Below are 144179 nucleotides of genomic sequence, written 5' to 3' on the forward strand. Positions count from 1 at the left end.
CCAAGAGCTGCCGAATATTTGAGCTTCGGATCTACTTGTCACCGATAAGATTATATTATTCAAATCTTGAATAGCCAACATGGCTAGATTTTTATTATGATTATCAATATTATGATGGAGGTCTTTAAAGTCGCTTCAGCGCAATGGCTATTATTTTATCAAGGTATATGATTTATTTTACAATGGAGGGAATAGTCCTGAGTCGCTGCAGGCTTACGACCCGGTACTTGGAGGCTATATTATTCAAGTTGAGGTTACATCAAATAGGCAAGTCCCATGTCACTGCCAGCATGCACCATGCACTACTGGAATCAGCTAATTTGCCATCTGCCAGCTCTTTGCCGTCTGCTAGCTGACGGCAAAGAAGCTCTTTGCCATCAGCTACCAAAAAGCGGACGACAAAGAAATGGCAGACGGCAAAGAAGCTCTTTGCCATCTGCCAGCTCTTTGCCGTCTGCTAGCAGACGGCAAAGAATCTTTGCCGTCCGCTGGCGGACGGCAAAGAGGGAGGTGGCCCCCACCCCCCGCCCGTTTGAAAAAACTTAACGCCCCACCTCTTTGCCGTACGGCAAAGAGGAAAAAAGGCGGACGGCAAAGATTGGCGGACGGCAAAGAGCCGATTACCTAACGGCCCGTACCCCCCCGCCCGTTACTCTCCGTTCTCTCCTCTCTCTCCTCCCCGACGCGCCCCGCCACCGTGCACATCCCGCCCGCCCGTCGCCGCCGCCCGCCGCCGCCCCCGGCCCTTGCCGCCCCGTCGCCCGCCGCCCACCCACTCCTCCGCCCCCACCCCTCCGCCCCGTCGCCCCCTCCGCCCCGTCGCCCCCCCACCCGCCGCCCGGCGCCGCCCCGTCACCCCCTCCGCCCCGTCGCCCGCACCCCTCCGCCCCGTCGCCCCCTCCGCCCCGTCGCCCGCACCCCTCCGCCCCGTCGCCCCCTCCGCCCCGTCGCCCCCACCCCTCCGCCCCGTCGCCCCCCACCCCTCCGCCCGGCTAGCGCCACCCAGCCGCCCCTCCGTTGGCGGCGCCCCCGCCGCCCCTCCGTCGGCGAGCGCCCCCGCCGCCCCTCCGTCGGCGAGCGCCCCACCCCTGTCGCAGGTGAGCCCCACCCCTCTTCTCCTTGTTTTTCCTGTTTTTCTGTTTTTTTAGTTTAGTTTAGTTTTTTAGTTTTAGATTTTTAGTTTTAGATTACTTTTAGTTTAGTTTTAGATTTAGTTTAGTTTAGTTTTTTAGTTTTAGATTTTTTTTCTGTTTTTTCTGTTTTTTAGTTTAGATTACTTTTAGTTTTGTTTTAGGTTACTTAGTGGTAGGTTTAAGAAGAGGAAAAAGGAGAAGAAGAAGAAGAAGAAGAAGAAGAAGAAGAAGAAGAAGAAGAAGAAGAAGAAGAAGAAGAAGAAGAAGAAGAAGAAGAAGAAGAGGAGGAGGAGGAGGAGGAGGAGGAGAAGAAAGAAGAAGAAGAAGAAGAAGAAGAAGAAGAAGAGGAGGAGGAGGAGGAGAAGAAAGAAGAAGAAGAAGAAGAAGAAGAAGAAGAAGAAGAAGAAAGAGGAGAGGAGGAGGAGGAGGAGAAGAAAGAAGAAGAAGAAGAAGAAGAAGAAGAAGAAGAAGAAGAAGAAGAAAGAGGAGAGGAGGAGGAGGAGGATGAGGAGGCGAAAGCTAGAGGAGAGGAGGAGAAGAAGAAGACCACCGACACCCCGACCCCGACCACCGACACCCCGACACCTGACACCCCGACCACCGACACCCCGACCTCGACGACCGACACCCCCACCCCGACGCGACACCCCCACCCCGACATGACACCCCGGCACGACACGACACGACACCCCGACACGACACGACACCCCGACCCCGACACGACACCCCGACACCGACACCCTGACACCACACCCACCCTTACCCCGACACCGACACGGCACCCCGACCCCGACCCGGCACCCCGACCCCGAGACCCCGACCCCGAGCCTGACCCGACACCCCGACCCCGACACCGACACGGCACCCCGACCCCGACCCGGCACTCCGACCCCGACCCCGAGACCCCGACCCCGAGCCTGACCCGACACCCCGACCCCGACACCGACACGGCACCCCGACCCGACCTGACACCCCGACCCCGGGACCCCGACCCCGACCCCGAGACCCCGAGCCTGACCCGACACCCCGACCCCGACACCGACACGGCACCCCGACCCCGACCCGGCACCCCGACCTGGCACCCCGACCCCGAGACCCCGACCCCGACCCCGACACCCCGACCCCGAGCCTGACCCGACACCTCGACCCCGACACCGACACGGCACCCCGACCCCGACCCGGCACCCCGACCCGACACCCCGACCCCGAGACCCCGACCCCGACCCCGACACGGCACCCCGAGACCGACACGACACCCCGACCCCCGCACCTCCCGAAAAGGTGTTCTTTGGCCTTCCAGAAGCTGACGGGGTCATATATTTGTGAATTATTAGTTAGGTCATATATCTTTCGATTTTGTTATGAAAAACATCATATATAATTGTGTTGATCGGGTAGTTTTAAATGTGCAGTTGTTTCATCGCTGCGAGGTTTGGTGTTCGACGACCTCGCCGTGCGTTTGACGAGCTCTGCCCCTTCGTTCGTGGGTGAGCACAAATGACATGTCCTCCTCCCCCATTAATTATTTGATCTATTCCGATGAAACTTGATAGCTAGCTACATATGTGTCTTGAATCATCAGTATGCGTAACCAATATGTGTCTCCCGTTCGAAAGCGTCATAGTTATAAATATGCATGCATTTGCATATTTATAACCTTGATTCTTTCCAATTGTCCAACGCTATCCATGGACAACCCGAGTATGTTTAGATTGGGTTCGTTTTCCCATATGCTTTGCTCCGGATCCGACGCATAAATTTCGTTAGTGCCTCCCCTGTTGTTCTCCGGGTACACATCCTCTCTGTTTATTGCAGAGACGTGTATCAGGAGAACAGCGGGGAGGTGCTGCCGAAATTTTGCGTAGGATCCGGAGCATAGCATGGGAAAATGAACCCAATCTAAACATACTCGGGTGGGATTAGGACCTATCATTACCTATTAGAGTGTAGGTTGCATGGACGTAATAAATTGACAAAGTAGATCAACTGATGAATATATACATGGTGAATTATATATATATATATATATATATATATATATATATTTGTTGTGTGTCTAGTAGCTCTGAAAGTCAAGATGAGTGATCGTGCGTGGATGTACACCGGTCACACTGGTCAGAACAAATGGAGCACTGAATGGTTCACAAAAACCAAGGGGTTTGTGCGAGCCGCATTTGCAAATGGCCAGAGGAAAACCTGGTGCCCCTGTTTACGGTGCGGCAATTGGGAAAAGAGGACAGAGGCTGAAATGGGCAAACACCTGCAGAAGAGTGGTTTTACGCCCGATTATACGGTGTGGACATTTCATGGTGAGTCTGCCCAACGTGACCGAGCTGAGGTGGATCGTCGTCGCACCGACGAGCATGGTACCGGGATGGAAAACATGGTGCAAGACTTTGATGATGCTCGGGACTCGGACGAGGAGATGGAGGAATCTGCAAAGGCCTTCAATGAAATGTTGGAGTCTTCAAAACGTCCGCTCCATGAGCACACTGAGCTTTGTCAGTTGGATGCCATCTCACAAGTAATGGCTCTGAAGGCTCAGTTCAACTTGGGCAGAGAATGCTACGATGCAATGATGACAGTATTTGGACGCTTTCTACCTAAAGGCCATGTAATGCCTGCAAACCTGTACCAGTCGGACAAAATCCTCCGTGCACTGAAGATGCCCTATGATAAGATACATGCCTGTGAGAAAGGATGCGTCTTGTTTAGGCTTGACTATGCGGACTTGAACTATTGTCCCATTTGCAAGTCTTCCAGGTATGTTGTGGTAGACAACGGTATGGGTGAGAAGACACAGACCAAAATCCCCGTTAGTGTTCTTCGGTATATGCCAATCGTACCAAGACTTCAACGTCTTTTCATGGTCGAAGAGACGGCCAGACAGATGACATGGCACAAAACGGGCAAAAGAACTGAACTAGATGCAGATGGGAATCTGATGATTGTACACACATCGGATGGTGTTGCGTGGAAAAAGTTTGATGAATTACATGGTGACAAAGCGGCAGATCCGAGGCATCCTCGAGTCGGCATCAGCACGGGTGGGTTCAGTGTGTTTGGTATGACGGCAGCCCAATACAGTTGTTGGCCCGTATTTGTCTTTCCACTCAATCTCCCCCCCGGACAGATTATGCAAAGAAAGAACATTTTCCTGACGTTGATAATTCCAGGGCCCAACTATCCGGGGAAAAATATGAATGTGTACATGCAACCGCTTAAGGACGAATTGCAAGAAGCCTGGGATAATGGGTTCAAGACATACGATGCCTATAGCAAACGGAACTTCATAATGCGTGTCTGGTACATGTACTCGACGCATGACTTGCCGGCGTATGCGCTATTCGTTGGCTGGTGTGTGCATGGAAGGTTCCCGTGCCCCACATGCAAGGGAGCTCTTGAGTTTCGTTGGCTTCAGGCCGGTCGCAAGTTTTCTTGCTTCGACATGCATAGACAGTTCCTGAATCCTCGCCATAAGTTCAGGAAAGACAAGAAGAACTTCATCAGAGGTAGAGTTGTCAAAAACTCTGCACCACCTGCATTGACAGGCCAACAGACCCTGGATCAGTTAAACGCTCTCGATGCAGATCCAGAGCGTCCAGGGTACTTCAAGGGGTATAATTCTAAGCACGCCTGGACTCACAAAACATGCTTATGAGATCTGCCTTACTTCAAAGACCTCCTTTGCCCACACAACATCGACGTGATGCACACTGAGAAGAATATCGCCGAGGCACTTTTTGGTACATTGTTCGGCATAGATGGGAAGTCAAAGGATAATACTAAGGCTAGAGTCGATCTGGAGGCGCTATGTGATAGGCCGTTACAAAACATGAAAGAACCGAAAGGAAAGCAGAACTGGACGAAGCCAAAGGCATGGTTCAATCTTGGAAGGCCAGCTATGAGGGAAATTATCTTGTGGGTGAAAATGCAGTTGATGTTCCCCGATGGGTATGCAGCGAATCTACAGAGGGGAGCCAGTCTTGATAAATTGAAGATATTTGGTCTCAAGAGTCATGATTGGCACATATGGATTGAGCGGGTAATGCCGGTGATGTTGCGTGGCTTCATCCCTGAGGATGAATGGCTAGTACTGGCAGAACTCAGCTATTTCTTCCGTGTTCTTTGTGTGAAAGAACTATCGCCTGGCGTGCTAGAAGAAATGGAAGAGTTGGTGCCGGAGTTGATCTGCAAGTTAGAGAAGATCTTTCCACCGGGCTTCTTTAATCCAATGCAACATTTGATTTTGCATCTCCCGACCGAGGCAAGATTGGGGGGGCCCGTGCAAAATCGTTGGTGCTACCCAACTGAGAGGATGCAGAAGACGCTTCGACAAAAATGTAAAAATAAATGTAGAATTGAAGCATCGATGGCTGAGGCATTCATCACTGAGGAGGCGACAAACTTCATGACAGCACACTACGAAGCCAAAAATCATCATTTGCATAATCCGAAGCCTCGGTACAATGCTGACGACCCTAAAAAGGGTGGATCCAACCTCAGCCTATTCAAAGGGAATCTCGCACCAGCCAGTGTTTCAAATCCAGTATCTTTGGATAACGAACAATGGCGGACCATTTCGTTGTATATCTTCAACAACCTGATAGAAGTTTGGCCGTACATCGAGTAAGTTCTCGGTACATAGTTTCGCAACTTCTATTTCCTTTGAACTGCTCTTATTCCTGGATATTTCATACAGTCGATACGTCGCCTTATTCTCGTATGGAGCGGTGATCCAAAAGGATTCTGTCGAAGAGTATGAGCTTCTCGCAAAGCAAGGAGGCGGCTATCCCGGTTTCATCTCTTGGTTCAAACAAACGGTAATTTCTATTAGACTTGTAGGCTAATTTGTAGGCGGCTATCCCGGTTTCATTCGCTAATTTGTGCGTAATGCAACAATCCTTTCATATTAAACTTGTAGGCTAATTCAGAGTGTATGGACGCCGAATTGAGACAAGTCGCTAATGGTTTTGACTATAAGGTCCGTTCATTTGACAAATACGACATCAACGGGTATCGCTTTCGTACCTATGGCAAAGAGCTATCTATGGCCGACCGAAAGTCTACAAATTGTTGTGTATCTGCTATCGGCGAAGGAGGTACCGAGTATTATGGGAGAGTTGAAGCAATTTATGAACTTCTATTCTATGGTGAAAACCCACCGAATGTCGTAGTCTTCAAATGTTATTGGTTTCAGCCGAAGGAGGCTAGAAGGACTCATGAACATATAGGGCTAGTTGAAATCAACCAAAGCACCCATTTAGATGTTCCTGATGTCTATATTACGGCTCAACAGGCGACCCAAGTATTCTATCTACTGTGGGCCTGCCAAAATAATCCAAATCTGAAAGGTTGGGATGTCGTTTATGAAGTGCCGCCACGTGCTAGACTATCTCCCCCAAAGGAAGAGGATTATGAACCTCACATTAACCCAGACACATATGAAGGAGAATTCTTCCAAGAGACACGTCTTTCCAAAAAGCGTTTCAAGAACCGCTATACTTCACCCCAAAACATTGAAGTAGACAGCGACAGTGAATCCGACATCACCCCAGAGGAGGAACAAGAAGAGCCGGAACAAGAAGAGGTTACTGCTGCGGATGACCTGTCATTGCTTGACCGATTACGTCAAGGTGGCCTTGCACATGTTGATGCCACTGAACCCTATGAGCCCGTCATTGATTATAGTGATGATGATGATTATGCATTTATTGATGATACTGATCGAGATTATTAGTAGTGTCAGGTATTCAATTTTGTAATGTTGTACTTGATGATGATACACTTAAGTGATACACATATTATTATTCATGTCGGTCTTTTTTTTATGTTGTACTAATTTCGTTTACTGTTTGTCATGGCAGGTGTTGAAAGATGGTGGGCGCTGGTCGGGAGCGCGCCAAGGCCCCTTCTTCATCGGTGCGTGGTCTGAGGTCTTCGATTCCAGACGCACCTCTCCGCCGAGCGTTGCTGGACAGTATGTCCACACCGCCGGGCCCTTCTTCGTCGACCGCGGTGCCCAGCAGGGGACGAGGTAGGAAGAGAGGAGGTGGGGCACGTGGTCGCGGGAGAGGAGGTAGGGTGACTGCTACGGCGCCTTCCTCGCCGCCACCCCCAGCTGTTTCACCCGAGCACGTGACTGCTAGGGTGGACTCGTCCGAGGAGGAGGCTACACGGACTCCGGTCCACGAGCCTCCGGTCCACGGGTCTTGGGCCCACGAGCCTCGGGTCGACTGGCCTTCGGCCCACGAGACCCCGAAGGAGCACACGTCCGGATGGGGTACCTGGACGGATCAGCCCGAGGAGCCGAGTGGCCATGCTGATGATGGCGGGGAGCCGACTGATCTTGAGGAGGAGGGTGGCACCGTCTACCAGCGTGGTGCTACACGGCTCCCGTCCGTGCCGGCGACCCGCGAGCAGAGGTGGTTGATCTTCCCTGATGGGGAGAGGTACGTAAGTGCATTTAATATTTTTGTACCTTCTGCATTCACGTTTCTTCAAATAACTAATGCGTTGGCCTTGTCATGCTGCAGGGGTTGGGGCCACCATCATAGTGTCCGCCGGCCCAACTCCGTCCTTGGAGTTCTTTGCCGGCAAAACTTCCCGGGGTTTGTCACGTTGCCTGGTGAGGGTCGGCTTCCAGAGCTTGGGTTGAGCTGGGAGCACTACGTGGCTGCCCCGGCCCCGCCGGATGTCATTATCGATGGTGTCGTGTGCGACACGAGGGCAGACATGGTGATCAGGACGTTCTGGGTAATTTCTCCTTTACACATTTCAAAATCTTCAACTAGCTAGTTATTAATTGTACTAATCAATATTGTCTCATTTGATTGCAGACATTCTACAGGTGTGAGGAGGGATACGAGGAGGACGCGGCAAATGTTATCCAGAACGTCTGCAAGCGCCTACTCCAGAACTTACGGCACGAGGCTCGGGTGCAGGCTGTTCGAGACTACTACGCCTTGCGTGGTATCAAGAAGACCAAGCCGGCGTGCTGCGATAAGTTCCTGAGTAAGGAGCAGTACATGAAGGTAATTCTTAAGGCCTTCTACTTAAGTTCCTTCATTTAGTAATTCTTAGCCGTAGCGCTCAAGTTTCTATTTGCTAACTTAGGCGCCTCCGAGATGGTGTGTGGATCGGATGGATTGTTGGGAGGTGTTGGTCGATGAGTGGTGCTCAAATGAATGGCTAGCCCTCCACAGCCAGGCCAAGGACAAACGTGCCCAAATGGAAGGTGTGCCACACCATCAAGGCAGCTCCAACTTATATCAGTTCGGGCGCAACTGGGTATGTGGTTTGCTTCATGATTCATGCAATTCATTCATCATGCTAGCTTGAGCCCTTTAATTACTAATTTTCATTGTTTCTCTCTTTCAGGCACGCTACAATAAGGCGGATAAGGTGCCAGAGGTGTACGACCTGTATGCCATGGCCCACACTGGCTCTTTCAAGAAAGTCAAGGCTTTCTCTCAGTCTGACCTCGATGATGCAAACAACTTCACCAACATCTCCTCCCACAACAAGCTCGTGAGATATAGAGATGAGGGGAAGGCGAGGAAAGGGGAGGACTTTAACCCGAGCCAGGGTCCCATTGATCCAGAGCTGGTGATGATATCTGGTGGTGGGAGGTCCCATGGCTCCATAGCCATTGGAGATGGACTTATCCGTTGTCCTAGCACTCTCCCGAAGATCAAGGCGCGCCAGTCGAGCTCCGCTCCTGAGATAAGGCCTCGTGAACGGCCAGTGCAACTCGCCATCAAGGTTAGTGATATGTACTCAGTTATCTTTCTCCATTACATTGTGTGCGCTTCCATCAATGATTACAAATGGTCATGTGAGTGGTGTTGCAGGCTGCTATACAGACTGAGAGAGATAGAACGGAGAAACTTCTGGCAGAGGCGGCGGAGAGGCAGCGGGAGATGGAGGAGAGGACGAGAAAGATGATGGAGGAGGAGAGGGCACGGAATGACATGCAGGCAAGGGCCATGTACGAGCTCCTTGTGGTAAGTTTCTTCTGCAGATTACTTGCTAGTCTTAACATTTGAGTCTCATTACTAACTAGTATGACTCTATTCTGAAAACCAAATGTGCAATCTGTGTGCGAGAAGTCCGGTCAGCCCGCTCCGCCGATGCCAGTGATTGCTCCTGGGAGCACGGTGAGTTTAATTTGAATGGACATTACTTGCTAGTCTTAACATTTGAGTGTCGTAATGCTAACGAGACATTGGAAATGATCTTTGGTGCAGCTTAACTCCAGAAACGCATCGCACGATCCTTCTCCAGGTAGCGGCACTAGCCACCCCGCTCCTACACCTCCCTGATCACGGTAAGTTTCTCTAGTGTTTTGCTTAACAAATGCATAAAGACCTAGACTTAGCTTTATTTCCTCCAATATGCTTACCATAATGACCTAGAGTTAGCTTCTTTTCCTCCAAAATGACCCATTTTACCTAGGTTAGCTTATAAATGATGCAGTTCATCCAAGTTAGCTAAAAAATGACCCATTTTACCAAGATTAGCTCCTAAATGATCCATTTTACCTACGTTAGCTTTAAAATGGCCCATTTCACCTAGGTTAACTCCAAAATGACCCATCTTACCTAGGTTATCTCATAAACGATCCATTTCAACTAATTTAGCTCATAAACGATCCATTTGACCTAAGTGAGCTAAAAAACGATCCATTTCACCTAAATTAGCTCTTAAATGATCCATTTCACCTAAGTTAGCTCAAAAAGATCCATTTCAACTAAATTAGCTCGTAAATGATCCATTTCACCTAAGTTAGCTTAAAAACGATCCATTTCAACTAAATTAGCTCAAAAATGATCCATTTCAACAAAGTTAGCTAAAAAACGATCCATTTCAACTAAGTTAGCTCAAAAACGATCCATTTGACCTAAGTGAGCTAAAAAACGATCCATTTCACCTTAGTTACCTCAAAAACGATCCATTTCACCTTAGCTATCTCATAAACGACCCATTTCAACTTAGTTAGCTCATATATGATCCATTTCACGTAAGTTAGCTCATAAATGACATACTCTTCTTGTTCTAGTCTTCTTCTTGTTCTACTCTTCTTGTTCTAGTCTTCTTCTTGTTCTACTCTTCTTGTTCTAGTCACCTATTTCTAACTTTCTTATTTTGCCATTTTGCAGATTTCATTCACTTCATGGAAGCTACTCTTCTTGTTCTAGTCTTTCTGTTTATGTATGGATGAAACTTTGTTTATGTATGAAGGCTCTTTGTGATATGAATGGAACTTTGTTTATGTATGAAGGAACTTTGTTTATGGATGGAACTTTGTTTATGTATGAAGGAAGTTTGTTTATGGATGGAATTTTGTGATATGAATGTGACCCTGATCGTATTCGAATCAGAGTCGTTAAATATTCTCATGATCACTAGGGGCCTTCCTGTTCAAACATAGGTCGTATTCGAACCAAAGACAACATAGCTGTCGGTACCCTCTTGATCGGCACACTGCCGAGCTCACTAGGGGGCTTCTTGATCGTATTCGAATCATAGCTCAACCCCTTTTGGGAACCGACTTTGATCGTATTCGAATCAGAGTCGTTAAAAAACTCTCAAGATCATTAGGGGGCTTCCTGTTCAAACATAGGTCGTATTCGAACCAAAGAGAACATAGCTGTCGGTACCTTCTTGATCGGCGCAACGCCAAAGCCACTGGGGGCTACATGATCGTATTCGAATCCTAGTTTAACCCCTTTGGAACGGTTTACTGATCGTATTCGAATCAGAAGCCTCAATTTTTCTTTCTATTTGGCTTATGTTTTTTGAAAGCGATCTTTGATTTTGTCTTGAGACCCTTTTTGTTCATATCTGAAGCATATATGTGGCTTCGATTAACCCGGCTTGACTTTGGATGATAAGTCGCCATCATATGACAATCATAAACATTTGGAAGTCTTGATTTCTAAAGATTGGGTTATCACCCTTACTGCACAAGTCACATAAACCGGCAGTGAAAATTCAATATCACAGGGTTCTTGTGATCTACTTGTGTGCAGGATAAGACTACATTTGGATGGTTACCCGCCCTGGCTTTTGACGTTAAGTCGCCAGGGTATATGTTGTTTAAGCTCTGTGCAGGATTTATAGAGCTATGACTTACATAAATGATTAAGTTCAAGCCCATCATCAAAGATTGAAATTGGTGTCTCAAAAGGGTTATCAATTCTTGATTTTCTCAAAGGCTATAAGCCGCCGGGTTATGAAATTCCGGCTTACAACGAATGCGCATTAAGTCGCCATCGGCCAAGAGCTGCCTAATATTTGAGCTTCGGATCTACTTGTCACCGATAAGATTATATTATTCAAATCTTGAATAGCCAACATGGCTAGATTTTTATTATGATTATCAAATTATGATGGAGGTCTTTAAAGTCGCTTCAGCGCAATGGCTATTATTTTATCAAGGTATATGATTTATTTTACAATGGAGGGAATAGTCCTGAGTCGCTGCAGGCTTACGACCCGGTACTTGGAGGCTATATTATTCAAGTTGAGGTTACATCAAATAGGCAAGTCCCATGTCACTGCCAGCATGCACCATGGCACTTGGGGGCTAATGCAAAGTCATTTTTTGCTCAACTTATTAAAGACCCGACTCATCACATTGTAATGAGCCGGCCCTTGGGGGCTACCAATTGCTCCTGTCAAACATTCAAGGTACACAAGCATTAATCCATTATATTGAACGGTCCACTACTCAGTTGGTAGAGTACAAAGCTCTTAACCTTGTGGACGTGGGTTCAAGCCCCATGGTGGAGATTATATTATATGATGTTATTATCAATAAATTATATACAAAGTCCCAGCTCAGTATTATCTTACTGACCCGGCCCTTGGGGGCTACACGTTGCTGTTCAAGTTTACATGGTTATACCTACAAAGTCCCTGATCATTATTGCATAATGACCCGACCCTTGGGGGCTACACTGGTTGAAGTTTTCATGAGCATAAGGCAATTACAAGTCCCAGGTTGCTGCAAGCATGACAACCCGGCACTTGGGGGCTACAGGTGATATGCATGTAAGGGAGAAAAATCTTCAAATTCTCAGTTTGGAGCAGACCAGATTAACCCGGTGTCTGCAACAATCATGATCCGGCATCATTTATTTATAACCCGGCAATCTTGGCGATCATAAATCGGCCAGATCTACATCTTTAAGCTGGCTGAATATCAGTTGAATATTTCAAGACCAATATTTTTGTCAAATCAGAGCATTGAAGGCCGACTCAAATGGATTATTTCTTATAACATTTCTTTACAAGAGCCAATGTCAGCAAACAGATTATGAAGCTGGCCTATTGACCCGGATATTCCAGGAGAAAATGTCAAGGACTGAGGATGATCAGGTGCCGGCTTACAAGAATATTTAACCCGGAGCACAACCTGTCAAATTTGTTCTTGAGTTATTTTGCAGGATCAGTTCAACATGGATAAATCCAAATTAAACTGGGGGCTAATGTCGGGGATATACCCCGGGGTATGACCCGGCCAGACTTGGCGAGTCACCAGAGACCTGGCTAGAGCTTGGCGACTCACTGGTGATCCGCCCGAACATGGCAATTCACAGGTAGCCCGCCTGGACATTGTGACTCACTGGAGACCCGGCGGGCGGATCAGACGGACGACAAGGCCCAAGGCCCAGTAGGCTAGCTTATACTCTGGTGGGCCGGATTAAGGAGAAAGGGATTACGAATAATTTCTTTACGAGGAAGCAAGACCCGGACTTGTATTCAACTTGTAAGAAAAGATAGACTAGTCCTAGTCCTACTAAGACTCCGCATGTAACCCGCCCCTCTAACTTATATAAGGAGGGGCAGGGCACCCCAAAGAGGGACAAGCAACAATCAATAATCTCTAGGGCTAGACACAATTAGAGGAGAGCCGGTTTACGGCGACTCCCTCATGAGCATAATGAGATCTAGCCTCAAACAGCATGTAGGGTTATTACCGGATGATGTTTCCCGGGGCCCGAAGCTGTCTAAAAATCCTTGTCTTGCGTTGCGTTTCTCGATTCCGCCCAACCCCTCTCAAGCTAACACATAGATGCGCTGGCCTCGCGACTAAGTCCTGACACTAAGGGCATCTGCCGTGACTATTCCACGACAGTTGGCGCCCACCGTGGGGCTCGCGCACGGTGGTGTTGAGTTCTTGGAGGGATTTTTCTTAGGGTTTCGAGAAGTTCGTAAGTTTCCGGATGAGGAGAAGCCGGTTTGGAAATTCATCAGTTCAACGGGTCTTTGTTACGGACGCACGAGTCAAGCATGCATACTAATGCAGCCAAGCAATGCACACACGTACGTCCTCCAAGGCAAGTTAAATCAAAAGGGAGGAAAAAAGCACATCCGATGGAAATTTTGTCGCTGTCGCGTGAACAAGCATACGGTCAATGTTGTTCTACACGATCCAGATTTGGACTCCGTCTCCAACTCTGCAGCCGAGTCGCCGTCCGCCGCACTAGCGGCTGTCCGAGTCGCCGCCGTGACCCGCCCTGTCATGGGTTTTCTCATCAGGCTCGTCGCGTCAAGCCGACCACCTCGCGCCGCTCCCGCAGCTTTGCGGCAAATCGCCGTCACCATTCGGTTTTGTGCCTGATTGAAGTCGCCACCGGCTGCTGAGCCGTCCGGCCTTGACCCGCCAGCCGACGGGTCGCGTCCGTCGCCTCACTTTTTCAGGCAGCCACCACGTGACCTCGCCTCTAGGCCACCCGCACCGTGAGTCAAGCCGCCGCCCATGCATGTGGCGATTTGAACCTGACGCAACAATTCCAAGCAAGGAAGTGGAGGGCAACATCACCTGGACCAAGTACCAAATTAAAATTAGGCGGCCACGTGACCAAGTACCATTAATTAATCTGCACGAGTTCCAAAGCTCAATGGATTGAGCTCCCTCACATGCTGTGTGTCACCATATGAACATCAAAGGCATTCAGTAGTCACGTACTAGCACTAGTACGGATGATTTCGTACGGACAGTGCTAGTACTCACCGTAATTCAGGATCAGTGTCCGCGTTCATCCGACGAAAATATCAGGTGCTATTCTTTCTGTCTATTTTTAAGTATATATCATTTATCCGAGAACAATTACTCTTGCCCATAATTTATTTTATGCAGGACAATTGTTCATTATAAAAGTGGTTTCATGCCACGGATACAGAGCGTGCGCAAGTCGCCGCCCTTGCAGCCCGGTTTACATCCACTCGCTCGTCCGCGCGGCTTACTGTGCCTGCGATTCCTGGCCTCGCCGCACCGGCTTACGACACCGCTGCTGGCTCTCCCGTCCACGCCAGTTTGTGAGGCCACGGCTGAATTACCTGCCGGCTCCCACGGCCGATTCACCCGCGTCTGTGCCGCGTTTGAGTCTATGGAGGCCATCTTGAGCCGTCACGGCCATTCTAAGCCGCCGTTGAGTCGCCTCTGCTGTGTTGATCCGCTGGGGCCGCGTTGAGCCGCCGCCCGGTGGAGTTTTTTCTGCTACAATCAGGTCATATCTATCTAAGGATTATTTTATTAGCGCATATATTGTTTTTTCCAAGAACAAATTATTCTGGTCCGCAATATATTTTATGCAGGACAATGATTCATTATCAAGGTGGTGCCATGCTATGCCTATGGAGTGTGCGGTAGCATCATCATGCATTCGCATCTGCACCCGTTTGCTGTTAAACGGGTGTGCGCAAGCCGCCGCCCGTGTAGCTCGATCTACATTAACTCGCTGGAACCACGCCCATGATTGGCTCGGCGTCCGCGCGGCTTACCGCTCCTGCGATTGACTCGCCCTTCCGCGCCGGTTTACAACGCCGCGGCCGGCTCATCTGTTTGCTCCAGCGGTTGACTTGGCCGTGATTGATTTCAGCTTCACCGTGGTGATCATCAACTCCGCGGTGGATAATTTCTGGCCTGACATGTCAGGTGAAATCAATCCAGCATATATATATATATACTATATATTGTTTTCTTTAAAAGAGCAATCACTCTGGCTTGTGATGTTTTTGAGGCAGGACAATTGTTCACTACATTAACATGATGTGGCTAACTCTCCCGTCCGCGTCGGCTTACAATGCCGCGGCCGATTCAACTGTCTGTGCCGCCTCTGATGTTGTGGTCGTCCTTGTCGTCCATCTCTCGTTGCCTGGTCTACATCAGCATACCGGGCTGCACCTGTCTGAATGAGCTGTTTATTGGGTATGAGCAAGTCACAGCTTGGGTAGCCCGGTTTTCTTTCAAATTGGAGGCAAATTATCATCAACCGCCGTTTGCACTGGATGGCTCAATGAGCAGGCGCACAAGTCGCCGCCACTACAGTTTTGTTAACTTTAAATCGCCAGTTGGAAGGAACCATTGGCCGAGTTGCTGGCACGGCTCATACAGGATCATTTATAACCCACGCCGCAGTCACTTCAACCTTCTGTGGATTCACATCGCGCTATCAACACCAATGATATACACCTTATGCTATGGTCAATATGGAGAATCTCAAAGCCAACTCCTCGAGTCGCCTTGAGACTCGGGGGCTACAACGATATGACTCGGCAGCATTGGTCGGTTTCAATGCATTCAAGAACTCCGGGTCATTGGAGGGAAAAATAACCCGGTCCCGGAGGCTACCGCCATATTGGTGAAAAGTTTATAGGCCGTCAGAAAATTTCTGGCTTAAAAAGAAGGATTCCGGTTTAGATCCGGCTCAAGAGACTTGACATCTCCCACAAGGCACTGAAGCTCTTAAATATCCGGTTTAAAATCCAGTTCAAGGGAAATTTATCTGCCACAAAGTTTTGTAGCTCTCAAATCCGGTTCAAGGTAAATTTGTTTATCACAAAACTTTAAAACTCTCAATATCCGGTTTTTTTGGATCAAAAAGAATTTATCTCTCGCAAAAGTTCGAGTTCTCCGGAAAAATTAAAGGGACCAAAAAGAGTCTATTACAAAGCACAACCCAAACATAGGTACCCTCCTTTAATGACCATTGGGAGCTGATCGTATTCGAATTTAGCTTAACCCTTTTGATGTGACCCTGATCGTATTCGAATTAGGGTCGTTAAATATTCTCATGATCACTAGGGGCCTTCCTGTTCAAACATAGGTCGTATTCGAACGAAAGAGAACATAGCTGTCGGTACCCTCTTGATCGGCACACTACCGAGCTCACTAGGGGGCTTCTTGATCGTATTCGAATCATAGCTCAACCCCTTTTGGGAACCGACTTTGATCGTATTCGAATCAGAGTCGTTAAAAAACTCTCAAGATCATTAGGGGGCTTCCTGTTCAAACATAGGTCGTATTCGAACCAAAGAGAACATAGCTGTCGGTACCTTCTTGATCGGCGCAACGCCAAAGCCACTGGGGGCTACATGATCGTATTCGAATCCTAGTTTAACCCCTTTGGAACGGTTTACTGATCGTATTCGAATCAGAAGCCTCAATTTTTCTTTCTATTTGGTTTAAGTTTTTTGAAAGCGATCTTTGATTTTGTCTTGAGACCCTTTTTGTTCATATCTGAAGCATATATGTGGCTTCGATTAACCCGGCTTGACTTTGGATGATAAGTCGCCATCATATGACCATCATAAACATTTGGAAGTCTTGATTTCTAAAGATTGGGTTATCACCCTTACTGCACAAGTCACATAAACCGGCAGTGAAAATTCAATATCACAGGGTTCTTGTGATGTACTTGTGTGCAGGATAAGACTACATTTGGATGGTTACCCGCCCTGGCTTTTGACGTTAAGTCGCCAGGGTATATGTTGTTTAAGCTCTGTGCAGGATTTCAGAGCTATGACTTACATAAATGATTAAGTTCAAGCCCATCATCAAAGATTGAAATTGGTGTCTCAAAAGGGTTATCAATTCTTGATTTTCTCAAAGGCTATAAGCCGCCGGGTTATGAAATTCCGGCTTACAATGAATGCACATTAAGTCGCCATCGGCCAGGAGCCGCCGAATATTTGAGCTTCGGATCTACTTGTCACCGATAAGATTATATTATTCAAATCTTGAATAGCCAACATGGCCAGATTTTTATTATGATTATCAATATTATGATGGAGGTCTTTAAAGTCGCTTCAGCGCAATGGCTATTATTTTATCAAGGTATATGATTTATTTTACAATGGAGGGAATAGTCCTGAGTCGCTGCAGGCTTACGACCCGGTACTTGGAGGCTATATTATTTAAGTTGAGGTTACATCAAATAGGCAAGTCCCATGTCACTGCCAGCATGCACCATGGCACTTGGGGGCTAATGCAAAGTCATTTTTTGCTCAACTTATTGAAGACCCGACTCATCACATTGTAATGAGCCGGCCCTTGGGGGCTACCAATTGCTCCTGTCAAACATTCAAGGTACACAAGCATTAATCCATTATATTGAACGGTCCACTACTCAGTTGGTAGAGTACAAAGATCTTAACCTTGTGGATGTGGGTTCAAGCCCCATGGTGGAGATTATATTATATGATGGTATTATCAATACATTATATACAAAGTCCCAGCTCAGTATTATCTTACTGACCCGTCCCTTGGGGGCTACATGTTGCTGTTCAAGTCTACATGGTTATATCTACAAAGTCCCTGATCATTATTGCATAATGACCCGACCCTTGGGGGCTACACTGGTTGAAGTTTTCATGAGCATAAGGCAATTACAAGTGCCAGGTTGCTGCAAGCATGACAACCCGGCACTTGGGGGCTACAGGTGATATGCATGTAAGGGAGAAAAAATCTTCAAATTCTCAGTTTGGAGCAGACCAGATTAACCCGGTGTCTGCAACAATCATGATCCGGCATCATTTATTTATAACCCGGCAATCTTGGCGATCATAAATCGGCCAGATCTACATCATTAAGCTGGCTGAATATCAGTTGAATATTTCAAGACCAATATTTTTGTCAAATCAGAGCATTGAAGGCCGACTCAAATGGATTATTTCTTATAACATTTCTTTACAAGAGCCAATGTCAGCAAACGGATTATGAAGCTGGCCTATTGACCCGGATATTCCAGGAGAAAATGTCAAGGACTGAGGGATGATCAGGTGCCGGCTTACAAGAATATTTAACCTGGGGCACAACCTGTCAAATTTGTTCTTGAGTTATTTTGTAGGATCAGTTCAACATGGATAAATCCAAATTAAACTGGGGCCTAATGTCGGGGATATTCCCTGGGGTATGACCCGGCCAGACTTGGCGACTCACCAGAGACCTGTCTAGAGCTTGGCGACTCACTGGTGATCCGCCCGAACATGGAAATTCACAGGTAACCCGCCTGGACATTGTGACTCACTGGAGACCCGGCGGGCGGATCGGACGGACGACAAGGCCCAAGGCCCAACAGGCTAGCTTATACTCTGGTGGGCCGGCTTAAGGAGAAAGGGATGACGAATATTTGCTTTACGAGGAAGCAAGACCCGGACTTGTATTCAACTTGTAAGAAAAGATAGACTAGTCCTAGTCCTACTAGGACTCCGCATGTAACCCGCCCCTCTAACTTATATAAGGAGGGGCAGGGCACCCCAAAGAGGGACAAGCAACAATCAATAATCTCTAGGGCTAGACACAATTAGAGGAGAGCCGGTTTACGGCGACTCCCTCATGAGCGTAATGAGATCTAGCCTCAAACAGCATGTAGGGTTATTACCGGATGATGTTTCCCGGGGCCCGAAGCTGTCTAAAAATCCTTGTCTTGCGTTGCGTTTCTCGATTCCGCCCAACCCCTCTCAAGCTACCACATAGATGCGCTGGCCTCGCGACTAAGTCCTGACACTAAGGGCATCTGCCGTGACTATTCCACGACAGTTGGCGCCCACCGTGGGGCTCGCGCACGGTGGTGTTGAGTTCTTGGAGGGATTTTTCTTAGGGTTTCGAGAAGTTCGTAAGTTTCCGGATGAGGAGAAGCCGGTTTGGAAATTCATCAGTTCAATGGGTCTTTGTTACGGACGCACGAGTCAAGCATGCATACTAATGCAGCCAATCAATGTACACACGTACGTCCTCCAAGGCAAGTTAAATCAAAAGGGAGGAAAAAAGCACATCCGATGGAAATTTTGTCGCTGTCGCGTGGACAAGCATACGGTCAATGTTGTTCTACACGATCCAGATTTGGACTCCGTCTCCAACTCTGCAGCCGAGTCGCCGTCCGCCGCACTGGCGGCTGTCCGAGTTGCCGCCGTGACCCGCCCTGTCACGGGTTTTCTCATCAGGCTCGTCGCGTCAAGCCGAGCACCTCGCGCCGCTCCCGCAGCTTTGCGGCAAATCGCCGTCACCATTCGGTTTTGTGCCTGATTGAAGTCGCCACCGGCTGCTGAGCCGTCCGGCCTTGACGCGCCAGCCGACGGGTCGCGTCCGTCGCCTCACTTTTTCAGGCATCCACCACGCGACCTCGCCTCTAGGCCACCCGCACCGTGAGTCAAGCCGCCGCCCATGCATGTGGCGATTTGAACCTGACGCAACAATTCCAAGCAAGGAAGTGGAGGGCAACATCACCTGGACCAAGTACCAAATTAAAATTAGGCAGCCACGTGACCAAGTACCATTAATTAATCTACACGAGTTCCAAAGCTCAATGGATTGAGCTCCCTCACATACTGTGTGTCACCATATGAACATCAAAGGCATTCAGTAGTCACGTACTAGCACTAGTACGGATGATTTCGTACGGACAGTGCTAGTACTCACCGTAATTCAGGATCAGTGTCCGCGTTCATCCGACGAAAATATCAGGTGCTATTCTTTCTGTCTATTTTTAAGTATATATCATTTATCCGAGAACAATTACTCTTGCCCATAATATATTTTATGCAGGACAATTGTTCATTATAAAAGTGGTTTCATGCCACGGATACAGAGCGTGCGCAAGTCGCCGCCCTTGCAGCCCGGTCTACATCCACTCGCTCGTCCGCGCGGCTTACTGTGCCTGCGATTCCTGGCCTCGCCGCACCGGCTTACGACACCGCTGCTGGCTCTCCCGTCCACGCCAGTTTGTGAGGCCACGGCTGAATTACCTGCCGGCTCCCGCGGCCGATTCACCCGCGTCTGTGCCGCGTTTGAGTCTATGGAGGCCATCTTGAGCCATCAGGGCCATTCTAAGCCGCCGTTGAGTCGCCTCTGCTGTGTTGATCCGCTGGGGCCGCGTTGAGCCGCCGCCCGGTGGAGTTTTTTCTGCTACAATCAGGTCATATCTATCTAAGGATTATTTTATTAGCGCATATATTGTTTTTCCAAGAACAAATTATTCTGGTCCGCAATATATTTTATGCAGGACAATGATTCATTATCAAGGTGGTGCCATGCTATGCCTATGGAGTGTGCGGTAGCATCATCATGCACTGGCATCTGCGCCCGTTTGCTGTTAAACGGGTGTGCGCAAGCCGCCGCCCGTGTAGCTCGATCTACATTAACTCGCTGGAACCACGCCCATGATTGGCTCGGCGTGCGCGCGGCTTACCGCTCCTGCGATTGACTCGCCCGTCCGCGCCGGTTTACAACGTCGCGTCCGGCTCATCTGTTTGCTCCAGCGGTTGACTTGGCCGTGATTGATTTCAGCTTCACCGTGGTGATCATCAACTCCGCGGTGGATAATTTCTGGCCTGACATGTCAGGTGAAATCAATCCAGCATATATATATATATATTATATATTGTTTTCTTTAAAAGAGCAATCACTCTGGCCTGTGATGTTTTTGAGGCAGGACAATTGTTCACTACATTAACATGATGTGGCTAACTCTCCCGTCCGCGTCGGCTTACAATGCCGCGGCCGATTCATCTGTCTGTGCCACCTCTGATGTTGTGGTCATCCTTGTCGTCCATCTCTCGTTGCTTGGTCTACATCAGCATACCGGGCTGCACCTGTCTGAATGAGCTGTTTATTGGGTATGAGCAAGTCACAGCTTGGGTAGCCCGGTTTTCTTTCAAATTGGAGGCAAATTATCATCAACCGCCATTTGCACTGGATGGCTCAATGAGCAGGCGCACAAGTCACCGCCACTACAGTTTTGTTAACTTTAAATCGCCAGTTGGAAGGAACCATTGGCCGAGTTGCTGGCACGGCTCATACAGGATCATTTATAACCCGCCGCAGTCACTTCAACCTTCTGTGGATTCACATCGCGCTATCAACACCAATGATATACACCTTATGCTATGGTCAATATGGAGAATCTCAAAGCCAACTCCTCGAGTCGTCTTGAGACTCGGGGGCTACAACGATATAACTCGGCAGCATTGGTCGGTTTCAATGCATTCAAGAACTCCGGGTCATTGGAGGGAAAAATAACCCGGTCCCGGAGGCTACTGCCATATTGGTGAAAAGTTTAAAGGCCGTCAGAAAATTTCTGGCTTAAAAAGAAGGATTCCGGTTTAGATCCGGCTCAAGAGACTTGACATCTCCCACAAGGCACTGAAGCTCTTAAATATCCGGTTTAATATCCGGTTCAAGGGAAATTTATCTGCCACAAAGTTTTGAAGCTCTCAAATCCGGTTCAAGGTAAATTTGTTTATCACAAAACTTTAAAACTCTCAATATCCAGTTTTTTCCGGTTCAAAAAGAATTTATCTCTCGCAAAAGTTCGAGTTCTCCGGAAAAATTAAAGGGACCAAAAAGAGTCTATTACAAAGCACAACCCAAACATAGGTACCGTGCTTTAATGACCATTGGGAGCTGATCGTATTCGAATTTAGCTTAACCCTTTTGATGTGACCCTGATCGTATTCGAATCAGAGTCGTTAAATATTCTCATGATCACTAGGGGCCTTCCTGTTCAAACATAGGTCGTATTCGAACCAAAGACAACATAGCTGTCGGTACCCTCTTGATCGGCACACTGCCGAGCTCACTAGGGGGCTTCTTGATCGTATTCGAATCATAGCTCAACCCCTTTTGGGAACCGACTTTGATCGTATTCGAATCAGAGTCGTTAAAAAACTCTCAAGATCATTAGGGGGCTTCCTGTTCAACCATAGGTCGTATTCGAACCAAAGAGAACATAGCTGTCGGTACCTTCTTGATCGGCGCAACGCCAAAGCCACTGGGGGCTACATGATCGTATTCGAATCCTAGTTTAACCCCTTTGGAACGGTTTACTGATCGTATTCGAATCAGAAGCCTCAATTTTTCTTTCTATTTGGCTTATGTTTTTTGAAAGCGATCTTTGATTTTGTCTTGAGACCCTTTTTGTTCATATCTGAAGCATATATGTGGCTTCGATTAACCCGGCTTGACTTTGGATGATAAGTCGCCATCATATGACAATCATAAACATTTGGAAGTCTTGATTTCTAAAGATTGGGTTATCACCCTTACTGCACAAGTCACATAAACCGGCAGTGAAAATTCAATATCACAGGGTTCTTGTGATCTACTTGTGTGCAGGATAAGACTACATTTGGATGGTTACCCGCCCTGGCTTATGACGTTAAGTCGCCAGGGTATATGTTGTTTAAGCTCTGTGCAGGATTTATAGAGCTATGACTTACATAAATGATTAAGTTCAAGCCCATCATCAAAGATTGAAATTGGTGTCTCAAAAGGGTTATCAATTCTTGATTTTCTCAAAGGCTATAAGCCGCCGGGTTAGGAAATTCCGGCTTACAACGAATGCGCATTAAGTCGCCATCGGCCAAGAGCTGCCGAATATTTGAGCTTTGGATCTACTTGTCACCGATAAGATTATATTATTCAAATCTTGAATAGCCAACATGGCTAGATTTTTATTATGATTATCAATATTATGATGGAGGTCTTTAAAGTCGCTTCAGCGCAATGGCTATTATTTTATCAAGGTATATGATTTATTTTACAATGGAGGGAATAGTCCTGAGTCGCTGTAGGCTTACGACCCGGTACTTGGAGGCTATAATATTCAAGTTGAGGTTACATCAAATAGGCAAGTCCCATGTCACTGCCAGCATGCACCATGGCACTTGGGGGCTAATGCAAAGTTATTTTTTGCTCAACTTATTGAAGACCTGACTCATCACATTGTAATGAGCCGGCCCTTGGGGGCTACCAATTGCTCCTGTCAAACATTCAAGGTACACAAGCATTAATCCATTATATTGAACGGTCCACTACTCAGTTGGTAGAGTACAAAGCTCTTAACCTTGTGGACGTGGGTTCAAGCCCCATGGTGGAGATTATATTATATGATGTTATTATCAATACATTATATACAAAGTCCCAGCTCAGTATTATCTTACTGACCCGGCCCTTGGGGGCTACACGTTGCTGTTCAAGTTTACATGGTTATATCTACAAAGTCCCTGATCATTATTGCATAATGACCCGACCCTTGGGGGCTACACTGGTTGAAGTTTTCATGAGCATAAGGCAATTACAAGTCCCAGGTTGCTGCAAGCATGACAACCCGGCACTTGGGGGCTACAGGTGATATGCATGTAAGGGAGAAAAAATCTTCAAATTCTCAGTTTGGAGCAGACCAGATTAACCCGGTGTCTGCAACAATCATGATCCGGCATCATTTATTTATAACCCGGCAATCTTGGCGATCATAAATCGGCCAGATCTACATGTTTAAGCTGGCTGAATATCAGTTGAATATTTCAAGACCAATATTTTTGTCAAATCAGAGCATTGAAGGCCGACTCAAATGGATTATTTCTTATAACATTTCTTTACAAGAGCCAATGTCAGCAAACGGATTATGAAGCTGGCCTATTGACCCGGATATTCCAGGAGAAAATGTCAAGGACTGAGGGATGATCAGGTGCCGGCTTACAAGAATATTTAACCCGGAGCACAACCTGTCAAATTTGTTCTTGAGTTATTTTGTAGGATCAGTTCAACATGGATAAATCCAAATTAAACTGGGGGCTAATGTCGGGGATTTACCCCGGGGTATGACCCGGCCAGACTTGGCAACTCACCAGAGACCTGGCTAGAGCTTGGCGACTCACTGGTGATCCGCCCGAACATGGCAATTCACAGGTAACCCGCCTGGACATTGTGACTCACTGGAGACCCGGCGGGCGGATCAGACGGACGACAAGGCCCAAGGCCCAGTAGGCTAGCTTATACTCTGGTGGGCCGGCTTAAGGAGAAAGGGATGACGAATATTTGCTTTACGAGGAAGCAAGACCCGGACTTGTATTCAACTTGTAAGAAAAGATAGACTAGTCCTAGTCCTACTAGGACTCCGCATGTAACCCGACCCTCTAACTTATATAAGGAGGGGCAGGGCACCCCAAAGAGGGACAAGCAACAATCAATAATCTCTAGGGCTAGAAACAATTAGAGGAGAGCCGGTTTACGGCGACTCCCTCATGAGCATAATGAGATCTAGCCTGAAACAACATGTAGGGTTATTACCGGATGATGTTTCCCGGGGCCCGAAGCTGTCTAAAAATCCTTGTCTTGCGTTGCGTTTCTCGATTCCGCCCAACCCCTCTCAAGCTAACACATAGATGCGCTGGCCTCGCGACTAAGTCCTGACACTAAGGGCATCTGCCGTGACTATTCCACGACAGTTGGCGCCCACCGTGGGGCTCGCGCACGGTGGTGTTGAGTTCTTGGAGGGATTTTTCTTAGGGTTTCGAGAAGTTCGTAAGTTTCCGGATGAGGAGAAGCCGGTTTGGAAATTCATCAGTTCAACGGGTCTTTGTTACGGACGCACGAGTCAAGCATGCATACTAATGCAGCCAAGCAATGCACACACGTACGTCCTCCAAGGCAAGTTAAATCAAAAGGGAGGAAAAAAGCACATCCGATGGAAATTTCGTCGCTGTTGCGTGAACAAGCATACGGTCAATGTTGTTCTACACGATCCAGATTTGGACTCCGTCTCCAACTCTGCAGCCGAGTCGCCGTCCGCCGCACTAGCGGCTGTCCGAGTCGCCGCCGTGACCCGCCCTGTCACGGGTTTTCTCATGAGGCTCGTCGCGTCAAGCCGACCACCTCGCGCCGCTCCCGCAGCTTTGCGGCAAATCGCCGTCACCATTCGGTTTTGTGCCTGATTGAAGTCGCCACCGGCTGCTGAGCCGTCCGGCCTTGACCCGCCAGCCGACGGGTCGCGTCCGTCGCCTCACTTTTTCAGGCAGCCACCACGCGACTGTTGGAAATATGCCCTAGAGGCAATAATAAATAGGTTATTATTATATTTCCTTGTTCATGATAATCGTTTATTATCCATGCTAGAATTGTATTGATAGGAAACTCAGATACATGTGTGGATACATAGACAACACCATGTCCCTAGTAAGCCTCTAGGAGACTAGCTCGTTGATCAATAGATGGTTATGGTTTCCTGACCATGGACATTGGATGTCGTTGATAACGGGATCACATCATTAGGAGAATGATGTGATGGACAAGACCCAATCCTAAGCCTAGCACAAGATCGTGTAGTTCGTTTGCTCAAAGCTTTTCTAATGTCAAGTATCACTTCCTTAGACCATGAGATTGTGCAACTCCCGGATACCGTAGGAATGCTTTGGGTGTGCCAAACGTCACAACGTAACTGGGTGGCTATAAAGGTGCACTACGGGTATCTCCGAAAGTGTCTGTTGGGTTGGCACGAATCGAGACTGGGATTTGTCACTCCGTGTAAACGGAGAGGTATCTCTGGGCCCACTCGGTAGGACATCATCATTATGTGCACAATGTGACCAAGGAGTTGATCACGGGATGATGTGAGTTACGGAACGAGTAAAGAGACTTGCCGGTAACGAGATTGAACAAGGTATAGGGATACCGACGATCGAATCTCGGGCAAGTAACATACCGGTGGACAAAGGGAATTGAATACGGGATTGATTGAATCCCCGACATCGTGGTTCATCCGATGAGATCATCGTGGAACATGTGGGAGCCAACATGGGTATCCAGATCCCGCTGTTGGTTATTGACCGGAGAACGTCTCGGTCATGTCTGCATGGTTCCCGAACCCGTAGGGTCTACACACTTAAGGTTCGATGACGCTAGGGTTATAGGGAAAGCATGTACGTGGTTACCGAATGTTGTTCGGAGTCCCGGATGAGATCCCGGACGTCACGAGGAGTTTCGGAATGGTCCGGAGGTAAAGATTTATATATGGAAAGTTGTTGTTCGGGTTCCGGGAAAAGTTCGGGTTTTTTCGGTATTGTACCGGGAAGCTTCCAGAAGATTCCGGAGGATTCCGGAGGGGTCCGGAGGTCCGGGAAATGTTCCACCACGTCCAATACAGTAGCATGGGCTGTAAGGGGGCGCCCTAGCCTTAATGGGCCAGGGGAACCAGCCCCCCCAAGGCCCATGCGCATGGGAGAGGGGAAACCCTAAGGGGGAGGGCCTCCACTTGACTTGGGAGGCACTCCTCCCCCCTTTGGCCACCCCCCAAGCCCCATCTAGGGCTAGCCGCACCCCTTGAGGGGGGAAACCCTAGATGGGGGCGCAGCGCTCCCCCTCCCCTATATATATTGAGGTTTTGGGCTGCCATAGACATGAGAACGTCTCCTTTTGGTGCAGCCCTACCCCTCTCCCTCCTCCTCCTCTCCCGCGGTGCTTGGCGAAGCCCTGCGGGATTGCCACGCTCCTCCACCACCACCATGCCGTCGTGTTGCTGCTGGATGGAGTCTTTCCCAACCTCTCCCTCTCTCCTTGCTGGATCAAGGCGTGGGAGACGTCACCGGGCTGCACGTGTGTTGAACGCGGAGGCACCGTACTTTCGGTGCTTAGATCGGAATCAACCGCGATCTGAATCGCTACGAGTACGACTCCCTCATCCGCGTTCTTGCAACGCTTCCGCATCGCGATCTACAAGGGTATGTAGATTCACTCCCCTTCCCCTTGTTGCTAGATTACTCCATAGATTGATCTTGGTGATGCGTAGAAAATTTTGAATTTCTGCTACGTTCCCCAACAGTGGCATCATGAGCTAGGTCTATGCGTAGTTTCTATGCACGAGTAGAACACAAAGTAGTTGTGGGCGTCGATGTTGTCAATTCTTCTTGCCGCTACTAGTCTTATCTTGTTTCGGCGGCATTGTGGGATGAAGCGGCCCGGACCGACCTTACACGTACGCTTACGTGAGACAGGTTCCACCGACTGACATGCACTAGTTGCATAAGGTGGCTAGCGGGTGTCTGTCTCTCCCACTTTAGTCGGGACGGATTCGATGAAAAGGGTCCTTATGAAGGGTAAATGGAAATTGGCAAATCACGTTGTGGTCATACGTAGGTAAGAAACGTTCTTGCTAGAAACCTACAAACCACGTAAAAACTTGCAACAACAATTAGAGGACGTCTAACTTGTTTTTGCAGCATGTGCCTTGTGATGTGATATGGCCAGAAGATGTGATGAATGATATATGTGATGTATGAGATTGATCATATTCTTGTAATAAGAATCACGACTTGCATGTCGATGAGAATGACAACCGGCAGGAGCCATAGGAGTTGTCTTTATTATTTTGTATGACCTGCATGTCATTGAATAACGCCATGTAAGTTACTTTACTTTATTGCTAAGCGCGTTAGCCATAGAAGTAGAAGTAACCATTGGCGTGACAACTTCAAGAAGACACAATGATGGAGATCATGATGATGGAGATCATGGTGTCATGCCGGTGACAAAGATGATCATGGTGCCCCGAAGATGGAGATCAAAGGAGCATAATGATATTGGCCATATCATGTCACTATTTGATTGCATGTGATGTTTATCATGTTTTTGCATCTTATTTGCTTAGAACGACGGTAGCAAGTAGGATGATCCCTTATAATAATTTCAAGAAAGTGTTCACCCTAACTGTGCACCGTTGCGAAGGTTCGTCGTTTCGAAGCACCACGTGATGATCGGGTGTGATAGATTCTTACGTTCGAATACAACGGGTGTTGACGAGCCTAGCATGTACAGACATGGCCTCGGCACACACGCAATACACTTAGGTTGACTTGACGAGCCTAGCATGTACAGACATGGCCTCGGAACACGGAGGACCGAAAGGTCGAGCATGAGTCGTATAGAAGATACGATCAACATGGAGATGTTCACCGATCTTGACTAGTCCGTCTCACGTGATGATCAGACACGGCCTAGTTGAACTCGGATCATGTTTCACTTAGATGACTAGAGGGATGTCTATCTGAGTGGGAGTTCATAATCAGATGAACTTCATTATCATGAACATAGTCAAAAAGGTATTTGCAAATTATGTCATAGCTTGCGCTTTAAGTTCTACTGGTTTAGATATGTTCCTAGAAAAAAATTTAGTTGAAAGTTGGTAGTAGCAATTATGCGGACTGGGTCCGTAAACTGAGGATTGTCCTCATTGCTGCACAGAAGGCTTATGTCCTTAATGCACCGCTCGGTGTGCTGAACCTCAGCGTCGTCTGTAGATGTTGCGGAACATCTGACATACACGTTTTGATAACTACGTGATAGTTCAGTGCGTAATGCTAACGGTTTAGAATTGTGGCACCAAAGACGTTTTGAAACGTCGCAGAACATATGAGATGTTCCGAAGACTGAAATTGGGATTTCAGACTAGTGCCCACGTCAAGAGGTATGAGACCTCTGACAAGTTTCTTAAGCCTGAAGACTAAGGGAGAAAAGCTCAATCGTTGAGCATGTGCTCAGATTGTCTGAGTGCCACAATCGCTTGAATCGAGTGGGAGTTTATCTTCCAGATGAGATAGTGATGGTTCTCCATAGTCACTGCCACCAAGCTATTAGAGCTTCGTGATGAACTATAACATATCAAGGATAGATGATGATCCTTGAGCAACTCGCGATGTTTGACACCGCGAAAGTAGAAATCAAGAAGGAGCATCAATTGTTGATGGTTAATAAAACCACTAGTTTAAGAAGGGCAAGGGAAAAAGGGATACTTCATGAAACAACAAGTCGTTTGCTGCTCTAGTGAAGAATCCCAAGGTTGAACCCAAACCCGAGACTAAGTGCTTCTGTAATAAGAGGAACGGTCACTGAAGCAGTACTACCCTAGGTACTTGGTAGATGAGAAGGCAGGCAAGGTCGACAGAAGTATATTGGATATACGTTATATGAATGTGTACTTTACTAGTACTCCTAGTAGCACCAGGGTATTAGATACTGGTTCGGTTGCTAAGTGTTAGTAACTCGAAATAAAAGCTGTGGAATAAATGGAGACTAGCTAAAGGTGAGATGACGATATGTGTTGGAAATGTTTCCAAGGTTGATGTGATCAAGCATCGCATGCTCCCTCTACCATCGAGATTTGGTGTTTGCGTTGAGCATGATTGGATTATGTTTATCGCAATACGGTTATTCATTTAAGGAGAATAATGGTTACTCTGCTTATTTGAATAATACTTTCAATGGTCTTGCACCTAAAATGAATCTCGATTGTAGTGATACACATGTTCGTGCCAAAAGATGTAAAATAGTAATGATAGTTCCAGATACTTATGGCACTGCAATTTGAGTCATATTGGTATAGAACGCATGAAGAAGCTCCATGTAGATGGATCTTTGGACTCAATCGTTTTTGAAAAGATTGAGACATGCGAACCATGTCTATTGGTATATATGCATGAAGAAACTCCATGCAGATGGATCGCTTGGACTCACTTGATTTCGAATCACTTGAGACATGCAAATCATACCACATGGGCGAGATGACTGAAAGTCCTCGTTTTCAGTAAGATGGAACAAGAGAGCAACTTATTGGAAGTAATACATTTTGATGTATGCAGTCCAATGAGTTCTGAGGCATGCAGTGGATATCATTATGTTCTTACTTCACAGATGATTTGAGTAGATGCTGAGAATATTTACTTGATGAAACACAAGTCTGAATTATTGAAAGGTTCAAGTAATTTCAGAGTGAAGTCGAAGATTGTCGTGACAAGAGGATAAAATGTCTATGATATGATCATAGAGATATCTGAGTTACGAGTTTGGCACACAATTAAGACATTGTGGAAAGTGTTTCACAATTAATACCGCCTGGAACACCATAGTGTGATGGTGTGTCCGAACATCATAACTGCACCCTATTGGATATGGTGCATACCATGATGTTTCTTATCAAATTACCACTATCGTTTATGGGTTAGGCATTAGAGACAACCGCATTCACTTTAAAAGGGGCACCACGCAATTCCGTTGAGACGACACCGTTTAGAGAAACCTAAGTTGTCGTTTCTTAAAAGTTTGGGGCTGCGCAGCTTATGTGAAAAAGTTTCAAGCTGATAAGCTCGAACCCAAAGCGGATAAATACATCTTCATAGAAAACCCAAAACAGTTGGGTGTACCTCCTATTTCAGATCTGGAAGCAAAAGTAATTGTTTCTAGAAATGAGTCCTTTCTCGAGGAAAAGTTTCTCTCAAAAGAATTGAGTGGGAGGATGGTGGAGACTTGATAAGGTTATTGAACCGTCACTTCAACTAGTGTGTAGCAGGGCACAGGAAGTTGTTCCTGTGGCACCTACACCAATTGAAGTGGAAGCTTATGATGGTGATCATGAAACTTCGGATCAAGTCACTACCAAACCTCGTAGGACGACGAGGATGCGTAATACTTCAGAGTAGTACGTGATCCTGTCTTGGAAGTCATGTTGTTGGACAACAATGAACCTATGAGCTATGGAGAAGCAATGGTGGGCCCATATTCCGACAAATGGTTAGAAGCCATGAAATCCGAGATAAATGGAACTTTGAGAAGAAGACGGACGTGGACGGTAATGTTACCGTCTATGAAGCTCGACTTGTGGCAAAGAGTATTTCCACAAGTTCAAGGAGTTGACTACGATGAGATTTGCTCATCCGCAGCGATGCTTAGGTCCGTCGGAATCATGTAGGCATTAGCTGCATTTATGAAATCTGGCAGATGGATGTCAAAACAAGTTTCCTTACCAGTTTTCGTAAGGAAAGGTTGTATGTGATACAATCAGAAAGGTTTTGTCGATCCTAAGGATGCTAAAAGGTATGCTAGCTCCAGCGATCCTTCTAAGGACTGGAGTAAGCATCTCGGAGTTGGAATGTACGCTTTGATGAGATGATCAAAGATTTTGGATTTATACAAAGTTTATGAGAAATTTGTATTTCCAATAAAGTGAGTGGGAGCACTACAACATTTCTGATAAGTATATGTGAATGACATATTGTTGATCCGAAATGATGTAAAATTTCTGGAAAGCATAAAGGGTTGTTTGAAAGGAGTTTTTCAAAGGAAGACCTGGATAAAAGCTACTTACATATTGGGCATCAAGATCTATAGAGATAGATCAAGACGCCCGATGATACTTTCAAAGAACGCACACCTTGACATGATTTTGAAAGAGTTCAAAATAGATCAGCAAAGAAGGAGTTCTTGGCTGTGTTACAAGGTGTGAGTATTGAGTAAGACTCAAGACCTGACCACAGCAGAAGAGAGAGAAAGGACGAAGGTCGTCCCCTATGCTTTAGACGTAGGCTCTACAGTATGCTATGCTGTGTACCACACATGAAGTGTGCCTTGCCATGAGTTGGTCAAGGGGTACAATAGTGATCCGGGAATGGATCACATGACAGCGGTCGAACATATCCTTAGTACCTAGTGGACTAAGGAATTTTCTCGATTATGGAGGTGGAAAGGAGTTCGTCGTAAAGGGTTACGTCGATGCGAACTTTGACACTAATCCGGATGACTCTGAGTAGTAAACCGGATTCGTATAGTAGAGCAATTATTTGAAATGGCTCCAAATAGCGCGTGGTAGCATCCACAAAGATGACATAGATATTCGTAAAGCACACACGGATCTGAAAGGTTCAGACCCGTTGACTAAATAACCTCTCTCACAAGCATAACATGATCAAACCAGAACTCATTGAGTGTTAATCACATAGAGATGTGAACTAGATTGTTGACTCTAGTAAACTCTTGGGTGTTGGTCACATGGTGATGTGACCTGTCAGTGTTAATCACATGGTGATGTGAACTAGATTATTGACTCTAGTGCAAGTGGGAGACTGTTGGAAATATGCCCTAGAGGCAATAATAAATAGGTTATTATTATATTTCCTTGTTCATGATAATCGTTTATTATCCATGCTAGAATTGTATTGATAGGAAACTCAGATACATGTGTGGATACATAGACAACACCATGTCCCTAGTAAGCCTCTAGGAGACTAGCTCGTTGATCAATAGATGGTTACGGTTTCCTGACCATGGACATTGGATGTCGTTGATAACGGGATCACATCATTAGGAGAATGATGTGATGGACAAGACCCAATCCTAAGCCTAGCACAAGATCGTGTAGTTCGTTTGCTCAAAGCTTTTCTAATGTCAAGTATCACTTCCTTAGACCATGAGATTGTGCAACTCCCGGATACCGTAGGAATGCTTTGGGTGTGCCAAACGTCACAACGTAACTGGGTGGCTATAAAGGTGCACTACGGGTATCTCCGAAAGTGTCTGTTGGGTTGGCACGAATCGAGACTGGGATTTGTCACTCCGTGTAAACGGAGAGGTATCTCTGGGCCCACTCGGTAGGACATCATCATTATGTGCACAATGTGACCAAGGAGTTGATCACGGGATGATGTGAGTTACGGAACGAGTAAAGAGACTTGCCGGTAACGAGATTGAACAAGGTATAGGGATACCGACGATCGAATCTCGGGCAAGTAACATACCGATGGACAAAGGGAATTGAATACGGGATTGATTGAATCCCCGACATCGTGGTTCATCCGATGAGATCATCGTGGAACATGTGGGAGCCAACATGGGTATCCAGATCCCGCTGTTGGTTATTGACCGGAGAACGTCTCGGTCATGTCTGCATGGTTCCCGAACCCGTAGGGTCTACACACTTAAGGTTCGATGACGCTAGGGTTATAGGGAAAGCATGTACGTGGTTACCGAATGTTGTTCGGAGTCCCGGATGAGATCCCGGACGTCACGAGGAGTTTCGGAATGGTCCGGAGGTAAAGATTTATATATGGAAAGTTGTTGTTCGGGTTCCGGGAAAAGTTCGGGTTTTTTCGGTATTGTACCGGGAAGCTTCCAGAAGATTCCGGAGGATTCCGGAGGGGTCCGGAGGTCCGGAAAATGTTCCACCACGTCCAATACAGTAGCATGGGCTGTAAGGGGGCGCCCTAGCCTTAATGGGCCAGGGGAACCAGCCCCCCCAAGGCCCATGCGCATGGGAGAGGGGAAACCCTAAGGGGGAGGGCCTCCACTTGACTTGGGAGGCACTCCTCCCCCCTTTGGCCACCCCCAAGCCCCATCTAGGGCTAGCCGCACCCCTTGAGGGGGGAAACCCTAGATGGGGGCGCAGCCCTCCCCCTCCCCTATATATATTGAGGTTTTGGGCTGCCATAGACATGAGAACGTCTCCTTTTGGTGCAGCCCTACCCCTCTCCCTCCTCCTCCTCTCCCGCGGTGCTTGGCGAAGCCCTGCGGGATTTCCACGCTCCTCCACCACCACCATGCCGTCGTGTTGCTGCTGGATGGAGTCTTTCCCAACCTCTCCCTCTCTCCTTTCTGGATCAAGGCGTGGGAGACGTCACCGGGCTGCACGTGTGTTGAACGCGGAGGCACCGTACTTTCGGTGCTTAGATCGGAATCAACCGCGATCTGAATCGCTACGAGTACGACTCCCTCATCCGCGTTCTTGCAACGCTTCCGCATCGCAATCTACAAGGGTATGTAGATTCACTCCCCTTCCCCTTGTTGCTAGATTACTCCATAGATTGATCTTGGTGATGCGTAGAAAATTTTGAATTTCTGCTACGTTCCCCAACAGCGACCTCGCCTCAAGGCCACCCGCACCGTGAGTCAAGCCGCCGCCCATGCATGTGGCGATTTGAACCTGACGCAACAATTCCAAGCAAGGAAGTGGAGGGCAACATCACCTGGACCAAGTACCAAATTAAAATTAGGCGGCCACGTGACCAAGTACCATTAATTAATCTGCACGAGTTCCAAAGCTCAATGGATTGAGCTCCCTCACATGCTGTGTGTCACCATATGAACATCAAAGGCATTCAGTAGTCACGTACTAGCACTAGTACGGATGATTTCGTACGGACAGTGCTAGTACTCACCGTAATTCAGGATCAGTGTCCGCGTTCATCCGACGAAAATATCAGGTGCTATTCTTTCTGTCTATTTTTAAGTATATATCATTTATCCGAGAATAATTACTCTTGCCCATAATATATTTTATGCAGGACAATTGTTCATTATAAAAGTGGTTTCATGCCATGGATACAGAGCGTGCGCAAGTCGCCGCCCTTGCAGCCCGGTCTACATCCACTCGCTCGTCCGCGCGGCTTACTGTGCCTGCGATTCTTGGCCTCGCCGCACCGGCTTACGACACCGCTGCTGGCTCTCCCGTCCATGCCAGTTTGTGAGGCCACGGCTGAATTACCTGCAGGCTCCCGCGGCCGATTCACCCGCGTCTGTGCCGCGTTTGAGTCTATGGAGGCCATCTTGAGCCGTCAGGGCCATTCTAAGCCGCCGTTGAGTCGCCTCTGCTGTGTTGATCCGCTGGGGCCGCGTTGAGCCGCCGCCCGGTGGAGTTTTTTCTGCTACAATCAGGCCATATCTATCTAAGGATTATTTTATTAGCGCATATATTGTTTTTTCCAAGAACAAATTATTCTGGTCCGCAATATATTTTATGCAGGACAATGATTCATTATCAAGGTGGTGCCATGCTATGCCTATGGAGTGTGCGGTAGCATCATCATGCATTGGCATCTGCGCCCGTTTGCTGTTAAACGGGTGTGCGCAAGCCGCCGCCCGTGTAGCTCGATCTACATTAACTCGCTGGAACCACGCCCATGATTGGCTCGGCGTCCGCGGGGCTTACCGCTCCTGCGATTGACTCGCCCGTCCGCGCCGGTTTACAACGCCGCGGCCGACTCATCTGTTTGCTCCAGCGGTTGACTTGGCCGTGATTGATTTCAGCTTCACCGTGGTGATCATCAACTCCGCGGTGGATAATTTCTGGCCTGACATGTCAGGTGAAATCAATCCAGCATATATATATATATTATATATTTTTTCTTTAAAAGAGCAATCACTCTGGCCTGTGATGTTTTTGAGGCAGGACAATTGTTCACTACATTAACATGATGTGGCTAACTCTCCCGTCTGCGTCGGCTTACAATGCCGCGGCCGATTCATCTGTCTGTGCCGCCTCTGATGTTGTGGTCGTCCTTGTCGTCCATCTCTCGTTGCCTGGTCTACATCAGCATACCGGGCTGCACCTGTCTGAATGAGCTGTTTATTGGGTATGAGCAAGTCACAGCTTGGGTAGCCCGGTTTTCTTTCAAATTGGAGGCAAATTATCATCAACCGACGTTTGCACTGGGTGGCTCAATGAGCAGGCGCACAAGTCGCCGCCACTACAGTTTTGTTAACTTTAAATCGCCAGTTGGAAGGAACCATTGGCTGAGTTGCTGGCACGGCTCATACAGGATCATTTATAACCCGCCGCAGTCACTTCAACCTTCTGTGGATTCACATCGCGCTATCAACACCAATGATATACACCTTATGCTATGGTCAATATGGAGAATCTCAAAGCCAACTCCTCGAGTCGTCTTGAGACTCGGGGGCTACAACGATATGACTCGGCAGCATTGGCCGGTTTCAATGCATTCAAGAACTCCGGGTCATTGGAGGGAAAAATAACCCGGTCCCGGAGGCTACCGCCATATTGGTGAAAAGTTTAAAGGCCGTCAGAAAATTTCCGGCTTAAAAAGAAGGATTCCGGTTTAGATCCAGCTCAAGAGACTTGACATCTCCCACAAGGCACTGAAGCTCTTAAATATCCGGTTTAAAATCCGGTTCAAGGGAAATTTATCTGCCACAAAGTTTTGAAGCTCTCAAATCCGGTTCAAAATCCGGTTCAAGGTAAATTTGTTTATCACAAAACTTTAAAACTCTCAATATCCGGTTTTTTCCGGTTCAAAAAGAATTTATCTCTCGCAAAAGTTCGAGTTCTCAGTAAAAATTAAAGGGACCAAAAAGAGTCTATTACAAAGCACAACCCAAACATAGGTACCCTGCTTTAATGACCATTGGGAGCTGATCGTATACGAATTTAGCTTAACCCTTTTGATGTGACCCTGATCGTATTCGAATCAGAGTCGTTAAATATTCTCATGATCACTAGGGGCCTTCCTGTTCAAACATAGGTCGTATTCGAACCAAAGACAACATAGCTGTCGGTACCCTCTTGATCGGCACACTGCCGAGCTCACTAGGGGGCTTCTTGATCGTATTCGAATCATAGCTCAACCCCTTTTGGGAACCGACTTTGATCGTATTCGAATCAGAGTCGTTAAAAAACTCTCAAGATCATTAGGGGGCTTCCTGTTCAAACATAGGTCGTATTCGAACCAAAGAGAACATAGCTGTCGGTACCTTCTTGATCGGCGCAACGCCAAAGCCACTGGGGGCTACATGATCGTATTCGAATCCTAGTTTAACCCCTTTGGAACGGTTTACTGATCGTATTCGAATCAGAAGCCTCAATTTTTCTTTCTATTTGGCTTATGTTTTTTGAAAGCGATCTTTGATTTTGTCTTGAGACCCTTTTTGTTCATATCTGAAGCATATATGTGGCTTCGATTAACCCGGCTTGACTTTGGATGATAAGTCGCCATCATATGACAATCATAAACATTTGGAAGTCTTGATTTCTAAAGATTGGGTTATCACCCTTACTGCACAAGTCACATAAACCGGCAGTGAAAATTCAATATCACAGGGTTCTTGTGATCTACTTGTGTGCAGGATAAGACTACATTTGGATGGTTACCCGCCCTGGCTTTTGACGTTAAGTCGCCAGGGTATATGTTGTTTAAGCTCTGTGCAGGATTTATAGAGCTATGACTTACATAAATGATTAAGTTCAAGCCCATCATCAAAGATTGAAATTGGTGTCTCAAAAGGGTTATCAATTCTTGATTTTCTCAAAGGCTATAAGCCGCCGGGTTATGAAATTCCGGCTTACAACGAATGCGCATTAAGTCGCCATCGGCCAAGAGCTGCCTAATATTTGAGCTTCGGATCTACTTGTCACCGATAAGATTATATTATTCAAATCTTGAATAGCCAACATGGCTAGATTTTTATTATGATTATCAAATTATGATGGAGGTCTTTAAAGTCGCTTCAGCGCAATGGCTATTATTTTATCAAGGTATATGATTTATTTTACAATGGAGGGAATAGTCCTGAGTCGCTGCAGGCTTACGACCCGGTACTTGGAGGCTATATTATTCAAGTTGAGGTTACATCAAATAGGCAAGTCCCATGTCACTGCCAGCATGCACCATGGCACTTGGGGGCTAATGCAAAGTCATTTTTTGCTCAACTTATTGAAGACCCGAGTCATCACATTGTAATGAGCCGGCCCTTGGGGGCTACCAATTGCTCCTGTCAAACATTCAAGGTACACAAGCATTATTCCATTATATTGAACGGTCCACTACTCAGTTGGTAGAGTACAAAGCTCTTAACCTTGTGGACGTGGGTTCAAGCCCCATGGTGGAGATTATATTATATGATGTTATTATCAATACATTATATACAAAGTCCCAGCTCAGTATTATCTTACTGACCCGGCCCTTGGGGCCTACATGTTGCTGTTCAAGTTTACATGGTTATATCTACAAAGTCCCTGATCATTATTGCATAATGACCCGACCCTTGGGGGCTACACTGGTTGAAGTTTTCATGAGCATAAGGCAATTACAAGTCCCAGGTTGCTGCAAGCATGACAACCCGGCACTTGGGGGCTACAGGTGATATGCATGTAAGGGAGAAAAAAATCTTCAAATTCTCAGTTTGGAGCAGACCAGATTAACCCGGTGTCTGCAACAATCATGATCCGGCATCATTTATTTATAACCCGGCAATCTTGGCGATCATAAATCGGCCAGATCTACATCTTTAAGCTGGCTGAATATCAGTTGAATATTTCAAGACCAATATTTTTGTCAAATCAGAGCATTGAAGGCCGACTCAAATGGATTATTTCTTATAACATTTCTTTACAAGAGCCAATGTCAGCAAACGGATTATGAAGCTGGCCTATTGACCCGGATATTCCAGGAGAAAATGTCAAGGACTGAGGGATGATCAGGTGCCGGCTTACAAGAATATTTAAACCGGAGCACAACCTGTCAAATTTGTTCTTGAGTTATTTTGCAGGATCAGTTCAACATGGATAAATCCAAATTAAACTGGGGGCTAATGTCGGGGATATACCCCGGGGTATGACCCGGCCAGACTTGGCGACTCACCAGAGACCTGGCTAGAGCTTGGCGACTCACTGGTGATCCGCCCGAACATGGCAATTCACAGGTAACCCGCCTGGACATTGTGACTCAATGGAGACCCGGCGGGCGGATCAGACGGACGACAAGGCACAAGGCCCAGCAGGCTAGCTTATACTCTGGTGGGCCGGCTTATGGAAAAAGGGATGACGAATATTTGCTTTACGAGTTAGCAAGACCCGGACTTGTATTCAACTTGTAAGAAAAGATAGACTAGTCCTAGTCCTACTAGGACTCCGCATGTAACCCGCCCCTCTAACTTATATAAGGAGGGGCAGGGCACCCCAAAGAGGGACAAGCAACAATCAATAATCTCTAGGGCTAGACACAATTAGAGGAGAGCCGGTTTACGGCGACTCCCTCATGAGCGTAATGAGATCTAGCCTCAAACAACATGTAGGGTTATTACCGGATGATGTTTCCCGGGGCCCGAAGCTGTCTAAAAATCCTTTTCTTGCGTTGCGTTTCTCGATTCCGCCCAACCCCTCTCAAGCTACCACATAGATGTGCTGGCCTCGCGACTAAGTCCTGACAGTAAGGGTATCTGCCATGACTATTCCACAACAGATACGGACTCGAGCGGTACTGCCGCGGTGGTAGGGCGGTACTACCGCTCATGAGCGGCACTGCCGCTGCGAAGTACCGCACAATCCGACACGAAAAATGACCCCTCGAGTCGACGCGGTAGGGGCCTGGTACCGTAGCGGTACTACTGCTGAGGACCCACCGGCGGTACTACCGCTGCGGAGCGGTACTGCCGCCTGTGACTCCTAAGCGGTACTACCGCTGGGTACCGCGGTACTACCGCTGGCGCCATCCTAAAGCCACCTCCACAAAAACAAGTATACTCCACGGGAAACCAAAACTGCCATAACTTCTGCATATGAGCTCTGAATTGAGCAAACTCAAGCTTGTTGGAAACAAGACGACGAGTAAGAAGAGGCAGGGGAGGTATGCCTAACAAATGGAGGAGTGAAACCTCCAACAGAGAAGAACGGACATAACCTCCAACATCGAAAACATCATAGAAGATGCAAGTGAAGTCCGTTTTCGATGAACTCGAGCTTGTCAACAAGATGACCAAAAGCTCCAAAACTCACAAAGAGAAGCAAACAAGAACCAATAAAGATGATGCAAGGATGTAGTTGTTTGAGCTCTCTATGAACGATACGATCAAGCTACTCATCGAGAGCCCCCTTGATAGTACGGCAATCGATCCTATAACCCGGTCTCCCAACTACCACCATGAGACCGGTAAAATAGAAAACCTATCAAAAGCAAACCTTTGCCTTGCACATGGTCCACTTGAGCTAGATGATGACGATCTTGACTCCCTCAAGATGGACCACCTTTCTTGATTGCGTTGGCTCGATGAAGACTAGTTGATTGCTCCCCCATACTCCACTATGGGTGAGCCACCCTTCCGCACATCTTCACAAGTCCTTTGTCACCACAATGGCTTCAAGCATTTGATCTCTCCGTGATGCTTTACTTTAACTTGCCCGCTTCACTTGAACTTGCACACCGCAACCTAACCCCACAAAGAACTCTCACGAAGACCATGGGTTAGTACACAATGCATAATTGACAATGCTTACCATACCATGGGATCGCTTGATCCCTCGGTACATCCTGTGCGCTTTGTGTGTTGATCAACTTGATTCACTCTTGACTTAGTCTTGATCAACCTTGACTCTTTCCAACTCTCTTCATTTCGATGATGTCTTGAAGGTAAACATGAATGATCACACAATCTTCTTCTTCAAGACATGCTTGCAATAAGCTCAACTCTCACATGACTAATCTTTGGATAATTCCTTAATAACACCTTGGTCACCACATAAACTCCTTGAAACCAACACATGGACTTCAAGAAATGCCGATGGACAAATCCTTCAAATATAACTCAAGGCAACCATTAGTCCATAGAGATTGTCATAAATTACCAAAACCAAACATGGGGGCACCGCATGTTCTTTCATACAGTCATCTTCCGATGACTCTCGTTTGTTGACCACATTGACCACACCGTGCCGAGCGCACCAAGGCCGGTGGACGATGGCGAGGCCCCAGACTGGAACGACCCGGAGATGGGGAAGACGCGACAGTGGAGTCACAGATGGAGAGGACTGGGAAACTTGACTGGTTCGGGTGCGCGGCAGCACTGCCGCCCACGGGAGACAGGAGCAAGAACAGAGGTTCAAGAAGGAGCACGGCTGTTGGATTAGCATCCAACGATCCAGCTGCTAGAATCATTTGTTGATTAAGTTGACAAAGCCCTGCATACACGTCAGCTTAGTAGGCCCACAAGTCAGCCACCAAATCTGCCGGGTCCGAGCTGTCATCGGGAGGAATAGTTTTTTTTGCATAACAAGGAGGCACTTCCTTCCGTGTGAAGATACAGCCGGTGGGTCCCAGCTGAAAGGGGGAGGACACATTTTTTCAGCTTAATAAGGAGGAACTTTCCTTGCGTGCGACCATGGATCTCGTGGGTCCCAGCCGTCAGGCTCTCCACGTACAGTCCTCTTCCGATGACTCTCGTTTGTTGACCACGCCGCGCCGAGCGCAGCGAGGCAGTAGACGACGGCGAGGCCTCAGACGGGAACGATCCGGAGATGGGAATACGCGGCAGTGGAGTCGCAGATTGAGAGGAGTACAAGGGTTATAACTGGTTCTGGTGTGGCGTGGGGCTGCGGTCGGTGGAGAATAATAGGAGGTGTGGAGGGAAAGCCTGGCGGGCGGTGGGGTAGTGCTTCGCAGCGATGCGTGCTAAGCAGAGCCGCTAGCCGCCGGAGGCCAGAGCAGGCGGCCCCGACGAAGCTGGAGGAAGAAGACGAGAGATTGAAGGTGCATGCCGGCCGTTGGATATATATCCAATGGTTGTGGATGTCATAATCATTTGTTGACCAAGTTGACAACGCCTTGCGTAGGCTTTGACCTATTGGTCCACATGTCAGCCTGCAAAAATGTGGCATGTATTTAACCTATGTTTTCTAGAATTAAAGTCCATTTGTTGGGCAGGGTGAACAAATAATTTCGCATCAATGCGGCTCATTTAATATTTTTTAAAAATCCCGGCCCATTTGCACTTTCTTGAAATACACAAATTAGCTAGGCTCGTTCTATATATAATGTTAGGTTAGAAGGAGCAATTAATATCAAAAAATAAACTGGAGCGACACATTTTATATATAAAAAATTAACAAATTAGGGAGTTATTGCTCAAAACAAAAATGAAGATCCCCGATACCCCTGAAAAAAGCTCCGCGATGACAGTCATCATTGGAAATTTATTTCGTTTATTGACTAAGGTTGACAAACCCGTGGGCCCCACGGCTTGGACCTGGTGGGTCCCCACTGTCAGTCTCTCGGCGTACAGTCCTCTCCGGATTCCTCTTGTTTATTGAGCATGTTGACAACGGCATACGGCGGCGCCACAGCGAGCGCACACGGACGGGAAAGAACCGGACATTAGACATACTAACAAGTTCACACAAGTACAACAGAAAAGGTAAACACTCGTATTAAACTCAGGTTCACAGGACACGTTGATATTCATAGCCAGCATTCATGATCAACAACTCAAAAGATTCATATATACATAAGTTCAGCATGTCTATGCATCCAAATGATTGATAGATCACAAGACAATATTCATAGATAATTCACAAAAAGATTCAGATATACACATGTTCAGTATGTTTATGCATCCAAATGATGGAGATCACAGCCAATATCATCCATGGACAAACTTTAATTACCTAGGGTACAGACTGGTAAATGGTGTTCAGTCGGAGGTACTTCTTGCTAAAATTAATGCTTGTACGAGTAAACTTTCGAGTACATAAGAGGCACCATAGACAATCTGAACTTTACTCATAGGTTTATCCTCGAAATAGTGGCCTCGTGCCGAGGGAGGTTTGAGCAACTTGGCCACTACTTTCATCCAACGAGTTTACTGGCTCATCTTGGTCTTGTAGCTCGCCAAAATTCTACATTGCAGACAAGAAAGGAGGCGGTTGATAAAATGAACCACCCAAATTTTTTATGCATTTCAACTGAAATGGAGCATCCCTGGCGTGCAGACTGATTAAGTGTCAGATGAATATATGCGTCAACCAACTTATCTGGAATCTTTAGACTCCATGCCATACAGTTATCTACCATATGTGCCGATAGCCAAAAGGCACAAGTTGGGACCAAAGACTGGACTGCGTTTTTCTGGGCTATGCGCCAAGCAATATTTTTAGCGTTCACTCTCCTAATACTTGGAGTTTGACAACTAGTTGACGCCGGTTGATACTCGAATGAATATAAGCACTTCTTCTTGTCAACATTGATGCTTGTCTGAGTGAACTTTGGAGTGCATAGCAGCAGCATAAGTATCTGTCCATCTGATCTTTTTGTGCAGTTCTACTGAAATCGCCAGATGTAATGATTTGCCTGCGAGTTCAGGCTCCAAGTTACTCCTTTATGAAATCGGGAAACAGTAGCACAATACCAAATTACCAATACATATGACAAGCACAATAATCAGGATAAAGACCGGTACCAACCTGTGTGAGGTAGCATATCAATTACTATTTTCTTTGACTGGAAGCCGAGATAAGCGAAGCGACTGACAGGAAAGGAAGGAAGCAAGCCGAGATAAGTGTCTGACAGGAAAGGAAGGAAGCAGTCGAGGCAATGAAGCACCCGAAGTTTTTGTGCAGTTCCACCAAAATCGAGCATCCCTGTTGGCACATATATTGAGAGTGTGAGATTACTGTAATAGTGGGACTAGTCGATGAAACATACACTAACAAATAGAAGCACCCTCATTATCTTAATGGGTAAAGTTAGCAACATAGTAGTCTTGCTTAAAGAGAGGTATTAGTTTATTTAATGAGTGCCAATTAGCTCAACACTCAAAGCATTGCCATGTATCATAGGTTGCAAAACTTTAACGTGCAAAGATAAAGGAGTTTCTCATGACAGTAGCACGATACAAATAGAGATGACAGCAAACTAATATGGATGAAGGCCTTAGGCCGGTACCAACCTGAGCAAAAAAGCTTATTCATGTAGTCCCGGAAGAGATGATAAAGCACTCACTGGAATCACTCAACATTATATATTTTTGTGCACTTCAATTGTATGGTTGAAATCACTCTTGTTTACCAGTGGTGAGATTATATTGAAAGATTATCAAGAACTTCCAGCAAAGTTAAAGCACTGGCTGGGATACAGTTCATTGTATTATCTTGTGTAGTTCCACTAAAATGTATAATTGGCACAACATGATCCCTGTTTGTACAAGTAGGAACAAGGTGAAACCTTCATTAGCTTAGTGAGAAAGGATAGAAAGAAATTAGCATATTACTCTAATAGTAGCATCAAATTCATGATGGGCAATACGCAAAACATTGCCTCATTGAACCAGTGGCAATAAATTGACATGCAAAACAATAGCACTATTATGTCATGACACTACCAAAATTCCCTCCCTGCTCCACCACATGATTCACCTCTATAGACACACATACACACGTACATGATTCAGCATAGGGTGCTACTAAAGATTTGTTTAACTCCGACAGGAAAATTAGGCAGCAATAAATTAGTGCTACTTAAGTACTCATAATTAATTAAGTGACCTTGCAGGAGAGACAGCAGAAGTGGAAGGGCTCCCTGGAGGATCGTCTCACATGTAAGGTAAACGTTGCCGGAGCCCTTGAATGGCCTCGACTGAGGCCTTGGCGTCGGCAAGATCACCTTGGCACTATTGATCGTGTAGAGCTGGGTCACAGATGCATCCAGAATCCAGTTAATTAGTATGATGTGTCGTCAACCCAAGTACTACTCTGCTGCATTTCTCTATCTATCTCTACTCTACTCTTATCTACTCTACTCTTATAAAAAAAAAGAGTTGGTCGTGATGGTGTGCCTGCCATCCTACAATATAGGCCGTCCGATTTATATCTGACGGATAGGAAGGAAACTATGGCAATTTTGCAAAAGGGTACCCACACCCCTCTCCACATTTGCAAATAAGGCCTTCCCTCGTTCATCCTTTTCTCTCACAAGATAAACTACACATACAAATGTATCTTGATGTTACGTGCAACGCACGAGCATCTTGCTAGTCTTCCAAGTAAATTAAGACTAGTAGCAACACAGCAATACAATACCACTAGCAAGATGTGTGACACCCAAAATTTTATTTGGATTTTTTCAAAAAATTTATTTTGACTTGAGGGACGTGATTTAAATTTTTCTTCAAAAGAACCCTCCCTTTCAAAATATTTTTTTATGGCAAGAGTTTTATTTGCATTCACCCAAGACTTGTTTTTGGTTTTGGAGGTTCTTGCTTTTTATTTGGACTCAAACCAAAATGCTTTTCACTTGAGAAAAATGTCTTTTGAAGATTTCTTTGAAAATACTCTATAGCTTTTGGAATAATCCTTTACCACTTTCAACAAATCTCTCTTGCCATGGCCTTAGTGCAAATCCACTCTCCTAAACCTCCCCTCATCTTTGGATCATGATTTGCATCAAATCCAGCAAGTTGGACCTCCCCGTATGATTATTTTCCATTTAAATCTTATCAAACAATTTCTGTCTTCTATTCTAGCCCTTGGAGATTTACAAAGGAGCTACCATTTCTGTTTTGATATTTGCCCCCAAACCAATTTCCCTTCCTAGTCCTTTGAACCCTCAACCAAGATCCATGAAGATCCACTGGTCTTCAGTTCAAATATTTCAAACTATACTTGCTGCAAGTTTGGACCAGATTTGTCAAATTTGATGAAATTCATTCAAATCCTTCTCCAAAATTTTTGAGAAAAATCAGGCAGCCTCTGGGTGCATTGAGAGGTCACCTCACCAAGTCCCAGCCCCAGGAAATTTTTTCTCCTTGCCAAATCATTCTATCGAACACCTGCAGGGCATTGTCAAAATCAGGTTCAGTCAAATTCAGAGAACAGTTCAGTGTTGCTGTCGTTTCTTCAGTGTCCGTAGTCGATCTCGCCAGTACCTCGGCGTCGCCGTGTTCCCTGTCCCCTCCCCCTTGTCCTCTGCACCGCACAAGCGCCTGGAGCCTTGCGGACATCGGCGACGAGCTGGAGGAGGTGCGCCGCCCCGTGACCGACGCCAGCGGCGGCTTTGCGGCCGCCAGAGAGAGGCGCAGCGTAGACGGCGCCACCCAGCGCCGCCCAAGCCACCGGAGGCCGCCGCGTGGCCACCCACTCCCCCATGCGCGCTGCCACCCTCGTCGTGAACCGCTGGGCGCGGAGCGCGCTCTCTGCCGCCGTCGTGCCCGTGCGGCCACCCCACCGTGGACCGGCGCCATTACGCCAAGACCAACCGGGATTAGCGGGGGAACGGCACCAGTACATCTCACTGATGCTGCCTGGCCACCTAAACTCCCTGCCAAGCCACTGCCTCGCCGTAATTGCTCGCCGGAGCAACCCCGTTCACGGCCACCCCCTCGATGCTCCTATAAATAGAGGCCCCGAGCTTCAACTCGAACCCACACCACCTCTGCACTCCACCTAGACCACACCAAGCCACTGGAAGAGCCCCGAGGGAGCTTTCTTCCCCGACTCCGGCCGCCGCGACCCGCCACGGGATCCAGCTCGATTCGCTCGCGTGCGTGCACCTCTGGCTCCATCTCTTGCCAGTAGCCTCCCTATGCATCCACTCTCCTGATCCGCGCTTCAATTCGGAGTTTGCAGCACCCACCGGAGTTCTCCACCATCACCCGAGCCGCCGTCCGCCGGAGAAAGTGTCGCCGTCGATGTGGTGCTCTCCGTCGGTCGAGTCCACCACCCACCGACGTGGAAGGACACGCTGAAGCTCTTGGTACACTCCGATCTCCCTGTCTCGCCGCGGTTCGACGCCGGCGACCATCGCAATCTTCGGGCGCCGGCGAACTTTTTTTAAACCTGACATGTGGACCCCCCTGTCAGCCTCTATTCTCTTCTCCCTCGAAACGTTTTCTGTTGGCGCCTTCGGGAAAATACGTTTTCCCTTTTTAGCTAGCGCGTTTCTTTCCGAAGCGTTTTCTGTTTTCTCAGTTAAACCCCTGGAACCTTTCTGTTTCATTACAGATGAGTCCCTGGACAGAAACCCTTATAACTTTTTAATAAAAAGTGATTTTTGAGTGATTCTTTTTCTGACAATCTTATAATTTTGTCTAGTTTTTTATGGGATTTATTTGGAAATTTTTTGGAACAACTTTTATGCACGCGTTGGTTTTCACGTTAGTATGCTTTTTCGCTATACCGTAGGTTCCGGAAGAGATGACGGAGCTGCGAACTTCGCCAAGCTAGACTCCGACTTCTCCGAACCAGGCAAGCATGTTTGAACCTTTGATATGAAAGGTGTTTTGCATGTTTGCGTGAGAGGTTGTGCGTGACATATGAGTATCGGTGAGTACCTCGTTGCTTGTAAGGCAACTACCCGCGTGTTCCAAAGTTGCGATGATCTCTGATGAGAGATGGCCTAATCATGTGGTGACATGAAGGGCAGCAAGGTGGTACTGTTGTAGCATGCCAGCCTTGCGTCATCCGACAAATTCCGACGTTAACGTGGACGGAGTCACGTTATCGTTCTTTCCCCTTCCGTGCTACCACTTGTTTTCTGCCAGAATGCGGTTTAGTAAGTTGGTAACCTCTTTCCGTGTACACACCAAACAGAGGGGCCGGGATGATGGTTCCATGGCCCTGGATTAAAGCTAGTCATCCGGTCAGGGGGCATGGGTGTTTCCGGTTGGGACCGAGAGGGGGGCACCCCTTAGAGCGCGCGTATAGAAATTTGATCCCATGCTACGCGAGGTTGTAGCCTCCCCGTCTCAAGGTTTTTCTTGAACGTTGCCGAGGGTGATTCCTGGCTTCGGATTGTTGAATGGGTGTGTACTGGTTAGATGTGTTTCTTCCAAAACACCGTAAACGGAACTAGTCCCCGTGACTACTGAAATCCGTTGGCTGTGGTTAAAGTACAAACTCTGCACAGTCAAATCCTTCCGAGTCATCGTATCCATGGTCGAGTAACGCGATCAGTGGATCCATGTCTATGTTAAACCCTCGCGTTATATTTCTTTCCGGTAAGCATGCGTGAGTAGTAAACTTGGCTGAATGTTATTCCTGTGGATGGACTAACCCTGTTGTTTACCTCATGTCTGATTGTTCTCTTGATATGCTTTAAATTCATGAGCTATTAAGTTATGAATATAAGCCCTTTATGTGATGTCGCTCAGACGTCCGACTGTGGCATGTTTGTCTTTTACTTTCAATATAAGCCCTTTATGTGATGTCGCTCAGACGTCCGACTGTGGCACGCACCGTCTTTTTATTTCCTATTATAAGCCCTTTATGTGGTGTCGCCCCGACGCCCGACTGCGGCATTATTATTCTTGCAGTTTCCTCTCGAGGAGTCATTCAGACCCTCGTTTGGCACCCGCGGCATTATTATTCTTGCAGTTTCCTCTCGAGGAGTCATTCAGACCCTCGTTTGGCACCCAGTATTTATTTTGGGATTTCGGGAGGACTACCGCCCGACTTCTCGGTTATTTTCCCATGCATTATGATCTCTATGTCTGAACGGACTTGTTAATCTGTTCATATGCTTCATGTTTACATCTGTTATATCTTATGTCCGAACTGTCTTGCGAGTACTTTCATAGTACTCACCTGGCTTGTTGATTTGGCCAGATGTTGACGAAGGCGATCTCATGGATGAAGAGTTTGATAGTGAGTCCGACGCCTAGAGGAGTCCCAGTCAGTCCCGTGCGATCCTGGATTTTGGTCACTTGTTTTATATACGCTTCCGCCACCCGCAATAAGTCTCCTCGAGCCTCACTCCGACGCTCGAAGAGCTGTAGTTTTCAGGAGTCATATCACCCACTCCGCTGTGATATTTCCACCACCGTTGTTATCGTGAGTTAGTAGTTATGCCACCCTATCCGCCGTTATGTTTTATCGGCGTGTTTGTAATAAATTGTTGAGCAGTCTCCGCTCAACCTTGTATTATATTCAGTACTCCTGGTATTTTTCTTCTGTGAACAAGATATTGTCTACCAGTGAGAAGGGATTCTTCTTTACTGGTCCATAAAAGGGATTGGTCTCTCAATAAATGTTTTATTGAAAAACCGGTCGTGACAAGCTTGGTATCAGAGCCAGGTTGACTGTAGGAAGCCACTAGGTGCGATCGCTAATCGGTTATTAGCGTCTTTTGTGCTTTTTCAGCATTTTTGCAAATGTAGCTATTTTCTGTTGGTCATCATAAATTTATGACATGACTACTCAGAATTTTTGCCTACTTTTGTAGATGGCTGGCAGCAACTACGAGACTCGAGTGTTCACGAACGTGCCCGAGGGGTTTGTCAAACTCCTCGTCTCCATCACCAAGCTCGCGATCGGGCCAGCGACTCGTCCGGAGTTCACGCTTTATCAGCACAAGCTCAGCGATGACGTGTCTATGCACCAGGCCGTGGTGCAATTCAAGGAAGGACGTTCTGCATCTCGCCACTTCCGTTTTGTGGGAAGGGCCATGCCTACGGAGAGGCATGCCATGCAGATGGCTGCCCGTGAGGCAATAGCTCGCCTTCGGGACATCCTTCCTATGATGAAGACTCGTCGCTACCGCTATCTCCCATGCCATGTGCCATATACTTGTCACTATGCATTCGCCTGCCATCGGGGAGAGCGAGATGAAGCCATCGAGATGGTTGTTGAGTACCTCAAGGCTCTGGAGGAATCTTTCGACAACCTCGTAGACGATCTTGTGGCTGCCCGCATGGACTTAGTCCGGGGCGGTCCTGCCAGCAGGAAGGAGCTTCTCCACACGGCACCGCCTCTGACATTCGTCTCGTCTTCAGCCTCTTATGCACCGGCCATTTTGGCTACTGCTCGCCGTCTGCCTACCACTGAGGAGTTTGACCGAGTCATCGCCCTACTCCAGTCAGAGCTGCACCGCCTGCCGCACCCGCTCTGCAACCTGTCGCCCCCGCGCCATCACCGCAGCGCAGTGCTACGCGCCAGGAGCCAGCTAGAGAGGAGGTGGAGGTTGATTCTCCTGCACCGCTGAGTCTTGCCTTCGGCAAGGGAAAGTACGTCGTCACCATCTCCGACTGAGAGCGCCGAGTAGCCGCGCGTTATTTCTGCTTGTATGATGTGTTTTCTCTGTACGCTAGTTTGTATTAGTGTGTTTGCTGCTTTCCGGAGGAGTACGCTAGTCTAAATAACATGTCAGGATTGTGTACGCACATCCTGAGTGCTGTATCATGTGTTTGCTTTTCGCGTGTAAGATTTGTGTTAAGCAGTCATTTCTCCGTGCAAAATCGTTTATGTTTTCTTGAAAACCTTGAGGTCTTTTAAATTGTTGCCTTTGCAAGATTTTCCTTGTGCCACACAGTTCTTCTCATGGGTTTTGCAAAATAATACCCCAGACTGGAAAAATGTCCCGCCCGTGGACTCGCTCCATGCCCAATCAGCCAGAAGAAGTTTATGGGACACAGACTAGCAACAATTTCACTCAGGGTCAGTCCAGTCAACAGGACAGCGAAGCATCCCTGTCTCAAGTATGCCGTCTCTTCGAACAAAGCCAGCAACAACACCAAGAGATGATGAATCACGTCATCAATATGGGAAACCACCGTGAACCCTATTAGCCTCATTCCAAGTTATCTGAGTTACAGAAAACTCGCCCTTCAACGTTTGCTCACACCGATAGGCCGCTAGAAGCCGACGATTGGCTTCGCAACATCGAAAGGAAGCTGATTATTGCTCAGTGTTCAGATCATGAGAAGGTGCTTTATGCACCACACTACCTTACAGGAGCAGCTGCAGCATGGTGGGAAAACTTCCTACACATGCACCCCAGTGAACACAATATCACCTGGGAGGAGTTCAAGGAAGGCTTCCATGGGGCACACATCCCCAGGAGCATCATAAAAATCAAGAAGAGAGAATTTGATGACCTGAAGCAGAGAGGCATGTCAGTGACAGAATACAATGGTCAGTTTACCCAGCTATCTCGTTATGCCTACGACGAGCACATGACGGAGAACAAGAAGATGGAAAAATTCTTGGACGGCCTGGCACCGGCACTAAAATGCCAACTGGTTGTACACACTTTCCCGGATTTTAAAACTCTGGTTGACAAGGCCATTACCTTGGAGAATGATCGCCGCAGCCTGGAAGATATCCGTAAGCGAAAGAGGGACAAGTCGACTCTTGCTCGCAACAACCGAAGCAAGACTGAGGTTCCAAGGACAGGAGCAAGGAAATCCACGACTACTGATCTAAGGCCCGTCAGGCAGTTTCATGCCAGGGACAAGGAGTTCACGTACCATCCAGGAGTCACCTGCTATGCTTGCGGTGAAGAAGGGCACTATGCTAAACAATGCCCAAAGCCGAGGAACGCGGCCCCCAAGCCAAACAATGGTGGAAACAATCCAGCCCCCAAGCGCAACAATTTCAACCCCAGCAACAACCACAGGAAGGGTCACCTGACCATGTGACCAGGGAAGAAGCGCAGAATGCCCCAGACATCGTGCTCGGTACGTTCCCTGTCAACACAGTACCTGCCACGGTTTTGTTTGATTCTGGAGCTTCCCATTCGTTCGTTTCGAAGAGTTTTGTTTTGCAACATGGTTTTTCGATACTTCCCTTGGAAAAATCTATGATCATCAAGTCCCCCGGAAATAAGCAAATCGCTCAGAGTTACTGCCAAGGAGTAATCATTGAGTTCGAAGGACTACAGTTCCAAGCAAATCTCATCGTGTTGGAAAATAAAGGACTGGATGTCATTTTAGGGATGGACTGGTTAACCACCAACAAAGGATTCATTGACTATTTCAATCGGACCGTGATTCTCACTCACCATCATGGGAAGACAATAAAGGTTACAGCTCAAGAAAGAACACGGTCACGGCAACCAAAATTGAACAGAGTGGACATTTCAGAACTGAGAAAAGTTCCAGTGGTATGCGAGTTTCCTGACGTATTTCCTGAAGAACTGCCAGGCATGCCACCAGACCGAGAGATAGAATTCAGCATCGAACTAGCACCTGGCACCGCTCCCATCTATAAGAAACCTTATAGAATGGCACCCTCAGAATTGGTAGAGTTGAAGAAGCAGATAAAGGAATTATTGGACAAAGGTTTTATTCGAGCCAGCTCCTCACCATGGGGTTCGCCAGTATTATTCGCCAAGAAAAAGGATGGGACACTGAGATTGTGTATAGACTATCGAGCTCTCAATATGGTCACCATCAAAAACAAATATCCGATGCCACGGATAAATGATTTGTTTGACCAGCTCGCACAAGCCAAGGTGTTCTCAAAGATTGATTTGAGATCGGGATATCACCAATTGAAAGTTCGGATAGAAGATATCCCCAAGACAGCATTCACTTCCAGATATGGGTTATATGAGTTCACAGTGATGCCTTTTGGACTAACGAACGCCCCCGCATATTTCGTCCACCTCATGAACAAAGTGTTTATGAAATTCATGGACAAATTTGTTGTGGTATTCATTGACGATATTCTGGTTTACTCAAGGACACCAGAAGAGCATGCTGAGCATCTCAGAATTGTTTTGGGAGAATTAAGGAAACATCAGTTGTACGCCAAATTTAGCAAGTGTGAATTTTGGCTAAGGCAAGTTGGTTTCCTAGGCCATATATTGAACCAAGAAGGCGTGGCCGTAGACCCAGAAAAAGTCAAAGCCATACTTGACTAGAAGCCACCCGCCAACATTACAGATGTGCGGAGTTTCCTGGGAATGGCCGGATATTACAGAAGATTTATTGAAGGATTCTCCACTGTGGCAAAACCAATAACACAGTTGCTCAAGAAAGACAAGAAATTTGTATGGACGGAGGCATGCGGGAAAAGCTTCCAAGAACTCAAGAAGAAACTAACAACCGCACCGGTCTTAACTGTGCCAGACATACACAAGAGTTTTGAAGTATATTGTGACGCGTCCTGAAAAGGCCTCGGATGTGTACTAATGCAGGATGGCAAAGTTGTCACGTATGCCTCCAGGCAGCTGCGAAAACATGAGGAAAATTACCCAACACATGACTTGGAGCTAGCAGCAGTCATACATGCACTCAAGGAGTGGAGGCACTTTCTATTGGGAAATCGCTGTGAAATATATACGGACCATAAGAGCCTCAAATATATTTTCACACAGCCAGAGCTAAATTTACGCCAACGACGCTGGTTGGAATTGGTCAAGGACTATGATGTCGGCATTCACTACCATCCAGGGAAAGCAAATGTAGTGGCTGATGCCCTTAGTCGAAACCCCAGCCCGGACAACGACGGTCCGCAAAACTTGAGGCCTGAGTTTCAACAAGAGTTCGCTAGGCTCAACATGATGTTAGTCTCTGAGGGCACCATATCAAATCTGGAGGTACGACCCACCCTAGTGGAACAAATTAAGAAGGCTCAACAGGGACATCCCAGCATCGAAGGTATAAAGAAGAAAATGAACCTTGGTAAAGCTTCAGAGTTCGTTACAGACAGTGAAGGAATATTATGGTACGGAGACAGACTTTGCGTACCTAACGTTGAGGTACTCAAGCAACAAATCCTAACCGAAAGCCACACCGCACCATACTCAATCCATCCTGGAGGAACCAAAATGTACAAAGACATTCAGGAAAGATTTTGGTGGCACGGTATGAAAAGGGATATAGCCGCATTTATTGCTTATTGCGATTCAAGTCAGCGCATCAAGGCCGAGCATCAAAAGCCAGCAGGGCTACTCCAGCCAAACAGGATACCGGAGTGGAAATGGGATGAAATAGGAATGGACTTCATCGTCGGACTACCCCGATCACAACGCGGAAATGACGCCATATGGGTCATCACAGACCGACTAACCAAGGTTGCTCATTTCATTCCCGTGAAGACTACCTACTCCACACAAAGACTGGCCAAACTTTATCTCTCCCGCATAGTTTGTTTGCATGGAGTCCCAAAGACTATAATATCCGACCGAGGCACACAATTTGTCTCCAAATTTTGGGATCACCTGCAACAAGCTCTGGGCACGCAGCTAGCTTTCAGTACAGCATACCACCCTCAGACTGATGGACAAACGGAACGTGTGAACCAAATCCTAGAGGATATGCTGAGAGCCTGTGTGCTCACCTATGGGGCCAGTTGGGAAGAGAGTTTGCCGTATGCCGAGTTTGCTTACAACAACAGTTACCAAGCCAGCTTGCAAATGGCACCCTTTGAAGCATTGTACGGGCGGAGGTGTCGTACCCCACTAAATTGGTCAGAAACAGGTGACAGCCGTATCTTCGGCCCAGACATGCTTAAAGAGGCCGAGGAGAAAGTTAAGCAGATGAGGGACAGACTCAAGACAGCGCAGAGCCGACAAAAGAGCTACTACGATCAAAAACATCGTGAGGTCAGCTTTGAACCCGGTGATTCCGTATACCTACGAGTGTCTCCTATGAGGGGCCTGCAACAGTTCAAAATTAAGGGGAAGCTAGCCCCGAGATTTATCGGACCATTTTGTGTAGAGGCACGAAGAGGCACAGTGGCCTACAAACTAGACTTACCCAAGGAGTTGTCAGACGTCCATGACGTATTCCACGTCTCCCAATTGAGAAAATGTGTGAGTAACCCGGAGAAGCATGTATCTCATGAGGACATTGATGTACAACCGGATCTCACCTACAGAGAGCGGCCAGTAAAGATATTGGGAGAGTCTGAACGGAGGACCCGACAGAAAACAACTAAATTTTTCAAAGTTCAGTGGAGCAACCACACCGAGGATGAAGCTACATGGGAAAGGGAAGATTTTCTTCAGGCAGAGTACCCATATCTATTTGAGGATCAGCAGTAATCTCGAGGACGAGATTTTTCCTAAGGGGGTAGGTGTTGTGACACCCAAAATTTTATTTGGATTTTTCAAAAATTTTATTTTGACTTCAGGGAGGTGATTTAAATTTTTCTTCAAAAGAACCCTCCCTTTCAAAATATTTTTTTATGGCAAGAGTTTTATTTGGATTCACCCAAGACTTGTTTTTGGTTTTGGAGGTTCTTGCTTTTTATTTGGACTCAAACCAAAATGCTTTTCACTTGAGAAAAATGTCTTTTGAAGATTTCTTTGAAAATACTCTATAGCTTTTGGAATAATCCTTTACCACTTTCAACAAATCTCTCTTGCCATGGCCTTAGTGCAAATCCACTCTCCTAAACCTCCCCTCATCTTTGGATCATGATTTGCATCAAATCCAGCAAGTTGGACCTCCCTGTATGATTATTTTCCATTTAAATCTTATCAAAACAATTTCTGTCTTCTATTCTAGCCCTTGGAGATTTACAAAGGAGCTACCATTTCTGTTTTCATATTTGCCCCCAAACCAATTTCCCTTCCTAGTCCTTTGAACCCTCAACCAAGATCCATGAAGATCCACTGGTCTTCAGTTCAAATATTTCAAACTATACTTGCTGCAAGTTTGGACCAGATTTGTCAAATTTGATGAAATTCATTCAAATCCTTCTCCAAAAATTTTGAGAAAAATCAGGCAGCCTCTGGGTGCATTGAGAGGTCACCTCACCAAGTCCCAGCCCCAGGAAAATTTTTCTCCTTGCCAAATCATTCTGTCGAACACCTGCAGGGCATTGTCAAAATCAGGTTCAGTCAAATTCAGAGAACAGTTCAGTGTTGCTGTCGTTTCTTCAGTGTCCGTAGTCGATCTCGCCAGTACCTCGGCGTCGCCGTGTTCCCTGTCCCCTCCCCCTTGTCCTCTGCACCGCACGAGCGCCTGGAGCCTTGCGGACGTCGGCGACGAGCTGGAGGAGGTGCGCCGCCCCGTGACCGACGCCAGCGGCGGCTTTGCGGCCGCCAGAGAGAGGCGCAGCATAGACGGCGCCACCCAGCGCCGCCCAAGCCACCGGAGGCCGCTGCGTGGCCACCCACTCCCCCGTGCGCGCTGCCACCCTCGTCGTGAACCGCTGGGCGCGGAGCGCGCTCTCTGCCGCCGTCGTGCCCGTGCGGCCACTCCATCGTGGACCGGCGCCATTACGCCAAGACCAACCGGGATTAGCGGGGGAACGGCACCAGTACATCTCACTGATGCTGCCTGGCCACCTAAACTCCCTGCCAAGCCACTGCCTCACCGTAATTGCTCGCCGGAGCAACGCCGTTCACGGCCACCCCCTCAATGCTCCTATAAATAGAGGCCCCGAGCTTCAACTCGAACCCACACCACCTCTGCACTCCACCTAGACCACACCAAGCCACTGGAAGAGCCCCGAGGGAGCTTTCTTCCCCGACTCCGGCCGCCGCGACCCGCCACGGGATCCAGCTCGATTCGCTCGCGTGTGTGCACCTCTGTCTCCCATCTCTTGCCAGTAGCCTCCCTATGCATCCACTCTCCTGACCCACGCTTCAATTCGGAGTTTGCAGCACCCACCGGAGTTCTCCACCATCACCCGAGCTGCCGTCCGCCGGAGAAAGTGTCGCCGTCGACGTGGTGCTCTCCGTCGGTCGAGTCCACCACCCACCGACGCGGAAGGACACGCTGAAGCTCTTGGTACACTCCGATCTCCCTGTCTCGCCGCGGTTCGACGCCGGTGACCATCGCAATCTTCGGGCGCCGGCGAACTTTTTTTAAACCTGACATGTGGACCCCCCTGTCAGCCTCTATTCTCTTCTCCCTCGAAACGTTTTCTGTTGGCGCCTTCGGGCAAATAAGTTTTCCCTTTTTAGCTGGCGCGTTTCTTTCCGAAGCGTTTTCTGTTTTCTCAGTTAAACCCCTGGAACCTTTCTGTTTCATTACAGATGAGTCCCTGGACAGAAACCCTTATAACTTTTTAATAAAAAGTGATTTTTGAGTGATTCTTTTTCTAACAATCTTATAATTTTTTCTAGTTTTTTATGGGATTTATTTGGAAATTTTTTGGAACAACTTTTATGCACGCGTTGGTTTTCACGTTTGTATGCTTTTTCGCTATACCGTAGGTTCCGGAAGAGATGACGGAGTTGCGAACTTCGCCAAGCTAGACTCCGACTTCTCCGAACCAGGCAAGCATGTTTGAACCTTCGATATGACAGGTGTTTTGCATGTTTGCGTGAGAGGTTGTGCGTGACATATGAGTATCGGTGAGTACCTCGTTGCTTGTATGGCAACTACCCGCGTGTTCCAAAGTTGCGATGATCTCTGATGAGAGATGGCCTAATCATGTGGTGACATGAAGGGCAGCAAGGTGGTACTGTTGTAGCATGCCAGCCTTGCGTCATCCGACAAATTCCGACGTTAACGTGGACGGAGTCACGTTATCGTTCTTTCCCCTTCCGTGCTACCACTTGTTTTCTGCCAGAATGCGGTTTAGTAAGTTGGTAACCTCTTTCCGTGTACACACCAAACAGAGGGGCCGGGATGATGGTTCCATGGCCCTGGATTAAAGCCAGTCATCCGGTCAGGGGGCATGGGTGTTTCCGGTTGGGACCGAGAGGGGCACACCCCTTAGAGCGCGCGTATAGAAATTTGATCCCATGCTACGCGAGGTTGTAGCCTCCCCGTCTCAAGGTTTTTCTTGAACATTGCCGAGGGTGATTCCTGGCTTCGGATTGTTGAATGGGTGTGTACTGGTTAGATGTGTTTCTTCCAAAACACCGTAAACGGAACTAGTCCCCGTGACTACTGAAATCCGTTGGCTGTGGTTAAAGTACAAACTCTGCACAGTCAAATCCTTCCGAGTCATCGTATCCATGGTCAAGTAACGCGATCAGTGGATCCATGTCTATGTTAAACCCTCGCGTTATATTTCTTTCCGGTAAGCATGCGTGAGTAGTAAACTTGGCTGAATGTTATTCCTGTGGATGGACTAACCCTGTTGTTTACCTCATGTCTGATTGTTCTCTTGATATGCTTTAAATTCATGAGCTATTAAGTTATGAATATAAGCCCTTTATGTGATGTCGCTCAGACGTCCGACTGTGGCATGTTTGTCTTTTACTTTCAATATAAGCCCTTTATGTGATGTCGCTCAGACGTTCGACTGTGGCACGCACCGTCTTTTTATTTCCTATTATAAGCCCTTTATGTGGTGTCGCCCCGACGCCCGACTGCGGCATTATTATTCTTGCAGTTTCCTCTCGAGGAGTCATTCAGACCCTCGTTTGGCACCCGCGGCATTATTATTCTTGCAGTTTCCTCTCGAGGAGTCATTCAGACCCTCGTTTGGCACCCAGTATTTATTTTGGGATTTCGGGAGGACTACCGCCCGACTTCTCGGTTATTTTCCCATGCATTATGATCTCTATGTCTGAACGGACTTGTTAATCTGTTCATATGCTTCATGTTTACATCTGTTATATCTTATGTCCGAACTGTCTTGCGAGTACTTTCATAGTACTCACCTGGCTTGTTGATTTGGCCAGATGTTGATGAAGGCGATCTCATGGATGAAGAGTTTGATAGTGAGTCCGACGCCTAGAGGAGTCCCAGTCAGTCCCGTGCGATCCTGGATTTTGGTCACTTGTTTTATATACGCTTCCGCCACCCGCAATAAGTCTCCTCGAGCCTCACTCCGACGCTCGAAGAGCTGTAGTTTTCAGGAGTCATATCACCCACTCCGCTGTGATATTTCCACCACCGTTGTTATCGTGAGTTAGTAGTTATGCCACCCTATCCGCCGTTATGTTTTATCGGCGTGTTTGTAATAAATTGTTGAGCAGTCTCTGCTCAACCTTGTATTATATTCAGTACTCCTGGTATTTTTCTTCTGTGACCAAGATATTGTCTACCAGTGAGAAGGAATTCTTCTTTACTGGTCCATAAAAGGGATTGGTCTCTCAATAAATGTTTTATTGAAAAACCGGTCGTGACAAGCTTGGTATCAGAGCCAGGTTGACTGTAGGAAGCCACTAGGTGCGATCGCTAATCGGTTATTAGCGTCTTTTGTGCTTTTTCAGCATTTTTGCAAATGTAGCTATTTTCTGTTGGTCATCATAAATTTATGACATGACTACTTAGAATTTTTGCCTACTTTTGTAGATGGCTGGCAGCAACTATGAGACTCGAGTGTTCACGAACGTGCCCGAGGGGTTTGTCAAACTCCTCGTCTCCATCACCAAGCTCGCGATCGGGCCAGCGACTCGTCCGGAGTTCACGCTTTATCAGCACAAGCTCAGCGATGACGTGTCTATGCACCAGGCCGTGGTGCAATTCAAGGGAGGACGTTCTGCATCTCGCCACTTCCGTTTTGTGGGAAGGGCCATGCCTACGGAGAGGCATGCCATGCAGATGGCTGTCCGTGAGGCAATAGCTCGCCTTCGGGACATCCTTCCTATGATGAAGACTCGTCGCTACCGCTATCTCCCATGCCATGTGCCATATACTTGTCACTATGCATTCGCCTGCCATCGGGGAGAGCGAGATGAAGCCATCGAGATGGTTGTTGAGTACCTCAAGGCTCTGGAGGAATCTTTCGACAACCTCGTAGACGATCTTGTGGCTGCCCGCATGGAATCTTTCGACAACCTCGTAAAGGAAGGTTATGGTGCCAATATGGATGATGAGGATTGGAACACAGATCTCCCTTTGTGCAGTTCCACCAAAATTAACCAACGGTTACATTCTGACATTTCAGTTAAACAGCACAAAGTCACTTATTTTAAGAAGTGTTTCGTGCAGTGCACCAAAAGGTCACAATAGCAACGAGGTGAAATGGATATCCCTATTTGCACAAAAAGCGACAGAGGAAACAGTCAGAGTCTCAAACAATTACTGGCAAGAACAATTGGCTAAACTTGTCATGGCTTATAATAGTGGCATGGATTCATTTTACCAGGGGCATTAGATTAAGAACAACTAAATATTTGGTATAAGGGCATGGGACAGTGGGTGCACCAGCAGTCCAACACCATGTACCTAAACCGCGGCATAAAGTGGTGATTCAGAGTTTGTTGCCCCAAGAAACAAACACCCAAGAAACATATCTGGGTTGGTCCCATTTTTGTTCACTCTAGCCACCTACTCGTATGTGTGGATAGCAAATCTAGTCCTGGTCATACCACTGTGTACAACGTTTCCCCTATATTTCCCTTTTCGACCAAGCGACCGGTTGGATGACCAGTCTGTACTAATTTCACCCCCTTTCCTTCCTGTTTGTACCAAGTCCGATGTACATACTAAATTTCCCTCCTTTATTTCTTGTTTGAACCAAGTACAAGATTCGACTCCATGAAGTAGTTTTACCTCTACAATAGAAAAAAATAGGTGACGTTGGACCATCCGATCGAGAGGGGTGAGAGGTAGAAAATGATGCACATGCAGCGACATAGCGAGCTCGGGAAGTAGGCTAGGCCGGTTCCGAAGGAAGATATACCTGAAGGTCGTCGGGATGTGGATAGTGAAGGAAATATGGCCTAGAGGCAATAATAAAGTTATTATTTATTTCCTTATTTCCATGATAAATGTTTATTATTCATGCTAGAATTGTATTAACCGGAAACATAATACATGTGTGAATACATAGACAAACAGAGTGTCACTAGTATGCCTCTACTTGACTAGCTCGTTTATCAAAGATGGTTAAGTTTCCTAACCATAGAAATGAGTTGTCATTTGATAAACGGGATCACATTATTAGGAGAATGATGTGATTGACTTGACCCATTCCGTTAGCTTAGCACTTGATCGTTTTAGTTTACTGCTATTGCTTTCTTCATGACTTATACATGTTCCTATGACTGAGATTATGCAACTCCCGATTACCGGAGGAACACTTTGTGTGCTACCAAACGTCACAACATAACTGGGTGATTATAAAGGTGCTCTACAGGTGTCTCCGATGGTACTTGTTGAGTTGGCATAGATCGAGACTAGGATTTGTCACTCCGATTGTCGGAGAGGTATCTCTGGGCCCTCTCGGTAATGCACATCACTATAAGCCTTGCAAGCAATGTGACTAATGAGTTAGTTGCGGGACATTATGGAACGAGTAAAGAGACTTGCCGGTACCGAGATTGAGCTAGGTATGAGGATACCGACGATCGAATCTCGGGCAAGAAACATACCGATGACAAAGGGAACAACGTATGTTGTTATGCGGTTTGACCGATAAAGATCTTCGTAGAATATGCAGGAACCAATATGAGCATCCAGGTTCCGCTATTGGTTATTGACCGGAGACGAGTCTCGATCATGTTTGCATAGTTCTCGAACCTGTAGGGTCAGCACGCTTAACGTTCGGTGACGATCGGTATTTTGAGTTTATGTGATTTGATATACCGAAGATAGTTCGGAGTCCCGGATGTGATCACAGACATGACGAGGAGTCTCGAAATGGTCGAGATGTAAAGATCGATATATTGGACGGCTATATTCGGACACCAGAAGTGTTCCGGGTGGTTTCGAAGAAAACCAGAGTGCCGAAGGGGTTACCGGAACCCCCCGGGGAAGTATTGGGCCTTAGTGGGCCTGAGGGGAGAGAGAGGGCAACAGCCCAGGAGGTGGCGCGCCCCTCCCATTAGGAGTCCGAATTGGACTAGGGGAGGGGGGCGCGGCCCCTCTTTCCCTCTCCCTCTCCCTCTCTTTCCTTCCCCTTCCCTCTTCCTAGTTGGACTAGGAAAGGGGAGTCCTACTCCTACTAGGAGGAGGACTTCCCCCTCCTTGGCGCACCCCAAGGGCCGGCCAGCCTCCCCCCTTGCTCCTTTATATACGGGGGCAGGGGCACCCTAGGACACACAAGTTGATTGTTCCAAGCCGTGTGCGGTGCCCCCCTCCACCATAATCCACCTCAGTCATATCCTAGTGGTGCTTAGGCGAAGCCCTGCGTCGGTAGCAACATCATCACCATCATCACGCCGTCGTGCTGACGAAACTCTCCTGCAAAGCTCTGCTGGATCGGAGTTCGTGGGACGTCATGGAGCTGAACGTGTGCTGAACTCGGAGGTGCCGTGCGTTCGGTACTTGGATCAGTCGGATCGTGAAGATGTACGACTACATCAACCGCGTTGATATAACGCTTCCGCTTTCGGTCTACGAGGGTACATGGACAACACTCTCCCCTCTTGTTGCTATGCATCACCATGATCTTGCGTGTGCGTAGGATTTTTTTTTAAATTACTACGTTCCCCAACAGTGGTATCCGAGCCAGGTTTATGCGTAGATGTTATATGCACGAGTAGAACACAAGTGAGTTGTGGGCGATACAAGTCATACTGCTTACCAGCATGTCACACTTTGATTCGGCGGTATTGTTGGATGAAGCGGCCCGGACCGACATTACACGTACGCTTACGCGAGACTGGTTCTACCGACGTGTTTTGCACACGGGTGGCTGGCGGGTGTCAGTTTCTCCAACTTTAGTTGAATCGAGTGTGGCTACGCCTGGCCCTTGTGAAGGTTAAAACATTACTAACTTGACGAAATATCGTTGTGGTTTTGATGCGTAGGTAAGAACGGTTCTTGCTCAGCCCGTAGCAGCCACGTAAAACTTGCAACAACAAAGTAGAGGACGTCTAACTTGTTTTTGCAGGGCATGTTGTGATGTGATATGGTCAAGACATGATGCTAAATTATATGAGATGATCATGTTTTGTAACAGAGTTATCGGCAACTGGCATGAGCCATATGGTTGTCGCTTTATTGTATGAAATGCAATCGCCATGTAATTGCTTTACTTTATTACTAAGCGGTAGCGATAGTCGTAGAAGCAATAGTTGGTGAGACGACAACGATGCTACGATGGAGATCAAGGTGTCGCGCCGGTGACAATGGTGGTCATGACGGTGCTTTGGAGATGGAGATCAAAGGCACAAGATGATGATGGCCATATCACATCACTTATATTGATTGCATGTGATGTTTATCTTTTATGCATCTTATTCTGCTTTGATTAATGCTAGCATTATAAGATGATCTCTCACTAAATTTCAAGGTACAAGTGTGACGCCCCCGATTCAATCGTACACTAATCATGCATGCAAACGTGTACGATCAAGATCAGGGACTCACGGGAAGATATCACAACACAACTCTAAAACATAAATAAGTCATGCAAGCATCATAATACAAGCCAGGGGCCTCGAGGGCTCGAATACAAGTGCTCGATCATAGATGAGTCAGCGGAAGCAACAATATCTGAGTACAGACATTAGTTAAACAAGTTTGCCTTAAGAAGGCTAGCAAAAACTGGGATACAGATCGAAAGAGGCGCATGCCTCCTGCCTGGGATCTCCTAACTACTCCTCGAATCCGAACTCCACGTAGAATCATCCTCGGGATCTCTAGCTCCTGGACTCCAGCATCTGGTTGCGACAACCAGGTATAGAAAGGGGAAAAGAGGGAGAAAAGCAACCGTGAGTACTCATCCAAAGTACTCGCAAGCAAGGAGCTACACTACATATGCATGGGTATATGTGTAAAGGGCCATATCGGTGGACTGAACTGCAGAATGCCAGAATAAGAGGGGGATAGCTAATCCTATCGAAGACTACGCTTCTGGCCACCTCCATCTCGTAGCATGTAGAAGAGAGTAGATGGTAAGTTCACCAAGTAGCATCGCATAGCATAATCCTACCCGGCGATCCCCTGGTCGTCGCCCTGTTAGAGAGGGATCACCGGGTTGTATCTGGCACCTGGAAGGGTGTGTCTTATTAAGTATCCGGTTCTAGTTGTCATAAGGTCAAGGTACAACTCCGGGTCGTCCTTTTACCGAGGGACACGGCTATTCGAATAGATAAACTTCCATGCAGGGGTGCACCACATAACCCAACACGCTCGATCCCATTTGGCCGGACACGCTTTTCTGGGTCATGCCCGGTCGCGGAAGATCAACACGTCGCAGCCCCACCAAGGCACAACAGAGAGGTCAGCACGCCGGTCTAAATCCTATGGCGCAGGGGTCTGGGCCCATCGCCCATTGCACACCTGCACGTTGCGAGGGCGACCGGAAGCAGACCTAGCCTAGTAGGCGTTCCAGTCCAATCCGGCGCGCGCCGCTCAGTCGCTGACGTCATGAAGGCTTCGGCTGATACCACGACGTCGAGTGCCCATAACTGTTCCCGCGTAGTTGGTTAGTGCGTATAGACCAAATGGCCAGACTCAGATCAAATACCAAGAACTCGTTAAGCGTGTTATTTTGAAGTAACCGCGGACGCCGTCCAGGGCCAGGCCCACCTCTCACCTAGGCGGTCTCAACCTGCCATGTCGCTACACCACAAAGATCCACCCAGAGGGCCGTCGGGACAAAGGTCCTTTCAGTCCCCAATCCGTGAATCACTCGCGGGTACTCCTCGAGCCGACCCGACTTTAGTCACCACATGTATCATGTATAAAGTATATAGTATATACCCGTGATCACCTCCCGGAGTGATCACGGCCCAGTAGTATAGCACAGCAAACGGACAAGAAGGTAGGGCCAAAGATGGAATACTAGCATCCTATACTAAGCATGTAGGATTGCAGGTAAAGGTAACAACAGTAGTGGCAAAGACAGGCTATGCAGTAGAATAGGATTAACGGAAAGCAGTAACATGCTACACTACTCTAATGCAAGAGTATAGAGAAGAATAGGCAATATCTGGTGATGAAGGGGGGGGGCTTGCCTGGTTGCTCTGGCAAGAAGGAGGGGTCGTCAACAGCGTAGTCGGTCGGGGCACCAGCAGCGGCGTCGGTCTCGTAGTCTACCGGAGAGAAGAGGGGGGAGAAACAAGGAATACAATGCATACAGATGCATAACGATGCATGACATGACGAAGTGTGATGCTAGGTGTGCCCAAACGCGGTAGTAGGTGATACCGGCGAAAGGGGGAAACTTCCGGGAAAGTATCCTCGGTGTTTCGCGTTTTCGGAGAGATGAACCGAAGGGGGAAAGTTGCGTGTTCAATATGTTAGGGGTGTGTGGTGAACGAACGGACTGCGTATCCGGATTCGTCTCGTCGTTCTGAGCAACTTTCATGTAGAAAGTATTTTCATCTGAGCTACGGTTTATTTTATATGATTTTCTAAAGTTTTAAATCATTTTTAGAATTTATTTAATTTATTTAATTCAACATTATCCAGAATAGTGTTTGCTGACGTCATCATGGCGTCAGCATGACGTCAGCAGTCAACAGAGGTGTTGACTGGTCAAACTGACGTGTGGGTCCAGTGGGACCCACCTGTCATTCTCTGTTTAGGTTAACTTAAGGTTTAGCTAACTAATTATTGTTTAATTAAACTAACAAGTTAATTAGATTAATTAATTCAGATTAATTAATTAATTAATATATTATTATTATTATTATTATTAATCCTTCTTTTTCTTTTTTTGGAAACATTCTGGAGGCGGGGCCCTCCTGTCATTGGCCCATAGGGGAGCCTAGTGGGTTTGCGGGCGCTGGGTGCGGGCGTCCGCGCACCCGCACGGAGGCGACGGAGGGCACCGGGTCACGGGCGAGGGGCGGGCGCCGCCCAGCGCCGCGGGGCGCCGGCGGCCACGGCACCGGCAGGAGGCCGGAGCGGCGCGGAGGCAGAGGGAGCCGCGCGGCCCAAGGCGGCGGCGGGGGCGCGTGCGCAGCTGCGGACGCGGTCGGCGCGCCAAGGGGGGAGAAAGGGGCGGCCACGCAGTGGGGCAGCGGGCGACGCGGCGCGTGCGCGCGCAGCGAAGGACGCCAGTGGAGAGGGCGGCCGGAGTAGGGCACGTGCGGGGCGCGGCTGCGCCTGGCCGGGCACGCGGACGGCGTGGCGAAGTAGAAGCAGCAGCAGGACGATGCGGACGCGGGACGAAGAGCTGCAGCTGTGCGGCGCGACGGAGGAGCGGGGCTGCGGCATGGGAGGCCTGTGGCGAGGGATACATGGGCGCGGCCGGCGTGGGTCGAGGCGGAGGCGGGCACAGCGCGTGCGGGGCGGCGCGGGCGCGCGGTGACCGTGTGGAGCGGAGGGAGTGCGAGGACGTAGAGGAGAGAGGAGGCCGAGGGCCTCACCGCGGGATTGTAGGGAGACGGCAGCACGGGTTGAGGAGGAAGATGGGGACGACCGGCGACGGGGAGGCAGTCCGGCGGGGAAGCGGTTTGGCGAGGTACGGCGACGTCATGGCGGCTCGGGTCGGGGACGACGGGATCGGGGCGACGGTTGCCCCCGATCCAGATCCGTTCGTGGGGGGGGGGGGGGAGCGAGGAGATCATGCGGGTGGGGGGAGGAGTGGACCGAGAGGGGGGTTAGTGGGGATCGGGCAGAGGCGTTTTGTGCGTCGCGCGCGCGTGTGTGTGGCGGCGCACGTGAGGGAAAGAAGGGAGCGAGAGGTGAGGGCTAGGGTTAGAGCGGGGGTGGTTGGGCTTTGGGCCGGCCATGCTTGCTTGTTGGGTCGGCTGGTCCAATTGGACCAGGGGGTGGGAGTTTTATCCTTTTCATTGTTGTTTTTTCTTTTTTTTTCAATTTCCTTTCTGTTTATTTAAACTTTCAAATTGTTTTAGTTTTGTAAAACATATAGTTAGCACCTAAATTAGTAATAGTAGTTATACCACTGCCACAATTATTTTTGTAGTTATAAAAAGTAGTTTATAAATTAATTATTTAAGAGACGTTTAAATAATTATTTCAGCTATTGTTTTACTTATATTAGAGCATTTAAACATTTTATAGAAGTTCGGTTTCTCTACCATAATTACCTATGCATTATTTGGCACAACCCAAACATTTTAGTTTTAATGCTTGAAAACTTTTATTGTTTGCCATTTACTCAAATTTAAAGTTGGATCGGTTTCGAACTAACACGAGATTAGCAACTGTAACCGAAGTGACGTGGCATCATTAGCAGGGATTACTGTAGCTTAATCATTCGGGCTACGAAATTCTAACGGGTCTTCTCGGTGTTGGTTGATCTTCTCGAAGAGATTGATCCATTATTGATGTCTTCATTTCTCTGCTTGAGGTCGTCATGATGAAGTTGCCATCTTTTCTTCGGGGTCTTCATCGTACTTATGGATAGGTAAGGGGGCAGCTTGGCAACGATAGGATGCTATAAGGGTTAATCATCTAGGGGTTATCCCATGAATGAGCACATGATTATCTCTCGAGTTGAACCAGTAAAACACATCGAGAGGAAAGTAAGAAGGTACAATAAGAAGTATCAAACGGATAGACAATCGGTCGACGTCTTGAAAAAAAGTGTGAAAGGGTTCCATAGCAACGAGAATAAATATTGCATCTGATACCAGAATAGATCACTAGGAAGGTGGCTCGCGAATTACCCACGAAGTCAAGCGCGAGGAATAACTTTGACAACAGGGTGTACAGGAGAGTCAGGTTTCGATCCTGTGGAACTGTGGGTTATGGGCCCACCATGTGGGTTAAAATTAGGAGCGGTGACATCTTGCACGGTTATGATAGCAAGGCATGTCAGAGAAGAGACTGTCAGTTATGTCGGCAACAACTTCGGTACCAAGTGCGAGGGACAAAGAGAACCATTTTCCCGCTCGTTGAAACGAGGCAGACCAATAGGCGAAGTTCTCGTTCATCGGTGGTTACCGGAATATCATCAAAAATAGTAACAGGGTCTTACTGACAGAGTTGTACAACGAGGTGTTTACATAAGCAGTGAATATTACTGCTTAGATCATATAGATCACCAGAAAGGTTAAACAAAACAATGTAAAGGAAAAGGTGATCATCAGATTGAATAGAACAATGGAAAGGAAAATGTGTTTAAACACATTATCCAGGGGTATATCCTTCCCAAGGACAAACAGAGCATGATATCCATGACAGGATATATCATAGAAAACCATTTAGGTAAGGGGAGAGGAAGTTCATGACATTACCCAAACAACAGTGTTAGGATAATTGATAAGAAAATTATAGCATTGTGCTTCAAATGTTCTTATTGAAAATCGGAGTAGCACAGACATGCTTCGAGATATCATTGACATGGTCTTCAAATCCTACGGCCAGGTGTGTTAGGATGACATCACCTTATCGGGTTAAAGACCAATGCTATAACTCTTGGGAATATGTTCCAACCATCATAGATGACCGAGATTCAGATCTGACTGGTGTCAGGACACCTCAGACTCAGGATGCCTGAGAAGAAAAGGTGCGACACAAATTAAACAAGATGATATTGTAAGATTCTCGGGAGATGAACTATGGAAGTGAGCTCTGGAACAAGAGTTCATCATTAAACCAAGGAGAAGGAGAGGATGTGGCTGATGGACTCGGCGACAATACATCGAGATTTCCAAAGAGATGGATTTCCATAATCATGTGAACAAGTAGATAACATTAGTCAGATCAAAGGATATAATGATGTATGTTCGAGGAAAACATACACAATTAAACATTGGTTGAAAGGTGCACCTGAAATATGGGCTTAGGTAGCATGAGCGAGGGTAGAATGGTGTTTCAATAACCAATAGCCTAAGAAAACTTCAAAGAAATAGGGTTGCTAGAGGGGCAGAATTCAAACAGCACCGTTCACTTGTTGGTATTCCGGTTAGAATCAACATTGGGACCAAGAAAGAATGGTGATGGTGAGAAGTATCACTATACCAAGAAATTTTAAGAGGCGGAGCAATTCTCACGACCTTCTTGACATAAATATGGTAATACTCCAAGGTAGAGCATAACATAAGTCGGCTAGCAAGGAACTCAAGGTACAACGCAAAACTAGAACAAGTTTTGTGTTGCGAAAATGCAAGAATGTTGTCGATGTTAACACAATCATCAAGGGGGAAAGGATTATATCTCTCATCATGGATTCGATTGACATTCTGGAAAAGCTCAGAATGTTGATGATGATCACGACACATTTGTCGAGAGATTTCATGAAGATGTAATCGATCGGCGATGACATCAAATTTAAGGAATGATGAAGCGAAAGGTTATTATAACCATGGGTACGACAAAAACCCGAAATCAAGTTTCTGTTCAAGGAGAAATGATATGACGAGGAAGATCGACTTAAGCTTAGCTCATCATCGAGAGTTGTGTTCCGGGAATAAGGGCCAAGTAGCACAGTTAAAATTCAGCACGATAATGATGTAGCCAATCAGGCTAGGAACGACGTGATCGGGTACAAACTCATAAGTAAAGAAGATTACTAAGAGTTGTTTAATCGCAGTGCGGACTCGATTCAGTTAACGGTGGATTTGAGTGTTTAAAAACACGAAGCCCGTGAAAAATTGGAATCAATGAGAATGTAGCACTTGATGGAGAACTCATAAGAAGTTATGCAGTTCCGTGATAATCTCGAGATACCAGGGGGTAATACTCGACGACAAACCAAAGTAGAGGTTGGACTGGGGTATTGCTCTGCAGAAGACAAGTGCTTAACTTGTACGAGAAATGGTATTTAAAGGAGAACATGGTCGGAACCACGATTGCAAAAGGCCAGATCCCAGATATAAGATGAACTTATACCAAGGGAATAATTAATTTAAGAGAAGCTTTTAATGATAAGATCTACATCGTGTCCATGGGCATGAACACAAAGTTCAAGGTCGACTCCCACTTCTGCAGTGCATAACCTTTCATTCACTGCTCTATTAAAAATAATTTGAGTGCGAAGACCTACCTGGTGAATTACCAGAGGAGTATGAACCTTGGAAAACTTTCGGGTTCACACAGATGAAGGAAGGCATAGGTTCAACCCATCAGGGCAACTTAGAAACATATGCCACCAGCTTCGAGAGTAATTATCACCAGCTCAAAAGTAGAGCATGGTTGACAAAGCAGAGGATACAATTTACCAAAGGCATTATGTATCCGAGAAAAGACTCACAAAGTTATTGAATATGAAGGACGTCGTCGGATAAAATCCCATAAAGGTTCTGGTGGTCCCCAAGAGACCTGATGTGAGCATCGGTACTCAACCAACAGAAGAAAGAAAGCAAGGAGATCGGATTATCAAAACAACCGACTAATTCAAAGCTCCAATGCAAAGGAATTATGAGCTCCAAATCAAGGGATCAGAAGCAAACACTCTGATCAAGGATGGATAGGTTGAGTAGGCTTAAGGGTACAATCGATGGCAATTTCATTGGTCGAGATCCAACTCATGTTTAATATGACGTCTGAGCCGGAAGGATGAATTCTAGGATCTGATTGAGGACTGCGAGAATTCGCAACATATTGAATCAAGGGACTCTAATGATAATGACAAAGGATACTAATGAATATTGCTAGTCATATGGAACGCAACCATAATGCAAGCAGACAAGTATTTGCCGAGTAATAGCGGGCAGAGGATTATCAAAAGATCAGATAGTATTTCAATGTGTCTTGTAAATCATATAAACAACGGGGGAAGAGCGGATACTCGGTAAGTGCGAGGAATTATCCGTAGAGGGTATTCATGTGGCAAGAACTGCAAGGCAGTAGGCACAAAGTATTCATGGATCAATAGAGGGAATTTCAGGGTATCTTGTAATGACAAGATCAACTGGGAAAAAAGTAAGAACGACAGATGTATGTATATATTTATCCATAGGGATATTTTGGTGATAGGGAATTGCAAAAACGACGGGCACAAAGTCTCGAGAGAACATCACAGGGTAACTCCGGGACCTTCTAGTGCAGCAGGCGATCATCTGTGATAAGGGATCTCTGGGAGGAAGTAGTTACGAGAACCTAGAGTCAGAGTTAGTAAATTCATTTTAACCCGAATAGAAGAGAGATTTGAGTCCCAGAGTAAAGATCGAGGAGTAAAAGATCCTATTACCACCCAATGGCGACATGAGCCCGTAAGGCACACAACCATGTTAGTAAAAGTTTTGTAATGTCTAGACTCGACTTCGGCCAAGGTGTGTGGAAGGGGGATTCCTACAGGCAGTCGGCTCTGATACCAACTTGTGACGTCCCCGATTCAATTGTACACTAATCATGCACGCAAATGTGTACGATCAATATCAGGGACTCACGGGAAGATATCACAACACAACTCTAAAACATAAATAAGTCATACACGCATCATAATACAAGCCAGGGGCCTCGAGGGCTCGAATACAAGTGCTCGATCATAGACGAGTCAGCGGAAGCAACAATATCTGAGTACATACATAAGTTAAACAAGTTTGCCTTAAGAAGGCTAGCACAAACTGGGATACAGATCGAAAGAGGCGCAGGCCTCCTGCCTGGGATCTCCTAACTACTCCTCGAAGCCGAACTCCACGTAGAATCATCCTCGGGATCTCTAGCTCCTGGACTCCAGCATCTGGTTGCGACAACCAGGTATTGAAAGGGGAAAAGAGGGAGAAACACAACCGTGAGTACTCATCCAAAGTACTCGCAAGCAAGGAGCTACACTACATATGCATGGGTATATGTGTAAAGGGCCATATCGGTGGACTGAACTGCAGAATGCCAGAATAAGAGGGGGATAGCTAATCCTGTCGAAGACTACGCTTCTGGCCACCTCCATCTTGCAGCATGTAGAAGAGAGTAGATGGTAAGATCACCAAGTAGCATCGCATAGCATAATCCTACCCGGCGATCCCCTCCTCGTCGCCCTGTTAGAGAGCGATCACCGGGTATTATCTGGCACTTGGAAGGGTGTGTTTTATTAAGTATCCGGTTCTAGTTGTCATAAGGTCAAGGTACAACTCCGGGTCGTCCTTTTACCGAGGGACACGGCTATTCGAATATATAAACTTCCCTGCAGGGATGCACCACATAACCCAACACGCTCGATCCCATTTGGCCGGACACACTTTTCTAGGTCATGTCCGGCCGCGGAAGATCAACACGTCGCAGCCCCACCTAGGCACAACAAAGAGGTCAGCACGCCGGTCTAAATCCTATGGCGCAGGGGTCTGGGCCCATCGCCCATTGCACACCTGCACGTTGCGAGGGCGGCCGGAAGCAGACCTAGCCTAGTAGGCGTTCCAGTCCAATCCGGCGCGCACCGCTCAGTCGCTGACGTCATGAAGGCTTCGGCTGATACCACGACGTCGAGTGCCCATAACTATTCCCGCGTAGTTGGTTAGTGCATATAGACCAGATGGCCAGACTCAGATCAAATACCAAGAACTCCTTAAGCGTGTTATTTTGAAGTAACCGCGGACGCCGTCCAGGGCCAGGCCCACCTCTCACCTAGGCGGTCTCAACCTGCCCTGTCGCTCCGCCACAAAGATCCACGCAGAGGGCCGTCGGGACAAAGGTCCTTTCAACCCCCAATCCGTGATTCACTCGCGGGTACTCCTCGAGCCGACCCGACTTTAGTCACCACATGTATCATGTATAAAGTATATAGTATATACCGGTGATCACCTCCCGTAGTGATCACGGCCCAGTAGTATAGCATAGCAGACGGACAAGAAGGTACGGCCATAGATGGAATACTAGCATCCTATACTAAGCATGTAGGATTGCAGGTAAAGGTAACAACAGTAGTGGCAAAGACAGGCTATGCAGCAGAATAGGATTAACGGAAAGCAGTAACATGCTACACTACTCTAATGCAAGAGTATAGAGAAGAATAGGCGATATCTGGTGATCAAGGGGGGGGGCTTGCCTGGTTGCTCTGGCAAGAAGGATGGGTCGTCAATAGCGTAGTCGGTCGGGGCACCAGCAGCGGCGTCGGTCTCGTAGTTTACCGGAGAGAAGAGGGGAAGAAACAATGAATACAATGCAAACAGATGCATAACGATGCATGACATGACAAAGCGTGATGCTAGGTGTGCCCAAACGCGGTAGTAGGTGATACTGGCGAAAGGGGGGAAACATCCGGGAAAGTATCCCTGGTGTTTCGCGTTTTCGGAGAGATGAACCGGAGGGGGAAAGTTGCATGTTCGATATGTTAGGGGTGTGTGGTGAACGAACGGGCTGCGTATCCGGATTCGTCTCGTCGTTCTGAGCAACTCTCATGTAGAAAGATTTTCATCTGAGCTATGGTTTATTTTATATGATTTTCTAAAGTTTTAAATCATTTTTAGAATTTATTTAATTTATTTAATTCAACATTATCCAGAATAGTGTTTGCTGACGTCATCATGGCGTCAGCATGACGTCAGCAGTCAACAGAGGTGTTGACTGGTCAAACTGACGTGTGGGTCTAGTGGGACGCACCTGTCATTCTCTGTTTAGGTTAATTTAAGGTTTAGCTAACTAATTACTTTTTAATTAAACTAACAAGTTAATTAGATTAATTAATTTGGATTAATTAACTTAATTAATTAATTATTTAAAATATTATTATTATTATTTTTATTAATCCCTCCTTTTCTTTTTTTGGAAACGTTCTGGAGGCGGGGCCCTCCTGTCATTGGCCCATAGGGGAGCCTAGTGGGTTTGCGGGCGCTGGGTGCGGGTGTCCGCGCACCCGCACGGAGGCGACGGAGGGCACTGGGTCACGGGCGAGGGGCGGGCGCCGCCCAACGCCGCGGGGCGCCGGCGGCCACGGCACCGGCAGGAGGCCGGAGCGGCGCGGAGGCAGAGGGAGCCGCGCGGCCTAAGGCGGCGGCGGGGGCGCGTGCGCAGCCGCGGACGCGGTGGGCGCGCCAAGGGGGGAGAAGGGAGCGGCCACGCAGCGGGGCAGCGGGCGACGCGGCGCGTGCGCGCGCGGCGAAGGACGCCAGCGGAGAGGGCGGCCGGAGTAGGGCACGTGCGGGGCGAGGCTGCGCCTGGCCGGGCGCGCGGACGGCGAGGCAAAGTAGAAGCAGCAGCAGGACGATGCGGACGCGGGACGAAGAGCTGCAGCTGTGCGGCGCGACGGAGGAGCGGGGCTGCGGCATGGGAGGCCTGTGGCGAGGCATACATGGGCGCGGACGGCGTGGGTCGAGGCGGAGGCGGGCACAACGCGTGCGGGACAGCGCGGGCGCACGGTGACCGTGCGGAGCGGAGGGAGTGCGAGGACGCAGAGGAGAGAGAGGAGGCCGGGGGCCTCACCGCGGGATTGTAGGGAAACGGCAGCGGGGGTTGGGGAGGAAGATGGGGACGACCGGCGACGGGGAGGCAGTCTGGCGTGGAAGCGGTCCTGCGAGGTACGGCGGCGTCGTGGCGGCTCGGGTCAGGGGCGACGGGATCGAGGCGACGGTTGCCCCCGATCCAGATCCGTTCGTGGGGGGGGGAGGAGCGAGGAGATCATGCGGGTGGGGGGAGGAGTGGACCGAGAGGGGGGTTAGTGGGGATCGGGCAGAGGCGTTTTGTGCGTCGCACGTGCGTGTGTGTGGCGGCGCACGTGAGGGAAAGAAGGGAGCGAGAGGTGAGGGCTAGGGTTAGAGCGGGGGTGGTTGGGCTTTGGGCCGGCCATGCTGGCTTGTTGGGTCGGCTGGTCCAATTGGACCAGGGGTTGGGAGTTTTATCCTTTTAATTTTTGTTTTTTCTTTTTTTTTCAATTTCCTTTCTGTTTATTTAATCTTTCAAATTGTTTTAGTTTTGTAAAACATATAGTTAGCACCTAAATTAGTAATAGTAGTTATACCACTGCCACAATTATTTTTGTAGTTATAAAAAGTAGTTTATAAATTAATCATTTAAGAGACGTTTAAATAATTATTTCAGCTATTGTTTTACTTATATTAGAGCATTTAAACATTTTATAAAAGTGCGGTTTCTCCACCATAATTACCTATGCATTATTTGGCACAACCCGAACATTTTAGTTTTAATGCTTGAAAACTTTTATTGTTTGCCATTTACTCAAATTTAAAGTTGGATCGGTTTCGAACTAACACGAGATTAACAACTGTAACCGAAGTGACGTGGCATCATTAGCTGGGGATTACTGTAGCTTAATCATTCAGGCGTCACAACAAGTGTTCTCCCTGAGTATGCACCGTTGCCAAAGTTCGTTGATACGTCTCCGTCGTATCTACTTTTCCAAACACTTTTGCCCTTGTTTTGGACTCTAACTTGCATGATTTGAATGGAACTAACCCGGACTGACGCTGTTTTCAGCAGAATTGCCATGGTGTTATTTATGTGCAGAAACAAAAGTTCTCGGAATGACCTGAAACTCCACGGAACTTATATTTGGAAAATATTAAAAATACTGGAAGAAGAATCCACGTCAGGGGGCCTCCACCTGTCCACGAGGGTGGGGGCACGCCTGCCCCCCTGGGCGCGCCCCCCTGCCTCGTGGGCCCCCTGTTGCTCCACCGACCTCAACTCCAACTCCATATATTCGTGTTCGGGGAGAAAAAATCAAGGAGAAGGATTCATCGCGTTTTATGGTACGGAGCCGCCGCCAAGCCCTAAAACCTCTTGGGAGGGGCTGATCTGGAGTCCGTTCGGGGCTCCGGAGAGGGGAATCCGTCGCCATCGTCATCATCAACCATCCTCCGTCACCAATTTCATGATGCTCACCGCCGTGCGTGAGTAATTCCATCGTAGGCTTGCTGGACGGTGATGGGTTGGATGAGATTTATCATGTAATCGAGTTAGTTTTGTTAGGATTTTGATCCCTAGTATCCACTATGTTCTGAGATTGATGTTGCTATGACTTTGCTATGCTTAATGCTTGTCACTAGGGCCCGAGTGCCATGATTTCAGATCTAAACCTATTATGTTTTCATGAATATATGTGAGTTCTTGATCCTATCTTGCAAGTCTATAGTCACCTACTATGTGTTATGATCCAGCAACCCCGAAGTGACAATAATCGGGACCACTCCCGGTGATGACCGTAGTTTGAGGAGTTCATGTATTCACTATGTGTTAATGCTTTGGTCCGGTACTCTATTAAAAGGAGGCCTTAATATCCCTTAGTTTCCGCTAGGACCCCGCTGCCACAGGACGGTAGGACAAAAGATGTCATGCAAGTTCTTTTCCATAAGCACGTATGACTATATTCGGAATACATGCCTACATTACATTGATGAATTGGAGCTAGTTCTGTGTCACCCTATGTTATGATTGTTACATGATGAACCGCATCCGGCATAATTCTCCATCACCGATCCAATGCCTACGTGCTTTTCACATATTGTTCTTCGCTTATTTACTTTTTCGTTGCTACTGTTACAATCACTACAAAACCCAAAAATATTACTTCTGCTACCGTTATCGTTACTTCCATATTACTTTGCTACTAAATACTTTGCTGCAGATACTAAGTTATCCAGGTGTGGTTGAATTGACAACTAAACTCCTAATACTTGAGAATATTCTTTGGCTCCCCTTGTGTCGAATCAATAAATTTGGGTTGAATACTGTACCCTCGAAAACTGTTGCGATCCCCTATACTTGTGGGTTATCAAGACTATTTTCTGGCGCCGTTGCCGGGGAGCATAGCTCTATTGTTTGAGTCACTTGGGATTTATATCTGCTGGTCACTATGAGGAACTTGAAAGACGAGAAAACAAAAATTTATCCCTCAACTACGAGGGGAGGTAAGGAACTGCCATCTAGCTCTGCACTTGATTCACCTTCTATTTTGAGTAAGCTTGCGACACCTAAACCTGCTTCTGCTATTCATTCTGATATGTCGCATGTTATTGATGATGCCACTTCTGCTATGCATGATACTTATGATGAAACTACTTCTATGCTTGATACTACTGTGCCACTTGATGAATTTCTTGATGAACAACTTGCTAGGGCTAGAGAGAATGAAATTATTGAAACTGATAATTTTGATGATAATGATGATGAAGACTCTCCCCCTAATAAATATGAATTGCCTGTTGTGCCTGAGGGCTATGTTATGGATGAAGAAACTAAAAGAGACTTTCTTGCTTGCAATGATAGAAGTGATCTTAAGAAATTACTAGCTAAGCTTAAACAAAAAACTTTGAATGCTAGAATGAAATATGATCCTGCTTATGCTACTTCACCTATCTTAGTTACTAATAAGGACTATGAATTCTCTATTGATCCTGATATAATTACTTTGGTTGAATCTGATCCTTTTTATGGCTATGAATCTGAAACTGTTGTGGCACATCTTACTAAATTAAATGATATAGCCACCCTGTTCACTAATGATGAGAAGACTCGCTAATTTTACATTCTTAAAATATTTCCATTCTATTAAAGGATGATGCTAAGATATGGTTTAATTCTCTTGATCCTGGTTGTGTGCGTAGTCCCCAGGATATGATTTATTACTTCTCTGCTAAATATTTCCCCGCTCATAAGAAACAAGCTGCTTTAAGGGAAATATATAATTTTGTGCAAATTGAAGAAGAGAGTCTCCCACAAGCTTGGGGGAGGCTTCTCCAATTACTTAATGCTTTGCCTGATCATCCCCTTAAGAAAAATGAAATACTTGATATCTTTTATAACGGACTAACCGATGCTTCCAGAGATTATCTGGATAGTTGTGCTGGTTCTGTTTTCAGGGAAAGAACACCGGATGAAGCTGAAATTCTATTGAATATTATGTTGACTAATGAAAATAATTGGACACTTCCCGAGCCAGCTCCTGAACCCATTCCTAAACCAACTCCGAAGAAGAGGGCTGTTCTATTTCTCAGTCCTGAAGATATGCAAGAGGCAAAGAAATCTATGATTGAAAAGGGTATTAAAGCTGAAGATGTTAAGAATTTACCTCCTATTGAAGAAATACATGGTCTTAATTTACCGCCTGTTGAAGAAATACATGGTTTTAATACATCACTTATTGAAGAAGCACATGGTCTTGATAACCCGACACAGGTAGTAAAGGTAAATTCTCTCTATAGATAAGATAAAGCTGAAATCCCTCCTACTAAGTTTGCTAGCCAATGTTTGGATGAGTTTGATAATTTTATGGTTAAGCAAGAAGATTTTAATGCTTATTTTGGTAGACAATTAAAACGTAATGCTTATATGATTGAACACTTGAGTGATTATATGTCTAGAGTTAAAGGTGAACTTAAACTCATTAGTAAACATGCTTCTATGGTTACCACTCAAGTAGAACAAGTACTTAAAGCTCAGAATGATTTGCTCAATGAATTAAATAGTAAGAATAATGATTATGCTGTTAGAGTGGCTACTAGAACTGGTAAAATGACTCAGGAACCTTTGTATCCTGAAGGCCACCCTAAGTGAATTTAGCAAGATTCTCAGAGAATTAATGTAGATGCACCTAGTCCTTCTAAAAAGAAGAAAAAGAAAAATGATAGGACTTTGCATGCTTCTAGTGAACCCGTTGTTGACACACCTGAGAATCCCAATGATATTTCTATTTCTGATACTGAAACACAATCTGGTAATGAACATGAACCTAGTGATAATTTTAATGATGATGTTCATGATGATGCTCAACCTAGCAATAACAATGATGTAAAAATTGAACCTGCTGTTGATCTTGATAACCCACAATCAAAGAATCAACGCTATGATAAGAGAGACTTTGTTGCTAGGAAGCATGGTAAAGAAAGGGAGCCATGGGTTCAGAAACCCATGCCTTTTCCTCCCAAACCATCCAAGAAAAAGGATGATGAGGATTTTGAGCACTTTGCTGAAATGATTAGACCTATCTTTTTGCGTATGCGATTAACTGATATGCTCAAAATGAATCCTTATGCTAAGTATATGAAAGAAATTGTTACAAATAAAAGAAAGATACCGGAAGCTGAAATTTCCACCATGCTTGCTAACTATACTTTCAAGGGTGGAATACCTAAGAAACGTGGAGATCCAGGAGTATCCACTATACCATGCTCCATCAAAAGAAACTATGTTAAAATTGCTTTATGTGATCTTGGAGCCGGTGTTAGTGTTATGCCTCTCTCTTTATATCGTAGACTTGACTTGAATAAGTTGACACCTACTGAAATATCTTTGCAAATGGCTGATAAATCAACTGCTATACCTGTCGGTATTTGTGAGGATGAGCCTGTTGTAGTTGCAAACGTTACTATTTTAACGGACTTTGTTATTCTTGACATTCCCAAGGACGATAGTATGTCTATTATTCTTGGAAGACCCTTTTTGAATACTGCAGGGGCTGTTATTGATTGCAAAAAAGGCAATGTCACTTTTCATGTTAATGGTAATGAGCATACGGTACACTTTCCGAGGAAACAACCTCAAGTCCACAGTATAAATTCTATTGGAAAATTTCCATCGATTATTTTTGGAGGTTTTGAATTTCCTCTTCCTACAGTCAAGAAGAAATATGATATTCTTATTATCGGGGATGTGCATATCCCCGTTGAGGTAACATAGTGCTATTCGGAATTTCTCCGGTTCCATGTTATTTGGAATGAGTTTGTTAACAAGACTTGATCAACCTTGTTAGTGGATTCCTTTGATGAGCATGAGATGGATGAAATTAGAAAGCACAACCTTCTGTACCCTCTGTCTACTTTCTGTTATTTAGTTGAAATAAAGCAAAAATAGTATTTTTCTGTCTATTTTCTGAATTATCCATGCAATATAAAAATACCCTGAAAATAAAAGTTCTCCAAATGCCCTGAAATTAAAATATGATTTTTTTCTGGAATATTTGAGAATATCTGGCACTGAGATCACAGCAGGGGGAGCAAGCACCTGGCCACGAGGGTCCAGGGCGCGCCCACCCCTACAGGGCGCGCCCCCTGCCTCGTGGGCCCATGGTGGCTCCCCTCCACTTATTCCTGCACCCACACACTCCTTCTTCCTCCCAAAAAAATCACCATCCAGCTCAAGCACGAGTTCTAGCTCATTTTGCTGCGGTTTTCAATCTGCTTGCTCAAAGCACCTCTCACAAAACTGCTTTGGGAGATTGTCCCTTGGTATGTGACTCCTCCATTGGTCCAATTAGTTTTTGTTCTAGTGCTTTATTCATTGTAAATTTGTGCTGCCTAGGTGACCATGTTCTTGAGCTTGCATGTCAAATTTATATGGTTCCAAGTAGTTCTAATGCTTGATATAGTCTATAGGCACTTGTAGGAGTAGTTGCTATCAATTTTGTTGAGCTTGGTTCACTTTTATTTGAAGTTACTGAAATTTTCAGAAATTTTTCAGAGGAAGAAATATGTTCAAGAAAATGTACCAAGGTGGTCCTTCAAGGAAGCAAGGACCCAGGCTTGCAATGCGTGATGCTGATGATGAACCACAAAGGGACGCCCCAGTGCAGCCTTGTGAATGGCCTTCAAAAGACTTTATGGATCGAGCAGAAATCAAGGAAGAATTTAACGCATATTTGCGTGACGCTGATCTTGTGAGCTTTGAGGCAGTAAAGTGCCGTCAGTACCACTATCTCACCAGTTCCTTTGTGAGGAGGTTTGAATATTCATCTTCACGCAATTCTCAAACTATCCTGTTTGATCTTTATGAAAATTCTTATACCATGGACTTAGAGGATTTTACCACTGCTTGCAAACTTCCACAATGGGGTAGTCCTCGTGAACCTCGCAAATCTGAATTTAGAGATTTTCTTGCCAGTATAACTGTGGGTGAATCTAGAGACATAACACAAGCTACCATAGGGAGTATTCATTTTCCTGCTATACATTATTTTGCTCTCTTCATAGGTAGGTGCATAAATGGTAAGGATGAAGCATCTCACATGTGTGTCCCTGACCTTAGTATTCTTAGGAGTGCTGTGTTAGGAGATAAATCTTATAATTTGGGAGCTGTTGTTGCACGTAGGTTGCATAATAATAAAATTAATGGAGATTTCTTTAGAGGAATTTATGCAACCCGTCTAGCTAATTTTCTTGAGGTACCTATACGTGAGTATGATGTTGAGCTGCCTAATGTTTATTTAGATTATAATGCCATGGTTCATCATCATTTTCTTGAGAGGAACGAGCAGTCCCTCCAGTATCGCTTAATCTTTGACAGCTGTCGTGCTGTCCATATTACTCTCCCTGCTTCTACTTTCTTTGATTATCAGGTAAAAGGAAGACATGTTATTACCAGAGAGGAGGCAGATGAGTACGAGAGGAGGGCGGAGGCAGCTCGCCGCCACGCTGCAGCTCAGGAGGCAATAGCCGCTGCATCTCAGTACGACCCCGGTTATAACTTTGGATATCCGCCAGGCCATCCGTGGCAATAAACCAACTTAGGCCAAAAGCCTAAGCTTGGGGGAGTACGTATTTCCCACCGACATTACATTTATGTTTACACACTTATTGCTAGTTGTCGGTGCTCATACTTTTTCATTGTAATATCCATGCTAGTTTATTTCTTTTTCTTGCTTTCTTCTCGTGTGTTTGATAAATCTTAAGAAAACAAAAAAAAATTAGTGTAGCTTTTAGTTAGTTTACCTTTCTTGCTGTAGTAGTAATAATTAAAAAGAAAACCCGAAAATATTTCCCGTTCTTCTTTTGCTTGTTGGGAGATTTCCCGTGTAAATAGTTTTATTTCTTTTCTTTTCTTTGGGGGTCGATAGGAGAAGACCATGACTAAATTGTTGAAGTGGCTCTTATATGCATTATTGTTGATTTAACCAAGAGCCCATATTGCCTTGTCTTCTCCTCTTTATTGAATGCTCGCAGATTCCAGCTTAGTCCAATGCACGTGCACCATTATTATTATTCACATCGTTCGGTCGCGCAAGTGAAAGGCAATTATGACGATATATAATGGACTGATTGAGATGAGAGAAGCTGGTATGAACTCGACCTCTCTTGTTTTTGTAAATATGATTAGTTCATCGTTCCTGATTCAGCCTATTATGAATAAACATGTTTGCAATGACAATTAGAGATCATAGTTGCTCGTGCCATGCTTGATTAGCTATGAGTTATAATAGTTTACCTTGCGTGCCAACATGCTATTAAAATGGTTGTGATGTGGTATAGTGGGGTGGTATCCTCCTTTGAATGATTTAAGTGACTCGACTTGGCACATGTTCACACATGTAGTTGAAACAAATCAACATAGCCTTCATGATATTTATGTTCATGGTGGATTATATCCTACTCATGCTTGCACTCAATTTTTATTAATTTTAATGCATGTTCATGACTGTTGTCGCTCTCTAGTTGGTCGCTTCCACTACAAGAAATATGTCAAATTGTGACCTTGACTATTGGTCACTGAATGGTCATTATTTTCCATTTCTGACCTTTTTGTGACCAAAAACAGATGGTCAAAAGCTGGCAGTCGTAAACTGAAATTAACGACCTTCTCTGTGAGAAGGTCGTAGACGTTTACGACTAAAATATGCCTACTGTTTTGTTTTGGTCATTAGCAGCCTCCCCAGGCCACGTAGGCATCCGACGTGGCAATCTGATGTGGCACAAGAATCAGCCCGGTCCAATTCGGTGTTTATATGGGCCGAGCCCATTAATTCGGCCCTTTTAATATTTATTTTTCCTATTAATTTTTGCTAGCTACATGGGCTGGCCCAGCAATTCGGCCTTTTTATTTCTAGATGCGGCCTTTTATAGCGTATGATCTTTTATTTTTTGCCATTTTATTTTCCACTGTTTTACATTTGTCCCAAATATCATAATATCGTACACTGGTCCCACACGTCAGAAATTTCAAATGTGCTCAAATTATTTTGATAAGTGGGTCGCATGAGTCATGTTTCCATTGCACACATTTTCAAATCACATACATAATTACTAGTTCATATGAAACAGAAATTGTAATTCTGAAACATACATGAAATTCACAAACAGAGAGAAGATACAATAATTCACATACATAATTACTATTTCATTCACAAACAAAGAGAAGATACGTTAAATTCCCAGATAACCCAACTATTATTACATAACTTGCTATATAAGAATGTCTTGGAGCTTCTTTGAACGTCTTTCGTCTTGAATTTACTCAAAATATCTGCCAACAAGAAAACAGAACAACAAGGATAGGGTGAATAACAACAACAACAGGTGATGGGGTGCTATTCCATCTAAACAAGAGACTGAACCCAGCAATCTAGATTCATTCAGCATCATCAACAGTTCAGTAAAGTACTGCAATTTAGAACTAACGAGAAAAAACAACTACACGACTTCATAACTGAACATATTCAAGTAAAAATGGTACAAGTTACATTCTAGTAAACAAACTGTACAAGTTGACAATTCCCTGCTGCATATACATATCACTTGTGTCATGTTTGGGTGTTCAGAATGTACACAACATGTTTATGGTAGATGAACTGCAGCTGCTAGGAATAGTAAAGCAAAGATGTACTACCACTAATCAGCAAAAATATAACATTTTCTCAGAGTTAATGATAGCACATGGATAAAGATGGAAACAAAAAATATTTCTAATCTTGGAACCCAACATAGCAAATCAAAACGAGAGAGGGGAAGAGGTGGCGTGGAGGAGAAAGGACCTTGAGCTGCTGCTCCTCTCCATGGCTGTGTGTCACCCTCCATCTCCTGACTATGATCATCAACATCTACTACTAACAACTCCCTATGCAATCCTACATTGCAGTAAAAATTCCTCGCCCTCCATTTACTCGCTTTACAGTACTCCTAATGCTTGGAGTAGTTCAAGAAGTACTGCAGTAAAACTACTCCTAATGCTACAGCAGTTAACAGCAAGGGAAATTACTGTGATGTTCAAAATTTACAGTAAACACTCCACTCCACTGAATATTACTGAAACTTAATAGAATTTAACTAAGCTTTTTCAGTTTCAGAATATGAAAGTCAGAAAATAAGCTTGCAAGCAAGTTTATGTAAGTAATGCACACTGGAGTACAATACTTCTACGAATTTCTGCAAATAATTCATGATTTTCTAACTACTCCAAGATGTCCAGTTAATTAACTGGAAAAGTAACTAAACTTGCAAATTGAGAAAATCTTGTCAGACCACTTGCAATATCTTCGGTGACAGTACATGTTCAGAACAAACACTTACAATATCTACTGCAAGAACTTGTTTACTCCTGCATATTTGCTTGCATGTTCAGAATCTGCAAATATTCAGAAGCATGTTCAGAATACTTACTGAAAAGTACTGTTAAATGTTGAAAAGTTAAATCATGTTCAATCTTGTTAAATACTCCAAGAAAAATTACTCCGCACAAATACAGTTCAATCTTGTTAAATACTCTAAGCAAAATTACTGGAGTACTGGAGTAGTACAATTTAAATGTAATCCAAGCAAATTGAGAAGTTAACAGTACTGCTGCTAACTTGGAGTAGCTTTGACTATGTACAGAGCAAGATGGAGGGTCTAGCTTACTGCTGCTACTCCACATATCTAATTTTACTTAACAGAGCAAGATGGAGTAACCCAAAAAAATTAACAGAGCAAGCAAATGTACTCTAAATGGCAGTTCACCAGAGATTTTCAAGTTAAAAATACTCCCAGGGGTAAACAACAATGACATGGACGAAGTACAGGATGGATGTTATAAATTAATCCAGTAATTCTTTTTTGTTCTCATCTTTTTCACCCTCTAAACACTGCCTAGAGCGCTTACAAGATGACAAAGTTAATTTTGCATAACACATATGGATTCTTATCTTCTTCGGTAAGGGGGGCACATTTACAGCTAATCTATTATATTATTAAAAAGTAACCATGTATAGATGTCTCCATACCCCATATGATTTCTAGACTGCCATGCAAAGCAATGAGTTGAGTCCAATTCCTACACGGCAATGTACCTGTAAAAAAAAGAAAACTACGCCTATCTATGACATATGTTCCCAAACAGCCTACCAAAGCGAGGCAAACAAGCTGTGGATCCTAATTATAATGGCCGAGAACTAACAAAATTTTCTCACGTAATATGTGAAACACGCACATATTCGTTTGCACATCCAAACTGTGTCACGTACTGGAGATGCCTCTGACCGAGAAGTGCAAGTTAGAATCACGTATGGAAGGACACTTCCATCAGCATGTTTGCTATTCAAAAAAAATCATCACGCTTGTTGTACTGACACACAATCAGTTTCCAATTATATCTCAAAACCAATCAACACAAGCTAGCCACGCTACACATCCCAGCTAATTGCAACTTGGCGTTGTAAGCAATAATCGGCAAGCCTTTGCTCTGCCTCAGGCCTCAGTCGACAGAACAAAACAAGGCAGGAGATACTGCAGAAAGCAAAGCTGCCTTGCGGTTTTAAACAAATTACTATCACGAACAGGATGGAGTCGCCTCAAAACAGATGCCATTATTGGCACACTGATTAATAAGAATGGAAGCAGCAGGTGGAGAAATCAATTTTTGTAACTTGTTTCTCCTAACTTGCAATACTGCAATATGGCATCATGTCAACTATTTACATAAATGAAAGAGAAATAGACAGATTATGCAGCTACCCTACTAATGTGCAGGAAAGAAGTGGTGACTGAATAATGTGTTGCACTACACATGCTAGTTTGCAGAACAGTCCCACGCCTATTACATTACTAGAGCAAGTTCATTACTAGAGCCTCTGCTTGGAGATAAAAAAATGAGCAGATTGTAATGTATTTGAATCAAGATCCTTTCAGAAACTAGCTAGTATGAAGAGGAAAATCAAGCAAAACTGTCACAGGTCTTGAGCGCTTCAGATCCTAGTGGCTGGCTACTTTAACAGTATTTATTACAAGTAAAAAAACACAGCATAAATCCTAGACAGTGAAGAACATATTCAGCACGCACGCTGATTAATCACTTGACACACAATGCAATGCAATGCAACGCAAGCAGCAGGTAGCTAGAAGTTAACAAGACAATAAATAAATCCTTGACAGTGGAGAACGTATTCAGCACGCACGCTCGCTGATTAATCACTTATGCAAAATGAATAGATATCCCCTTTCTCCATGGAGAGGGCGGACCCGAGAGCTTGGAATAGATCCCTGATTGAATGAACAACGCAATACAGAGCCAGGGCAGGGAGCTGGAGACAAACGGTGTAGCGACCCGACCCGAATGGATCAAGTCTCTGTGCTTAAGTGTCATCCCTGGATCGGTATGCTGACACACACAGTACTCGAGGATTTATAACAGAGGTAAATCACATGTATAAAGTAACGTAAATACTATTACCTCAATCCAAATAGCGGAAGTAACAAGGTTGTGGATTCCCATCAACACCAACGGCAAAGTTGAGTGTAGAAATCGTAACCCTAGCGAATCACTTACTCGTCGTAAGATATCCTGCAACATGAAACGTTGCAGCCCGAAAACGGGTCAGTACATTGAATGTACTGGCAAATTCACGCCATAGAGAAATGATGAACAAAGGCTATCACTACATGCATATATGGCTGGTGGAAAAGCTCTATGGTTATAATGTTTTTGCGAAAAGCCAGTTTTTCCCTACTGCAAAGGAATAAATTTTATTTAACTATCATGGTGGTTGTGAAACATTGAGATGGTTGACAGCATCTCTATCCCAATTAAGTATCATCATTAACCCAACAATATTAATTAAAGTAACATGATGAGATCAACGGGATAATCCAAGAACTAGATACTCAAGATGTCCATAACCGGGGACACGGCTAATCATGATTAGTTTATACACTCTGCAGAGGTTTGTGCACTTTTCCCCACAAGACTCGATCTCCTCCATTGGATTTCTCGCACTACAAGGTGTTTGAGAAACAGATGACCGAGACACAGTCTTTCAGAAGCGTTAGCACCTTACGATGGGTAGACCGGTACACCTACAGCCCCTACATCTGCTAGTCTACCACTGTAAGAGTTCACACGACTTAATCAACTATGCTAGAGCCCATAATAGCTTGTGGCTGCACACGGAAGTTTCTAGCATGAATAATCTCATGATCCCTTTGAACCTGGGTGGCGGTCCAAAAGAAAAACAGACAATCCTGGAATACCCAGGTACCTCAATCCACCCAGATGTGTGTTTAAGTTGCCACCTTAAGTAAACCATTAAATTAACAATCTCACATCTGTCATGGAAAATTCACTCAAACCCAATCCACGTCTACGAGCATAGCATAGCAATATAAGAAAACGTAGAAGTAACTCCCAAGGGTTTGATAGTAAACAGGGCAATAGCTACTACCTCATATACTACTTCCCAATACCCACATGTTATCAATCCTACTCATGCAATGTTTGAGGGTTGAATCTAATGCATAAAAACTGGGTATGAAAGGGGTATGATCAAAGTGTGAACTTGCCTGCAATGTTGATGAAGATGATTCGCACTCAAAACTCTTGATAGATCTACTCGTCACACTCCGGTCAATCTATCGTAAGCAAGCAATAGTAACCACACATAAGCAATCACTCAAAAGGTCGAAAAGAGCGAAGAGGATAGTTCGAAAAACATCAAACAAAGCAAATAACTCTTGCGACATAAAACAATTTCCAAAAGTACCAAAATTATGTAAATTTGGCCTTATCAGAAAGTTTAGGTCAAGGGCTTCGAATTGCAAAAAGAATCAACTCAAACGGAGTTATAAAACTCAAGTTATGATCAAAAGAAGATTCAAATTCAAATCTGTTTGAAAGCAAATTTTAAATTTTCAAAAACATGTTTAAGTTGTTTTACCGGATAGAGGGGATCATAACGAAGACGTGGGCGTTGGTTTCGTTGGATTTGGACAAACGAGTAAAAAGATGTGAAGGTTTGAAGTCCAGGGGCTAAATTGTAAATAAAACATCTACAAAGAAGTCCCTGAATAAAACTAACAGAAAAAAATAAAAGAACTAAATAACGAACGTTCGCTACCGAACGCTAACGAACGAAAACGTTCGTCGAAACTATCTAAACAGAAAACGTTCGCTAAATAATAAACCAAAACAAAATCTAGGGTTTTTTTTAAACCGAAAAATAAACCGAATCGTACAGGGGCGGTTTTATACCGTCGGTGGTTCGGCGGTTTTTGGCGACAAAACCGGCAGCGGTGTTGATTCCGGCGACGGTTGACGAGTGCGGCGGGCTCCGGCGCGGCAGCAGGTAGCAGCGGCGGTTCCAGGCGCGGGCGGCGGCGGCAGCTACGCGGGGCGACGCGGGCTAGGCGAGGCGCGGCAGCGGCGGTGGCGGATCTCGTCGGTGGCGGCGGCGGTTGGCGAGTGCGGCGGCGGCGGCGCGGCGATCTGCGGCAGCGGCGCGGCAGGGGAGGAGGAGAGGAGGGGCGGCGGGGCTGCGGCTTTATAGGAGGGCGGGGGCGGGCTCCGAGGCGTGGAGGAGGGGTTGGAGGAGGAGTCCTCCTCGACCACGGCGGCGGCGGCGACGTACGCCGGCTGGAGTGCGAGCGGAGCTCGGGGACGAGCGCGAGCGCGCTGGGCTGGGCTGGCTTGGCCCGGTTGGCTGGGCCGGCCCAGTTCGGCGGTTTCCTTTTGTTTTTTTTTAAACAGAGGGAAAAAAACGAAAATAAAATAAAATATTATATAGGCATATAATATATCAAAATCTTCAGAAAAAGATTTTCTACAACGTGAACATTTTTCCAACGCCAAATAAAATCCACACAAATTTTAATAAATCAAACAGTGCTACTGCCTTAATAAAATCCAATAAAAATCATTTTAAAAAATACCAAAATGATTTCAAATTTATTTTTCTCCAATTTTCTGATGTAGGGAATCATGTTACCCTATTTTCTGTATATTTTATTTTTTGGAGAAAAATAATTTGAATAAAACTCAAATAAGTCCAATATTGGAAAATAATTTCAATGGGACTTTGAATTTAATCCTTTGAAACTCCCAACTCCTATTTCATATGTTTTGAAGAAGTCATTTTATCTTCTCTCGTGAAAATCATTGAGTTGCATAAAGTTTCAGAAATGGAAAAATATTTTCAATTGAAATTCAAATATTTTGAACACCCCCTTTCATTTAAATAAATGGAAGAAGTCATGTCATCTTCTCTCGAGGGTTTTGTGATGAAAAGAATTTGAATTCATGGGAATCATAAAAGTATAATGAAAGTTTGGGAAGTCCTTTTATTCCCTCTCATTTAACTTTCAAAAGATTTCGAATTCCACTCACTTTCAGTCAATCAATCAAACAATCAATCCAATCTATCTGTTTATTATAACATTCCAAAATTTAGAATTTTGGGATGTTACAAACCTACCACCCTTAAAATGAATCTCGTCCTCTAGATTCGGAGAGGCTAGAAAGAAAGAGGTTAGGGTTTGGGGTCTTCTCAAAATCCATTGATCATCACAGGGGGTCTGGGGTGCTACCACCCTTAGAAACATTGTTACGGTTCCACCAAAACTCGTATACTCCATCCTTGTTGTTGACAGTGTCAGTCTTCTCAGATTCTCGGAAAAATTCCTTCTCTGGCTCTTTGGGTAGCGGCATAACCTTTTCCTCAATTCTTCTGTCTTTCATCTTAGTAAGGTTATTCCGAGACTAGGTCTTCACAGCTGACGGGTCTGGCGCCAATAGTAAACAACTATCGACATCTCATGGTGGTCAACAATTTACGGTTTCTCCTGCAGGAAAATGGGTCTGGTTGATCTTCACCGTATAACCTACGATTGGCATCAACTACCGTGTACAAGGGAAACATTCTTATACCATTCTAAGGTTCAAACAAGGTTTAAATCGTCGTCACTCTACTATAGGTAAGTCACTCAGATTTACCATCCCATATAGCAAAGCGAACAATAAGAGTAAGTCGGTATGGTGATCAATCCATCCCGCACCCAAATCATTACCTTGTACATGGTTTAGCGAATCTCGCATTCTAACACTCGGTCATCCTCACAAGCATTGCAGAATTTCTCTTGTCAACGAACTAGGTTCGGATAAATCCATGGATTCTGCAAGCCAAACAAACATCTATCGTTCCTTCACAACTCTCAGGTTTTGCGTTACTCCTATAAAATCGTCTGTCGATAAAATCGTAACTTCTTCCAGGGTCTTCCCTTCAACAAGAGTGTGCTTGCTTCTTGGCAGGTCCTGGGGCCTGCGGGTTATGGCCCATCTCATCACTTGTAGTTCCTTGAACTTATCATCGGGCAACTGATCCTTAATCCAACATCCAACTTCCTGGTATTCTTAAATCCATCCAATTGTACTGTCTTCCTTCCTTCTATTGGCACCACTAGGACATGATTACTCAGGCTCATCATGGAATTTCCATTGATCCATAATTCCAACATCATACCTCCTTTATATCCCATAGTACTCTTCATCCTCGTGGGATATCCCACATACCGAGATAAAAAAACACTTATACTTATGAAGTCCATACTCCACTTCGTGGAACATCATTATCCTTTCCAAGGTCAAGCGTCCTTACAGGGGAATATTGGCCATCTCTGCATGGCACTTCTTCAACTAGAAAACGTGAAACACATCATGAACTCATGACAGTCCTTCGGGTGACTCCAACTTGTTGGCCACTTCTCCCATACGTTCCAAAACTCGGTATGGTCCTACAATTCTCGGGGCTAACTTTCCCTTAACTCCAAATAGTTTAACTCCTCGCAGGGGGCACACACGAAGACATGCTCTGTCTCCAATTTTATAGACTACCTCCTTTACACCCAATAATACTCCATACCCTCATATTCTTGGGGTATCCAACATATCGAGATAAAACTCATACTTATTTTGTTCTAAATCCACTTCGTGGAATATCATTACCTTTTTCCAAGGGTCAAGTTTCCTCACGGGGTACTACCACCTTTAAAATGCATAATCTTCCATAGACCATATTTCTCATATCCTTGAAAATGGTCAAAATCTTTCTTCATAAAGTAACAACTCATAAAATCCAAATCAGTATCAATGATGCTAACTTTATTGATTCTCAAATATTACAATCTCCTTCATTCCATTACATGCCCCAATCCGACACCTCACTAATAAAATAAATGTCCACACTACTACTACTATATTTCTCGTTGCACTCAACCATTTATCACAAGTCTCCGTCTCCTTGGGGCATTCTCTGGAAAGTGCCCTGCTTCATCACAACGGAAACATATTACTTCTGACATATCTCCAGGTTTCCTTGTGATTATATAGCCTCTTGGGGTCCTCATCTTCCCTTTTGGGCAATCATTGTGGTAGTGTCCTGAATTTTAGCACTTGAAACATGTGATATGACTCAGGTCTCTCTTTGTAGAAATTGGGTTGTTCCTGAGATCCAATCTACTTCTCTTCCTGGACTTTTCCGTTCCAATCAGGGCTTCTATTTCCTGTGGGTCATACTCTACTTCCTCTGTCGGTAATTCTACTAAATCCCCATTCAGACAATTTTGGGAGATGTGTCCTTCTTCTCCACATGAATAGCATGACTTGGTGCAGGGTTTAATTAGTTCTTCTTTGGGTGTGTCCTCCACCTCTTCCTTCATCACAGATTCCTCTAAAATTTCCATGAGGGCTCTTTTCATTGCTTCTTTCTTCTGCTGGACGGTCCTTTGTACCATGGGGTAGATGGGACACTGAGCAGGGTAGTGGGTAGTCCCTTCACACAAGAAACAAGTGATCTGCCTAGTTGGGCATTCTTCAGCTGGGTGACTTCCTTCACAATTAGGGCATTCATCCTTGTGTTCCTTATGGTTGTGTCCTATTTCTCCACAAGGCTTGTATGCACAAGGTTTCTTCATATCCTTTCCATAAGGCTTCAATTTCTGGGACACAAGACGAGATCTTTGTAGAGTCCACTTAAATTCTTTCCAAGTGGTTACTCCTTGCCATCCATTGGTGGTTTGGTACATCCTCCACCAAGTAGCAGCACCTCTTTCAAAACATTCAAGAGCATGCCAGGTCATATCCTTTCCGACTATAGGGTTATTCTTCATGTGATCCTCCATGTTCTGAATCCATCGGTCCGTCTCCAATTGACTCATCGGTCCAGAAAATACAAGCTCATCTCCATTCATCCTCTATTGGGTCCATGGGTTTGGGGTGGGATAAGAGAGGTCGAGAGGGATGCACACAATACAAACAATAGTTTTGAAAAGACAGATTTTTATTGTGGCTGTCGGAAAAACAACAAACAAATGACAGCTCCCAAACATCGCATCTAACGTAGGTATAACAGGGATTTGGTCTTCTAAAGGTCAATAAATCTTCAAAGTCACCAAACTCTTGAAGTCTTGTTAATGCCTCCAATGGCTTCTTCCGATCATGCTTGTCCTTCTCAAGTTCTTTTGCCAAATCATCTCTGTTGACGCGAAGTCTCTCGTGACGTCCTTTATATTTCTGGAGTTGCGTTCCAAACTTCTGGGTTTCAACATCCTTGACATGAACCATGATCCTACTGTCCTTCAGTTCCTGACGAATCTTTGATGTCTCAAGGTTTTGCTCCTCTAGCTTGGCTACTTTCAGCTTCTGCATCCTGAGTTCTTCACGAAATGCTTCCTTATCAATTTCCTGCAGGTCCATCTTAACTTCTTGATGTAATACTCCAGATCCTGGTGATACACTGGTCTAAAGTTAAAACTTCATCTTGCTGATAGGTGCTCCATCAGCCTTCTACCATCCAATCCTTCCATGCATCTGCATGCTTAACTCCGCACGGTGACAATAGCATAAACGGGTAATAACACCATGGTCATCCGTGTCTATGCCCATGTTACTGCCATGAGCTTTCATTCCATAACTGATATCTCCTGTCTTTGGGTTTTCCTTCAAAACTTTGGATTCTTATGCTCCATGTTCCGGTCTTTCTCCGATACACCTTGATCTCATGCATTGACGGCTTCCATAGTCTGCCAACTTCCATAAGGGTAGCCATTCCTAGGTCATAAAAAATCTGGGAATTCTTCAGAGCCTTCAAAATCTCCTAGTCTTCTGAGTCTTCAACCGTTGTAGTTTCCATTACTATATTGCATGGTAAAATCCTCTTCATTCCAAAATGATCTTAGTTGTCCGATATCTTGTACTTCTTGAAGTGGTCTTATCCGCTGAATCTTCGTGTGGTCAAAAGGGAAAAGGGATATGGTCTCACTAAAGGGAATATTTGAATTAACTCAGAAGAGAAGAGAGGTAAAAGATCCTTTTGAAAAAGAAAGTTTTAGAGAAAATCCTTCCTATGGGCTTGCCAGTTTCTAGGGTCACGTCCTACAGTCAACATGTGCTCTGATACCATCTTGTAGCGACCCGACCCGAATGGATCAAGTCTCTGTGCTTAAGTGTCATCCCTGGATCGGTATGCTGACACACACAGTACTCGAGGATTTATAACAGAGGTAAATCACATGTATAAAGTTACGTAAATACTATTACCTCAATCCAAATAGCGGAAGTAACAAGGTTGTGGATTCCCATCAACACCAACGACAAAGTTGAGTGTAGAAATCGTAACCCTAGCGAATCACTTACTCGTCGTAAGATATCCTGCAACATGAAACGTTGCAGCCCGAAAACGGGTCAGTACATTGAATGTACTGGCAAATTCACGCCATAGAGAAATGATGAACAAAGGCTATCACTACATGCATATATGGCTGGTGGAAAAGCTCTATGGTTATAATGTTTTTGCGAAAAGCCAGTTTTTCCCTACTGCAAAGGAATAAATTTTATTTAACTATCATGGTGGTTGTGAAACATTGAGATGGTTGACAGCATCTCTATCCCAATTAAGTATCATCATTAACCCAACAATATTAATTAAAGTAACATGATGAGATCAACGGGATAATCCAAGAACTAGATACTCAAGATGTCCATAACCGGGGACACGGCTAATCATGATTAGTTTATACACTCTGCAGAGGTTTGTGCACTTTTCCCCACAAGACTCGATCTCCTCCGTTGGATTTCTCGCACTACAAGGTGTTTGAGAAACGGATGACCGAGACACAGTCTTTCAGAAGCGTTAGCACCTTACGATGGGTAGACCGGTACACCTACATCCCCTACATCTGCTAGTCTACCACTGTAAGAGTTCACACGACTTAATCAACTATGCTAGAGCCCATAATAGCTTGTGGCTGCACACGGAAGTTTCTAGCATGAATAATCTCATGATCCCTTTGAACCTAGGTGGCGGTCCAAAAGAAAAACAGACAATCCTGGAATACTCAGGTACCTCAATCCACCCAGATGTGTGTTTAAGTTGCCACCTTAAGTAAACCATTAAATTAAGAATCTCACATCTGTCATGGAAAATTCACTCAAACCCAATCCACGTCTACGAGCATAGCATAGCAATATAAGAAAACGTAGAAGTAACTCCCAAGGGTTTGATAGTAAACAGGGCAATAGGTACTACCTCATATACTACTTCCCAATACCCACATGTTATCAATCCTACTCATGCAATGTTTGAGGGTTGAATCTAATGCATAAAAACTGGGTATGAAAGGGGTATGATCAAAGTGTGAACTTGCCTGCAATGTTGATGAAGATGATTCGCACTCAAAACTCTTGATAGATCTACTCGTCACACTCCGGTCAATCTATCGTAAGCAAGCAATAGTAACCACACATAAGCAATCACTCAAAAGGTCGAAAAGAGCGAAGAGGATAGTTCGGAAAACATCAAACAAAGCAAATAACTCTTGCGACATAAAACAATTTCTAACAGTACCAAAATTATGTAAATTTGGCCTTATCAGAAAGTTTAGGTCAAGAGCTTCGAATTGCAAAAAGAATCAACTCAAACGGAGTTATAAAACTCAAGTTATGATCAAAAGAAGATTCAAATTCAAATCTGTTTGAAAGCAAATTTTAAATTTTCAAAAACATGTTTAAGTTGTTTTACTGGATAGAGGGGATCATAACGAAGACGTGGGCGTTGGTTTCGTTGGATTTGGACAAACGAGTAAAAAGATGTGAAGGTTTGAAGTCCAGGGGCAAAATTGTAAATAAAACATCTACAAAGAAGTCCCTGAATAAAACTAACAGAAAAAAATAAAAAACTAAATAACGAACGTTCGCTACCGAACGCTAACGAACGAAAACGTTCGTCGAAACTATCCAAACAGAAAACGTTCGCTAAATAATAAACCAAAACAAAATCTAGGGTTTTTTTTGAAAACCGAAAAATAAACCGAATCGTACAGGGGCGGTTTTATACCGTCGGTGGTTCGGCGGTTTTTGGCGACAAAACCGGCAGCGGTGTTGACTCCGGCGACGGTTGACGAGTGCGGCGGGCTCCGGCGCGGCAGCAGGTAGCAGCGGCGGTTCAAGGCGCGGGCGGCGGCGGCAGTGACGCGGGGCGGCGCGGGCTTGGCGAGGCGCGACACCGGCGGTGGCGGATCTCGTCGGTGGCGGCGGCGGCGCGGCGATCTGCGGCAGCGGCGCGGCAGGGGAGGAGGAGAGGAGGGGCGGCGGGGCTGCGGCTTTATAGGAGGGCGGGGGCGGGCTCCGAGGCGTGGAGGAGGGGTTGGACGAGGAGTTCTCCTCGACCACGGCGGCGGCGGCGACGTACGCCGGCTGGAGTGCGAGCGGAGCTTGGGGACGAGCGCGAGCGCGCTGGGCTGGGCTGGCTTGGCCCGGTTGGCTGGGCCGGCCCAGTTCGGCGGTTTCCTTTTGTTTTTTTTAAACAGAGGAAAAAAACGAAAATAAAATAAAATATTATATAGGCATATAATATTTCAAAATCTTCAGAAAAAGATTTTCTACAACGTGAACATTTTTCCAACGCCAAATAAAATCCACACAAATTTTAATAAATCAAACAGTGCTACTGCCTTAATAAAATCCAATAAAAACCATTTTTAAAAATACCAAAATGATTTCAAATTTATTTTTCTCCAATTTTCTGATGTAGGGAATCATGTTACCCTATTTTCTGTATATTTTATTTTTTGGAGAAAAATAATTTGAATAAAACTCAAATAAGTCCAATATTGGAAAATAATTTCAATGGGACTTTGAATTTAATCCTTTGAAACTCCCAACTCCTATTTCATATGTTTTGAAGAAGTCATTTTATCTTCTCTCGTGAAAACATTGAGTTGCATAAAGTTTCAGAAATGGAAAAATATTTTCAATTGAAATTCAAATATTTTCAACACCCCCTTTCATTTAAATAAATGGAAGAAGTCATGTCATCTTCTCTCGAGGATTTTGTGATGAAAAGAATTTGAATTCATGGGAATCATAAAAGTAAAATGAAAGTTTGGGAAAGTCCTTTTATTCCCTCTCATTTAACTTTCAAAAGATTTCGAATTCCACTCACTTTCAGTCAATCAATCAAACAATCAATCCAATCTATCTGTTTATTATAACATTCCAAAATTTAGAATTTTGGGATGTTACAAACGGCCTGGCTGGTGGGCGCACTGGAGAAGAGAGCTGCTACTGCAAGCTGGAGAGACGCTGGATAGAAGAATTTCAAGATCGATCTTAACTCGCGGGAACAAGCACGGACCTAAAATCGATGGAGCCGGGATATACCTCGGGTGCCGAGCGGAGCGACACCATGGGGTGCTGCTGGAGTCGATTGAGCCCGACAACGAACAGAGACGACGGGAGGACACGTTGACGGAGACGGAGCTCTGTCCGCGAAGCAGACGAAGCAGGGGAGGCCATGGCGAGGAGGCAAACGTCGGCGGCGCTTGGACTTGGGCGAGGCTTCGGCTCAGCGGCGCAGGAACGGCAAGGAGGGACTTCGCATCGGGGCGGCGCGCTGCAAGGTCGGGGACGCGAGCGTCCATGGCGGCGAAGTGCACTGTTTGAGGGTCAAATTTGAACTGTAGCTACCTCGTATTTTACTCTTTATTTTTTCCAAAAATCATTTCTAGTTACATAAGTATCTATTTAATCAGAGAAACACAAAAAAAATTCCAAGATTCAACCACTAGCTAGGAACGGTCAAGCCCGCCGTTTTGACCGCATTTTGAAACGGGCATAAAAAATTAAAAAAAATCAAAAAATTGGAAAACCTTCGCATTGTGTCATCATATGTGACCATGTTTCCAGGAAAAATAGTAAAATTGTAATACGGCAATTATTTTAATAAAGTGTTCTCAGAAATGAGCTATCATGCGTGAAGATTCATGGCTTTCGAGCCAAATGATCAATCTTATGGCCACATTCTTGGCATAGTTTGTTCAAATGATCTCATATTGTGCAGAAGGGTGCATCTTGGAATTCCAAACAATGTTGCCTAAGGGAGTTTTCATTTTCTTTGCATGGAAAATACATTTTCCATTTTCCGAGTGCCCGAAATGAGTTTTTTTGTGAAGGACCTACCATATATTTGTTGCAAAATTGGACCAAATCAATTTTCTAAAATACTAGGCCATATTTAATGCACAATTGACAAAATGGTTGGGTGTAAAAAGTTTTGATCCACCTCTCGTGAAAAAGAGAAATTCCCGCCGATTCAGCTGGAAGCGGGTCAACTTTGAACTGCAGCTGCCTCATAGTTTACTATTTATTTTTTACGAAAATCATTTATAGTTACATAAGTACCTATTTAATCATAAATACATGGTTTGGTGGTGATACATCGAGGTTTGGACGGTGGCCGAGGGCCCCAACTCTAGAGCGCGTAAACTCGCATGCCCGCCGCGTGGTCACCGCGTGACCGTGGTGTTGGCATGTGTTCTGGGCGGCCTAGGCATGTCTAGTGGGTTGGGCACTCTCCAGGTAGGTGCTAGGAAGAAAATCACAACATAAGTTCTCACGAGGAGACCGATCGATGCTCAAACATGAATAAGCAGCCAAGTGTTTGATTAGCGGTACGGGAAATCCACATGGCTAATGGGCGTGAGTTTTGGCTAAGGATGATCAGTTACTAAGAAGACCGTCTTCACAAATTTTCAGCTCAAAAGGAGGAGCCTAGGTGGTACTTGCTTTGCAAAGTACCACACTGGACATAAGTACGAATGTTGAGGCTTGGCACAAAATAATGAATGGATTGAGCTGGCATTTGGTGGAGGATGGTTATTTGGGCATAGGAAAGCACTGTAGAAAATGGATACCATTTGGACATGCCAAAGTGGTACTTCCTTCACAAAGTGTTTTTCTAAACAGAATAGGAAAACGAATATTTTTGAATTATTTTTGAACTAGGCAAGGAAGGTTTTTTACATATTTGACGAAGATATGACCCAAAGAATTTATGCGATTTTTTGGGAATGACAGAAATATAGGTTGCTTCACAACCTAGGGCAAAAACTGCCACATGGACATGACACATAGGCAAAACTGATGAGGTGGCGCCTAGTCATAGCAACCCACCACAATTTACAAGGTTATGACCATCTATATTGGTCATGATCAGCTAGAAATAAGGCAGCGGACTAGTGCTATCTGCTCTATGACCATTTCGTGTAAGGAAATTACGACCTTTCTGACCAAAATGGTCGTTATAGTTTAGGGTTTGGAGCCCCCCGAACAGCTTTTGACCAATTGGTCTGAAATGGTCATAGATCTATGACCAATTCTTCCAGGGTCACTGACAGAAGGTCACTAGTTAACATATTTCTTGTAGTGTTCCCAGTCTTTTGCTAGCCTTCACTTTTACTAAGCGGGAATACTGCTTGTGCATCCAATCCCTTAAACCCCAAAGTTATGCCATATGAGTCCACTATACCTTCCTATATGCGGTATCTACCTGCCGTTCCAAGTAAATTTGTATGTGCCAAACTCTAAACCTTCAAATGAAATTCTGTTTTGTATGCTCGAATAGCTCATGTATCAACTAGGGCTGTCCGTATCATCCATGCTAGGCGGGTTATTCTCAAGAGGAGTGGACTCCGCTCCTCACTCACGAGAAAATGGCTGGTCACCGGGATGCCCAGTCCCATGCTTTATGCAAATCAAATCAAAATAATTGCAAACAAAACTCCCCCTGGGACTGTTGCTAGTTGGAGGCACTCGTTGTTTCGAGCAAGCCATGGATTGATGCTTGTTGGTGGAGGGGGAATATAAACTTTACCGTTCTGTTTGGGAACCGCCTATAATGTGTGTAGCATGGAAGATATCGCCATCTCTTGGTTGTTATGTTGACAATGAAAGTATGCCGCTGTAACACCCCGCATGTAACTTTCCATATTTGTAACTCCGACTCTTGCCATTTTCGGCTTTGTGTTATGATATTCCCTCCGTGGCCGGGTTTTGTTTGTCGTTTTGCATTTTTTTCATGTCATGCATTTCATATCATGTCATCATGTGCATTGCATTTGCATACGTGTTCGTCTCATGCATCCGAGCATTTTCCCCGTTGTCCGTTTTGCAATCCGGCGCTCCCATCTACTCCGGCGCACCCCTCTTTTTTTATTTCGTGAGCGGGTGTCAAACGTTCTCGGAATGGACCGAGGCTTTTCAAGTGGCCTTGGTATACTACCGGTAGACCACCGGTCAAGTTTCGTTCCATTTGGAGGTCGTTTGGTACTCCAACGGTTAACTGGGCATCCGCAAAGTCCATTTGTGTGTTGCAGCAAAACCCCCTCTCTAAACATCCCCAAACCCACCAAACTCTCTTCCATGCTGTAGGTCGTTCGATCACGATCGTGTGGGCGAAAACCGCACCTCATTTGGACTCTCCTAGCTCCCTCTAGCTATATAAGTGCATCCCCTCCCGAAAACGTTCGCAGATCAACCCTAGCCCTCTTCCACCTAGCGCCCGGACAAATTTCCCCGCCGCCGGACGTGTCCGCCGCCTCCGCCCGACGAATCCACGGCCGCCACGTGGCGCTCCGTCGCCCGCCGCCGCCGCGGCCCGGGAAGCCCACGTCGGGCCCCCGCGAGCCCGCGCCTACTCTGCCGTCCACCGAGCCGCGCCTGCCCCGCCGGCCTACCCCGCCGCCTCACCGCGCCGCCGGCCTGCCCCGCCGCCTCGCCGCGCCGCCCCGCGCCGCCGCCGTGCGCTGCCGCCGCCGCCTCCCTTCGCCGGCGCCGCCCCGCCACCGACCACCGCTCCGGCGCCGTCGCCTCGCCTCCTTCCCCCCAACGCCGGCCGCGTCACCCTTCCTCTCCCTTCGCCGGCGAGCTCATCCTCGACCCCGGCCTCGATCTGGATCGAGTCAACTGCGAAGGTTGACTTTTCCCCGTACCCCGAAAATTTGCCAAGTCTTTGAATTTTTACGATAAGTGCCCATGTTCATCATTGCATAACTTTCTGTACATAGCTCCGTTTCGTGCATGTAATATGTAAAATTGTTCGCCTCGTGATGCTCTACATTTTGTTCAATTGCACCATGTTCATTAGAGGCCATCTTGATGCCGAAATCTCTGGTGCAATAGTGCTAGTTGCTGTTATCTGCTGGTTCTTAGCATAACTTGGAGATTTGTTATTTTTGTATCATTTAATCTGTGCATCTTATGGTCATGAGCTCTACATGTGTTTTGTTGTATGCCATGCCATCTTTCCAGTGGGGCATGCCATGTATTTTTTTCATCTCTGTGGTGACTAGCACAAGCATGCAAACTAGGCTCCGTAATGTTTCTGATTTCAGGGACAGTAAATTCTCCAAGTCCTTGTCTGCTGTTATTTTGTTGCCATGTAAACTTGATGCTACAGAGAGATCCATGCATATTTTTGGAGATGTTCAGTAAGGATGTTTTGTAGATGTTGTTGTAATTGATCCATTCATGCCCTTGTTTGCAATTATGGAGTGCCATAGCATGACTCAATCTTGTTCTACTTTTGCTATAAAATATTTCTGGCAGATTCTTAACATGATATTCATTTTTGCCAAGCTTGTTATAGTTGTCTCATACCTGCTATGTATTTGCTCTTGCCTTGTATAGCTTCATAAGCATGCCATCTTGCTCTAGGTATGCTTTTTTTGTCATGCATTGCTTTGTGGTGAGTGCGTCAAGCTCACTAAGATGCCTTCATATTATTATTTCTGCCATGCTCTGTTTTCTGCTAAGTCTGAAACCTGTTAACGAAACTTGCTATGTTTACATGGCTGCCATCATATCTTTTGGTCCTTTTTGGCTTATGGTCAGTAAGGGACTTTTGTCATATGCATTTAGTAGAATACTGCCATTCCTTGTTTTTCCATGTTAAGTTCCTGTAGCATGTTGATTTCGTGCTCTGAACATTGCTACCTGATGCTGTTTTCTGCCATGTCCAGTAATTTCACCGATTTCGACCGAAATCATCTCATCTTTCCAGTGGCATGCTTGGTTTGCCAAGTTACTACCTTATTCATCATTTTCCTTCCGGAGCACGCATATGCATCGCATATCATATCTCGCATATCATACATGTTTTGCATCATGATGCTTGTGCATTTCTCGTGATTGATTGTGGTTCTGTTGCTTGTGTTCTTGTCTTGGGTAGAGCCGGGAGACGAGTTCGTGAACGAGGAACCTGTTGAGTACGCTTACGAGGATCAAGCTTTCGTCAACTCTGAGAACCTTGCAGGCAAGATGACCACCCCTCGAAATCACTTCTATCTTTGCTTTGCTAGTTGTTCGCTCTATTGCCATGCTGCGCTACCTACCACTTGCTATATCATGCCTCCCATATTTCCATGTCAGCCTCTAACCATCTTTTCCTAGCAAACCGTTGTTTGGCTAAGTTACCGCTTTTGCTCAGCCCTTCTTATAGCGTTGCTAGTTGCAGGTGAAGTTGAAGTTTGTTCCATGTCGGAACATGGATGTGTTGGGATACCTCAATATCTCTTATTTAATTAATGCATCTATATATTTGGTAAAGGGTGGAAGGCTCGGCCTTATGCCTGGTGTTTTGTTCCACTCTTGCCGCCCTAGTTTCTGTCATACCGGTATTATGTTCCTTGAGTTTGCGTTCCTTACGCGGTTGGGTGATTTATGGGACCCCCTTGACAGTTCGCCTTGAATAAAACTCCTCCAGCAAGGCTCAACCTTGGTTTTACCATTTTCCACCTAAGCCTTTTCCCCCCGGGTTTTCTAGAGCCCGAGGGTCATCTTTATTTTAAACCCCCGGGCCAGTGTTCCTCTGAGTGCTGGTCCAAACTAGAGCCCTTTGCAGCGCCACCTTGGGGAAACTCAAGGATTGGTTTTAGTTGTACGGACTGCTCATCCGGTGTGCCCTGAGAACGAGATATGTGCAGCTCCTATCGGGATTTGTCGGCACATTCGGACGGCTTTGCTGGTCTTGTTTTACCATTGCCGAAATGTCTTGTAAACTGGGATTCCGAGACTGATCGGGTCTTTCCGGGAGAAGGTTTATCCTTCGTTGACCGTGAGAGCTTATGATGGGCTAAGTTGGGACACCCCTGCAGGGTATTATCTTTTGAAAGTCGTGCCCGCGGTTATGAGGCAGATGGGAATCTGTTAATGTCCGGTTGTAGAGAACTTGTCACTTGACCCAATTAAAATACATCAACTGTGTGTGTAGCTGACGTGGAATTGTCACGGCAGATGTCCTCGAGCTAGGACTTAGTCGTGGAGCCATCGCAGCTAGGAAGCTTGAAGGGGTTATGCGGGACAAGGAACACAAGGGTTTATACTGGTTCGGCCCCTTACGGTGAAGGTAAAAGCCTACGTCCAGTTTGAGGTGATATTGATTAGGGTTACGATCACCAGGGAGCTAAACAGCTATGCCCGGCTCTCGACGAGATTGTTGTCGCCCTTCAACCGCTGCCGGGTCGTCCCTTTATATAGGGAGGCTGACGCCCAGCAGCCCTTAGAGTCCCGGCCGGCTCATAAGAGTGTCCGGCTCGGACTCTCAACTATACTTGCCTTACACTACAAGTTCTACTATAATAATGATTGTAACTACGGGCCTTAAGCCATATCCGGGGCTCAGCCCATCTCTGGCCCATCGTCTTCAAACTTGGCTCCGGGCTTCTGGCAATGACCACGCGAGTAACCCGGCCCCTCCTGGCGGGTGACTCTAAGGTCTATATCCTCAACATTAGGCCCCAGATTGATTTGAGCCGGCTCATGTCAATCTTCAACTCTTCTGACAGAAAAATCTCCGGCTTACCATTCATGTGAAGGCCATAACCCGGAGTGACGTCATCCTCTGGACTCCGGATAATCCGCCATGACGTCATCCTCCATTAAGTCCGTTTTTTACTCCGCCAGATCCGCAACGGATCTTTGCTTTTACTGTCATTCCGAAAATCGAGGCGTCGTGGGGGGAGATAACCACGCCGTGGTCTCCTTGAATCTCGCGCCCACTTATGACCTTGCCTTATAAATAGGCCGGCCCGACTGGCTCTTCTCACGCTCCCTTCTTCCTCCTCGCGCCACTGCCTTTCTCACTGAGCTCGCACTCCGCCGCCGTCGTCTCGCCTCCAGTCTTCGTCAACCTCGGCCGCTGCATCACCTTGACTCGGACCAGATAAACGGCGGCGACTGCCGCACCTCTTCAGCTCCGGTAAGTTCTCACCATCCCGTAGAGTAGATCTGCAGTAGAGTTCGTCCACGTTCTTCGTGTTCATCGCCATTGCCACAAGCTTCGGTAGTTCTCCTAGTCACTGCCCTTGTTTGATCTTTAGTCTTGTATAGAACCAGTGCGGCAGTTGTTTAGGACTCATTTCAAATGCCCGTAGATCTCTTTCTACTGCATAAATGCTTCATTCGAGCTCAAGAACATCCGCTCGTCTGTTTCTAGGTCTAGAAAATTTTCATTTCACCCGACTATTTTGATCCAAAAAAGTTACTGCAATACGTGAAACCTGTTTTACCACACTTAGTAAAAACTGTAACCATTGAAACTTGGCAGTTTACAATTCCGGTTTAAAGAAAACACGCGACGTAGAAACTTCCGGGTTAAAGGAAACCATGCTTCGTAGAATCCTCCGGCTTAAATAACCCACTGTATTTGAGTATATACCATTAGTCCCCTTCATAATCCGCCACCGTAGTTTTGAACTGTAGATCTCCGGCTTATAATTAACCCGGACATTTTTCCTTTTTGTCATAGACCACCAACTTTCACCATGCCTCCCAAGGCTCCCATCACTTGCAACTGGATGAGGTCCAACGTCACCAACGAGACCCTAGCCAATTTTGTTAAGTCCGGATATTTGCCTAAGAAGGAAATCATGTCCTACCGTGCCCCTGACCCGTCAGAAGAAAGACCACAGCCAAAAGACGGGGAGGTGGTGATTTTCGTAGATCATATGAGCCGGGGCTTCGCACCGCCCGGCTCAAAGTTTTTCAGGGACGTGCTCAACTTCTTCGACTTGCGGCCTCAAGATATAGGACCCAACTCCGTATCCAACATCTGCAATTTTCAAGTCTTCTGCGAAGTTTACCTAGGAGAAGAACCTAGTCTGCTGCTCTTCAGAGAGCTGTTTTACTTAAACCGCCAGAATGAGTGTGCCAATGGGCCAAGTCTGGAGTTAGGTGGCATCTCCATCCAGCGGCGCAGGGACTGTCTTTTCCCTTATGCAGAGCCGCCGAGCCACCCCAAAGACTAGAACATGACTTGGTTCTACTGCTAAGATACATCCCCGGCTGATGAAAGCCCGCTGCCCGGCTTTCGCCCAACACGTCTAGAGCCGACTCACCCGCTGTCGGACAAGCTGACTCCAGCGGAACGCCAGCCTCTGCTTCCTACTATCAACAAAATCAAGGCCCTCCTGGGCAATGGTCTGAACGGAATCGACCTGGTCCGGGTCTGGATCTCATGGCGGGTGATCCCATTGAGCCGCCGCCCCGGCTTAATGTGTGAGTACACAGGGCGAAAGGATGACCCGTAGAGGCACAGCCGCAATGATCTTCCAGAAGACGTTGTAGAGGAAGAGACCAAGGCTCTTTTAAACGAGAGCCTGGCAGACTGCGGAAGGACCGGGTTAGCCCCCTTCTGCAAGACCAACCCAGCCCCAGCGGTAAGCCGCTGACTTAAACTTTTTATCCTCTTCTGCATATAACCTTCATCTGAACCGTTTTAAGAATCCATCATTGTATTTTTCAGGCTGATGATAAGTTCTGGCGGGTCAAATATGACCATGAGGCGGCCAAGAAAGCCAGGAAGGCGAAAAAAGCCGCCAAGAAAGCCGCCCCTCGCAAAAAGGAAGCAGGCCTACTGCTTCGGAGCTGATGCAATTAAGCGACAGCTCTGAGTCAGAGGTAACTCCTGAGCATTTAAATCCTTACTATATTCACTGTTTGCTGCTGTCCGCCTTATCAATACTTGCTCATTGACAGGATGACACCGGCGCAAGTAACCCGGTGGTTGAAGAGGTAATGTCACTTTCCTCCGACTCGGAGCCCTTGCCACAGCTGAAAGTCCGAAGGGTAACCCGGAAAGTAAGCTTTTCACATCCTTTAGCTCACCAAGACCCTCAATTTATTTTGAAGCGACAGGTTCATGAAAGCCGGCGTCACACCCGGACCAACAAGGACACCGATCTTTCCGCCGGGTTACCCGACGCAACAAGGAAGCGTCGAACTGAGGATTTTTCTCACTTGTACCCTTTTCATCCGTTGGCGGGTGTTATCCGTCAGCCACTCAACTCTTCTGACTCCAATTATCAGGAGACCTCCCCTTCTTCGGGCGACTCTATGCAGTCGAGTCTTCCGACTTTCAAGACCGCGCCCGGGTAATGACAACCATCTCACATTATACTTGTCTGTACTTACTCTCTTTGTGCTGAATGTTTCTGTCCTTTCAGCGCCCAGGCAAAGCTCACCAAAAGAGCGAAGAAGACCAGGTCAGCCGGAGTGCCGGACTTACCTAAACCGGAGGTGACGGCTCAAGAGCCGCCAGCTGCCTCCGCCCCCGAAGCCACCAATCTAATGGACACGGCACCTGAAGCCACTGCCCCAACTACCAAGGCAACGACCGAAGCTTCGGTTAACCCGGAGGCCTCCGGCTCAGCTCCGCCAGCACATGACCCGGACGTGGTAATCACCCGGACGGAGTTCGTTGAGCCGGGGAGACCGACCGTGCTGGCCAAATGCTCCGCGAAGGGGGAGTTGCTGCAGCCCCACCGGGTGAACCTGGACCTCTCCGACTACACCAACTTGATCATTGGAGAGCTCGTCTCTGGCTACATCAGCCAGGTGCACAAGAGCCGGGACGCGGAGGTTGCCATGGTAAACCAGATCCAACAAAAATCAAAGGTATTCTTCTGCTGTCTTCTTACTTACTGCATAGTTACCTTTGCCATGCTAGCCCCCAAGTCGACGACTTATGATTGAATATGTTGTAGACTTAGGTTCCGGCTTACTCCAGTGAGCCGGCAGTATGTAGATAGAAACGTTCAATATGCATTAGCCCCCAAGTGCCAAGTATCTTTGCTTGGAAAGTGCTTGGGACTTATATAATAACTGCTCATGTCCTAACCCGGAAATTTATACAGGTTGTTGGTAAGAAGCTAGAGGCGGACCTTGCGGATCTCAAGAGCCGGCTGAAGACGCAGGAGATGGAGACCCGGAAGGCAAACGCCAAGTTTGTATCCAGCATCGCCGCTCAAGAGAAGCTGAAAACAGAATATGATGCTGAGCGGAAAGCCTGGGCCGAAGAGAAGGCTGCACTGGTGACCCGGGCGGAACAGGCGGAGAAGGCTCTCTCTGAGAAGACCGCCGAGCTCTCCAGCCTAAAGCGCCAGGTTTCCCAAATGGTGGCCGCCATCTTCGGTAAGTCGCCCTACCGGCTTTCATCAAGTTTGTATATGTCATGATTCATCCTTGTCACCGGTTTATCTGATTCTGTTAAACAGGTCCCAGGAGTGCCAACCTCAACCAGAGTGTGGTCACCAAGCTAAAGGCCGTGTATACCCTGGTGGAACAGCTCTACACCGGGTCACAGCATGCCTTAGCTGTGGTGGCCCTATCCAACGAGGTGCCAACTCATCTGGCCGAAGTCCTGCGCCGGCTCACCGTTCTGCCTCAGCGGATCCAAGAGCTGCGACGGGCCTCCGCGAGAGCCGGAGCAATCGCCGCGCTGAGCCGGGCCAAGGCATTCCTGCAGGAGCTAGACCCGGCAGACATCGCCCTGGGTTATCCGAGCCTGAAGGAAGACGGCTCAGCTTTCGATCAGAAGGACTTCGCGGCGTGCGTGAAGGCTGTACGCCCGGTGGCCACCCTCATCGGGAATGACACAGATCTGACCAAATACCAGCCGGGTTATGACGCGGAGAATCAGAGGATTCCAACCCCTCGCTATGAAGCCCTCAACCTGATCCCGCCGGCTCGTCAGCACACCTTCGCCCCGGAGATTGACCCGGCCGGGTTAATTGACGAGGAAGCCCAGTTCGAGGCTCTCAGCGGCATCGATTGGAAGTCATCAACCTTCCAAGTCTTGGGATCAGCCGGAGGAGAGGATAGGAACGAGCCGGAGACTTCCACTCAGCGGGCATCGTAACTCGGCTGTCGGTTTACCACACAATGCTCCACCCTTGTTAGATTTGATGAATTTTGTAATAAATTAGGTGCAACAGTCTATCTCTGCCGTGCCATCGTGCACGTATTGAATGCCAAGGTCTTGTTGAAGTTGTCTCTTTAATGTTTCTCCGGGTCATAATCATCCCTTTGTTTTTCTCAACCTCAAAGAGGTACCTTTAAGTATCCTGCATAGAAAGGCAAATCACAAGTCTCAAGGCGGCTTACCGCCCTGAAAATCAGGTGTTTGAGATAGATCACCCGGAATATGAATCAAAAAAGACTGGTCCTTAATTATACCCTTAACATAGCCGTAATAACACACTTAACGGCCTGTAGCATACTTCCGGTTTAGATAACCCGGGTAGCACGGTTGGTACCTTAACTCTGATTTACTTGCCTTGATGACACCCATGATGTTCAACTAACACTTGTAAACCAAAGTTAAGCCGGCAAAGTGAGACCCGGCCATGCACACCTTGTCATAATCAGAGTAAACTTGTGATAAAGCAGAAGAACTTAGGGGCTTCCGGTTCGAATACGACCAGAGACCCGGCCCAAAGGGGTTAAGCCAAGATTCGGATATGATCATATAGCCCCCAGTGGGTGTGGCGATGCCAATCAAGAGGGTACCGACAGCTATGTTCTCTTTGGTTCGAATACGACCCATGTTTGAACAGGAAGCCCCCAAGTGATTTTTAAAATTGTTTAACGACGCTGATTCGAATACGATCCACGTCGGTTCTCAGAGGGGTTAAACTATGATTCAAATATGACCAAAGGTAACCTCCCAATGAGCTCGGCACTTTGCCAATCAAATGGGTATCGACAGCTATGTTCTCTTTGGTTCGAATACGACCCATGTTTGAACAGGAAGCCCCCAAGTGACTTTACTGCTTACGGCTAGATTCGAATACGATCATAAGCCGGATCCTCCTTTAAGTCATCATGTAATCTTGTAATAAAAACAACACGTGCATTTTTGGAGGAGAAAAAAGGACAGAGGTCCTGCTTTATAGCTTATCATAATATATACATGGCTGAGAGAAATATATACACCACGAGAGCCGGTGGCTCAAGTGTAGTAAGGCCGAAGCTGGGCTATGTTCCACGGCCGACGGGTCTCTTCCTCAGACTTACGTGAATCTTTGTGCACCCGAATGTCAACGAGGTAATATGACCCGTTGTGCAAGTTCTTGCTGACCACAAAGGGCCCTTCCCAAGGTGGGGATAACTTGTGTGCATCTGTTTGATCCTGGATGAGCTGGAGCACAAGGTCGCCTTCCTGGAAGACCCGGGATTTGACCCAGCGGCTATGATAATGGCGCAGGTCTTGTTGGTAAACCGCTGACCGGGCTGCTGCCACATCATGCTGTTCATCCAACAAGTCAAGAGCATCTTGGCGCACCTGTTCATTATCCGTCTCAACATAAGCCGCCATGCGAGGTGAGTCGTGACGGATGTCGCTGGGGAGGACTGCTTCTGCTCCATAAACCATGAAGAAAGGCGTGAAGCCTGTAGATCTGTTAGGAGTAGTATTGATGCTCCATAAGACGGAGGGCAACTCCTCCACCCAACAACCCGGCGTCCGTTGCAAAGGGACCAAAAGCCGGGGCTTGATGCCCTTCAGAATCTCCTGATTATCTCTCTCAGCTTGACCATTGGATTGAGGATGAGCCACTGAAGAAACATCAAGTCGGATATGCTCTCGTTGACAAAACTCTTCCATGGCGCCTTTGGAAAGATTGGTGCCATTGTCAGTTATAATGCTGTGCGGAAAGCCAAAGCGGAAAATCACCTTTTTCATAAATTGAACCGCCGTGGCTGCATCGCACTTGCTAACTGGCTCAGCTTCCACCCACTTTGTGAACTTGTCAACTGCCACAAAGAGGTGGGTCTTCTTATCCTTGGACCGTTTAAAAGGCCCCACCATATCAAGCCCTCAGACCGCAAAGGGCCAAGTGATTGGGATCATCCTCAACTCCTGAGCCGGCACATGAGCCCGTCGTGAGAACCTTTGGCAACCATCACATTTACTGGCCAAGTCCTCTGCATCAGCATGAGCCGTCAACCAATAAAAACCATGACGGAAAGCCTTGGCCACGAGGGATTTTGAGCCGGCATGATGGCCACAATCCCCTTCATGGATCTCACGCAAGATCTCTTGACCTTCCTCAGGGGAGACACAACACTGAAATGCCCCTGTAACACTGCGATGATGCAACTCGCCATCGATAACGATCATTGACTTAGCCCGCCGGGTTATTTTCCTGGCCAAAGTTTCATCCTCAGGCTACTCTCCCCGGGTTATATAAGCCAGATATGGTATTGTCCAGTCTAGTATGACATGAAGAGCCGCCACCAGTCGTGCCTCCGGGTCAGGGATAGCCAAGTCTTCCTCTGTAGGCAACTTAACCGAAGGGTTATACAGGACGTCCAGGAAAGTGTTAGGCGGCACCATCTTTCGCTGAGAGCCCAGCCGGCTTAGAGCATCAGGCGCCTCGTTCTTCCTGCGATCAATGTGCTCCACTTGGTAGCCCTGAAAGTGCCCAGCAATGGCATCAACCTCGCGGCGATAAGCCGCCATGAGAGGATCCTTAGAATCCCACTTTCCTGATACTTGTTGAGCCACCAAGTCTGAGTCACCAAAGCACCTTACCCGGCTTAAGCTCATCTCCTTAGCCATCCGAAGACCGTGGAGCAAGGCCTCGTACTCAGCCGCATTGTTCGTGCAAGGAAACATCAACTGTAGCACATAATGGAACTTGTCACCCTTAGGGGAAGCCAATACAACGCCAGCCCCCGAGCCCTCCAACTGCCTGGACCCATCAAAGTGAATAGTCCAATAAGTGTTATCCGGCTTTTGCTCGGGCACTTGTGACTCTGTCCAATCATTGATGAAATCCACCAAGGCCTGAGATTTAACAGCATGCGTGGCACATATCTGAGACCATGAGGTCCAAGTTCTATAGCCCACTTAGCAATTCTCCCTGTGGCCTCTCTGTTTTGAATGATATCGCCAAGGGGAGCAGAGCTGACCACAGTGATGGGATGACCCTGAAAATAATGCTTAAGTTTCCGGCTTGCCATGAATACACCATATACCAGCTTCTGCCAATGCGGGTATCGCTGCTTGGACTCAATGAGCACTTCGCTGACATAATAAACCGGCCGCTGAACCGGATGCTCCTTACCCTCCTCCTTGCGCTCCACCACAATAGCCACACTGACGGCTCGTGCATTTGCCGCCACATACAGTAGTAAGGGCTCCTTATCAACCGGAGCAGCAAGGACTGGGGGCTCTGCCAGCTGCTTTTTCAAATCCTCAAAGGCGTTATTAGCTGCATCATTCCAGACAAAGTTATCAGTTTTCTTCATCAACTGATACAAGGGCATGGCCCTCTCACCCAAACGTCTTATAAACCGGCTTAACGCAGCGATGCGACCCGCCAAGCGCTGAACGTCATTTATACACGCCGGCTTAGCCAGGGAGGTGATGGCCTTGATTTTCTCCGGGTTAGCCTCAATGCCTCTGTCAGAAACCAAGAAGCCCAAGAGTTTGCCTGCAGGAACACCAAAGACACACTTGGCCGGGTTAAGCATCATCTTATAGACCCGGAGATTATCAAAGGTTTCCCTTAAATCATCTATCAGGGTTTCCTCTTTGATGGATTTAACCACAATATCATCCACGTAAGCGTGAACATTGCGCCCGATCTGTTTATGAAGACAGTTCTGTACACAACGCTGGTAAGTCGCCTGTGCACACTTGAGTCCAAAGTGCATAGACACATAGCAGAAGGCTCCAAAGGGAGTGATGAACGCCGTCTTCTCCTGGTCCTTAACTGCCATCTTAATCTGATGATAACCGGAATAAGCATCCAAGAAACTTAAACGTGCACAACCTGCCGTAGCATCAATGATTTGATCAATACGGGGGAGGGCAAAAGGATCAGCCGGACACGCTTTGTTCAAGTCCGTGTAGTCCACACACATCCGCCAGGTGCCGTTCTTCTTGAGTACGAGCACCGGGTTAGCCAACCACTCTGGGTGAAAAAATTCAACAATAAACCCGGCCGCCAAGAGCCGGGCTACTTCTTCACCAATAGCTTTCCGCCTTTCCTCATTAAACCGCCGAAGGAACTGTCTGACCGGCTTAAATTTCGGATCAACATTGAGAGTATGCTCAGCGAGTTCTCTAGGTACACCTGGCATGTCAGAAGGTTTCCACGCGAAGATGTCCCTATTCTCATGGATGAACTCGATAGCGCGCTTTCCTATTTTGGATCCAGATTTGCACTGATGCTAAACTGCTGAGATGAGTCACCTGGAACAAAATCAACAAGTTTAGTCTCGTCAGCTGATTTAAATTTCATTGCCGGCTCTTGTTCTATGGTTGGCTTTTTCAGAGAGGTCATATCTGTTGGGTCAACATTGTCTTTGTAAAACTTCAACTCCTCTGTAGCACACACAGATTCTGCATAAGCCGCATCACCTTCCTCGCACTCCAGAGCCACTTTACGGCTGCCGTGAACTGTAATAGTCCCATTGTGACCCGGCATCTTGAGCTGTAAGTACACATAACACGGTCGTGCCATGAACTTGGCGTAAGCCGGCCGCCCAAATATAGCATGATATGGACTTCTTATCTTGACCACCTCAAAGGTTAATTTCTCCACCCTGTAGTTGCTCTCATCCCCAAAAGCCACTTCCAATTCGATCTTGCCGACTGGATATGCCGACTTACCAGGTACCACACCATGGAAGATAGTGTTTGACTGGCTGAGGTTCTTATCCACCAACCCCATACGGCGAAAAGTCTCATAATAGAGGATGTTGATGCTGCTGCCTCCATCCATGAGCACCTTTGTGAACTTATATCCTCCCACCTGAGGAGCCACCACTAAGGCCAAGTGGCCCGGGTTATCCACCCGGGGAGGGTGATCCTCCCTACTCCACACTATAGGCTGCTCAGACCACCGCAAGTAGCGTGGGACCGCCGGCTCAACAGCATTCACAGCCCTCTTGTGAAGCTTCTGATCTCGCTTGCACAGACTAGTGGTAAACACATGATACGGTCCACCGCTAAGCTGCTTTGGATTGGTCTGATAACCCCCCTGTTGCTGTTGATGACCCTGGCCAGATTGTTGATTAAAGCCCCCTTGACCGTTCTGAGGACCGGAATTTGAACTGCCGCCCGGGCCATGAAAGCCGCCAGCACCTGAACCGCCGCCCGGGCCATTGTAATTCTTAAAGGCCTTCATGATCGCGCAATCCTTCCACAGGTGAGTCGCTGGTTTCTCTCCAGAGCCATGCCTTGGACAAGGTTCATTCAACAGCTGCTCCAGCGTCGGACCTGACCCGCGGCCTCGGGGAGGGGGCCTCCCCTTGCGTCGCTGGTTATTACCTTGGGAGTTGGTGTTGGCTACAAACTCTAGGCTGCCATCGGCCTTGCGCTTGCCTCCTCCTTGGTTCCTCGGGTTAAACTGAGGACCCTTGCCATTGCCGTTCTTCTTTCCCTTCCCTGTCCTTTCATCATCTGAAGGGGGATCCTTGGTACCATCGGAATCGGCGTACTTGACAAGAGCCGCCATTAGTGTACCCATATCGGCGCAGTCGCGTTTAAGCCGCCCGAGTTTCATCTTTAGGGGCACAAAGCGACAGTTCTGTTCCAACATTAAGACTGCAGAGCCGGCATCCATCTTATCTGATGAATGTATGATCTCCTTGACCCGGCGAACCCAATGGGTCGTGGATTCACCCTCTTGTTGCTTACAGTTAGTCAAATCCACAATTGACATAGACTGCCTACAGGTATCTTTGAAGTTTTGGATGAACCGGGCTTTCAGCTCAGCCCAAGACCCAATGGAATTCGGCGGTAGCCCTTTTAACCACGTGCGGGCAGTTCCATCTAACATCATGGTGAAATACTTGGCCATGGCCGCCTCACTGACCTCCAGTAATTCCATAGCCATCTCATAACTCTCAATCCAGGCTGCAGGCTGTAAGTCAGCTGTGTAGTTAGGCACCTTCCTAGGGCCTTTGAAGTCCTTAGGTAGACGTTCATTACAGATAGCTGGCACCAAACAAGGGACACCCCCGGTCCTGGTAGGGATACCCACATCCACGGAAGTCGTCGGATAAGCCGGGGGGGGGGGTCTGGTAAGCCGTCAATTGGGGCACTTGCTCCGCCTCTTGGCGCGCTTTGTCCTGGTCTGCTGCGTAAAAGGCTCCATTATGAGCCGGGCCATGGCCAGGGGGCGGGTCATGGCGTCGGACATTGCTTGAGCCGGTTGCTGAGACCATGTGCCGGCTGTAACTCGGGCTCTGACCCGGACGAGGGGTCGAGTGGATCCTATCCCGGCTGTAGGAGTACGCCTCTTGCTATGCCAGTGCCGTCTGCAGGAGTTCCCTGACCTGGCGGGTTTCGATGGCCGTCGGAGAGTCGCCGTCAACGGGGAGAGCCGCCAGCCGTGCTGCCGCAGCTACCATGTTCTCCAGCGGGTTATTATAATGACCCGGGGGTATTGGCACATACTGAGGCGGGGCAGGGGGCACCTGGGGAGGCCCCATCACTCGCGGCTGAATAAGGGGTCCAGACCCGGGCGCTATGACCCCTGGCGGGTTACTAGACCCTGCACCTGGCGTGTTGAAATGGTTGCGTGGATCGTAAACCGGTGGGAGTCGAGACTGGGCCTTTTGATGCCTCCTTCTCATGACCTCATTGGCCGCGTTCTGATCCATCGTGAGTTGGAAGGACTGCGCCTGAATCAGCTGAGTCTGGGCATCAAGAGCCGCCCGCTCCACAGCCAGCCTGATCCCTTCCGCTGCAAGATCCTCTTTAGCTTTTATCAGATCCAATTTTAACTGTGCCACCTCCGCATCATGTTGAGCTTGATCCGCCGGGTCAACCGTGGAGGTTAACAGGGCCGTCATCTTGTCCGTGAGATCCATTAGCACCTGAGCCGGAGAAGGCACCGGGTTTTCCGATCCAGCGGCGGGGTTCTGAACAGGCTGCGCACCAGCCATAAAAACTCCAACCTGACTCGGCGGCTCAAAAAGGTCCGGAGTACTGTCGCCATCGGAACAACTCATGAGCCTGCCATCTTGAAGTTGGTACAACGAGTTTGACTCATCGGTGGCCGACTCGCCGTCAGAGCCGGCGGCCGTCCCATCACCAGATCTAGATTGATCGGAGAGTCCTCCATGGATACACCCCACAAACGCATGCCTTAAGGCAGGCCGGGCCTGGGCGGGTCGCGCAAGCTGAGCCGTCTCGATGAGATCAGCGCAGAGACCCGGCTCAGGGCCCGGCTAACCAATCTTGCCAATGAAAACGTGAATTCCGCCGAAGGGGACCTGGTACCCGTACTCAATTGAGCCGGCGTCGGGGCCCCAGTTTGCATCGTCGATGTAGAGCTTGCCGCGACGACTCTTGGTCATCCGGCCCACAATGTATCTCTTGAGCCCTTCGAAGCTGCCCTTCAAGAACTCAAATCCACCGTGTGTTGGCCCCACGGTGGGTGCCAACTGTCGTGGAATTGTCACGGCAGATGTCCTCGAGCTAGGACTTAGTCGTGGAGCCATCGCAGCTAGGAAGCTTGAAGGGGTTATGCGGGACAAGGAACACGAGGGTTTATACTGGTTCGGCCCCTTACGGTGAAGGTAAAAGCCTACGTCCAGTTTGAGGTGATATTGATTAGGGTTACGATCACCAGGGAGCTAAACAGCTATGCCCGGCTCTCGACGAGATTGTTGTCGCCCTTCAACCGCTGCCGGGTCGTCCCTTTATATAGGGAGGCTGACGCCCAGCAGCCCTTAGAGTCCCGGCCGGCTCATAAGAGTGTCCGGCTCGGACTCTCAACTATACTTGCCTTACACTACAAGTTCTACTATAATAATGATTGTAACTACGAGCCTTAAGCCATATCTGGGTCTCAGCCCATCTCTGGCCCATCGTCTTCAAACTTGGCTCCGGGCTTCTGGCAATGACCATGCGAGTAACCCGGCCCCTCCTGGCGGGTGACTCTAAGGTCTATATCCTCAACAGTAGCCGTGATGGTCTCTTCTCGCGGAGTCCGGGAAGTGAACACGGTCTGAGTTATGAATGACGTAAGAAGGAGTTCAGGATCACTTCTTGGTCATTGCTAGATGACGTCCGCTCCATTGCTTCTCTTCTCGCTCTCTTTTGCGTATGTTAGCCACCATATATGCTTATTGCCGCTGCAGCTCCACCTCATTACACCATCCTTTCCTTTAAGCTTAAATAGTCTTGATCTCGCGGGTGTGAGATTGCTGAGTCCTCGTGACTCACAGATTCTACCAAAACAGTTGCAGGTGCCGACGATGCCAGTGCAGATGATGGGATCGACCTCAAGTGGGAGTTCGATGAGGAATGTGGTCGTTACTATGTGTCTTTTCCTGATGATCAGTAGTGGAGCCCAGTTGGGACGATCGGGGATCTAGCATTTGGGGTTATCTTATTTTCATTTGGATCTTGACCGTAGTCGGTCTATGTGTGTATTTTGGATGATGTATGGATTATATTTATGTATTGTGTGAAGTGGCGATTGTAAGCCAACTCTTTATCCCATTCTTGTTCATTACATGGGATTGTGTGAAGATGACCCTTCTTGCGGCAAAACCACTATGCGGTTATGCCTCTAAGTCGTGCCTCGACACGTGGGAGATATAGCCGCATCGTGGGCGTTACAAGTTGGTAATCAGAGCCATCCCCGACTTAGGAGCCCCCTGCTTGATCGAATCGCTGGCGTTGTTGAGTCTAGAACAAAAATGTTTTGAGTCTTAGGATTATATATATATCGGAGGGTAGGATTCTTTTTACTCCTCAGTCCCTTCGTCGCTCTGGTGAGGTCTCCTGACGTAGAAGTTTTGACTATTTTCTCCTCAAATTTCACTAAAAAAATTTTAGGATCACGCGGGTATCTTGGAATCGTTCCGATGGTTTTGTGACGAGAACATTGTTCTTGGTGCCTCCTGACAATTAGGGGTTGTTGCAGTGTCCCGGGGAGTTGAGCTCCGAGGTGTTGTCGTCACAATTTTATCGTTGCAGTTCTGGAATACCTGAGTTTCGCCGACATCGAAATCTCTTTTATGCAGTTGTTGGTGAGATCACCTCGACGCCACCCAGTACTGGGGCGGGAGTTCGGGAGTATTGCCATAACTTGTATAACGGATGCTTTTCGAAGGTTGAGGTAAACGATTTCCGAAGGTTTCTTGGTTATGTGTTGACGGATGGATACAGCTGGATCTAGGGATTGTTAGTTTGGGTGATATATTTTGTGTCCCCTGTATCCCCAACACCAGATTGCATAACCAGAAAGTTTCGGGAGTTTATAAGTGGGAATTCAAGTAGCCTTAGGATATCTTTCCGACAGACGCATGATATGAGATTGGGGTTTGACGTCTAGTGGTCCGCCTGTACACGGTTGGTTTTACAGTGGTCTCGTAGTGTCTTAAAGAGTCCTTGGCTATGCCGACTCGGGGACGCTTCGTATGTCATGTGCACAGCCTTGTACATGATGGTGCTGTACGATCGAGCCTGTGTGGGCCCCACCACGAAAACTTCGGACGAATTCTCTATCATATGTTTGTTCCGGCTTATTCTGCAAGCCAATACTTTGTTTTGTTTTGAATTGTGGTATTTGTTGAGGATATAACCATTAGAGTCACCCGCCCAGGAGGGGCCGGGTTGCGTCATGATGGTCATCACGCGAAGCCCAGTACCAAGCTTGAAGATGGCGGGTTAGATAATGGGCTTAAGACCCGGAGGAGGCTTAAGGCCCATAGTGATAAACCGCCGTATGGCAAGACTTGTAGTGTAAGGCAAGAATAGTTGAGAGTCCGAGCCGGACACTCTTATGAGCCGGCCGGGACTCTGAGAGCTGCTGGGCGTCAACCTCTCTATATAAAGGGATGACCCGGCGGTGGTTTAGGGACAAGTAAGATCTCTTCGAGAGCCAGGCATAGCAATTAAGCTCCCTGGTCATCGAAACCGTAATCAATACCACCTCAACTGGACGTAGGCTTTTACCTTCACCGTAAGGGGCCGAACCAGTATAACCCCCGTGTTCCTTGTCCCGTTTAACCCCTTTAAGCTTCCTAGCTGCGATGGCTCCATGACTAAGTCCTAGCTCGAGGACATCTGCCGTGACAATTCCACGACAGTTGGCGCCCACCGTGGGGCCAACGCACGGTGGATTTGAGTTCTTGAAGGGTAGCTTCGAAGGGCTCAAGGGATACGCTGTGGGCCGGATGACCAAGAGTCGTCGCGGAAAGCTCTACATTGACGATGCAAACTGGGGACCCGACGCTGGCTCAATTGAGTACGGGTACCGGGTCCCCTTTGGCGGAATTCATGTCTTCATTGGCAAGATTGGTGAGCCGGGCCCTGAGCCGGATTTCTGCGCCGATCTCATCGAGACGGCTCAGCGTGCACGACCCGCCCGGGGCTCTACCTGCCTTGAAGCACGCTTTTGTGGGATGTGTTCATGGAGGACTCTCTGAAGGGTCTGGATCTGGTGATGAGACGGCTGCTGGCTCTGACGGCGAGTCGTCCACGGATGAGTCAAACTCGTTGTATCAACTTCAAGATGGCAGGCTCAGGGGTTGTTCCGACGGCGACAGTATTCCCGACCCCTTTGAACCGCCGAGTCAGGTTGGCATCTTCATGGCCGGCGCGCAACCTGTTCAGAACCCCACCTCCGGGTCAGGAAGCCCGGTGCCCTCACCAGCTCAGGTGCTGACGGATCTCACAGACAAGTTGACGGTCCTGTTGACCGCTACGGTGGCTCCGGCGGATCAAGTTCAGCATGACGCGGAGGTGGCACAGTTAAAGGTGGATCTAGCAAAGGCCAAGGAGGATCTAGCGGCGGAAGGGATCAGGATGGCTGCAGAGAGGGCGGCTCTCGACGCCCAGACCCAGCTGATTCAGGCACAGTCCTTCCGGCTCATGATGGATCAAAACGCATCCAATGAGGTCATGAGAAGGAGGCATCAAAAGGCCCAATCGCGACTCCCTCCGGTTTATGATCCTCGAAATCTCTTCAACACGCCGGGTGCAGGGTCTAGTAACCCGCCGGAGATCATAGTGCCCGGGGTAGGGGCACCAATTCAGCCCCAAGTGATGGGACCTCCCCGGGTGAACCCCGCCCCGCCTCAGTACGTGCCAATACCACCGGGTCATTATGCCAACCCGCTGGAAAACATGGTTGCCGCGGCGGCGTGGCTGGCGGCTCTTCCAATTGATGGCGACTCTCCAACGGCTGTTGAAACCCGCCGGGTTAGAGAACTCCTTCAGACAGCTCTGGCGCAGCAAGAGGCGTACTCTTATAGCCGGGACAGGATCCATTCACCCCTCGTCCAGGCCGGAGCCCGAGTTATAGCAGACACATGGTCTCAGCGACCGGCTCAAGTAATGTCTGACGCCGTGACTTGCCACCTGGCCACGGCCCGGCTCATAACGGGGCCTTTTACGCAGCAGACCAAGACAGAGCACGGCAAGAGGCGGAGTAGGTGCCTCAGTTGACGGCTTACCAAACACCCCCGGCTTATCCGACGGCTTCCGCCGACGTGGGTATCCCTACGAGGACTAGAGGTGTCCCTTGTTTAGTGCCGTCTCTTCACAATGAACGTTTACCCAAGGACATTAAGGGGCCTAGGAAGGTGCCTAATTACACGGCTGATTTACAACCCGGAGCCTGGATCGAGAGTTACGAGATGGCCATGGAATTGCTGGAGGTCAGCGAAGCGGCGATGGCCAAGTACTTCACCATGATGTTAGATGGAACTGCTCGCACTTGGTTGAAAGGGCTGCCGCCGAATTCTATCGGGTCTTGGGCTGAGCTGAAAGCCCGGTTCATCCAAAACTTCAAAGATACCTGTAGGCAGTCTATGTCAATTGTGGATTTGACTAACTGTAAACAGCAGGAGGGTGAGTCTACGACACATTGGGTTCGCCGTGTCAAAGAGATAATACATTCGTCTCATAAGATGGATGCCGGCTCTGCAGTCTTAATGTTGGAGCAGAATTGTCGTTTCTTGCCCCAGAAGATGAAACTCGGGCGGCTCAAGCGCGACTGCAATGATATGGGTACGCTGATGGCGGCTCTCATCAAGTACGCCGACTCTGATAGTACCAAGGACCCCGCTTCAGATGATGAAAGGACAGGGAAGGGAAAAAAGAACGGCAATGGCAAGGGTCCTCAGCATAACCCGGCAAACCAAGGAGGTAACAAGCGTAAGGCCGATGGCGGCATGGAGTTTGTGGCCAATGCCAGCTCACAGGGTAACAACCAGCGACGTAAAGGGAGGCCACCTCCCCGAGCCGGCGGTTCAGGCCCAACGCTTGAGCAGTTGTTGAATGAGCCTTGTCCAAGGCATGGCTCCAGGGAGAAGCCAGCTACTCATCTATGGAAAGATTGTGCAATCATGAAGGCCTTTAAGAACTCCAATGCCTTTAATGGCAACAATGGCTCGGGCGGCGGCTCAGACGCCGGCGGCTTTCATGGCCCGGGCGGCGGCTTAAATTCCAATCCTCAGAATGTGCAAGGGGGCTTTAATCAACAGTCCGGCCAGGGTCATCAACAGCAACAGGGGGGATACCAGACCAATCCAAAGCAGCTCAATGGTGGACAGTATCATGTGTTTACCACCAGTCTGTGTAAGCAAGATCAGAAGCTCCATAAGAGGGCTGTGAATGCTGTTGAGCCGGCGGTTCCACGCTATTTAAGATGGTCTGAGCAGCCTATTGTGTGGAGTAGGGAGGATCACCCTCCCCGGGTTGATAATCCGGGTCATTTGGCCCTGGTGGTGGCTCCTCAGGTGGGAGGATATAAGTTCACTAAGGTGCTCATGGATGGAGGCAGCAGCATCAACATCCTCTATTATGAAACCTTCCGTCGCATGGGGTTGATTGACAAGAACCTCAGCCAGTCCAATACTATTTTCCATGGTGTGGTGCCTGGTAAGTTGGCTTATCCGGTTGGTAAGATCGAACTGGAAGTGGCCTTCGGCGATGAATACAACTAAAGGGTGGAAAAATTGACCTTTGAGGTGGTCAAGATAAGAAGTCCGTACCATGCCATATTTGGGCGGCCGGCTTACGCCAAGTTCATGGCACGGCCGTGTTACATATACTTACAACTCAAGATGCCGGGTCACAATGGGACCATTACGATTCATGTCAGCCGAAAGATAGCCTTGGAATGTGTGCAACAGAGGAGTTGAAATTTTATAAAGAAAATCTTGACCCAACATATATGACATCTCTGAAAAAACCGACCACGGAGCATGAGCCGGCGATGAAATTTAAGTCAGCTGATGAGACTAAACTTGTTGATTTCGTTCCAGGTGATTTATCTCAGCAGTTTAGCATCAGTGCCAATTTGGATCCGAAATAGGAAAGCGCGCTCATCGAGTTCATCCGTGAGAATAGGGACATCTTTGCATGGAAACCTTCTGACATGCCAGGTGTACCTAGAGAACTCGCTGAGCACACTCTCAATGTTGATCCTAAATTTAAGCCGGTCAGGAAATTCCTTCGGCGGTTTAATGAAGAAAGGCGGAAAGCCATTGGTGAGGAGGTGGCCCGGCTCTTGGCGGCCGGGTTTATTGTTGAAGTCTTTCACCCAGAATGGTTAGCTATCCCGGTGCTCGTGCTCAAGAAGAATGGCACCTGGCGGATGTGTGTGGACTACACGGACTTAAATGAGGCGTGCCCGGCTGATCCTTTTGCTCTCCCCCGTATTGATCAAATCATTGATGCCACGGCGGGTTGTGAGCGTTTAAGTTTCTTGGATGCTTATTCTGGATACCATCAGATTAAAATGGCAGTTAAGGACCAGGAGAAGACGGCGTTCATCACTCCCTTTGGAGCCTTCTGTTATGTGTCTATGCCTTTCGGACTCAAGAGCGCACAGGCGACTTACCAGCGTTGTTTGCAGAATTGTCTTCATAACCAGATTGGGCGCAATGTTCATGCCTATGTGGATGATATCGTGGTTAAATCCAGGGAAAAAGAGACTCTGGTCGATGACCTTAGAGAAACCTTTGATAATCTCCGGGTTTACAAGATGATGTTTAACCCGGCCAAGTGTGTTTTTGGTGTTCCTGCAGGCAAGCTCTTGGGTTTCCTGGTTTCTAACAGAGGTATTGAAGCTAACCCGGAAAAAAATCAAGGCAATCACCTCTCTAGCTAAGCCGGCATGTCTAAACGACGTCCAGCGTCTAGCAGGCCGCATTGCTGCTTTGAGCCGGTTTATAAGCCGCTTGGGTGAAAAGGCCATGCCACTGTACCAGTTGATGAAGAAAACTGATGACTTTGTCTGGAATGACGTTGCTAATACTGCTTTTGAGGATTTGAAAAGACAGCTGGCGGAGCCCCCAGTCCTTGCTGCTCCGGTTGACAAGGAGCCCTTCCTACTGTATGTAGCTGCTAACACACGAGCCGTCAGTGTGGCTGTGGTGGTGGAGCGCAAGGAAGAGGGTAAGAAATATCCGGTTCAGCGGCCGGTTTATTACGTCAGTGAAGTGCTCGTCGAGTCCGAACAGTGGTATCCGCATTGGCAGAAGCTTGTTTATGGTGTGTTCATGGCAAGCCGGAAGCTTAAGCATTATTTCCAAGGTCACCCCATCACTGTGGTTAGTTCTGCTCCCCTCGGAGATATCATCCAAAACAGAGAAGCCACAGGGAGAGTGGCTAAGTGGGCTATAGAACTTGGGTCTCATGGTCTGAAATACGTACCACGCACGGCTGTTAAGTCTCAAGCTTTGGTGGATTTCATCAACGATTGGACAGAGCTACAGGTGCCCGAAGAAAAGCCGGATAATACATATTGGACTATTCACTTCGATGGGTCCAGACAATTGGAGGGCTCGGGGGCTGGAGTTGTATTGGCTTCCCCTAAAGGTGACAAGTTTCATTATGTGCTACGGTTGATGTTTCCTTGCACCAACAATGCGGCTGAGTACGAGGCCTTGCTCCATGGTCTTCGGATGGCTAAGGAGATGAGCTTGAGCCGGGTAAGGTGCTTCGGCGACTCAGACTTAGTGGCTCAGCAAGTATCAGGCAAGTGGGATTCCAAGGACCCTCTCATGGCGGCTTATCACCGTGAAGTTGATGCCATTGCTGGACACTTTCAGGGTTACCAAGTAGAGTACATCGATTGCAGGAAGAACGAGGTGGCTGATGCATTAAGCCGGCTGGGCTCTCAGCGAAAACCCGTGCCACCTAATACTTTCTTGGACATCTTGCATAACCCTTCTGTTAAGGTACCTACAGAGGGAGACTTGGCTGTCCCTGACCCGGAGGCACAGTTGGTGGCGGCTCTCCACATCACCCCGGACTGGACGGTGCCATACTTGGCTTACATGACCCGGGGAGATTTGCCTGAAGATGAAACTTTGGCCAGACAAATAACCCGGCGGTCTAAGTCAATGGTTGTTATCAATGGTGAGCTGCATCGCCGCAGTGTTACGGGAGCGTTCCAGCGTTGTGTTTCCCCTGAGGAGGGTCAAGAAATCTTGCGTGAGATTCACGAAGGGGATTGTGGCCATCATGCCGGCTCAAAATCCCTCGTGGCCAAGGCTTTCTGTCATGGTTTTTATTGGCTGACGGCTCATGCTGATGCAGAGGACTTGGTCAGTAAATGTGATGGTTGCCAGAGGTTCTCGCGACGGGCTCATGTGCCGGCTCAGGAGCTGAGGATGATTCCAATTACTTGGCCATTTGCGGTCTGGGGGCTTGACATGGTTGGGCCTTTTAAAAGGTCCAAGGATAAAAAGACCCACCTCTTGGTGGCAGTTGACAAGTTCACAAAGTGGGTTGAAGCAGAGCCAGTTAGTAAGTGTGACGCAGCCACAGCGGTTCAGTTCATGAAAAGGGTGATATTTCGCTTTGGCTTTCCACACAGCATTATAACTGACAATGGCACCAATCTATCTAAGGGCGCTATGGAGGAGTTTTGTCAACGAGAGCATATTCGACTTGATGTTTCATCAGTGGCTCATCCTCAATCCAATGGTCAAGCTGAGAGAGGCTAATCAGGAGATCTTGAAGGGCATTAAGCCCCGGCTTTTAGTCCCTTTGCAACGGACGCCGGGTTGTTGGGTGGAGGAGTTACCCTCCGTGTTATGGAGCATCAATACTACTCCTAACAGGTCTACGGGTTACACGCCTTTCTTCATGGTTTATGGAGCGGAAGCAGTCCTCCCCAGTGACATCAGTCATGACTCACCTCGAGTGGCGGCTTATGTTGAGGCGGATAATGAAGAGGCGCGCCAAGATGCTCTTGACTTGTTGGACGAACAGCGTGACGTGGCAGCAGCTCGTTCAGCGATTTACCAACAAGACCTGCGCCGTTATCACAGTCGCCGGGTTAAGTCCCGGGTCTTTCAAGAAGGTGATCTGGTGCTCCGGCTCATCCAAGATCAAACAGATGCACACAAGCTATCCCCGCCTTGGGAAGGGCCCTTTGTGGTCAGCAAGAACTTGCACAATGGGTCATACTACCTTATTGACGTTCGGGAGCATAAAGATTCACGCAAGTCGGAGGAAGAGACCCGTCGGCCATGGAACATAGCTCAGCTTCGGCCTTATTACACCTGAGCCACCGGCTCTCATAATGTATATATTTCTATAGCCATGTATATATTATGTTAAATAATAAAGCAGGGCCTCTGTCCTTTTTCTCCTCCAAAGGTAAACGAATTATTTCCTTTACACCATCACATGGTCACTTGGAGGTGGATCCGGCTTATGATCGTATCCGAATCTAGCCGTAAGCAATATAATCACCTGGGGGCTTCCTGTTCAAACATAGGTCGTATTCGAACCAAAGAGAACATAGCTGTCGATACCCACTTGATTGGCAAAGTGCCGAGCTCATTGGGGAGTTTTCTTTGATCATATTTGAATCATAGCTCAACCCCCTTTGGGAACCGACGTGGATCGTATTCGAATCAGCGTCGTTAAACAATTTTTAAGGTCATTTGGGGGCTTCCTGTTCAAACATGGGTCGTATTCGAACCAAAGAGAACATAGTTGTCGGTACCCTCCTGATTGGCATCGCCAAAGCCACTGGGGGCTATATGGTCGCATTCGAATCTTAGCTTAACCCCTTTGGATGGTTCTCTGGTCGTATTCGAACCGGAAGCCCCTAAGTTTTGATCTTCTGACTTACAACAAGTTCTTTCGGTCACATCAGCAGTGTGCAAGGGCGGTTTTTTGGTTCCGCCGGCTTAACGTTGATAACACGCAATAAGCCTTATCGATACTGGTGAACCGGCGCTGAGATTTTAACCATACTATTCGGGTTACATGAACCGGAAGTCTGCTTGAAGGTTTGTAAGTATGCTGTTATGGTTACATCAAAGATATAATTGAGGGCCAGTCTTTGGTGACTTTGTTCATATTCCGGGTTATATATATATGGTTTATGATTCTCAGTGCGGTAAGCCGCCCAGAGACTTGTGACTTGTTTTCTATGCAGGATGGTTCAATACAGCTATTCGAGCTTAAGGAAAATAACTGATCAATTATAACCCGGAGGAATAAGAAGAAGCAGTTTTCAATGGAGCTAAGCATTCAACACGTACACGATGGCACGACAAAATTAAGTATTTGTCCTACACTATTACAAGACTCCCCGAGTCCAAAAGATGAGGCATTGTTTTAAGATGTAGTCATGAGCCGCCTACAAGTCAAGATGCTTGTTGAGTTGAAGCTTCCGGCTAATCCCTCTCCGCTCCTCCGGCTGTTCCCATGACCTGGAAGGTTGACGATTTCCAGTCAATGCCGCTCAAAGCTTCAAATTGAGCCTCCTCGTCAATTTACCCGGCCGGGTCAATTTCTGGGGCAAAGGTGTGCTTATGAGTCGGCGGGACCAAGCTGATGGCTTCATAATGCGGAGTGGAGATCCTCTGATTCTCTGCGTCGTAGCCCGGCTGGTACTTGGTAAGGTCGGTGTCATTCCCAATCAGGGTGGCCACCGGGCGCACGATCTTCACACGGGCAGCAAAGTCTTTTTGGTCGAAGGGGGTGCCGACTTCCTTCAGGCTGGGGTATCCAAGTGCGATGTCAGCCGGGTCTAGCTCTGGAAGGAAAGCCTTGGCCCGGCTCAGAGCAGCTATGGCTCCGGCTCTTGCAGAGGCCCGTCGCAGCTCTTGGAAACGCTGAGTAAGAACGGCAAGCCGCCGAAGTACGTCCGCCAGGTGAGTCGGAACCTCATTGGACAGGGCCACAATGGCCAAGGCACGCTGTGACCCGGTGTAGAGTTGCTCCACCAAAGTGTACACGGCCTTCAGCTTGGTCAGCACATTTTGATTGAGGTTGGCGCTTCTGGGACCTGTTTTACAACTTCAGGTAAGCCGCTAGCATTGATGGGACTTATGAGACATAGAGAATGTCAACTTGTTGAAAGTCTGCAGAATGACTTACCAAAGATTGCGGCGACCATCTGTGACACATGGCGCTTTAAGCCGGAGAGTTCGGCGGTTCTCTCCGTCAGAGCCGCCTCCGCCTGTTCGGCCCGGCTGACCAGAGCAGCCTTCTTTTCGGCCCAAGTCTTCCTTTCGGTTTCAAACTTCTTCTTCAGCTTCTCTTGTGCAGCAATACTGGACTCAAATTTAGCATTGGCCTTCCGGGTCTCAGTTTCCTGAGTCTTCATGCGGTTCTTCAGCTCAGAGATATCAGCCTCAAATTTCTTGCAAGCAGCCTGTACAATTTCCGGGTTATGGTATGAATAATTCTTATACAACTTTAAAGTCCCAAGCACTTTCCAAGCAAAGACACTTGGCACTTGGGGGCTAATGTATGCTGAAAGGTTCTATCTACAAATTGCCGGTTCATGAAAGTAAGCCGGAAGTTAAGTCTACAACATATTCTATCATAAGTAGTAGACTTGGGGGCTAGTATGGTAAAGATGACTATGCAGTAAACGAGAGAGTGGTACCTCAGATTTCTGCTGTATCTGCTTCACCATGTCGATCTCCAGGTCCCGGCTGTTGTGCACCTGATTGACATAGCCGGAGATGATATCTCCAATGCTCAAGTTAGCATAGTTGGTGATGTCCAGCTTGGCCCTGCGGCGCTCTAGCAACTCTTCCTTGGCAGAGCACTTAGGCAGCGCAGTGGGTCTCCCCGGCTGGACAAATTCCGTCCGGGTGATTACCATGTCCGGGTCATCGGCCGGCTGAGCTGGGCTGGAGATCTCCGGGTTAGCAGAAGTCTCTGTGATTGGCTCGTCGGTTGGAGCGGTGGCTTCAGGAGCAGAGGCAGCTGGCGGCTCTTGAGCTGAAACCTCCGGCTCAGTCAAGACCGGCTCTTCGACCGGTTTATTCTTCTTAGCCCTCTTACTGAGCTTTGCCTGGGCACTGAAAGGACAAAAGGTTAGTACAGAAGCATGAGTAATGATAAGTACAACATAAGATGATCATTGTTACCCGGGTGCGGTCTTGAAGGCCGGCAGGTTCGATTGCATAGAATCACCAGAGGAAGGTGAAGTTTCCTGATAATTTGAATCAGAAGAATTGAGCGGTTGACGAGTAACGCCCGCCAAAGGGTGAAAAGGATATAAGTTGGAGATAACCTCGGTCCGGCGCTTCCTTGATGCTTCAAGTAAGCCGGAGGAGAGGTCTGCATCCTTGCTGGTCCGGGTGTGCCGCCGGCTCTCATGAATCTGTTGCTTCAAAAGAAATTGAGGATCTTGATAAGCTAAAGGATGTGAAAATCTTACTTTCCGGGTTACTCTTTGGACTTTCAGCCTTGGCAAGGGCTCCGAGTCGGAGGAAAGTGTCGTTACCTCTTCAGTTACCGGGTTACTTGCTCCGGTGTCATCCTGCTGATGATCAGTATCGATAAGGTGGATAGGAATAAACAAGAAACAAAACAAGAGCCTACAGATTCAGGGGTTACTTCTGACTCGGAGCTGTCGCTTAGCTGAAGCAGCTCTGAGGCAGTAGGCCTGCTTCCCTTCTTGCGGGGAGCGGCTCTCCTGGCGGCTTTCTTAGCCTTCCTGGCTTTTTTGGCCGCTTCATGGTCATATTTGACCTTCCAGAACTTATCATTAGCCTGAAACATACAACAAAGATTTTGTAAAGTTTAGATGGAAACTATTCAAAGGAAAAGCAAGGTGTTCAGGTCAGTGGCTTACCGCCGGAGCCGGGTTAGCTTGGCAGAAGGGGTTCAAGCAGGTCCTCCCACAGTCGGCTAAGCTCTCATTCAGGAGAGACTTGGTCATGTCGTCCACAACGTCCTCCGTTAGATCATTGGGGCTGTGCCGCAGAGGGTCATCCTTCCGGCCCGTGTAAGCACACATTAAGCCGGGGCGGCGGCTCAAAGGGATCACCCGCGAGGAGATCCAAACCTGGACCAGATCAATGCCATTGAGGCCGTTTCCCAGGAGAGCCTTGATCTTATTGATGGTGGGGATCAGAGGTTGATGCTCCGCCAGAGATAGTTTGTCTGGCAGAGGGTGATTTGGCTCCAGACGCAGGGCACGAAAGCCGGGCAGAGGGCTCTCGTCAGCCGGAGAAGTGTCCTGGCAATAAAACCACGTCTGGTTCCAGTCCTTTGGATGGCTTGGCGGCTCAGCATAAGGAAAGAGGCAGTCTCTCCGGCGCTGAATGGAGATTCCACCAAGTTCCAGGCTCGGCCCGTTGGCGCACTCATTCTGGCGGTTCAGATAAAATAGCTCTCTAAAGAGCAGTAGGCTGTGCTCTTCTCCAAGGTAGACTTCGCAGAATACTTGGAAGTTGCATATATTTGACACGGAATTGGGTCCTATGTCTTGTGGCCGCAGATCAAAGAAGTTCAGAACCTCTCTAAAGAATTTTGAGCCGGGTGGTGTGAAGCCCCGGCTCATGTGATCAGCAAATATCACCACCTCACCATCTCTAGGTTGAGGTCTCTCCTCCGACGGGTCAGGGGCACGATAAGACATGATTTCCTTCTTGGGCAAGTAACCCGTCTTTACGAAATCAGCTAAAGTGTCATCGGTGACATTGGATCTCATCCAGCTGCACGTGATGGGTGCCTTGGGAGCTTTGGGAGGCATTGTGAAAGATGAAGCCTATGACAAAAGGAAAATGTCCGGTTCAATTATAAGCCGGCAGACGTCTACAGTTTAATACTCAAATGGCGGCTTATGAGAGGGGCCTAATGACATATGGTTAAGTGCATCGGGTTATCCAAGCCGCTGAAGGTATCGAGAGTAATTCAAATTGTCTATAGCTTTATCACAAAGGAGCCGGAAATTTATGGCGCGTGGCTTCTTTTAAGCCGGAAATGTGAGCCGCCATAGCTCAGCAGATGCAATTTTTGACTAAGTGTGGTGAAAACAAGTTTCACAGATCGCAGTAATTATTTTGGATCAAACGGTTGGCTAAAAGGAAAAAATTTCTAGACCTAGAACAAACACAGGAAAAGTTCAAGGGTTTGAACGGAGCTTTTATGCAATGAAAGGGGATCTATGTATATTGGGAACGGGCGCGAAACAGCTACCGCAGCAGTTCTGTACAGTTTAAAGATCAAGAAAAGGTGGTAATAATGGAATCTACCAAGAGCTCGCGATGAACGGCGACGAACACGGGAAGAACAACAAAGAACCCTAATGCGGATCTACTTTGTGGAGAGGCAAGGGCTTACAAGTGCTGGAGAGTTGTGGAGGTCGCCGCCGTTTATCTGGTCACGTCAGGTTGATGCAGCGGCCTGAGTTGGTGAAGACGAGAAGACCCGCGGCGGCGGCGGCGGCGGTGGAGCTCGAGCAGCAGTACAGTGGCGAGAGGAGGAAGACAATGGAGGCGACAAGTAACTAGAGCCTCATGGGCCGGGCTATTTATAAGGTGAGGCTCATAAGTGGGCGCGGGAAACGAGGAGGCCACGGCGTGGTTATCTCGCCATAAAATGCCTCGATTTTCGGGACGGTAATTAAAGATAAGATCCGTTGCGGATAGGGTGGAGTAAAAAATGGACTTAATGGAAGATGACATCATGGCGGGTTACCAGAAATCCGGAAGATGACGTCACTACGGGTTATAACCTTCGCCCGACCATAAGCCGGAAGATTTATCTCTCTCAGAGGAATTGAAGATTGACATGAACCGGTTCAAATCAATCTGGGCCTAATGTTGAGGATATAACCATTAGAGTCACCCGCCCAGGAGGGGCCGGGTTACGTCATGATGGTCATCACGCGAAGCCCAGTACCAAGCTTGAAGATGGCGGGTCAGATAATGGGCTTAAGACCCGGAGGAAGCTTAAGGCCCATAGTGATAAACCGCCGTATGGCAAGACTTGTAGTGTAAGGCAAGAATAGTTGAGAGTCCGAGCCGGACACTCTTATGAGCCGGCCGGGACTCTGAGAGCTGCTGGGCGTCAACCTCTCTATATAAAGGGATGACCCGACGGCGGTTTAGGGACAAGTAAGATCTCTTCGAGAGCCAGGCATAGCAATTAAGCTCCCTGGTCATCGAAACCGTAATCAATACCACCTCAACTGGACGTAGGCTTTTACCTTCACCGTAAGGGGCCGAACCAGTATAACCCCCGTGTTCCTTGTCCCGTTTAACCCCTTTAAGCTTCCTAGCTGCGATGGCTCCACGACTAAGTCCTAGCTCGAGGACATCTGCCGTGACAAATCCACGACAGTATTTGAGTTGCTTCGAAGTCATATGTTGAATCCATATATTTTTCAAGTGGCTTCTCAACTTATGGAAGTGTGATGATTTACTACGGAATTCATTCGTTCATCCTTGTTCGAATGTTTATTGTGAAGACTATATGTTGCAATTTCTATCCGTTGATTCTACTTGTCTATTTGTCTATCAAGATGCTAACGGATGTCACCCTCTTCAGGATGGCTCCGCCAACGCGTCAGAATCCAGATCGCAATGAAGGGAGTCAAGCGAACCCTCCGCCACCACCTCCACCTCCGGAGGCATGGCAAGCTATCATGGCAGCCACCAACGCCAATGCTCAGATGATTCTACAACTCTTGCAAGAACGCACCTAAGGGCAAGGAAATCAAGGCAATCAAGGTCAAGGCAAAAATCAGCCTCACTTCGCTACACTCAACCAGTTTCTCGCAAATCAGCCCAAGTCTTTCAGCTACTGTGCCGAGGCCACGGATGCCGATGATTGGCTCGTGGACATCAACAAGCATTTTGAATGTAGCAATGTCAGGCCTGAGGACTATGTCAAGTTCGCTTCTTTTCAGCTCAAGGACCAAGCTGCTGATTGGTTTCAGCAATACAAAGATTCCAGAGGAGGTCGTGTGATCACTTGGACTGACTTCTGTCGGGATTTCAAAGCGCACCACATTCCACAAAGTGTTGTTGAGAGCAACCGTGAGGAGTTCCGCAATCTCAAGCAAGGCAACATGTCTGTGTATCAATTCAACATCCAGTTTCAGAAACTTGCTCGCTTCGCTAAACAAGACGTTCCTGATGAAAAGAGTATGATCTATCACTTCAGAGGTGGCCTTAGAGAGGATCTACAATTAGCTCTCATTCTTGTTGAGCCTACTCAGTTTGATCAATTCTACAATATGGCACTGAAGCAAGAGGCTGCTCAGCCCAAGTGTGAGGCTTCTAAGAAGAGAGTCAGAGACGCAGTTCAGTCTTCTTCTTCCTCACTTGTGGCAGCTAAGCAACAAAAGTTCTGGTTGCCCCCTCCTCCTCCGTTTCGTCAGCCTTACCAGCAGAAGAACAAAGGTGGCCATGGTTCTTCCAACTCTTCCAACTCTGGCTATCAGAACAAGTCTCAGAATCAAGCTCCAAAGTCCAATGCTCCTTATCACCGTCCACTCTCAGAGGTGACTTGCAACAAGTGTCAGCAGAAAGGTCACTATGCTAACAAGTGCTTCAACCAAAGGCGTCTTCCGCCACCTCCTCCTGTCAGATCTTCCAGCAATGCAGTGGTCAAGCATAACCCAAAGTCTGCAAAGGTGAACATGATGAATGCAGCTCAAGCGGAGGAATCTACTGATGTGATAATGGGTAATCTTCCTGTTAATGATATTCCTGCAAAAGTTCTTTTTGATACTGGTGCATCGCATTCTTTCATTTCTAGACCTTTTGTGGCTATGCATGATCTGGTTACTGAAGTATTGCTGAGTCCTCTGTCTATTGTTTCTCCGGCTCGACAACTGACTTCTCGAGCATTCGTTCGGGATTCCGCAATCAAGATGGGCGACTATGAATTTCTGTCTTCTCCAATTGTTCTTGGTGACTCGGATATTGATCTAATTCTCGGGATGGACTGGCTTTCTAAGCACAAGGCTCAACTTGATTGTGCTGCCAGGGAAATTCAATTGACACACTCTTCTGAGGATGTGATTATTTATGCCGCTCGTGATGAAACCATTCGGTTATTTTCTCTCAATGAGAAGGGCGAATTGAATGCCATCTCTCAAATTCCAGTCGTTTGTGAGTATCAAGATGTCTTTCCAGAAGAGCTTCCGGGTATGCCTCCTCATCGGCCAGTTGAGTTCGTTATCGAACTAGAGCCTGGCACTGAACCCATTTGCAAGCGTCCATACAAGCTTGGACCCAACGAGCTGAAGGAATGGAAGAAACAGCTCGATGAACAAGAGCGTCTGGGTTTGATCAGACCTAGTTCTTCTCCATGGGGTTGTGGTGTTCTTTTTGTCAAGAAGAAGGATGGCACGGACCGACTTTGTGTCGACTACCGTCCATTGAACAAGAAGACAATCAAGAACAAGTATCCACTTCCCAACATCAATGAGCTATTCGAGCACTCAAAGGTGATAAAGTATTCTCCAAGCTTGACCTTCGTATGGGTTATCATCAGATTCGCATTCGTGAAGAAGATATTCCCAAGACAGCATTTAGAACAAGCTTTGGTTCTTATGAATATACTGTCGTGTCTTTCGGCCTTGTCAATGCTCCTCCAGTGTTCTCTCGGATGATGAATTTCATCTTCAACCCCTATACCAATGAATTCATCCTGGTGTATCTCGATGATATCTTGGTCTTCCCCAAGAATAAGAAGGATCATGTCAAACATTTGCGATTGGTGCCCGACAAGCTCAGAGAGTATCAATTCTATGCGAAGTTCTCCAAATGTGAGTTTTGGCTTGATGAAGTTCTTTTCCTTGGTCACATCATCTCTGCCAAGGGCATCGCTGTTAACCCCGAGAAGGTTTCCGCAATTGTGAATTGGGAACCTCCTCAGAATGTCAAGCAGCTCCGCAGCTTTCTGGGTCTTGCAAGCTATTGCCGAAGATTCGTTGAGAATTTCTCTAAGATTGCAAAGCCTCTTTCCAACCTCCTCCAGAAGCTTGTGAAGTACGTCTGGTCTCCTGAGTGTGACGTTGCTTTCAACACTCTCAAAGAGAAACTAGTCACAGCTCCTGTCTTAACTCCTCCTGATGAATCCAAGCCATTTGAAGTTTTCTGTGATGCTTCTCTCCAAGGTCTCGGTGCTGTGTTAATGCAAGAGAAGAAAGTTGTGGCCTATACCTCTCGTCAGTTGAAGCCCAACGAGAAGAACTACCCCACTCATGATCTTGAGTTGGCGGCAGTTTTCCATGCATTAATAACGTGGAGACATCTCTTGTTGGGAAGACAAGTGGACATTTTCACCGATCACAAGTGTCTCAATTATATCTTCACTCAACCCAACCTCAACCTCAGGCAGACTCGATGGGTCGAAATGATTCAAGAGTACAATCCGAGTATTGAATATACTCCAGGAAAGGCCAATGTCATTGCAGATGCTTTAAGCAGGAAGGCTTATTGCAACAGCTTAATCCTCAAGCCATTCCAACCGGATCTTTGTGAAGCTTTCCGCAAGCTGAATCTCCAAGTTGTTCCTCAAGGCTTTCTTGCCAACCTCATAGTCTCTCCTACTTTGGAAGATCAAATTCGTGAGGCATAACTTCTTGATGCCATGGTGAAGAAGGTGAAACGTGGTATCGACAAGGGTCTTTCCAAATACAAGTGCTATCGCATTGATGACAGAGACACTTTGTTCTTCGAGGACCGGATTGTGGTTCCTAAAGGTGATCTAAGGAAAGTCATTATGAACGAAGCGCACAATTCTCTTCTTTCCATTCATCCTGGAAGTACGAAGATGTACCATGACCTCAAGCAGTCGTATTGGTGGACTCGAATGAAGCGAGAAATCGCTCAATTCGTGAACGAATGTGATGTCTGTCGAAGAGTGAAAGCAGAACACCAACGACCAGCTGGTCTCCTCCAACCTCTTGCTATCCCAGAATGGCAGTTTGATCATATCGAAATGGACTTCGTGACTGGATTTCCAAAGTCCAAGCGCGGAAATGATGCTATCTTCGTTGTCATCGACAAGCTTTCTAAAGTGGCTCATTTCCTTCCAATCAAAGGATCCATCACAGCAGCTCAGTAGGCAGAGCTATACACCTCCAGAATTGTCTCCTTGCACGGCATTCCACAATTGATTTCTTCTGATTGTGGAAGCATCTTCACCTCTAAGTTCTGGGACTCCTTCCAGAAGGCCATGGGCACCAACATTCGCTTCAGCACAGCTTTCCATCCTCAAACTAGTGGCCAAGTCGAGCGAGTCAATCAAATTCTTGAAGATATGCTCAGGGCTTGTGTCATTTCCTTTGGCATGAAATGGGAAGATTGTCTTCCATATGCCGAATTCTCCTACAACAACAGCTTCCAAGCGAGTTCGGGCAAGGCCCCATTCGAGATTCTCTATGGCAGAAAGTGCCGTACTCCTCTCAATTGGTCAGAGACTGGTGAACGCCAACTTCTTGGCAATGACTTAATCACAGAAGCAGAAGAAATGTGTAAAGTCATCCGTGATAATCTCAAAGCCGCGCAATTGCGCCAGAAGAGTTACTATGATAGTAAGCACCGTGATTTGCCTTTCGAGATCGGAGACCATGTCTATCTCCACGTCTCTCCAACGAAAGGCACTCGTCGCTTCGGTATCAAAGGGAAGCTTGCCCCTAGATACGTGGGTCCTTTCAAGATCATTGGCAAAAGAGGCGACCTCGCCTATCAACTTGAGCTTCCTTCCAACTTCGCGAATGTGCACGATGTGTTCCACGTGTCACAGCTTCGCAAGTGCTTCAAGATGCCTGAGCGCACCATCAACTTCGAAGAGATTGACCTCCAAGAAGATTTGCCTTATCATGAGCACCCCGTTGCTATTCTTGAAGAAACTGAGCACAAGACTCGCAACAAGTCAAGCAAATTCCTGAAAGTGAAGTGGTCGCACCATTCCGACCGGGAAGCCACCTGGGAACGTGTGGACCATCTCCGTTCCGAATATCCAGAGTTCTTTCAGTCCTAGATCTCGGGACGAGATCCTCTCGTAGTGGTGGAGTGTTGTAACACCCCGCATGTAACTTTCCATATTTGTAACTCCGACTCTTGCCATTTTCGGCTTTGTGTTATGATATTCCCTCCGTGGTCGGGTTTTGTTTGTCGTTTTGCATTTTGTTCATGTCATGCATTTCATATCATGTCATCATGTGCATTGCATTTGCATACGTGTTCGTCTTATGCATCCGAGCATTTTCCCCGTTGTCCGTTTTGCAATCCGGCGCTCCCATCTCCTCCGTCGCACCCCTCTTGTTTTCTTTCGTGAGCGGGTGTCAAACGTTCTCGGTGTTGGGGAACGTAGTAATTTCAAAAAAATTCCTACGCACACGCAAGATCATGGTGATGCATATCAACGAGAGGGGAGAGTGTTGTCCACGTACCCTCGTAGACCGACAGCGGAAGCGTTATCACAACGCGGTTGATGTAGTCGTACGTCTTCACGATCCGACCGATCAAGTACCGAACGCACGGCACCTCCGAGTTCTACACACGTTCAGCTCGATGACGTACCTCGAACTCCGATCCAGCCGAGTGTTGAGGGAGAGTTTCGTCAGCACGACGGCGTGGTGACGATGATGATGTTCCACCGACGCAGGGCTTCGCCTAAGCTCCGCAACGGTATTATCGAGGTGTAATATGGTGGAGGGGGGCACCGCACACGGCTAAGAGATCTCAAGGATCAATTGTTGTGTCTCTGGGGTGCCCCCCTGCCCCCGTATATAAAGGAGCAAGGGAGGAGGAGGCCGGCCCTAGGAGGGGGCGCACCAAGTGTGGAGTCCTACTAGGACTCCCTAGTCCTAGTAGGATTCCACCTCCCATATGGAATAGGAAAAGAGGAAGGGAAAAAGAGAAGGAAGGAAGGGGGCGCCCCCCTTCCCTAGTCCAATTCGGACCAGACCAAGGGGAGGGGTGCGGCCACCCTTGAGGCCCTTTTTCTTCTTTCCCGTATGGCCCAATAAGGCCCAATACGTATTCCCGTAACTCTCCGGTACTCCGAAAAATACCCGAATCACTCGGAACCTTTCCGAAGTCCGAATATAGTCGTCCAATATATCGATCTTTACGTCTCGACCATTTCGAGACTCCTCGTCATGTCCCCGATCTCATCCGGGACTCCGAACTCCTTTGGTACATCAATATACATAAACTCATAATAAAACTGCCATCATAACTTTAAGCGTGCGGACCCTACGGGTTCGAGAACTATGTAGACATGACCGAGACACGTCTCCGGTCAATAACCAATAGCGGGACCTGGATGCCCATATTGGCTCCCACATATTCTACGAAGATCTTTATCGGTTAGACCGCATAACAACATACGTTGTTCCCTTTGTCATCAGTATGTTACTTGCCCGAGATTCGATCGTCGGTATCTCGATACCTAGTTCAATCTCGTTACCGGCAAGTCTCTTTACTCGTTCCGTAACACATCATCCCGCAACTAAATTATTAGTCACAATGCTTGCAAGGCTTATAGTGATGTGCATTACCGAGTGGGCCCAGAGATACCTCTCCGACAATCGGAGTGACAAATCCTAATCTCGAAATACGCCAACCCAACAAGTACCTTTGGAGACACCTGTAGAGCACCTTTATAATCACCCATTTACGTTGTGACGTTTGGTAGCACACAAAGTGTTCCTCCGGTAAACGGGAGTTGCATAATCTCATAGTCATAGGAACATGTATAAGTCATGAAGAAAGCAATAGCAACATACTAAACGATCGGGTGCTAAGCTAACGGGATGGGTCAAGTCAATCACGTCATTCTCCTAATGAGGTGATCCCGTTAATCAAATGACAACTCATGTCTATGGCTAGGAAACATAACTATCTTTGATTAACGAGCTAGTCAAGTAGAGGCATACTAGTGACACTCTGTTTGTCTATGTATTCACACATGTATTATGTTTCCGGTTAATACAATTCTAGCATGAATAATAAACATTTATCATGATATAAGGAAATATATAATACTTTATTATTGCCTCTAGGGCATATTTCCTTCAGTCTCCCACTTGCACTAGAGTCAATAATCTAGTTCACATCGCCATGTGATTTAACATCAATAATTCACATCACCATGTGATTAACACCCATAGTTCACATCTCTATGTGACCAACACCCAAAGGGTTTGCTAGAGTCAATAATCTAGTTCACATCGCTATGTTATTAACACCCAAAGAGTACTAAGGTGTGATCATGTTTTGATTGTGAGATAATTTTAGTCAACGGGTCTGTCACATTCAGATCCGTAAGTATTTTGCAAATTTCTATGTCTACAATGCTCTGCATGGAGCTACTCTAGCTAATTGCTCCCACTTTCAATATGTATCTAGACCGAGACTTAGAGTCATCTAGATTAGTGTCAAAACTTGCATCGACGTAACATTTTACGACGAGCCTTTTGTCACTTCCATAATCAAGAAACATATCCTTATTCCAGTAAGGATAATTTTGACCGCTGTCCAGTGATCTACTCCTAGATCACTATTGTACTCCCTTGCCAAAATCAGTGTAGGGTATACAATAGATCTGGTACACAGCATGGCATACTTTATAGAACCTATGGCCAAGGCATAGGGAATGACTTTCATTCTCTTTCTATCTTTTGCCGTGGTCGGGCTTTGAGTCTTTACTCAATTTCACACCTTGTAACACAGGCAATAACTCTTTTCTTTGACTGTTCTATTTTGAACTACTTCAAAATCTTGTTAAGGTATGTACTCATTGAAAAAACTTATCAAGCGTCTTGATCTATCTCTATAGATCTTGATGCTCAATATGTAAGCAGCTTCACCGAGGTCTTTCTTTGAAAAACTCCTTTCAAACACTCCTTTATGCTTTGCAGAATAATTCTACATTATTTCCGATCAACAATATGTCATTCACATATACTTATCAGAAATGCTGTAGTGCTCCCACTCACTTTCTTGTAAATACAGGCTTCACCGCAAGTCTGTATACAACTATATCCTTTGATCAACTTATCAAAGTGTATATTCCAACTCCGAGATGCTTGCACCAGTCCATAGATGGATCGCTGGAGCTTGCATATTTTGTTAGCACCTTTAGGGATTGACAAAACCTCCTGGTTGCATCATATACAACTCTTCTTTAATAAATCCATTAAGGAATGCAGTTTTGTTTATCCATTTGCCATATTTCATAAAATGCGGCAATTGCTAACATGATTCAGACAGACTTTAGCATAGATACGAGTGAGAAACTCTCATCGTAGTCAACATCTTGAACTTGTCGAAAACCTTTTTGCGACAATTCTAGCTTTGTAGATAGTGATACTACTATCAGCGTCCGTCTTCCTCTTGACGATCCATTTATTTTCTATGGCTTGCCGATCATCGGGCAAGTCATCCAAAGTCCACACTTTGTTCTCATACATGTATCCCATCTCAGATTTCATGACCTCAAGCCATTTTGCGGAATCTGGGCTCACCATCGCTTCTTCATAGTTCGTAGGTTCGTCATGGTCTAGTAACATAACCTCCAGAACAGGATTACCGTACCACTCTGGTGCGGATCTTACTCTGGTTTACCTACGAGGTTTGGTAGTAACTTGATCTGAAGTTACATGATCATCATCATTAACTTCCTCACTAATTGGTGTAGGAGTCACAGGAACAGATTTCTGTGATGAACTACTTTCCAATAAGGGAGCAGGTACAGTTACCTCATCAAGTTCTACTTTCCTCCCACTCACTTCTTTCGAGAGAAACTCCTTCTCTAGAAAGGATCCATACTTAGCAACGAATGTCTTGCCTTCGGATCTGTGATAGAAGGTGTACCCAACTGTCTCCTTTGGGTATCCTATGAAAACACATTTCTCCGATTTGGGTTTGAACTTATCAGGATGAAACTTTTCCACATAAGCATTGCAACCCCAAACTTTAAGAAACGACAACTTTGGTTTCTTGCCACACCACAGTTCATAAGGCATCGTCTCATCGGATTTTGATGGTGCCCTATTTAACGTGAATGTAGCTGTCTCTAATGCATAACCCCAAAACGATAGTGGTAAATTGGCAAGAGACATCATAGATTGCACTATATCCAATAAAGTACGTTTATGACGTTCGGACACACCATTATGCTGTGGTGTTCCAGGTGGCGTGAGTAGTGAAACTATTTCACATTGTTCTAACTGAAGGCCAAACTCGTAACGAAAATACTCTTCTCCACGATCAAATCGTAGAAACTTTATTTTCTTGTTACGATGATTTTCGCTTCACTCTGAAATTATATGAACTTTTCAAATGTTTCAGACTTCTATTTCATTAAGTAGATATACCCATATCTGCTCAAATCCTCTGTGAAGGTCAGAAATTAATGATACCCGCTACGAGCCTCAACACTCATCGGATCGCATACATCAGTATGTATGATTTCCAACAAATCTGTTGCTCTCTCCATAGTTCTGGAGAACGGCGTTTTAGTCATCTTGCCCATGAGGCATGGTTCGCAAGCATCAAGTGATTCATAATCAATTGATTCCAAAATCCCATCAGTATGGAGTTTCTTCACGCGCTTTACACCAATATGACCTAAACGGCAGTGCCACAAATAAGTCGCACTATCATTATTAACTTTGCATCTTTTGGCTTCAATATTATGAATATGTGTATCACTACGATCGAGATCCAACAAACCATTTTCGTTGGTGTGTATGACCATAAAGGTTTTATTCATGTAAACAGAACAACAATTGTTCTCTAACTTAAATGAATAACCGTATTGCAATAAACATGATCAGATCATATTCATGCTCAACGCAAACACCAAATAACACTTATTTAGTTTCAACACTAATACCGAAAGTACAGGGAGTGTGCGATGATGATCATATCAATCTTGGAACTACTTCCAACACACATCGTCACCTCGCCTTTTACTAGTCTCTGTTTATTCTGCAACTCCCGTTTTTGAGTTACTACTCTTTAGCAACTGAAACAGTATCAATTACCGAGGGGTTGCTATAAACACTAGTAAAGTACACATCAATAATCTGTATATCAAATATACCTTTGTTCACTTTTACTAGTCTCTGTTTATTCTGCAACTCCCGTTTCGAGTTACTACTCTTAGCAACTGAACCAGTATCAATTACCGAGGGATTGCTATAAACACTAGTAAAGTACACATCAATAATCTGTATATCAAATATACCTTTGTTCACTTTGCCATCCTTCTTATCCACCAAATAGTTGGGGTAGTTCCGCTTCCAGTGACCAGTCCCTTTGAAGTAGAAGCACTTAGTCTCAGGCTTAGGTACAGACTTGGGCTTTTTAACTTGAGTAGCAACTTGCTTGCCGTTCTTTTTGAAGTTCCCCTTCTATCCCTTTGCCCTTTTCTTGAAAATAGTGGTCTCGTCAACCATCAACACTTGAAGTGGTCTTGTCAACCATCAACACTTGATGTTTTTCTTGATTTCTACCTTCGTCGATTTCAGCATCACGAAGAGCTCGGGAATTACTTTCGTCATCCCTTGCATACTATAGTTCATCACGAAGTTCTACTAACTTGGTGATGGTGACTAGAGAATTCTGTCAATCACTATTTTATCTGGAAGATTAACTCCCACTTGATTCAAGCGATTGTAGTACCCAGACAATCTGAGCACATGCTCACTAGTTGAGCGATTCTCCTCCATCTTTTAGCTATAGAACTTGTTGGAGACTTCATATCTCTCAACTCGGGTATTTGCTTGAAATATTAACTTCAACTCCTGGAACATCTTATATGGTCGATGACGTTCAAAACGTCTTTGAAGTCCCGATTCTAAGCCGTTAAGCATGGTGCACTAAACTATCAAGTAGTCATCATATTGAGCTAGCCAAATGTTCATAACGTCTACATCTGCTCCTGCAATAGGTCTGTCACCTAGCGGTGCATCAAGGACATAATTTTTCTGTGTAGCAATGAGGATAATCCTCAGATCACGGATCCAATCCGCATCTTTGCTACTAGCATCTTTCAACATAATTTTTCTCTAGGAACAAAAAATAAACACAGGGAAGCAACAACGCGAGCTATTGATCTACAACATAATTTGCAAAATACTATCAGGACTAAGTTCATGATAAATTTAAGTTCAATTAATCATATTACTTAAGAACTCCCACTTAGATAGACATCTCTCTAATCATCTAAGTGATTACGTGATCCAAAGCAACTAAACCATGTCCGATTAACACGTGAGATGGAGTAGTTTCAATGGTGAACATCACTATGTTGATCATATCTACTATATGATTCACGCTCGACCTTTCGGTCTCTGTGTTCCGAGGCCATATCTGTATATGCTAGGCTCGTCAAGTTTAACCTGAGTACTCCGCGTGTGCAACTGCTTTGCACCCGTTGTATTTGAACGTAGAGCCTATCACACCCGATTAACACGTGGTGTCTCGGCACGAAGAACTTTTGCAACGGTGCATACTCAGGGAGAACACTTTTATCTTGAAATTTTAGTGAGAGATCATCTTATAATGCTACCGTCAATCAAAGCAAGATAAGATGCATAAAGGATTAACATCACATGCAATCAATATAAGTGATATGATATGGCCATCATCATCTTGTGCTTGTGATCTCCATCTCCGAAGCACCGTGCTTGTGATCTCCATCTCCGAAGCACCGTCATGATCACCATCGTCACCGGCGCGACACCTTGATCTCCATCGTAGCATCGTTGTCGTCTCGCCAACTTATTGCTTTTACGACTATCGCTACCGCTTAGTGATAAAGTAAAACTATTACATGGCGATTGCATCTCATACAATAAAGCGACAACCATATGGCTCCTGCCAGTTGCCGATAACTCGGTTACAAAACATGATCATCTCATACAACACATTATATCACATCATGTCTTGACCATATCACATCACAACATGCCCTGCAAAAACAAGTTAGACGTCCTCTACTTTGTTGTTGCAAGTTTTACGTGGCTGCTACGGGCTTAGCAAGAACCGTTCTTACCTACGCATCAAAACCACAACGATAGTTTGTCAAGTTGGTGTTGTTTTAACCTTCGCAAAGACCGGGCGTAGCCACACTCGGTTCAACTAAAGTGAGAGAGACAGACACCCGCCAGTCACCTTTAAGCAACGAGTGCTCCGAACGGTGAAACCAGTCTTGCGTAAGCGTACACGTAATGTCGGTCCGGGCCGCTTCATCTCACAATACCGCTGAACCAAAGTATGACATGCTGGTAAGCAGTATGACTTATATCGCCCACAACTCACTTGTGTTCTACTCGTGCATAGCATCAACGCATAAAACCAGGCTCGGATGCCACTGTTGGGGAACGTAGTAATTTTAAAAAATTTCCTACGCACACGCAAGATCATGGTGATGCATAGCAACGAGAGGGGAGAGTGTTGTCCACGTACCCTCGTAGACCGACAGCGGAAGCGTTATCACAACGCGTTGATGTAGTCGTACGTCTTCACGATCCGACCGATCAAGTACCGAACGCACGGCACCTCCGAGTTCTACACACGTTCAGCTCGATGACGTCCCTCGAACTCCGATCCAGCCGAGTGTTGAGGGAGAGTTTCGTCAGCACGACGGCGTGGTGACGATGATGATGTTCCACCGACGCAGGGCTTCGCCTAAGCTCCGCAACGGTATTATCGAGGTGTAATATGGTGGAGGGGGGCACCGCACACGGCTAAGAGATCTCAAGGATCAATTGTTGTGTCTCTGGGGTGCCCCCCTGCCCCCGTATATAAAGGAGCAAGGGAGGAGGAGGCCGGCCCTAGGAGGGGGCGCACCAAGTGTGGAGTCCTACTAGGACTCCCTAGTCCTAGTAGGATTCCACCTCCCATATGGAATAGGAAAAGAGGAAGGGAAAAAGAGAAGGAAGGAAGGGGGCGCCCCCCTTCCCTAGTCCAATTCGGACCAGACCAAGGGGAGGGGTGCGGCCACCCTTGAGGCCCTTTTTCTTCTTTCCCGTATGGCCCAATAAGGCCCAATACGTATTCCCGTAACTCTCCGGTACTCCGAAAAATACCCGAATCACTCGGAACCTTTCCGAAGTCCGAATATAGTCGTCCAATATATCGATCTTTACGTCTCGACCATTTCGAGACTCCTCGTCATGTCCCCGATCTCATCCGGGACTCCGAACTCCTTCGGTACATCAACATACATAAACTCATAATAAAACTGTCATCGTAACTTTAAGCGTGCGGACCCTACGGGTTCGAGAACTATGTAGACATGACCGAGACACGTCTCCGGTCAATAACCAATAGCGGGACCTGGATGCCCATATTGCCTCCCACATATTCTACGAAGATCTTTATCGGTCAGACCGCATAACAACATACGTTGTTCCCTTTGTCATCAGTATGTTACTTGCCCGAGATTCGATCGTCAGTATCTCGATACCTAGTTCAATCTCGTTACCGGCAAGTCTCTTTACTCGTTCCATAACACATCATCCCGCAACTAAATTATTAGTCACAATGCTTGCAAGGCTTATAGTGATGTGCATTACCGAGTGGGCCCAGAGATACCTCTCCGACAATCGGAGTGACAAATCCTAATCTCGAAATACGCCAACCCAACAAGTACCTTTGGAGACACCTTTAGAGCACCTTTATAATCACCCATTTACGTTGTGACGTTTGGTAGCACACAAAGTGTTCCTCTGGTAAACGGGAGTTGCATAATCTCATAGTCATAGGAACATGTATAAGTCATGAAGAAAGCAACACCAACATACTAAACGATCGGGTGCTAAGCTAACGGGATGGGTCAAGTCAATCACGTCATTCTCCTAATGAGGTGATCCCGTTAATCAAATGACAACTCATGTCTATGGCTAGGAAACATAACCATCTTTGATTAACGAGCTAGTCAAATAGAGGCATACTAGTGACACTCTGTTTGTCTATGTATTCACACATGTATTATGTTTCCGGTTAATACAATTCTGGCATGAATAATAAACGTTTATCATGATATAAGGAAATATATAATACTTTATTATTTCCTCTAGGGCATATTTGTAGATGTTGTTGTAATTGATCCATTCCTGCCCTTGTTTGCAATTATGGAGTGCCATAGCATGACTCAATCTTGCTCTACTTTTGCTATAAAATATTTCTGGCAGATTCTTAACATGATATTCATTTTTGCCAAGCTTGTTCTAGTTGTCTCATACCTGCTATGTATTTGCTCTTGCCTTGGATACCTTCATAAACATGCCATCTTGCTGTATGTATGCTTTTTTTGTCATGCATTGCTTTGTGGTGAGTGCATCAAGCTCACTAAGATGCCTTCATATTATTATTTCTGCCATGCTCTGTTTTCTGCTTAGTCTGAAACCTGTTAACGAAACTTGCTATGTTTACATGGCTGCCATCATATCTTTTGGTCCTTTTTGGCTTATGGTCAGTAAGGGACTTTTGTCATATGCATTTAATAGAATACTGCCATTCCTTGTTTTGCCATGTTAAGTTCCTGTGGCATGTTGATTTCGTGCTCTGAACATTGTACCTGATGCTGTTTTCTGCCATGTCCAGTAATTTCACTAAGTCTGTGAACCTGTTATCTTTTGCACTTTTGCCATGCTTGTTTGAGCTTGTTATGTTGTGAACTAGCCGTGGCTCAGTGTTCATCTTTTGTCAAGCATCTCCTTTATATTGCTGCCATATGCTTTGTTGCTATGTTGGAATGCTGTAGCATTGTTACTTGTTGCATTTTAAGTGCTATCATGCTGTTAATCGCAGATTCGGGTCATTCTTGTTTTGCTTGCCATTTGCAAACCGTGCATCCGTTTCCGGTGATCTTTATATCGATTTCGACTGAAATAATCTCATCTTTCCAGTGGCATGCTTGGTTTGCCAAGTTACTGCCTTGTTCATTATTTTCCTTCCGGAGCACGCATATACATCGCATATCATATCTCGCATATCATACATGTTTTGCATCATGATGCTTGTGCATTTCTCGTGATTGATTGTGGTTCCGTTGCTTGTGTTCTTGTCTTGGGTAGAGCCGGGAGACGAGTTCGTGAACGAGGAACCTGTTGAGTACGCTTACGAGGATCAAGCTTTCGTCAACTCTGAGAACTTTGCAGGCAAGATGACCACCCCTCGAAATCACTTCTATCTTTGCTTTGCTAGTTGTTCGCTCTATTGCCATGCTGCGCTACCTACCACTTGCTATATCATGCCTCCCATATTTCCATGTCAGCCTCTAACCATCTTTTCCTAGCAAACCGTTGTTTGGCTAAGTTACCGCTTTTGCTCAGCCCTTCTTATAGCGTTGCTAGTTGCAGGTGAAGTTGAAGTTTGTTCCATGTTGGAACATGGATATGTTGGGATATCACAATATCTCTTATTTAATTAATGCATCTATATATTTGGTAAAGGGTGGAAGGCTCGGCCTTATGCCTGGTGTTTTGTTCCACTCTCGCCGCCGTAGTTTCTGTCATACCGGTATTATGTTCCTTGAGTTTGCGTTCCTTACGCGGTTGGGTGATTTATGGGACCCCCTTGACAGT

Source organism: Aegilops tauschii, chromosome 1, assembly GCF_002575655.3.
Source record: "Aegilops tauschii subsp. strangulata cultivar AL8/78 chromosome 1, Aet v6.0, whole genome shotgun sequence".
NCBI classification, from domain to species: Eukaryota; Viridiplantae; Streptophyta; class Magnoliopsida; order Poales; family Poaceae; genus Aegilops; species Aegilops tauschii.